Raw genomic sequence first — 140436 nt, forward strand, 5'->3', positions numbered from 1 at the left:
AAAGAAATGACAGGAAATCCTGTGCGGGGCCGTGCTGGCTGCAGGCTCCCTCAGCAGCGCCTGGGGACTGCTCAGCCGCGCGCTGCACCTCCAGCTGCACCTGCAGCACGGTCTGAGCTCGGGCACTGCAGGGCCCGGCTCCGGAGAGGCCGCTCTGCTGCTGGCACGGGGGCTGTGGGTACGAGCCCCCTGCTCCGGCTGCGGGGCACAGCTGGCACAGCCGAGCCGCACGGCCCTTCCCCTGCAGCACTGCCGCACACCCCTTGTCCTGGGCCATGCCCACCGTGGACATGCCGGGCGGGAGCCGCTGCACGGTGTACCAGAGCTGGCATGGCCAGTGAACGTGGGGCACCATGGTGTTTCCCCCTGGTATTAGCGAGGGACATTTCCAGCTGGCCCTGAGCGCAGCAGAGCTTTGGGTGGAAGGGCGGCTGCCCTTGGAAGCCTGGAGCTGGTGGTAACCCCAGCAGAAAGAGCAAAAATGGGCCCGACAGCCCCTGGCTGCGAGGCCAGGCAGCCGTTATCTGCGGCTTGCAGCAGGAAGGAGTCCCGGGCACGCCCCAGCCATTGCCCCATTTCCAGGGAGCGCGGCCCATGGCCCGTGTCAGCTGCCAGCGGGCAGATTAACGGGGCACAGCGAGGCTGCAAGCGTGCGTCCGTGTCCCCGGTGCGAGTGAGCTCCGTCAGCGAGCGGGGCTGCAGCGCCATGCAAAGCACTTCCTCTGCCGTGGCCTTCTCTACCAGCAGAAAGGAACTTTTGCTTCCTTAAGAAAATACATGTGCAAAGCCCAGCCCGTGGCCAGCGCTGCAGGAAGGGCTCACTTCACTCCTTGGCTCCCCAGGTTTGGTAAGTGTCATTCTCCGGCCTGTCACCGCTTCCCCAGGCCAGGCCACCACTGCAGAGAGCTGCTGGCTGTCATTGGCCCCGGGGGCGGTGGCTGTGCCAGCCGCGCTGCTGTGCCCCAGCAGCACCAAGCAGCACCAGCCCAGGTGGCACCGAGCTGCTGCCCCGGGGGCGGTGGCTGTGCCAGCCACTCTGCTGAGCTTCAGCACCAAGCAGCACCAGCCCAGGTGGCACCGAGCTGCTGCCCCGGGGGCAGTGGTCGTGCCAGCCGCGCTGCTGTGCCCCAGCAGCACCGAGCGCCAGCCCAGGTGGCACCGAGCCGCTGCCCTGGAGCGGGGCTCACCAGCGCGCCCAGAGCAGCAGGACACTGCGGCCGCCGGGACGGACGGACGGTGAGTTGATTGCAAAGCTGGACGGTTTCGTTGTAGTCTTTCATTGTGCTGCTTTTGCATGTGCGCCCCGCTATCTTGAGTTAGTGAAGACTTGAATAATTTATTAGAGAAATGAACAGTAAATGCTTTTATGCAAGGCATGAGTAAAAAAACTCTGTGGTTCTGAAGAGCATTAAAAGTTGCAGTCAGACCCACCATAGACCCTCTGTGGTGTGTGCTGGGGGTCCACTGGGACCCCTGTGGTGTGGAGGAGCTGCACCCTGAGTGAGCAGCAGCCTGCTCCCAGGGACACGTGGAACAAGCACTGCCATGGCGCCGGCATGCGCATCTTCTCTGTCTTCTGCTTTTGCTACGGTTTTATCCATTCATCATCTGTGGTGCTTACTGCGCTGGAAAAGTTGAGAGAGGTTCTCACATGCTTACAGGAGCCCTGTGAGCTGGTCTAACATCTGTTGAGTTCTGGCAGTAGAGGGGACACAGGGCTGGTGAGGCACCCCGCCATGGCTGTGCTCCGCTTTGGGTGCATTTCCCAGCGGGGTGAGTGCTGGCCCTCCGCATGGGTGTGGGTGTCCATCCCCGGAGCTCCTCAGCCCCGCTCTGGCACTCTGGAGGGCTGTTGGTTAAGCACATGGGAGGCTGAAATGACATTAATCCTCTGAGAGCGACCCTCAGCTTCCTACCGTGAAATCCACTGCTGCTGGTGAACGTCCTGCCAGTTTTCTGTGACTAAACACCACGTTGGATCACACGCAGCAGCCATGGGGCTGAGCACCCACACTGCTCCCATGGGGCTGGGGGGTGAACGGGTGCTGCTGGAGGGGCTCCAGCATGAGCTGCTGCAGAGAAGGAAAGACATTGCCTTTGTACAAAGTGCAAAGCCTATAATGGGTATCACAATTATTTGCTAGGAATTGCACTGTGGATTTTTCTCATTTGTGCGCTTGTAGACTAGGAGAGATTATAAGTATCTTATTGCTTTCAACAAAAATAATATCACACGGTAGTTGTGGGAGGCTTTGAAACAAAAGGACAAAAGAGTGTAAGGGCCAAGTCGTAACTGTGTGTGCTATATTTACAGAAATGCAGATGCAGATGAGCTCATTAAAAGAAACCAGTGTGCGGTGGCCTGGCGGGAAGCGTGTGCCGTGCAGAGCGGCGGGAGCGGCTCCGGAAGAGCAGGGAGGCTGCAGGGCCTTCTGCGGCAGCAGCACTGCAGCTCGTGTCAGACCTTTTTGGGGAACTTGAGCTTCGCCCGTGTTGCACAAATAAGGGCATCAGGAAGCAAACGGCTTCTGCAGGGCTGCAGTCGTGTTCAGTCCGGGTTTGAATCAACTCGTGTGGCTGCCTTTAATAAAGGCTCAAGGAGGGAAGGAAGATCAGAGTGTAGGTTGACTTAGTGACTGCTGTGTTGCAGCTATTTGGTGAGATAAAATGATGACACAGGACATGCTTGGAGCTCAGGTGGTTTCTGTCAGTGTGTAAGGCCAGGTACAGAGCCCCTGTGCTCCCGACGGGTGGGAGCCCTGCAGTGAGGAGGTGTGTTTGTTCTGCTCGAGGTGCAGCTGTGACGAGGATGCCCACAGGCACCCTGGTGTCAGGCTCTGGGACACACTGGTCCTGTGCCACGTCCGGGTGACCACTGGCCCTGCTGCCTGCCAGGCTCAGAGGGAAGGGCAGGCACCAATTTCAAAGGTCAGCTTCTCACCTCAACAGCACCAGGGCTGCACGACTCAGCCGGGGGAGCTCCTCTTTCTTGCTCCACTTGAGTTAGCAAAAAGGGACTCTAGAACACAAAGTAGCCCTCAAAAAACTTCCTTAGCACACAGTGTTTCTCTTTGTCCTCTGGGCTGAGCAGCACACAATGCTGAGTGTGCAATGACATATTTCTTTATCTTTGCTGTAAGACAATTAGTCTGTTGGAATCGCAGGTGGTGATTGTTGTGGGAGACCCCTGGATCTGAAATTTCCTCTCAGTTTTCTCTTGACCCTGCCCTGCCTGGACATTGTGTTATGAGAGAGCTTGTGCCTGACATCCATGCCCTAGGGTTTGATCCCCTGTGACCTGCATAAACCGACGTGAATGGAATGCATTCACTTTTCAGGATACAGTGAGAAATGCCCCCACTGTGCCCAGGATACAGCTCCAGTCTCCCAGCACCAAGACACTGTCTCATGCCATTATTTAGAAAGAATTTGGGCAAGGAGGAGTTTGTACAAAAACTTTGTGAGCAGAACAAGTGCTTTGAAAACGCCCAGAGCGGTGATGTCGGTTCTCAGGGAGGAAATGGCCCAGGGAGCTCTTTGTGCTTGAACGGGAACAGGAAGAGCACAAATGGCCCAGTACAATGTTCACTCCCAGGGCCCATCGGGGCCGTGCAGCCAGGGACACCTGCACTGCCCCACAGTGAGGCAGGTAAATATTAAATACCATGGCATATCAGTTGTCATGGATTTTGTTCTGATCTGGATTAAACTTCATTGAAATGCAAGTGTAAGAACACAACATTTTTCTGAGAGAAAATTGAATGCTTTGTCCTTTCAGTCTCCCGTTTCTAGCACAAAGCCACCAGAGCCAGCCAGCAGGTATCAGAAAGCTCTCCCAGCCAGTGAGGTGCCGGCACTCCCTCGGGCATGTGGCACACCTGGATGCTCCCCAGGCTGGGCGGCTCTGAGGAGGGATGCTCACTAAACCCATCCTGTTTCCAAAGTGCTGCCTGCTCCGTTGCAGGGGTGATTAGAGCACAAGAAAAGCAAAGTTAATTGTATCCCCTCCAGGCTGCCAAATAGAACAAAAAGCCTGATGAAGGAAGCAGCTGGAGTTAGATCTTGAGACCAGGTAACAAAATCTGTCTCCCAAAGTAAAGTAAGGAATTATTTGTCATTACTTCATCTCACAAAACATAACCCTCTGCTCATGTGTCTGTGTTAAAAGATTTTTAACATATGTGACACTGGAGAGAAACTCTTTGTCACTTTCCTTGTCTCTTTCCTCGTCTCTTTCCTTGTCTCTTTTCAGTTTGTTTGTCTTTCCTAAAGTGTGGTTAGCACCACGGGGGTTCGACGAGCCCTTTGCACATGGCCCTGTGTGCGTGTCCTGGCAGGGGACACACGGATACCCCTCTGGCTCATCCAGACTACTGGGTGTCCTTTTCTGCACCCTGCGGCCGGTGTCACCCGCACGGCAGCACCGACACGTGCCCGGTGCCGGGGCACAGCGGACCTGTTGGCCGGGCGGTGGGCTGTGCTGCCGCTGCTGCTGCTGCTGCGGAGGGCCGGGAGCGGGGAGCTGCTATGGTGGGTGCCGGGCGAGCCCCGCCAGCCCCCGCAGCAGCCGGCACAACGCCGCTCTGCATCGGCTGCTCCCGCTGAGATGAAGGAGGAGCGGGAGCCGGGAGGAAAGCAGGGTCCCTCTGCCTGCCTTGGGAAGCAATTCCTTAGAGGATCGCGTCCTCAGGAACGGCGTTGGGGGGGTCCGGAGCCATCGCGCTGGGCGCTCTGCGGACACGGCCGGGCCCGGGCAGCGCCGCCCGCCCCCAGGCCGCCCCTGCCGTGCCTCCCCCGGCCGGAGGCGGCGGGGCCGGGCACGTGTGCGGGCCCGGGCTCGGTGACTCATGAGGCGCCGGCCGCTCCGCCGCGGGGAGGATGAGGGAGGGCGGCCCCGGGGGAGGGCAGCCCGCCGCGCCGCCGCCCCGCTCCGCGCCTTCCCCTCGCTCCCGCGGCGCCCGGAGCGCGGAGGCCGCACCGGGATTAGGTGAGCGCGGCCGGGCCGGGGCCGGGCCGGGCGCCCCGCGGGCCCGGGGCTGCCGGCGGGCCCGGGGCCGGGCGGCGCTTCCGGGCGGGGCGGGGGCGGCGGCGGAAGCGGGCCCGGGGCTGGCGCGGGGAGCCCGGGCCGCCGCTGCCTCCGCCCGCCGCGCCGGCGGCACCGTCAGCATGAGCCGCTGAGCCGAGCGGGCCGCGCCGGCAGGGCCCCGCCGGCAGGCCCGGGTGAGTGCGGCGGCGAGGCCGGGCCCGCGGCGGGGGGAGGCGGGCGGCGGCCCTGCGGGGCGGCTCCGCGGCAACGGGGGCTCCGCGGGGAGCGGGGGAGCGTCGCTGCGCTCGGCGGGCCGGGGACAGCGACCGGCCTCCGCCAGGGGCCGGAGCGCGGCCGGGGCGCGGCCCCGCTGCCCGCGCGTCCCTGCGGCAGCGCCCGCTGCGGGGCTCCCCACGCGGGTCCCCGCCCGGAGCTCGGAGCCCGACCCGCCCGGCCGCGGGGCGAACAGCGGTTCCGCAGCGCCGGGCCGGGGCTCGGCCGTGGGTCGGGGCTGCCCGGCGGGCGGTGGGTGCCGCGGGGCCGGTGCCGCGGTGCGGTGTCTGAGGCCGGCGGGAGCTCGGCGGGGCAGGAGGCGCACACGGCGGTGCGGGAGCAGCACACGGCGGGGCGGGATCAGCACACGGCGGGGCGGGAGCAGCACACGGAGGTGCGGGAGCAGCACACGGCGGTGCGGGAGCAGCACACGGCGGTGCGGGAGCAGCACACGGCGGGGCAGGAGGCGCACACGGCGGGGCGGGAGCAGCACACGGCGGGGCGGGAGCAGCACACGGAGGTGCGGGAGCAGCACACGGCGGAGAGGGAGCAGCACACGGCGGTGCGGGAGCAGCACACGGCGGTGCGGGAGCAGCACACGGCGGGGCAGGAGGCGCACACGGCGGTGCGGGAGCAGCACACGGGCGGGGCGGTGTCTGAGGCCGGCGGGAGCTCGGCGGTGCGGGATCAGCACACGGCGGTGCGGGATCAGCACACGGCGGTGCGGGATCAGCACACGGCGGTGCGGGAGCAGCACACGGCGGGGCGGGCGGCAGCGCCCCGTGCGCACTCACCGCACGGCCTGGCCCCGGCGGCTGCCGCGGTAGCGTGACGGAAAGAGAGCTTTTTGTTTCATTTTTGGAGAAAGTTCTTGAATTCCGAACTTTGGTTTGCAGGTGCAAACAAGTCAGTTTGTTAAGACGTTGGTATAGCGGAAGAGGAAAATGCAGGGATGTTTGTGTAAAATGGTTGTCTTGGAAAAATATGTGATTGTCTGGCTTAGAAAGAAATAATTTCTTTTGGTGATTTTTTTGAGGTGAGGAGTTTATGCCCCAGGGAAAGGGAGAGGCAGGACACGGGTGACAGAGGTAATGAAGTGCAGGAGAGCAGGTTCACGGAGGAGATGTTATGGGAAAGAGGGATGGAAGTAATGAATAGTGATGGTGAATAACTTAACTGGGTTGTATTTTTTTTTGGCACTACGGAGAAGGGGTTCTAATGAAACGACAACATATTCCAAAGTGACAAGAAAATTATTTGCATAATGAATAATTAAGCGATGGCACTTGTTGCTGCAGGGGAGGTTTGGGGTGAGCGCTGAGGAGAGGTTGCAGGCTTCCCTCGGGCTGGCTGCATGTGACGCTGACCCTGGGCAGGCCCACTGGCACAGAGCAGTATTATGATAATTTAAAGTAGATAAAAGAGGAAATGAAAGGCTTGGTAACCCCGTGCTCACTGCAATGGTGACAGGACTGCTGCAAGTGGAAGGTTGGGCTGCGCCACTGCAGGAACCAGAGGTGTTGGGCGTCTCTCTGCTCTGGGCTGAAAGCAGGCATGGGCAATAGCCAGTTGGGGTGTATCCCACAGCTGCCTCCAGCCTGGTTCCCCCTGGGTAGGAGGATCTGTAATGCACTCCTGCAGCCTGTCCTCTGAGGGGTCTCTGGAGGGCAGGTGAATGCCCCATTCCGTGGCCTTGGTGTGATGTCCCAGCCATGTGCGGCTCCATCCCTGCATCGGGTGCTGCTCTGACTGTCCTCGAGCCGCCTGTGCTGGAAGCCTGCAGCACAAGGGTGATGCCCAGGAGATGGACACGGTGCCAGCAAACACTGGAGCCCGCCCTGGCCGTGGGAGGCTGCTGCCCTGCAGGGCCAGGGTTTGGCTGCCCGGAGCAGACAGGCGGTCAAAGCCGCATGGCTTCACCTCGCTGTCCAGGGGGGTTTCTGTGGCCACAGGATGGTTCTTACACGTGTGGTGTAGATGAAGATCTGATGGTCAGCTCAGATTAAATCATAGGCTTCCCTCTCTATTTTCATTTCCTTCAAGTACTTGTTTTATTCTGCTGCTTCAGCGTCAATGGGGAGGTGGTTTTGACACAGAGATGCCTGTAATTAGGGGGATGAGCCTCAGCACCTCTTGATTCCTAAATAGTGGCTGATTCCTGCTCAGGAGCTGGTGGATAATAATCTGCAGACATCATTTTCTGACACTGAGGAAGTCATGCGTGTTGGGTTGTAAAAGGCCTTGTGGTAACTCCGTTACTTTCAAAGGCTTAATGGGTGTTTTCCTTAGGCATATTTTCGATGGGAATGCTGTAAACAGCATGTTAGCTAAGGCCAGCTGCTTAAGGTAAAACTGCAGGAAAAATTCTGTTCCTATTCCTTGTGATTTATGTTCATGCCAAGAATGATTTTTGCAACTATGAGTTTATCAGCAAATTCCTGCTACTACTCCTGTCCGGAGGGAAGGGAGAGGGAGGATCTGGCAGAGTTCAATTGCTTCCCTGGGAATTCCTACACTTCAGTGTGTCCTGCTGTGCTCAGCCCTACACACGGACTCTCCTTTCCCTTGCATGACTTGTGGTCTCCACTGTTTGTGTGCCTTAGGGATTAGAGCAGTTGCCTATGCTTATTATTTTTAAATTTAATTTTATTAACAATTATATACTGTAAACTTAGTTTCCCAAGTTATGCAGCAAAGTAAACAACGTTTCTTTCCTCCTACCCCATAGTTATTTACCAAAAGAATAAACATGTAAATATGTTTGAGTGCTGTCCTCAGTGACATTTGGACATATCTGCTCTGCTGTGAATATTTGCAATTGCAATTCCATTAGTGTCAAAGAGAGTTCCCAGCAATTAACAAGGAAAGAGAAGGGACTGTTAAAACCATGTTGTGGTTGTGGTGAAGCTTCAGTACATCCTGAGCTGAGCAAATACAGGTAATGTACCGAGTGGTGGGGTGGAGGCTTGCTGTGGTTCCTGTGAGGATGCTGGAGCCCACTCTCCCTTCAGCAGTCTGTGCAGGGGCAATGGCCTGGTCAGTACCTTGCTCAGAGTAAAGAGCCAGAGACAAATGTTGCTCGCCCTGATCTGTGCATTCAAGACCAGCAGTAAGCTCTGCTGTTCTGAGGATGCTCTGAAGTCTGTTCAGCAGTTTCAGAGGCAGCAGCAGGAGAGCGACAGCAGCACCCTGAGCTGGGGCAGGCTGACAGATATGAGGTTTCCTATGCCCATTGGGCGGTTTGGGCGCTGGGTTTGATGTGTGCTGACCTCAGGGTGAAGTCCCACTATCTATCAGAAGAATTGCTTTTCCTAAGGGATCAATTAAATTTTTAAATGTCCACTTTGTGTCAACTTCTACCCTGTCAAACAGTCCACGTTTCAGATTATGTGCATGTAATTGTTATAGAAGAATATTTTAATCCAAAATATCTTTATTCAAAGTAGCTGGGAATAAAAAAAAGTTTGCAGTAGGTATAATCTATCCTCAGTAAAATCTGACTTGAGTTCTTACAGTTCAACTTGATTAAGTTTGAAATTTTGAAGGTAAAATTGCTGTTGGTACAAATTAGTAAGAGCAGCAGTGGTGTGTAAGGTGACAGCACTTCTGTCAAAAGGGGGCAAAATCCTGCAGTTTGAGTTCATTTTGGTTTGAATATACAGGTTATACAGGGAAACTGAGGCAGCCAGGCCTGAGGAAAATGCAACTGGGCCTGAGTTTTGTGTATCCATATTATAATTCCCATAAGGCAAGTGCACGACCAGCATTAGTCCAGCCTGGGGAATGGGCCAGCTCAGCTTGGGTCTGTCTGTCCTTCCAAACCCCCTCCTGGAGCTGCCCTGATCTGAGCGCTGTGATAAAATGTGTGACTCCTGTGTGCTCTCTTTGCTTTCGGCAAACAGGCCAAATACTTGTTTTCTCAGAAAAATATTTTGGTACATAAATACGCAAGGTGTATATGAATAGCTGAAAGGAGTGGATTTCCACAGAATAAAAAGCAGTAAGCACTAGATAGGTTGCTCTAGACACCAAAGGGCTGGGCGTGTTTCAGAGCTCCTGCACAGCCTGCCGCGGTTGGCCTGGCTGGGCTGGGCTCCTTTTATCAGCCCCTCTGGAGAATGTGCAGGTGGCAGCTCCAGCGCCTGCTGAGTGCCCAGGTTTTCCTGTGGGAAGTGTACCTCGCTGTCCGCCCTGGGGCACGCTGCTCTCGTAAAAGGAATTTCTTTTCCCTTATGTAACTTGTTGGTGTTACATCCAGAGTCGGCTCTTGCAAAAGTGCGTCAGTCTTGCTTGCTGTGGCGCTGAAAAAACTTAACAGAGCGTGCACTGAATTCCCCCTTATCTCTCTATAGCACATTTTATGTATCTTGTAGTGAGATGTTTTGTTTCTGCAGTTTCAGACTTCGTGTTTCAGAAGATTAATAGACTTAGCAGCCCTGTTTGCTCAGCTTAGCAGCGATAACAATGTAATAAGTCATGAGACGGTCGCAGATCATCTGGCAAGGCAAAATAAGCCTTGGACTTGAACTTGGAGCAGGTATTATTTGCAGAGAAAAGTGAAATGTTGAAAGCATTATAAATAGCGTGTCGTGCCGGGGTGGCCGTGGGCTCAGGTCTGCCTGCAGAGCCGGCACGAGAGGCGGCTGCTGGCATCTGCGTTCCCGCTCCGGATGGCCCGGCCGGCCGAGGGCAGCGTTTGTACCGTACATGGCTGCTATTTACTGCAGCACGTACAGCCCTGCCGGGCTGGGCCCGGGCTGCCGACCGTCCCGCAGCACCCCGCGCGTTCCTGCTGCCCGGCTGTGTCCCGGCCAGCGAGTCCAACTGCGGGCGGTGAGTAAGGACTGGGGAACCCAGAGCATGTTTGGGCTCCCGGCCCAATCCTGCTTCCCGAGAAGTTAATTGGAATTTTTGCCTTCTAAAAAAGGGAGAGCAGTCAGAGGTGCCCGCTCAGCCCCGCAGGGCCCTGGGCGCTGCCGTGAGCGGGCAGTGCGGGCCGGTCTGTCCCGGGCTGCCCCGGGCTGTCCCGGGCTGTGCGGGCCGGGCTGTCCCGGTCTGTCCCGGGCTGTCCCGGGCTGTGCGGGCCGGTCTGCCCCGGGCTGTCCCGGGCTGTGCGGGCCGGGCTGTCCCGGGCTGTCCCGGGCTGTGCGGGCCGGGCTGTCCCGGGCTGTGCGGGCCGGGCTGCCCCGGGCTGTCCCGGGCTGTCCCGGCCGGTCTGTCCCGGTCTGCCCCGGTTTGTCCCGGTCTGCCCCGGGCTGTGCGGGCCGGGCTGCCCCGGGCCCGGCGGGGACGGGCTGCGGGCGCTGCCGTGAGCGCGCAGTGCCGGCCGGAGCCCCGGCTGTGCTCCGAGGCTGCTGGGGCCGTGGCGCTGCAGTGGCGCTATCTGCACTGCAGTGACGCTACCGGCGCTCAGGAGATAAGCGTTGCCTTGAGATGTGAGTGCCCTGCTGTGGGAGCGCGCCGAGCTTGCCGTGTCGCACGCACCCGAGGCGGGGAGCCTTTGCTCCCCGGGCAGCGCGCAGGAGCGGCCGGGCTGGCTCAGCCTTTCCGAGCAGCATGCCGAGCTGCAGGCACAGCAGCGGGCCTGGACTGGCCCTATAAAGGAGGTGTCGGGTGCTACCAGGCCACCCGCCCTTCCTCTTCCTCACCGCTCCCCGGGGCCGCGCTCGCCGGCGTGTCGGTGTGCCTCTGGCTCCCGTGGAAGGAAGCTCCTGATAAACACGGCAGCGCTTTCTGGGCAGAAATAAACTCTGCCTTTTTCTTCTGTGGCTCTTCCAATCTTGGAATAAAATCCGAACAAAAATGTTGATTCTAGTGTCTGGAAGAGTTTATTAGTGCCTGGGCAGCATTCCTGACTTCATGTGCCCGCCTCTGGTTTTCAGGGAAGTCTGGTACTCTTTACCTGGGTCATGAATCCTTCCATGCTCCAAACGTAGGCACAACTCCTGTGGACTTTGAGCCTTCTTTCAAGCAGTGAAAAATCAAAGGTAGTGAGTATGTGATCCTCATAATGTCATTATGTATTTTTCAGCTTTTTGATGTGTAGCAGTTTAAAATGTTGTTTTGGGAGTGTGGGTGCTTGCTGTGGTGCTGGAGCTCTGCAGGCTGCTGGGAAGGAAGTCCCTGGGCAGATATCTTGTTTGCTGCTTATCAACGTTTTATTGAGCTCCTGTATTTATGTGCAAATATATTCAATAAATAAATCTTTAATGATGGGATTTTTGTTGTGAAAAGTAGACACAACTCTGTTCAATTCTTATAATTAAATACAGCTAATGGTGGAACAGAAATATAAGCACTTGAACTTCTTTCACTAATTTTTCTGCATGACTGACAAAATTGCTTTGGATTTGGTTTGTTTTCTACAACTTCTGAGCATTCTACAACTTCTGCCTTTAATCACCATTTTTATAAAAGCTAGGTTTTCTTAAGTTATTTCAGAAGCCGTTTTCCAAATATCCCTATTTCTGTTTTCCAATATCCCCATTTTTGTTTTTTGTGTAAGAGTAGAAATTTAAACTTTCATTCTTGGTGTTTTAAAATGGCTTTTAGAGGTAGGAAGGAAAATACAAGGAAAGCAGTGATCTTTTGAGGTTTTTCCAAAATGCCTTCATTGGGTTTAACTCGGGTAGCTTGCTGTGTTAATGGAAAAGGGACACGTTGAGGAGAAGCCGAGCAGAGGAGAGAGTGTTCCGTGTGAGGAGTCCCAAGGGGCAGTGGCAGTGGCAGGGACCAGCCCAGCTCAGGAGCCCCTTTGTGGTGGAAGCTCTGCAGGCTGGGCTTGTGTGCAGAGAGGCTGTTCTGAACAGGGGCTCTTAGAGCCTTGTTTCTCATGGTTATTGTTAGCTGTGTGCATGCCATAATTCAAAATGAACAAGCGTAACAATACACTGAAGCAAATACTGATTAAAAACGTGTCTCAAAGATATTTTCCACTTATTTCCTAAAATAAAAGTCATGCAGTTTTTATTACTTCTTTTTAATACCAGTGACTAATTTGGAGCTTTTGCTTGATATCCGAAGACGTGTGTATTTGTTTAGTTTGCGTGAGATTGGTCACGATCCAAAACTGATCACATCAGTAAGTGTGTCTGTGCTGCTGAGCATTGTATATGTAAGGATCTCTATTAAGTCAAGGAAAGCGTCTCCTAAACAGGTTTAGTTTTGCTGTGTATGGAAAAAACATTTTATATTTAGTGTGTAACAGTCATCTCTGATACCTCAGATGGTGACAGGGCAGAGAGAATTAAAAATCCCATTCTCTGTGGTTTAGATTCTCATGTAACTAATTAAATAAATTACATAGATTCATTGTATTTTCTGAGAAGTCGTACACGTTTGTCTCATCCTGGAAGGATGTGATGATAAACATAAATTAAACGTAAGGCCAGAATGAATCAAAGCGCAGAAAGTGCTCTGTTTTGGATCTGAGATTCCCTGAGAAGCAGGCAGCTGTGAATGCAAATGCGGTCGGCTGTGTCTCGTGTCTCACAGCAGACGCCGGAGTGTTTTCAGGACTGTCCTTGCCGCGATTCATGTTGGTGACCGAGTCGGGCAGTGTCGTCATCGCACTGAGCTGGCAGTGCCTCCCTGCTCCAGGTGTCCCCAGCGTGGCGGTGCTGCCTCTCCGTGATGCTGCCGTGGTTTCAGGGTGTGGGACTCTGGTCCTTCCTCGGGGGTGCTGTGCCTGGCACTGCCTGGCCATGCTGCAGAGCCAGGGCGCTGGTTTGCCACTTGGGCAGCAGTCCTTCAGTCCAAGCTGGAGTGCTCTGCTGTCCCTCATTCCCAGGTAATTTTAATTGGTGGCTGTCCCTGCATTGCCATAGCTCGCCGTGGCTGAGCTGAAGTGACCAGGTCTAAGGGCTGCTGCAAGCAGAGCTCGGTGTAACGAGTTCCTCATGAGCTGGACTCGCGTCCCTTTTCGGTTGCCCTCAAGGCAGATGCAAGATGAAGCAATCCATGGTGGGCCTGCCTGGGAGCGTGCCTGATAGGCAGAGAGCAGAGAGCAGCAAGGCGTCCCCCATGGAATCGTGCCCCACTGTGCTCCTGAGGTGTCCTCAGGGTCAAGAGAGCTGCTGGCATTGTCACCAGGAGCAGGACCACACACCAGCGTGGGGCACGTGACATGAATGGCTGTTCTATTCCTGGTAATTAGGTTCAGATTTAATCTTGCTAGTTAATTTGATGTGTGCAGGGATGTGGTAGCCGCATCCAGACACCTGACTCGAAATTATTGTCCTAACAAAGTGGTTGTCATGTGAACGGGCAAGAGCTTTGAAATCTGGAGTTTTTGATGTGGGCAAAGGTAGGAGGAGTGGCCCAGCCGTGAGTTAGTGAGGCCAAGGGGAGGAGCTTATTGTCCAGAGGAAGTGGTACTATTAATTAATTAATAGTGTTAGTAGTGACCATGTGTATGTCCTGATCCATCAGGTGCTGTCTGCAGTGCTCCCTCGGGACTCCTTTTGCCCACTGCTTTGTCCAGCTGTCTCTGGGGAAGGAAAAGCCACCCTTTGCACCAGGGCCATGTGGCAGCTGCAGGAGGAAGGGAAGTGGGACCTGAGCAGCACTGAGGTGCTGGTCTGTTTTCCCTTGCAGTGCTGGAGATGTTCAGGCATCAGACCCGTGGGAAGCCGGGGTTGGTGAATGCTGCACCTGTCACCAGTGAGAGCTCCTCCGGGTCACTTCTGCTGAAACCATCAGCATCAGCTGAATTTGGTGTCAGGGGGAAGTGATTCCTTCCCTTGCTGAGTCATGGATGTGGTTTTGTTTTTTCTGTAGAGAGTCTTCTTATGGATGAAGCTAATCATTGTGTTTTATATAAATTCATACACGCACGTGCAGCTGGAAATCGCCTGTCCCTATGGGACAGTTTCTGCCTCTTTGCTGCTGCTGCAAGTGCCTCCTGGCTCTGAGCCTGGGCTGTGGGACTCATCCTGGGGTTTGCCATGTGGCTGTTCTTGAGGACAGCATCCCGCAGCCAAGACAGGCGAGAGCAAAATTGCAGTAAAACTGCAGTCAGCAATGCTGTGTTCCTAGTGAGCCTGAGTCACAGCTGCAGCGTGTGTTTCACAGGTGCAGTGCTCTGTTCATGCACCCTGTGCTGCCCGGGGAGGCCCCAGGGCTGGGGGCTGCTCCTGGGCTGACCCCGCTGCCGTGGTCATCCTGCTGCTCTCCTGCCTTGCTGGGCTTGTGTACATTTGCAGTTAATCAAACAAAATGTGCAAGAGTCGGATTAATAAATAGCTTGTAGTTTTTGGAAGGGTGCGTACTTGATTTATTATGGCCTCTCAAAAGCCTTTGTATAGAAACATGTTTAAAATTAGTATTAGAGCAAGAAAATTAAAACTACTTTAATAAAGCAGGTTTTGTTTTTTCAATTCAGTTTGTTACTTCTTGGAATTTTAACTTAAATCACTAGATTACTGTTATTTTTAAAGATAAACAACTTCTTTTTAGACTTGCTTGGGCAATGTCACTTCTTTTACGGTAGGAATTCCCCTGTGCCAGGATAATACAGAACTTCCCATTTCTAAAATGCACTATGTGAATGTTATGGCAAGGGAATTACAGTGCAAATATGTTTTTATTACCAGAAGCAGTATTTGTGACTTCAGTGGTGGGTGGGGATGGATATGTAAATGCTTTGTAATACATAAATTGATGAAAAGTGGATTAAAGGCAGAGTAGTCCTTGCCCATTTTGTGTCCCTGACTTAAAGCTGCAAGAACAGAATAACATCTTGTGTGCCACGTCCTCGTTGAGAGACAGGGCCTGGCCCGTGCCTGTTCTTGCTCATGAATACACATCCAGCTAATGCTGTCAAACTGTGAATCCCGTGTGTCCCTGAAGTCTCAAATTTTGTAACAGGGATTAATATATACTCCAGGTTATTTAAAAAAATCAGCAGGCATGTTTCTTGACTTTAATAATTTTAAAATTACAGCAAGAGCAGTTAATCCGTAACTGTCTGCTCCTTAAAGGTAAGAGGGTTTATGGAATTTGCAATGTAGCTTTCTGACTTGAAAATAGCATTACTGTAATCTAAAGTAAGAGAGGATTGGGCTGTGGGATTTGTATGTCAGTGCCCGTGCGCTGCTGGTGGGAATTGGCTCACAGTTTGATTAGGGATGGAAATCTTGGGGCAATACCTGATTTCTGCGCATGGCCGGGGCATGTAGTGTACAACATGGTGCCTCTTTGTTCATTATTTATCAAGTTTTCATGAACCGAGTACTCTTGCGTGTGTTAAATTCAGATGGAATGTCACAGTTAGGTGGTTCTGCTAAAACAGTTTCAGAAACTGTGAAATAGACTCAAGATAAAACCATGTCTGATTGGGATGTGCTGGAGGAGCCACTGAAGTCAGTGGGAGGTTGCACCAGGAAAGTCTGTCAGAGCTAAAACAGTACAGAAAAAACCTTTAAAACACTACTACTAGCAGTAGTAGTAGTACTAAAACTATGTATGTCATGCAAAATATCTGCGTCACAGAAGCAGTGTTGGCAGTTTTTTTACTAATCTGGTGTGGCACTTGGTAGCTCAAAGCCAACATGTGCTTGCAGTTTTACCAGCTCCCAGTCCCAGGCTGCTGTGAAACCCAGCCCAGGCTACAGAACCCTGGCAGCCCTGCTCTGCGGCTGGCTGCTCTCTGCTCCTGCCTCTGCCCTCCCATTCTGGCCTGAAACACACAAAAGTACAAAATTGTAAAAGGAATCGGCTTCCATTTCCCTGCTGTGCTATGGGAGCAGCGGGCGCAGCCCGGAGTGTGAGACAATCTTCAGCTGCAGTTTACTGAAGAATATTTTCCTTTATCCAGTCCTATACTGTTATGTGACAAGACGTTAATTAGCTCATTGTTTCAGCTTAATTTTGTGACAGTGCTATAATTATATCCCTCAATTGTGCCATGGAGTAATTGCTGTATCTCTTCCAAATTTTATATTGAGATATGTTATTGGTAAACTTTGAGTTTGGCAGAGGTGTTTTGAAAATACTGTAAGGAATCAGTAATTTTGTGTTCCTTGATTTAAAAGACAGCCATTTGGCAATTTCAAGCTTTGAGACTGCCCTGTCAGTGTAAATAGAATATTGATTTTATTCCATTTCCTATCTCATTAGAGTCATTGTCATGAGGATGAATTCACGTTGTGTAATTATCTGTTCTTGCTGACAGTTCTCATGTCATTGAGACTGGTGTTTTCAGCTTCCACTTTCTCTAAGCATAAAAATAGCATTCTTCCCTGCCATCTTCTTCTTCAGAGCTGGGCTTCCTGCCTGCCCAGCTTTCCACATCTTTCTTTGAGAGATGTGTGTGAATTGAGATAACCAGGGATGTCCAGCAACCCCAGTTACAGGAACAGTGAAAACAGTGCCTCTTTGGGAGCGATTCTCAGTGCAGGGAGTTACCTAATTTTTGTGTCAAAGACTGTAATGAGAGGGGAAAATGCATTGCTAATCTGTCTGCACATGTCTTAATAGCAATAAGGGGAAGTAACAGGAGTCTCTTCTGTGTCAGATTCACTTTCTTGGACATTTCCAGGTAACCTTTCCATTGATTTGTGAGGCTGTTTCTTAATCATTTTCATTGACCCAGCTCAGGAGACAACTAAGTCATCTCTGTTACCCTCCTAAGGAATGACTCCTCGGTGTTATTCTCTCTTTTGTCTCTTCTGAGAATTACTTTTTAATTTGCTTTCAATCCTTGTAGCTCAATATTCAGTCAAGGCAAGGTTCTGCCTTGGCCAAACCACTGCTGCAGTATTCCCAAGACAAGTGGCAAACACTTCCAGATTTCAAAAGGTGAAATTTAAAACCCACCTGTGGATCACAAGAATCTTTAGTACTGACTGCTCTGCTAGGTGGGGTCTAGAAACTGTCAGCCCCTAAATCAGTTTTAATTGAATGAAAAATAAGAAGTTCAATCCCTTTCCTGTCCTGTTCCTATGGTTCTCCCTCTGGATTTGTTACAGTCGTTCCCACCTTATCAGGGACAGCCCCAAGGAGACATCACATGTATCAGCTGGGTTTTGCAGACAGTGTATCTTCTAGCATGTGAAGCTTGCTGGGGACTCCTTAGTGACTGAGCTAGTATCACAAGAGAATTTTCAAGTGATGGGAAAACATTTATGCAGATAAAAAAGGATAATTCTATGCTAACATCTTCCTTTATTTAGTGGATATTGAAGATGAGCTTCTGCTCTGACGTCAGGCTTTATTTCTGCTCAAAGGCTATTTTTAAAGCTGACATTTCTGGCTGTTTTCAGGTAGACAACAAACTATGACAAAACACTTTTTCTTCAAGCAACTGTTCGTACAATATATACATCTAGTATTTTTTTGTGTTCTGAAGATTTACCTTCGAGGCATCAGCTCCTTGGAGTAATGCTTTTCTTTTTGTGGGTGGCAGCCTGAAGAAGGAAGGGTGGAATTAGTTAGTGCAGTCACAAGTGTGTCACTGACCTCAGCAGGAGCAGGATTTCTCTCTGAGTGGGTGATTGTCCAAACCCTAACAGAAAACTTCTTACAAACCTGGGAGTAGAACACGGTTCGGGGAGCCTTCCCAGGGATATTTCTCCTGTCAGTATATGAGAGCACAAAAGCCAGTTTCATCTGTTTTTATTTTGGGCACTGCCTTCGTGCTCTCTTTCCTTTCTTGTTAGGGGTGACTGCTTCTGTAATGAGAGTGAAATGTCTTGTTTGGGAACTGTGGCCTTTAACTTGCATTGGCTTTGGCATATAAAATGCATCAATTTGCTGCTCTAACTCTTCTTAGTGTTTGGAAAAATCAATGCTTGGTATGGATTGGTTACCAAGCTGATGAGCAGGAGAAAACCCTGCTTAGAGCTGTTCCACAGCTTTGTGGTAGAGCCCTTCTTGCTGGCAGTGGCAGCGCCCTGTCCTGAGGGTCTAACAGGGAACAGATGTTCCTAGCAAAATAACACAAGTCATTTTGTGCAGTGCAGGAGTGATGGTGGGAAGCTCTTGGCTGTGGAGGATGAGTTGCAGTGCACCTTGGCTCCGGGCTGGGGGATGTGTTTAGGCTTCCAGGAGTGCTCTGATGTGCTGGTATTCCTGCACGAGGCTGCAGGGAGGCCTGGTGGATCTGGTGGACCTGCTGGCACACGGCCCCAGCAGCACATCCTCTGCTTTCAGATCTCTTGGTGCTAATCTGTCACGGCTGGGAAGTGCAAGAACCAAACTGGTTTGCCTGGACATTTGTTACAGAACAAGTTTTCGAGACCTAAGAATTCAGTATACGGAGCACCGAGGAGTAGTGACTGGTGGTGCAGGATGACCCCGAACTTCAGACTTTTAGGCAGTTGAAGCAAATGAGTATCTGTGTTTACCACAAAGACACTTAGCTGTTAACCTGTGCTTGCAAGTAATTAGGTCGTTGTTTGTCTCTTGCTAGCAGGGATTAAAAACGTGGCATGATTTCAAGTGTCCTGGCAAAGAACACACGGTGCCTGTTGTAATCTCATTAGCTCTGTTAGGTGTGTTTTCCTTCCCCTGGAGTTGGTTGTTCTGATCACTGTGTCCCTAGAAAAAGACTGTAGCTTTTTCTCATCTGTTGGTTTGCATGCACGCTGACAGCATTGCTTCCCAGGGTGTGATTCTGGGGTCTGTGTCAGTGACCTGCATTGGAGGGCGGTGGGAAATGGGAAGATGATGAAGCAGCATCTTTAGAAAGACGGGGATGGGGCTAGTGCTCCCCTCAGCAGAGGCAGAGGATGCTGCTGGGGCTGCAGTGCTGGCAGAATCCCCGTGGCTGGTGCTGCCAGTGTGTCCCCGCAGTGCCACCAGGGTCCCGCTCTGCTCCGTCCTCTGGGCACTGCGATCCTCAGGTGGGACAGGAGCTGTAGTTCATTATAGTGGATTTGCATTTGCAGGTGGCACCAGCTTCTGTGGCAGAGCTGGGCATGTGAGCGGCGGGTGCAGGGAAACCCCTGCAGCCCCCCGGGCATCCTCGGCGGCGTTTGCCCCGCTGCCGGGCGGTGTCTGCAGTGTTAGCCCCGGTGCCGGGCGGCGTTTGCAGTGTTAGCCCCGGTGCCGGGCGGTGTTTGCAGTGTTTGCCCCGCTGCCGGGCGGCGTTTGCAGTGTTTGCCCCGCTGCCGGGCGGTGTTTGTAGTATTTGCCCCGCTGCCGGGCGGTGTTTGCAGTGTTTGCCCCGGTGCCGGGCGGTGTTTGCCCCGCTGCCGGGCGGTGTTTGCAGAGTTTGCCCCGCTGCCGGGCGGTGTCTGCAGTGTTAGCCCCGCTGCCGGGCGGTGTTTGCAGTGTTTGCCCCGCTGCCGGGCGGTGTCTGCAGTGTTTGCCCCGCTGCCGGGCGGTGTTTGCAGTGTTTGCCCCGCTGCCGGGCGGTGTTTGTAGTATTTGCCCCGCTGCCGGGCGGTGTTTGCAGAGTTTGCCCCGCTGCCGGGCGGTGTTTGCAGTGTTTGCCCCGCTGCCGGGCGGTGTTTGTAGTATTTGCCCCGCTGCCGGGCGGCTTTGCGGCGGCCGGCGGCGCTCCCGCGGCTCGCCGCGGTTCACAGCGCTGCTCCCGGCGGCTGGGCCGCTGTCCCCGGGGCCGCGGCCGTGTCCGAGCGGGCGGGCGGGCGCCGCCGGGGCCGAGCCGCTCCGGGGTCAGCGTGTCTCGGTGTGTGCTCACGCCGGGCGGCCCGACGGGGCGGTGCCGGTGCCGTTCGGCCGCCGCGTTCCGCGCGCCGCGGGGGGAGCCGCGGCGGGCGGTCAGGCTGCGCCGGGCCCGAGCCGCTCGGAGGGCCGGCGGGCGCTGCCGGTGCCGTTCCCGGCGCCGTTCCCGGCCGCCTCCGCTCGCCGGTACCGCCGGGCCGCACGCGCGGCCCCCGGCGGGCGCGCTCGGGGCAGCGCGGCGCGGCCGGCGTCTGACAGGCGCGACCTTTCATAAGACGGCCCCCGCCATTGGCTCCCTGCCCGGAGTGTCGCTGCAACGCTCGCCGCGATTGGCCCGCGGCGGTGCTGCCGCCCGGCCCCGCGCGGGGACGCGGCCCCGCCGCCCGCAGCCGTGAGTGCCCTGCGCGGGGCGGCGGCTCGCGGGGCGCCCGCGCCGCCCGCTCGTAACGTGTCTCTTCTCTCCACAGGTTGGTACTAAGAAGTGCCTTTCCTGACGTCGCTGCTGCTTGGGACCGCTTCTAGAGCAGCCGCTGCTTTTGCCTTGCTTGCTGCCAGCTAGACTGCGACGACAGCGCTCCGCCGCTGCCAGCCCCGCGCCGCCGGGAGGAGGGTCCGGCGCCGCTCCCCCGCCGCCGCTGCACTGTGCACTAAAGTGTGCCGCGAAGGTCAGAGCTCTGCTGCCCGAAAGCCGAGGAGAGGAGGAGAAAAAGCCCAGCCTAAAGCCGGTGTCGGTCGTTGCTCTAAACTGCTGCATCTGTCTATGCCAAACTAATCGATCCCGGTTGCACCGCAGAGCCCGCTGCGAGCCCGCTGCCCGGAGGCACCTGCCCGCCGCCGTCCCCGGGAGCAGCTCGGGAGCCGCTGCCGGAGCCGCCACGTGCCCATGCTTGCGGCGGCCGCCCTCAGGACGGGATGCTGAGCGCTGCGCGGGGCTAGTCCGGCCACGCTCCCTCCCGCTGCCCGCCCGGCCTCCCCAGCCCCGCTAACGGTGCCACGCTCCCAACTCTGTGACACAGCTCTTCTCGGGATCGCAGCCACCCGGTTTTACACGCACTTGTTTTAAAATAGGGAGCGGGGGAAAAAAGTGTTCTAGAGGTGGCACTTTTGTAATTTTCAGTTTATCAGTTCAGCTACCCGTTTGCCCGTTTTTATTGGAAATTTTAACTACCTGTAAAATCTAAAGATGGCTGTTAGCGTCACACCGATCCGGGACACAAAATGGCTAACGCTGGAAGTGTGTAGGGAGTTCCAAAGGGGGACTTGCTCACGACCAGACACGGAATGTAAATTTGCACACCCATCGAAAAGCTGCCAAGTTGAAAACGGACGCGTAATCGCCTGCTTTGACTCATTGAAAGTGAGTAAATATTACATTATTTTCAAGGATAAATGGTTAATGAAAGAAGCAGTTGTAGCCAGAGAAATCCTGCAGCCGAGCAGGAGCAAGTGCTGGCTGCCAGCAGTGGGGTATTTTGCTGCTTTTATTTTATTGATGCTTGTCGATTTGTGTTGCTGCTTTCCTCAGGGGAAAGGGAAAGATATAGGGAACGAGGTGAAAATACGTCTGGCGGGGCTCAAATCCTCAGTATGGCTACAGGGGCTCATTCTTCGCCTCCAAATTATTCCCTGCCTGTAGCTGGAATAAAGGGCACTTCACGTAGAAACAGCAAAGTCACTGTGAGGATTCTTTGTTTTTAATAGCACAAACCACGTAAGCAATATGAGGATTTGTTTCCATCTCGTAACTACCAGCGGGTTGTTGGTGTCCCTGGACAGCTGATGGTGAACCTTAGAAGAGTGTTTTCCTCCCTGGGTTATTCGGGTGCCTGTGAGCACCATGCTTGCCTTTCTGTGTTGGCACTGGTGCGGTTATCCCATCTTTCTCCCAAGTGCACTCGCTTAAGGGAATGACAGCACTTAGCAGAAGCAAGGTGCCTCTGGATGTTCAAGCGTGGCAGGAGCAGAGAGGGTTTTCAGGAGGTACATCCCATCTAGGCACCATAAATACAGGCCTGTTGTTTCACTGTAGCTGCGGTGCCAGCAGTAGGTGTTAAATGTGCAGGTCCCAGCTCCTTCCCTTGGGTTTTCATGATTTGAGTAACTTCACATGTAAAATACTCGTACCACAAACAGTACAGAATTAATCCAGCGGAGTCATGAAAGAATCAAAACTTGGGGAGCAAACATTTGTCTGTCAGTTTTTTCTGCAGTGTGATTTTCTCCCCAAGAAGGGGAGCTGGCTGCTGGCAGGGCCGTGCTGGGAGGGAGCTGGGGCTGGGGCTGGGGCTGGGGCTGGGGCAGCTCGTGGCTCAGCCGGGCCCAGCGCAGCGTGAGCGGGGCAGGAAGTGGCTGACAGCAGGTCTCTGTAGATCCTCAGCATCCCGAGCTTCACTGTGTGTCCTGTCTCTGGTCAGGGGATGGGGTAAAGCTCTACAGTGCTCTCAGGCCTGAAATGCTCCACCACCCCCAGCCATGGCTTAACTTGCAGATACTGAAAGGGTTGGTTTCTCTGTCGTTCAATGTATTTTTGAATACAGCAATTACAATGAGTGCAGGATATCAATTTTAAAATGTGGAAATAAGATGTTTTTGTGCATTAAGCAGGTGCTGGAGGTAGGAGCAGAGCCAGGGCTGCCCGTGGTGCCAGTGGGGAGTGCCAGCCCCGTGTGCCAGCGCGTGTCGGCGTGGCCGTCGGTGGCTGCGCGGTGTCACCGTGGGGATGTTGGTGCTGCCGGAGCACGGGCCTGGCCCCGGAGCCTCTCAGCCGTTGCTGTGACTGCCACCGTGGGTTTGCTGGTGCAGCAGCACCCGCAGTGTCCCCGGCTTGGTTTCCCAGCAACGTGTGTCTGGCCACCGCGGCCTGACCCCGCTGGCCTTGCTGCTCATGGCGAGGATCTGCCGAAAGGCTGGAAAGCAGCCGCTAGAGTGACCCGGACATGATGTCAGTGCTCGCTGGAAGTGCCTTAAAATCTCAGTGCAGGACGGGGGTGCTGCTGGTGCTGGAGCCGGGCGGCGGCGTGAGCTGGTGTCTGTGTGAGAGGGGATGGAGCAGGGCCTGGCCTGCTTTCCCCAGCCCCGGCAGCGTGACTGGCCCTTCTGCTGCCGTCAGCAGGGCTCTTCGCTTCCCTTTTTAATGCAGGAGCCGAGGCTGACCTTTGCCAAGCCCGGCAAGGTCCGTGGGTGATAACCGTGGGTAACGTTACAGCGCTGCTGCGGACCCTCGGAAAGGAGTGTGCTGCTTGCCCTGTGGAGTCAGCGCAGGGGCCGAGCTGGGAGCTGGGAAAGAATCTGCTGTTTAAAAATACACTGCTGACCAGAGCTGTTTACTCGTGCTCATGCTGAAAGGTTTGCCAGTGGCTGAGCTCTGTGTGCTGGAGAGGCTCCCGGGGATGCGGGGCAGGATCCCGCGGTGTCCCGGCGCTGCGGCTCCAGCGGCTCCCAGCCCCTGGGCAGGGCCCTTAGTTAAGGAGCTGTGCCATGCACGGGAATACCCTGGGGAAACAGCACATGGAATATCCCCCTCTGGGGAATTCCCAGTCCAATTCCCCTTGTTGAAACTATTGCTCAGTTTTGGTTTTGTTTCAGCTCTGTGTCAGTTTTGGTGTGCGCCAATTTCAACCAGCTCTAGTCATTGAGTTACCTTGTCTGCAATATCCCAAACTTTAGATGTTCTGCAAAAGCAATTTAGGGAGATGCTGCACCAGCTCTGTCTGGACCTTATAAGGTCAGTCAATACTTTAGTGCAGATTAAAAAAGATTTTTGGTTAGGACATTCAGAAGTAATTTTTAATTTTTCAGTAATTCAATATGGATGTAATGTCTTGTTCTTTACTAAAATAGCAGCACGCTGAAAAATTGACCTTAATGTTAAAATATTTGATTTCTTATTAATGTATATAGTATTAGTATTAATTATACTGCTATTCTTGCATTATCTCTTGAACATGAGACAGATACTTAGTCAGTGAATTTTTCTCTGCAAACTCCTGCATGTTGGCAGAGTTGAAATGAGGCGACCTTTAAGGCCCCTTGCAGCCCGGCTGTGCGATGCTGTGATGTGTCGCTGCAAGGCTCGGTGTGCCTTAGGAGTGACTGCTGTGCGAGCTGACGTCAGGCAGGTGTGAGTGCTGCAGAGCTGCAGCCCTGGGCAGGCCTCCTCGGGGCTTGAGCTGGCCCGTGTGCTGGGCTATTCCTGGAGCGGATCTCGGAGGGACCCTGTGCGTGCAGTGCCCTTCGGCTCTGGCCCCGGCCCAGGTGTCCTCTGCGGGCGCAGGGACAGCGCAGCCGCCGCAGCCAGGCTCCACTGCCCTGCCCTGCCGGGAGGAGGCAAAAATAGATGCCAGAAGTGAAACTTGCAGCTTGGCTAAAGCGCGTTTTTTTTAAATTACTATTTCCCCCTCCTGTGAAATGAAGGCACAAGCTCTGTGCAGGGCTAGAGCAAGGAGAGCAGTGTTGCCTCCCGAGGTGCCCAGCTGTGCTGTGTGGGAGCAGTGGCACTGGGCTCTGGGCACCGTCTCTGGTTGCAAACACGTCCCGTGGGTGCACCTGGCAGCTCGTCCTTACCTGAGCAGAATGAGCTGGCCGGTGGTAATTGGGAGCGTGGGGAGCAAGAGGCAGCCAGGCCGGTGGCTGTGACCTCTGAGGTGCTGCAGGAGGTCAGGGCTGGGACAGCCCCAGCGAGATGTTACCGTCCTGCTGCCTAATGAGCCTAATGGAACCTGCGGGGCTGGCCTAGGGGAGCGCGTGAATCAAGATGAACGTGTGTGGGATAATCTGGCCCTCAGATATTAGCAGGATAATTTTAAACCAAGAATGATTATGTAGTGTATTCAAATTATGCACTGGAGCGGCTGACTCAGCTCCAGCTCTGGCTCTGCCTTGTTTAAATGCCGTAGGATTTTTTTCCTAAATTTGGATGCCTAAAAGCCTGTTAGACTGTCTACAGCAAAAATAAGCTCGAGTTCCTAAATCAGGAAGCTGGTTTGCAACAGAAATTTGATTTTTACCATAATTTTGAAACATTTTTTCTTCTTTCTTTTTCTTGGAAAAATAAGCCGAAGTAGAACTTGTTTTTGAAATTACGTTAGCTTCATCAGATGTTCCGATAGATGAGTCATCCGTGTTTCCTGAAAGCTGAGATAAAGATGTCTGAACAATGGGGAGATGGATGTCAAATGCAAATTCTGGGGGAGCTGCAGATGCGCCGAGGCCACCGTGGCCAGGCTGCCACGCGGCCACTGCCAGCCCTGTGCTGGGCAAAGTGTCACACAGCAGGAGGGGCAGGGGGCTCGGGTGTCCCCGTGCTGCCTGTGGTGCTGTCCCAGTGCTGTCCCAGTGCTGTCCCAGTGCTACCTTTGATGCTGCCCTGGTGCTGTCCCAGTCCTGTCCCAGTCCTATCCTGGTGCTGCCCCCGTGCTATCCCAGTGCTGTCCCAGCAATGTCCTCGTGCTGTCCCAGTGCTGTCCCCAGTGCGGACCTGGCGCTGTCCCAGTGCTGCCCCCGGCACTGTCCCAGTGCTGCCCCAGCGCTGCCCCGCTGTGCTTGGCCCGGCCCCACACCAGCTCTCTGCAGGGTGGGGGCTGTTGTGTTCCCAAACCTGCTGCTTCAGAGTGATCTGAACCTCACGTGCCTTCGGTGGCCGCGGTGAGCACAGGTCCCAGCCCATGGCTTTGGAGATAACGTGCACCACGCGTGCTGTGCTTCCAAGTTGGCTTTTGGTCTCCTAAGCTATGCTCCCACTGAGGCGGCTCCTTCATGTTCAAGCTGGGTGTCCCAATGAAGTGTAAAACCTTTTTCTGCTCTCTCTTCAACAGCTGGAAAGTCTTAAACTTCCACATTTCTCTGCTTTTTTTTTTAATTCTAAGAAAAAGCTGGAAACCAGAAGTGTAAGTGACTTAGTGACAATGTCTGAGATTGAAACTCTGGTGCCTTGTGTCTGAGACCCATCAGCACTTGGTATGATAGTATTTTATCTTCTGATGTAGAAGTGTTTATTTTTTTTAAATAGAACACCTGAAACATCTGTAAAAGTGACTGCCACTTTTTCCAAGAAGGCTTAAAAATACATAAACTTATTCTTATTGCTGAAATTCACGAGCATCTTATTTCTTCTACTTCAGAGATGTAATTGTTAGTTGTTCAAGTCTCTCTACTAAAGTCCCTCTACTTTGTCACTGCTTTAAAAAATACTGATTTTTTTGGCTTGTTGTTCTCCCTTGTGTGACGCTTTCCTAAGGGTGTAGAGTAAGAACTCTTTCATTTATTACAAAGAGAAGAAAATCCCGTAAGCTTATTGCACTAATCTTGTTGAGAGTGGCAGATCATGGGTCTGATTCCTCTTCAGTGAAGGCAGAATAAGAAACCCAGAGCACCTGAGCAGGTGATTCCTGGGTAGTTTTACCTGTGTGGTGTCTGGCATCCCTGGGGCACGGGGCGGTGGCAGGGCTGGGGGTGCAGGGAGGAGGTGAGGCTCAGGGCTGGGAGGCAGAAGGACACATGGCTGATTTCAAGGAAGCTCGTAAAGCAGTAACCCTTGGCAAAAAATGAAAACATAAACAATGTTCAAATTCCTAAGGTCTGATTTGCCATTTTTCTCCTCTCCAGCCTGTGTGTCTGCCAGCAGGCTGAGCTCCAGAAGAGGAAGCAAAGGGAAAAGTGGCAAACACATGGAGAAAATGGGGCAATTGTTAGGTGGAGTGGCAAATAGTCCATTAGCAAACCAAACAATTGAAAGCACGTGTGTTCCTCTGTGGGAAGATAGATGGTGTTTTGAAATCTTATCAGGCCTTTGGACAGAGGAGTCACAACTAACTCCAGCCTTTGCAGCTCATTTTACAGTTTCAACTCTGCCTCGGCAGAAAGGAATTAAGTAGAAATTAAAGCATTGCACTGCAGCATTTGCACTGTCATTTCTTAAAGGCTGTGCATAATAGAAACCAGCGTGGGCTCCTGTTACAGTCAGGAACTCTGCTGGGCATAGTCAAAATCAGTACAATTCTCAACTGGTTTGTAGAGAAGATGTAATGAGGCAAAAAATAAGAAAACGCATGTCAAGAACATTCAGACATTTGTCCCAAGTCCTAACTGAGTGATCAGGAGCAGCCTGTGAGGCCTGTCTCCTTCCCAGGATGACCCCAAGTGTCTGTTTTTCCAAATACAGATGCCTTGTTGCCAAGGCTCACTGAAATTTGTTGGAAGCAACAAATTACATTCAATAGCGAACGATCACATCTGTTTTTTGACTTTGGAGAAATGCTGGTGTTTCTTTGCTGGGACTGCAGAGCGTGGTCAGCCCAGCTGGATGTTGTTTAGGAGCTACTGCCCCGGGTGCTGCTCGGGAGCGTGCGCTGCGTGCCAGGAGCTGCTCCCGTGTCCGTGCCCGGGAAGGAGCCTCTCCTGCAGGTGAGCCGCCAAAGCCAGGGCGAGAGCACAGCCCCACAGCCCCACAGCCCTCCCTGCAGTGCTCAGCCCCGCATCCCGCAGAGACAGAGCAGCAGGGTTTGGGCCGTCCCTGCTGCCCTGTGCTGGGCTGTGCTCCCTGCGGTGCCTCACACTGCTCCTGCCCCAGGGCTGCTCAGCAGCGCTCCAAACACCCCCAGGAAACCACGAGAGCTGCTTTCATCCTGATCCAGGGCGCTGCCTTGTCCCCCGATTCACAGTGCCGCTAGGAGGATTACTGCTGTTGAAATAAGATTTAAGTCAACGCTGAATTGTCAGGTCCTGAAACACAGGATTATGCTAGTAAGAAAACCTTTGGGTTCATGGTTGAATTTATTGAAATACTTGTGACTTATCCTCTTCATTAGGAAACATCTCAGGATTTAACTGATGCAGAACACACATTGAGGTAGTTGAAAGCAACTGCAATATTTGATCAAATAAAGAAAAATAGGTCTGATGAAGTGGATTTTTAAAGAAAAAGAAGAAATCCAGTGTAGTGCTTCTGGAGGGCTTCACCCTGGCACTAGCAGGCTGCTTCCTCAGATTGCCTTTTTGTTATACTCCACTCCCTGGACAGGCTTCTCAGCTCTCAGCCCTGGAGATCCCAAGAAGCTCTGTGTTTTCAGAAGGGGCTGGTGGGCTCTGATGGGAGAATGCTGATGATGCCTCCCAAGTTTGCTGACAGGAGCGGGAGGAGGAAGGGGCTGGCTGGGGAGCAGGTCTGGATCCAGCTTCATCTCAGAGCACTTCAAGTCCCGTCAAGTTCCTGGAAAGACTCTCTTCAGCTCCAGATTTCTCTGGACCATTCCTAACTTGGCAAAATAGTACCAGAGTTAGCAAAAAGAGAGAGAGTGCTGCTTGAAAAGAGGAGCAGTTCTGGGAGGGAAAAAAGCTGGTTACTTTTTGTTGGTGCCATTTCACTGAATTTGCATGGGTTAATTCCAGGCTTACATCAAGACATAAATGGTTGTGAGATTGAGATTTAAATTTGAAAGAGAGGAATTGCAAAGTATGGAAATTGTCCCACATGTGCCCACTGGAGCAGGCGCCAGCTGTCATAGACAGGGAGCTGTGAGGATGTGGAGGGTGGCTGGCTGCAGGGCCACCTCTGTTGGGGGGACATACCTGTGGGACCAGGAGGAGCAAACATTCCATTGAATCTGGGATGGAACAGGGCAGTTTGTGGTTGGGGCAGGTCATGGGCAGGAGTTGGCTCAGCCCTGGGGGACAGGGTCATTTGTGTGTGGACATGCTTGAAAACCCCAAAGCCAGGGCAGCTGCAGGTGTAGTAGGTAACTAGCACTTTGCAGGAGTAAAACTCGTTGTTTTCTGCTCGCTCTTTATCTTTAGGCTGGGATTCAGTCTAAAATCCTGTAAGGTTCATTGCTGGTATTCGATACTGGGTGAGGAAGAGGTTGTGTTTTGTTAATTTGAGAGCATCTTTCCAGCTCTGTCTGTCTCAGGGAGAGGTTCTCACGTCCCCCAGGAGCCCAGCAGGTTTTTAGGTGTGCAGTAGGCACCACAGCAATGTCAAACAGCACAATTTTTCTTACTTGGTTCTGTTATATAGGAACAAGAGTGTGCACATTTAACTGAAGTCTTTTGAAAAGAATAGGCAGAATGAAATTTTTTCTGGGTCTTTGGGGCTCGCTGTAAAGTGACATTGGTGAAGCAAATACTGAGTGCAGAGGAAGAGCACCCTTGGCAGTGTGTTTGTGCAGAATCCAGCAGGCAGCAGCTCGGAGCACATTGTGCCATCAGAGACAGGCTGGGCTGCAGCTGCACAGGCTGCTGGGGCTGCTGTCCCTGCCCCTTTCTCACAGTGCAGTCACGGTTTACAGCCTGCTGTAGGTGGGAAACTGTGCCTGCAATTCTGGTTGCTTTCTGCTTGTAGGGTGGATGATTTTTTCAGAAAATCATCTGCATTGACATACCATTGCTTGTCTGGTGCCCTGGTAAAATTTTCCCTGCAGTGAGCTGAGTCAGGAGACAGCCCAGATGTCTGCAGTGGCTGTAACCAAATAAAAATGCAGCTGAGCTGGGAAAGCCCCTGCCTGGGCAAACTGAAGGGTTAAAGAGTTCCCTTAGAGGAAACAGAAGAGTCAGTACTTTGTGTCTACTAGCTGTTATTTACTCCTGTTGTTGGCTGATTGCTGGCTGCACCTCCTGTCTGTGGAGCAGAGTGAGGTGCTTCCCTTGGGCTAGGCATGCAAGGGATGGATGGATGGATGGATGGATGGATTGGATGGATGGATGGATGGATTGGATGGATGGATGGATGGATGGATTGGATGGATGGATGGATGGATGGATGGATGGATGGATGGATGGATGGATGGATGGATGGATGGATGGATGGATGGATGGATATGGCAGCTTTAATTCCCAGTAAAGTACCTTAAAATGCAAAGCTCTGTTGACAATGGAACACAAGGAATTGTTTCATAGTAAAATAATTAATTTCTGATTTAAATTTCCAGGTGATAGTGGAGGGCTGTGGTGGGGTTGGTGAGTCCAGGGAGCACCTCACCAGGCTGGGCATTTGCTGCAGAAGTGATGGTGTGTGGAGCTGCAGCTGGCAAAGCAGACATGCAGCACAGAGTGAGCTCACTGCAGCCAGGACAGGGCTTGGGATTTTCTCCAGGGCTGCACTGGGCAGGAGGAAATGGGATTTTTTATGAGAGTGGTAAAGGTGATTAAGTCTCTAAGTAGAAGAGAAGACAAGGCAGAAGAGAGAAAGAAATTAAAGGGAGGGACGGAAGAGAGACAAAAGGCTGAAGAGGTCAGATGCTGTTATAGCACCTGGCAATAACACAGGAGAGAGGGCTCTATGTGAGCAGATGGGAGGGGAAGGGGAAGCCAGAGCAAAGCACAAGCCCGGGAGATCGGGAGATATCAGAGGCTGTAGTGTGCAGGCAGGCTCCAAGATTCCTTGACACAATGTGTTTGTTCCCCACTTCTGCCAGCTTTTTGCAGCAGGTCTTTTGCACCTAGTTCCAAACATGGTTACTGGCGGGGTTAAATATATCTGAAGAGAAAAATAACACTTGGTGATGGATTTTTTTTTGTTCTTGTGGAGGAAAGCACACCTCTGTTTTACCTTGTTGGAATCCTTTAGCATTTGGCTTCATTAAGTCCAGCACTGAAAATCAGAAGGGAAGTGAGGTCTCCTGTCCCTGTTTAGTCCATTGGCTGAAGACACTGCTAATGTTTGTAACAATGTAAAATATTTCTACACAGCATTTGTCACATATTTATGGTTTAGATGTTTCCGGTAAATTTAGATACCTAAGGAATTAGACACTGACAAAGTAGCAACACTGGAAGGTTGAAGTTATTTGTTATACTTGTCAGCTGTTCTGCTCTGGGCTACACACGCACTGTAGACTGTTTGTGTATGTGTTTGTGCTCATTGTATTTTATATATAATGTATGCCTGTGTGTATATGACTCCTCCAGGTTTTTTTCAGGCCGTGTGTTTTGTGTGTTGACTTTACCCAAAAAGGAGCATTCAGAAACTGCAAAGACCTTTTGTGAATTAAGAAGCTACTTTTTTAAGAAGCTTAAAAATACTTAAAATCGTAGTTGCTAAAAATACACTCGTATTTAATATTTAAAATTTGGAAGGCATTGCTGGATTTTATCGTTGTCTGGAGTGCAGCCATGGGTCAGTTGTCCAGCACCATCTGTAGTTGTTCCATTCTTTCTTCTCTGTTCTGTTTAAATCACAAATAATTAAGTGTTTCTGAGTGACCGCTCAAGTTCTGTTTTGATCACCTGACAGATTACTTGGTTCAGCTTCTGCTCCTCAGTGTTGTGTAAAAGCTGTCTGAGCCCTGGCAGCTGCAGAGGCAGGGATTCCCAGAGGCTGTGGGGCCAGGGAAGAGCAGGATCAGCTGTTGGGAGCAGCACATCTCCATGTCCCTGGAATGCTGGCGTTCTGAGCTCTTGGGCATAATGGTGGCCAAGGCTGTCACTGTCAGCTTGTGTCTTTGTAGGGAGGTTGTGGGGTACAAAGTTCTCATTTTCTATTTCACTACTTTGCTGTTTTACTACTTTTAGAGCGAGTCAGGTCTCAGATAAAAAAAGGTCATGAAAAAGAGAGGAGTTCAATATTTATTTCCTTTTAATACTCACAAACAAGTTGTTTCCTCTCATAGATCTAAGTGAAATATATTAAAAGAGAATTGAGGTTTTTGAAGAGCAAGCACCTGTAAGGCAGCCCTGCAACCCAGCCCCGAGGCTGATGCTCTCATCTCTGGAGCTTTGATTGTGCCTCACACATGCTGAACTTGGGGAAAAAGTGCTGCAGTGAGATCATGATACGCCAGTCCTCCCTCTGAATGTTCCTGTTTGTTTCATCAGCTCAGTTGGCTCCCACACATGGAAAGTTTTTCATTTCCCACCAGCTATGTGGCTGAACACTTGAAGTGAGAGTGTTTGAGTCTGCAGGTCACACACACACACAGAGGATCTGCAGAGGTGGCATTTCCTGCAGCTCAGCGTGTGCACCAAGGCGGTGACACTGCTGAAATGTCCTACAACGATATCGGACTGCCAGGAGCAGAAACCACAGGGTCATTTAGGGTGGAAAACACCTCCAGGATCATCGAGTCCCAGATGTACCCAATCCCCACCTTGTCCCCCAGCCCAAAGCACTGAGTGCCACCTGCAGTCATTCCTTGGGCACCTCCAGGGCTGGGGGCTCCATTGCCTCCTGGGCAGCCCCTGCCAAGGCCTGACCACCCTTTCTGTAAAGAAATTCTTCCTGACAATGCTGCTTCCCACAGAAGGTCTGCATCTGTAAAACAATGCTGCTCCTCTTTCCTTTTTGCCACTGGGCTGGGGTTTTGTGTGTTCCTCCTGCTGGGATGGGCCGGGAGCCGAGCTGCCCTCGGGAGGAGCAGAGCCCTGCACAGCTCTGCTTTGGGACAGGACATGGCAGGGGAAAATAAACTATCAAAGGGAATTCTGACCGCAGAGCAGTGCTCGGCATGTTTTGTGGCTATTTAACTTTAGAAAAATAAATCCTGCCACCTGTGTTTGTCACGAGTCCACGTGCACTGACCTGCTCTGCTCACAGCGTGGCAGGGGCAGGTGGGTCTGCACCTCTGTTTCTGCATGCCCACGAGCTCTGCAAGGCCTTACAGACGCTGAAAACACCTTTCTGCTCCTCTGGTGTCATTGTCACCTCTTTCATAAGCCTTTCTGAGCGTTTTTCTCCTCAGTGTGTGCCTGACAGAGTTGAGCTTTTCAAGACTTTTGCATCAAATATTCACCCTGCATTTCTGAGCGCACAGAGAATCTCACCTGGTCCTGCTCCGTGTGAGTGTTTGTTCTAGCAAGGAGCTGCATTTTTAGAAGGAAAGCCTATGCAGAGGCTTTAACAGAGAGAGGCTGGAGAGCTCCTGAGAGCAAGCAGTGTTTCCTGGTAGCTGTAATTGTATTTGCACTGCACTGGTGCGGACAGAGCAGATAGATACTGTCTTTATTTGCACACTGCCTTACAGTAGGTCTTTGTTCTGTCATTTTGCTGTCATTTTGCTTCATGTGGAAAGTGAGCAAGGCCAAACCTCTGGGGTAGAGGGTAGCAGGGGTGCAGAGTGTGTAGTTACAGCAGCACTGCCTGTTAAGAGATGCTTAAATGAGTGCACACATCCATCAGACAGCTTTGTCTTTGTGAAATATTGATCTGCAATATCAATGTTAAGAGGCCTGGAAAGCACTTAGTGCAGGAAATTATTCCTGAGCTGCATGAGAAAAAAACCTGTGACTGATACAGGGCCTGTTGAGCTCTGTGTCCTGCCTTCCCCTCCTGAGCAGTGCAGCGCAGAGCTGAGCAAGGGATTCAGCATTGATGTGGGCTGAAACTTCCAGTGTTGGTTGGTGCTTCCATGTGCAGTGTTAATGATTCCATGTGCAGTGTTAATGATTATTGGATCGTGTCGTGGGCATGTCAGGGGTGGGGCTGGACACTGCCCCGAGGGCAGGGAGGCTGGACCCTGCCCTGCCTGGTTATCCTGGGGATGGCTGAGCCCCCAGGTGAGAAATTCAGCACCCGCTGCTCGTGCCCTGCGTGCCCCTCTGTGCCCTGCCCTGCTGGCTGCCGCAGGACACGGAGCTTCCTGCCCCTGCTGGGGTGTCCTCTGCTCCTGCTTGGTTTCCAGGGAGCTGCTGAGTGCCTCAGGGCCGGGCTCGGTTTGTTTTGGTGACGGAAATGTGACAGGTGTGTCCCAGAGGCGCAGTGGAAGCGGTGCTGCATGTGAGCTCCCAGTGCTGCTGCAGCGGGGCCTCCAGCCCTGCCCTGGCTCCGCTGGTTCCCGCAGGGACTGCGGGGTGTTTATTTGGTTAGGAAGCTTTTACTGGGCCTCATGCACGCTTGCAAGGTAAAACAAACCTGATGTGTCACCCTTTGTTTACCCACGACACTTTCCCTTTCCTACTCTTGCTTGCTTCAATTTGTTCTTTGTTAAAGACTTCTAACTCTCTGTTTGCCTTCTAATGTTGAATGCATCAACATTTTTTGGTATCATTTTTTTTTGTCCCTGAAGTCTGAATTACTTAGATTGAGTCTCCCTGTATGAATTTTTGAACTATAAACAAAGTTTTTTTTATTTCTCTTCTGCTGTACCCTTTGTTATTTATATCTTTTTCTTTCCTCATTTGCCTGAGCAGTAAAAAACTGTTACTCAAGCTTGTCATCAGTTGGCCATGGTTTGGTGGCTTTCTTTATCTGGCTTCTGATTACTTCAAATTTGTCTTTTCTCTTGCCTCTGTGGATGATGTAGTAAAGTCTTGGGTTCGTGTTTTTCTAGTCCCTTTACCCAGTGCTGTTATCCCCTCATCAGTTACGGGCAGACCATATTTCAACAGTAATGGGTACTTTCCTTGCCATCAGGGAAATCTGATCTTCCTTTCAGCTTTCCTCCCCACTCCTGAGGCTTCTGCAAAGTGCCTCTGTGATTGAGTACCAGCTGGCCTGAGAGCCGCCAGACCCACGGTAATTCCATCACCAGCACAGCGTTCTCTGGGGGCTGTTGCTGGTGCTTTCTTGTCCCCAGACCAGTGTTCTCCATGCTGATTTGGGGTGCTCTCCGTGCTGGGGAGGAGCTGGGTATGTGGGTTAAGGGGTCACAGTTCCCCTGGGGGAGCCTGTGCAGGACCCTGCTGTGTGTGTGCAGGGTTGGTGCAGCGGGGCACCCCGGACAGGGCAGTGCCCATGGCAGTGTGTCTGTGTGTCTGTGCCTGCCCTGCCCTGCAGGACCCTGCTGTGTGTGTGCAGGGTTGGTGCAGCGGGGCACCCAGGACAGGGCAGTGCCCATGGCAGTGTGTCTGTGCAGGACCCTGCTGTGTGTGTGCAGGGTTGGTGCAGCAGGGCACCCAGGACAGGGCAGTGCCCATGGCAGTGTGTCTGCCCTGCCCTGCCCTGCAGGACCCTGCTGTGTGTGTGTGCAGGGTTGGTGCAGCGGGGCACCCAGGACAGGGCAGTGCCCAGGGCAGTGTGTCTGTGTGTCTGCCCTGCCCTGCCCTGCAGGACCCTGCTGTGTGTGTGCAGGGTTGGTGCAGCGGGGCACCCAGGACAGCCTCCCCTGCCCAGGGCAGTGTGTCCATGCCGCTCCTCTCCCAGCCCTCCCATCCATCCCGGTGTTCCGCTCCCCTCCGCCCCGCTCACATGCTCGCTTTTTTTGTCCAGAAGTGACTAAGCTTCCTGTTATTCCACTCTGTCAGTTTTTCCCCAATCCTGCTGTCGCGTTGGGCAATATTTACTTGCCAGCAGCTTCCTCTGCCGCTGTCCCACTCTGCTCCGTCCTGCTCCCACTTGCCTCTTAATTTGTTATTTGTGGCCGTCAGGGATGTTCACTTTCACTCTGTTGGGCTTATTTCCACTAAAGCCAGGATTTATAGAGAGCTGTGAACCCCAGGAGAACGTTACCTGGATGCTGCAGGAATGCACTTGGACTGTTTGGTCTGTGGAGGGAGAGCTGCACTTTGGTTCACAATGTGAGCACACCTGGCACAGGTGCAGCCAGGGTGGCATTGCAGCGCTGTCCTGAGCTATCCCTGCCTGATGGGTGTGCACAGAGGAGTTGTTCCTGCCTCGTTGGAAGCCACAGGCACACTTTGATTTAGCAGGGCTTTCCTTTGGATGATGGGAGATGGAAGGAGCAGCTCAGGAGAGGTTTTCCCTCTGGAGCTCCGGGGCAGCCTGGAGGCATTGGCGATGCCGTGGGGAGGTGGAGGGTGACTCTCCTGTGTGCTGGGCACGGCTGGCAGGGTGGCAGCGGCTAAAGGCATCCCTCACGGACCTGTCCCAGCCCCTGTGCCCCAGGCAGGGTGGGGATGTCCCCACTCCAGCACCATGCCAGGCTGGCGCACCTGGCCCCACCACGTGCCTCCGCTGGGACCCGCAGCAGCAAACAGCCATGGCCACCCAGTACTCCTGGTGTAAAAATAACACCTCAGGAGGAATAAACAAGCTATTTTTGTGCGTTAGGGCTGGCCATGCAGAGCTGACTCGGGGCCTTGCCCTGCGCTGCCACCGAGGGCTCATTCAGACTCTCAGAGCAGCCTGAGGCGCTTCCCTTGGTGCTGGGAGGGTGGGATGGTGCCACTGGAGGTGTCCCTGTCCCCAGAGGGGCTGCTGGCTGCAGGCGCTGCCGCTGTGTCACAGGGCAGGGCGCAGCCCAGTGCCAGCTCCTCAGGGCCCCAGCAGCACGGCCGGGTCCTGCTGGAGCTGCTGCTGGCTCGGGTGGTGCTTGTGCCCAGGTACAATTAATTACATGGGATTGCAGCAGGTGGGGAGGGAAACTTTATCTGGAAGCGAATAGGGACGGGGCTGGTAGGAAATGAATAGTGCCTGGCACAGATTGGGTGTGAAAACTGACACATAAATGTCACAGCATGTAAAATAGTTTCTGATATGTAGAATTAAACTGCTCATGACCCCAAGGCTACAGCAGGGCTGGGTACGCCAGGGAAAGAGCATCTCTCTTTTGTTTTACTCTTTTATGGCACTTTAGCGCTACAACAAGTAGTAATTTTGATTGTTTTACTTTGCACGTGCTGAGTTCTGTCAGTTGCCAAATTCCAGGGTGACGTACCCATCAGGCTCCATGGGTTTTATGGTGGCGACACGTGCAGAAACAAAGGCCAAGGCTAACAATTTCTACTTATGTGATAATTGTGATATGGTGGAGAGTAAAGGGAGAAGAGCTGTGTTCAGTCTGTCTTGCACATTTAAGGAAAGATGCAAGGCTAGTTTTCTGTCAGCCCAATATTTATCTTTTAATGATTGTTCTTTGATTTTCACTTCAAACCAGACAGTATGAGCTATTAAAAAAAAGTAAAATTCAAAGTGACCAGGGGTACTTGATTACTAGGCAACCGAAGGGAATAGGAAAGGTGTGGGACGGGAGGGTGCTTTGGGGTGGGAGGTGGTGGTCCCTGGCAGGGGGATGTGGCAGTGCCCTGGGGTGGGCACCACGGTGCTGGAGGCTGCTGCTGATCTGGGGCTGCCTTTGGGCACGAGGCTCGTGTGTTGCCCTCGTAGGTGAATGTGGCTGGGTTCATTAATTCCTCCTGATTTGCTGATTAAGGGTCTCCTTTCTGCTGCTGGTCCTGGCAAGCTGCGCTGACTGATTTTAAAGGGTGTTTTGTAGGAAATCAATATCTTGTCAAAAGTTCCCTCTTGTGGAAAACAGGTGGAATTTTTTCTTAGAAGTTGTTAAAGATTCCCTGATTTTGTTTTGGTTGTTTTTTTTTTTTTTTTCCCAAAAGATAAATTTTTCTACTTTGTTTAGTTCCTAAAATTCTTGTTGGACGGTGGCAGTGCTTTCCGCCTTACTGAAGTGCATTTGTGGGCTTGTCCTTTCAGTCACAGTGGGATTCTGGCTGGAAGAGGCATCCACTGGCCTGATGTGTCCTGTTACTGGAAGCTCTGGCTGGTTTTCCTTCCATTCCTGTGTGAACTTCTCGCATTCTTTGGGTTTGCAAGGCAGGGCAGCACTGGCCATTCCCCACATGGCTCCAGTCAGTGGCACTGTGGTGGTGACAGCCGTGAACCTTCACTGTCACACCTGTGGGTCACCCCATGCTGCTCCAAGGGGTTCAGTGTCCACCTTTCACCTGCTCTGATGGACTTCAGTGCTCCCTCAGCCCCCTGTGGAAGGTTAGTGTTCAGTGGTGCAGTGACATCAGACTACACTGCTTGGAGCTCCAGAGCCGTGAGGGTGATGTGCACCCTGCCTCCCCCAGCAGCCTGTCCTGGGTGCCAGGTGTGCTATATTGGCCTCTCTTTGCTTTTATTACTGTCTAGACTGAATGGCCTTCATTTGTTTATCATGTAAGCCAACCGTACAGAAAAGCCAGAAGTGTGAAATTTTTGGTGGCCAGAGGCAGAACTTGGTGTCAGCTGCCAAAGGCAGCCTGTCAGTGGGCATGGCACCCACACAGGGGTCCCTGCTGCTCTGACAGGCTGAGGGCTCTGTAGTGCCCAAAAAGCTCTGTCCCAGCCCTGACAGCTCTCCCTGCTGCCTCCATGCCACTCTGGGTTATTTTGGCAGTACTGGAGGTGTGTGGTAATTAAGTAGAAAGGTTTGGATGTCATCAAGCAGTATGATTCCCTCTGAGGCGGTTTATTGTGTTGTAAAATGTCTCTTGCATGTGTCAGTCAGGGACCTGGAGCTGTTTGCATTCCTGAAAATCAGGGCACCTCTCCATGGTGCTTTCAGGGGTTTCAGGGGATGCCCTGCAGCCCCTGGGTTTGTTTTGTCAGGTGCCAGCAGCCCGCACAGAGCCAGCAGAGCGCGCGGCTCCGCGGAGGTTTGGGTTTGGCATTGCTGAAGGGAGTCAAGATCATTTCTCATGTTGCTCATTCAAACTTGGGTCCTTTGTACACTCTGGGGGAAAGCTCCTCACGCTGAGACAGCAGCTGTTGGCTTTTCCAGGTGCCAGCAGCCCCTGCTCCCCCTGTGCCATGAACCCGCTCTGTACCTGTGCACAGGTACCTGTGCCCCTGCCGTGCACCTGGGCAGGGCTCACTGTCTGCCTTCCACATTCTGAGAAAAGTGGCATCTCGGAGCAGGACTCAGGGGATTCATTTGAAATCTTACCTGCAAGCTTTGGCATTGATCCCCAGAACAGTTCCCATTTGAGGCTGACCTTGGTTTCAGAAAAAATGTTTTATTTATCTAAAAGGATAGGTGCAGGCAAATTTGTTCTTTGAGCAGAAATTCTTCTCTGTGAGGGTGGTGAGTCTGGCGTGACCCTGGCACAGGTGCCCAGAGCAGCTGGGGCTGCCCCTGGATCCCTGGCAGTGCCCAAGGCCAGGCTGGACATTGGGAGCAGCCTGGGACAGTGGGAGGTGTCCCTGCCATGGCAGGGGGATTGGAACTGGGTGATCTTTAGGGTCACTTTCAACCCTAACAAGTCTGTGACTCTGTGGTGCTATGAAATTTCACGTTTAGAGCTTTTCCTCTCAGAGTGCTTCATTTCACCTGTGCTTAGTTGTATACTCAAATCCTGGTTTGAAATGAAGTTTAATAAACTTCCCAAATTTCAGTCAGAATTTATCGTTCAACTTCACTTGAATAAAATAATATTTTAATAATTACTTTCCCCAGTAGTGTTGGGGAATTAATTATTTTTCAGTCAATAATATATTTGCCTGACAAATGTATTCTAATAATGTTTAAATTGTATTGAAAACAGCATGTCAAGGTACTGTACTTGCTAAAAATAAGGGAAAAATACAACTAAAATTATAACAAGAAAATCAGGAAAGGTATAATTCTTATATAAACTCTTGTAAATAAAAACCCCAAAGATGTGGGTGTGCTGGCATTTCAGGATTCATTTCCAGTGTCTGAAAATCCAGCAGTGAATGCAGCAGTGATTTCCAGCTGTCAGGGTGCCCGGCTGGGGTCCCTGTGCAGCGGGTGCCCGTGATGGGCTCAGTCCTGAGCTCTGTGCAGAGGGACTGGCACAGTGGTGGGGCCTCACCCCTCTGCTGCTGCTCGTTTGCTCTGCCTGCTCAGGGCACATTTCTGGTGAAGGCTCTGAGTAGCGCTCTGTGCCTGTCGAGTGCCTGTCAGGGGTTACAGCTGTGAGCAGGATTTGGGTGACAGCAATCCCAGAACCTGCTCAGCGTGCCGCTGCTGTGCCCCCTTGCAGCTGGGCACCACGGGAACCTGCGCTGGCACACAGATTAAACCTGCCCTGTGTTGTACTGATCCAGACACAAAGTCGTGTTCGTTCTCCTCTGAAACCGTGGCTCCCTGCACGCCTGGGTGAGCACGGCATGGATTAGCAGAGATTGCTCTGCAAGGATCTGGCAGCACTGGCACTTCAAGGAGCAGCTGGGGCTCTCCTGGGAAGGGCTCTGGTTCCCAATGGTTCCCAATGGTTCCCAATGGTTCCCGGTGGTGCTGGGAGCCCCGGGCTGCCCCTCAGGCTGGGGGAGGCTGCTCCTTCTGCACCTCTGGAAAAACCCAATTCCCTCATGTCCTGGAGTACAGCACTGGCTGGGGACACGTGGAGGGCTGCTTGGAGGAAATGGAGTGTTGCTCCATCCCAGGCTGCAGAGTTTGTGTGTCCTGGGAGTGTCAGTATAAATACTGGTGGATTGATATATACGTGGTGTCCGTGCAGACATGGGGATATACAAACATTTGTAGTAATACCGAGATCAACCACACATTGCATTGAATATTTATATAAATGTAAAAAACACATAAAATTTTAAATAGATAAATATAAAAAAAATTTTAAAAGTTAAAGAATTTATGTAAGTACTTGTATGTCCATATGTGGTTGATGCATTTGCTGATGCTGTTATGAAATGAGAACTGGGCTCACTTGGGGGTATCCCAGCAGCCACCTTACCCCGGCTCGGGGTGGCTGGGCTGGACAGGTGCTCAGTTGATATCACTGTGGGTGCAAACTAAAGTGGCACAGGTGTGAATGTCCCCTTATCCCCATCCTCATGGCACTGTTGTGGCACTGGGGATCGTTCTGTGCTCCCTCGGGGCTGAGGAGGAGGAGGAGGGACCCACAGACAGCAGGAGCACAGGGAGGGTTTTGCTGCTGAGCTGGTGTCTTTCCTTCTGTTTGGTGTGCTGGCAGTCTGCTTGCTCTGTTTGCTTTTTTCTTTCTTTTTTTAAATCCTGTTGTATTTCATGGCAGTAGGACAGCTCCCGTAGGAGTGCTATTAGCTGTGCAAGCCAAATGATCCATTAGAGGGGTTGAGGCTTTTATGTGCAGGAATCACACACAAAGACGTCATGAAGTGGTCACTTTGGTGTGTTTTCACATGAAAGCATTCACTTTAAAAAGTGTCTGCAGAGCGCTGCCATCAGTATCGTGTGCCCAGCAGCCCTGGGGGAGCTGAGGGGGCTTCACAGGGGCGATGCCCTCACTTCTGTGCCCCGAGGTGTGTGTTTGCCCCCAGCTGGCATTCTGCTTGCTCCGAGAGTTGTCTGGGGGTGTCCAGACCCACAGCCCCCCACGGCAGGCTGCTGGGCTGCGGGCTGGGGGAGCTGCAGGGTCTGGGGGCGAGCACTGCCCCCGCTGCCTGAACCAAGGTCTGGCTACGGCGTGGGACCAGCTCTGGGCAGAGGGGCCCGTGGTCCCGCTGCGAGCAGTGACCCCTGCAGCGGGTGTCGGGCTGGTCTGCAGGCAGGCTGTGCATCAGCCCGGTGCGTCAGCTCGGAGATGGCAGCCCTGCCCCTGGCTGGCCTCGCAGGTGTCAGTCACTGACTCTCGGCTGCTCCGAGGCAGCCCTGCCGCCCTGTGAGATATTGAAAAGGTTTCTCTGAATGTGGCAGGCAGCCTCAACACAAAGCTCCTGCAAGCAGTTTATTTTTAAAAAGGAAACCATAGCTTACGTGGAGTTAAATGCTTTCCTGTAAAACCCCTGGGCGTCAGGATAAATAGTTTTCCCATTTTCAGGCAATAGTTGCTGGTACGTAGCAGCAGAATCCTCCTTGTCGGGTTCAAACGCGCCGGGCCACAGGGATTTGTGCTCCCTGACAGGGGGAGGTGTTTGTGTGTTTGCTTTGGACCAGAAGCGTTCCCTGAGCTCCAGCTGCACTGCTGAGCTGTGGCTGCTGCTTCTGCAGCTCTGGCATCCCCAGCGGGGGCAGGCAGCCCCAGGCAGAGCCCCTGGCTGAGGGGACGCGCAGCTCCAGCAGCGGCAGTGGGTGCCACAGCACCCCCAGAGCACCCACACGTGTTTCAGTACTGAAATTTCTGTCAGTCATTAAGAATTGTACAGTAGTGATGGGCTGGTGTGTGTTCATGCAGGGCAGGTGGGATGTGCAGCGCTCACTGGAGTCTCTGTTGGCCACAAGGAGATTTTTCTTTTGTCTTTAGGAGGTGGCCTGTTAAATGTTAGAGGGTTGTAGGTCTGACCATGAATGGCCACTTCAAATTACACAATCACAGACTCAGCCAGTAAAGGAGCTTGCAGTGTCAGAAGGGAATCCCAAGAAAGCTTTTCCATTATTAAATATGCAATTGGCGTGTTTTCTGGAAGGAGATTATTATCATAGAAGTTGCACTTATATTCCTAACATATAGTGTGGGATGTTACAAGCAGGGTGTGCTGTGCTGCCCAGAAAGCTGGTGGTGTGTGGAAGAGTCTGGTGGTGACAACACAGAAATGGGCACACTCCTGTTCACCTGTGTGCAGGTCTGAAAAACCCAGGTGTACTGTCATGATCCAACACACCTGTCAGAGGATCTAAGTCTTCTAGGAATACCCTGGATTTTCTGATTGTAGAATTTGGGAGTGATTTTTCCAAGGCAAGATTGGTCATTTTCTTTAGTCTGAGTTTGCCACGTTTTCCACAATTCTGTAAGTGTTCACCCAAAGTGCCTTGTGCTTTGTGGGGAGTGAAACCATGGTGAGTAGCTGGGGATGCTTGTGCCCTGTGGGAAGGTGCCTGGGGACAGGTACCAGTTCCTGCTGCCCTGAGGGCAAGGTGAAGAGTCCTCCCAATGCAAGGCCTGATCACCAGACCATGCTGAGCCCTGTGCTGCACCTGATGAGGTGTCACAGGAGGCTGAGCACAGCAAGGTCAGGCACATCCTGCTCCCATCCGGAGCGGATGGCATTTCTTCATTTCTTACTGTGAAAGTGAACTATACAGAGTAGGAAATAAATCTGTGCATTAAACACCAAAAAAAGAAATGGAGGGGCAGCATGCGATTAAAAGACTTACTGCTGCAAGGAGAGCAAAGCAAACGTGTGCTTGCAGCCACACTTGCAGTAAGAGTGAGGAGTTAGTGTGGCACTGCAGCATCCCCTGCCACCTCTGAATTTACTCACTTACAGTATTCCCTTTGTAATGGTTGGAAGAGTTCAGAGCAGGTTCAGAGGGATGAAAATCTGCCTTGCCCTCTGCTGATGCCGTCAGCAGGATCCAGTGGTGGGGTAACTGGGAGCTGCTCGCTGCAGGGGCAGGGGGTGAATGCTGCCCGTGTTCTGGGCAGATCTGTGCCACTGGTTTCCAGCCTGCAGCTTCCAGCTCCTGGGCACTCTGTGGGTAAAGGTCCGTGGAATAAAAGTGAGACAAGAAACCCTGCTCCCAAACAGACGAGTCTGCACTTCTTCTGGGAAATTGGCTAAGATCTGTAAATTAAAAGAGATTGAAGGTTAAAGGTGTCCTGAGCTCCAGAGCTACATGCAAACAAGGAGGATGTAAGTGTTTGGATGGTAGCTGGTGATAGCAAAGCATAAGCACAATTTACCTGGGGCTGTGGTGTATTCTGGTAGTCTTTGAGTAGACAGCTTTCCTTAAAGACCATCTCCTAGGTGGATAGAGATGCTGGTGTCAGTGGGGAAGCAGTGAGGCTCCTTGTTTCCTGGGAGCCAGAGGACATTGCATTAGATCACAGGAATTATTTTTTATGGCTGTAAAGCATTTGAGTGTATGAAGTACATTAAGTGGTTGGGATGTACAACACGTACTGCCGGGCTCTGGATCTCATCCAGAGAGTTGTGGAACAGCCTAAACCCCAGCACTGAAGTGAGGACATTGAGTTTAGTCTGGATTTCAGAATCAGCTTGGTTAACTGCTCCTCTGATTCCAGCCACACATGTTGTAGTTCCATGTTACCATTTTAGCAGTAATTGGCTCTGACTTTTACATTGTGCTCATGTAAGGTCTCATTTTCCAGATATCTGGTAAGTGTGTCTGCTTGTGTTTGCTTTAGCCCATGGCATAAGGAACAAAGATGCAGCTTCTAATCCTACTGTGTCCTTTCTCTCCTTCAGGGTCGATGTTCAAGGGAAAACTGCAAATATCTTCACCCACCACCACACTTAAAAACGCAGCTGGAGATCAATGGGCGCAATAACCTGATCCAGCAGAAGAACATGGCCATGCTGGCCCAGCAGATGCAGCTGGCCAATGCCATGATGCCCGGAGCCCCGCTGCAGCCCGTGGTAGGTGCACCCCAGGGTCGCCAGGAGCTGGGCTGGGTGTGGCAGCACAGGCTGGCACGCCAGGGAAACCCCACAGAGCTCGGGAATGGGAGAGGAGCCCACTGAAATGCCCTCTGAAATCACTGAAATGCCCTCTGAAATCACTGAAACTCCCCTCTGAAATCACTGAAACGCCCCTCTAAAATCACTGAAACGCCCCTCTAAAATCACTGAAATGCCCCTGTGAAATCACTGAAATGCCCTCTGAAATCACTGAAACTCCCCTCTGAAATCACTGAAATGCCCCTGTGAAATCACTGAAATGCCCTCTGAAATCACTGAAATGCCCCTGTGAAATCACTGAAATGCCCTCTGAAATCACTGAAATGCCCTCTGAAATCACTGAAACTCCCCTCTGAAATCACTGAAACTCCCCTCTGAAATCACTGAAATGCCCCTCTGTATGTCTTGGTGTTGCTTAATTCTGCCTTGCCTGAAGTGATATTTTTAATTATTTCAGTAATCTTGGGTTCATTTATCTTTCGCAGCTTTATTCTCAGAGTTTGGTAAGGGAGTGATCTGCATGAGATTTTCGTTTCCTTTGCAATATTACGTGCTCTAGGAAACTCCTGGCTCTGAGAGGATGCCCACTGGGTGTTTTCCCTTCACTCAAGGGAGCTGTTGCAGAGAATTGCTTGCTAGAATTGAGCTTTAGTTTAGGGGCAGCTAGGCTCAGCTTGGCCATGGCTGGTGCATCAGTAGTGTGAGCCCATGCAGCAGCAGAGAGCTGGGGTGGCCGTGTGCTGATGGGGCTGTAGGACAGGGGGTGTCCCCACTTAGACTGTGCAGCACATCCCCGTGTCCCTGTGAGCTTCAGAGCAATGCCAGCTGGCTCTGATAACATGCTGTTATTCTGCAGTGCTCAAAAGGCTGCAGGATATTTATATTGCTAGAAAATAAGCTCAGTAGAAAGTAAATGGGGTACTCTTATTTGCTGTACAGCAGGCACACAGGTGTCTGTTTGAGTGTATTGGGCTGAAATCAAACACCAGCATCTCTTAAGTTACACACTAACAGACTGGTTCTATTTTGAAGTTCATTATTACATAGCTGATAACCCAGTAATGAAAAGTGCAGTTAATTAATAGTGTATTTAAGGGTAATATTTAATTTCCTGTAATATTTACCTGGTTGTTTTTCATTCACATGGATGAAGAATCATAAGCATTACAGAAATTATAACCATTTACACAACTGTCATTCTGTTTTCTCCAGTAATCCCTGCATGGTTTTGTTCATTATTTCCAATGTCTCTTGCTTCCAAACAATTCAGTCATTTCCTCAGAAATACAGAAACATGTGCTGTTCTCTGCTGTCTGCCTTAAATTGATATGAAACAGAGAAAGAGTTGTGTTAACTCTGTAGTTGTTTTTCACTCTAAAAATTAGTTGGGGAAAAGAACCTAAATGCCTTGAGTAACTGCCTTATTTAGATAGTGAAAGACAAACACTCCTGGCTGAATTTTATTTGGCAGTTACACTGCATTTGGGGGCAGGAGAGTTATTTAATCCTTGCCGCAGTGTTGGGTTTTCACAGCATTATTTGGGCTCTACACCCAATTATCTTCTCACCCACAAGGGTGCTTGACTCTCTTTTGAAAACTTGCAAACAAAATAAAATCATGTTTGCATGTGCTCTTTCTTCCACTGGTTTAAAGTTTTGGCCTAGCTAAAGCATCTCCCTGATGCAGTGAGTGTCGGATTATCTGCAAGGCCAGCCTATTTGTAAAATGGCAGGATTGTGGCTGTGAAACCTCAGGAGTTCTGGGCCAGCTCTAGCTGCACCAGGGTCAGAAGAGCTTTGCCTGTGCCTGAAGTGGAGTGTGGTTGGTGCTTTGTCAGGGCTCTCAGGTGCCTTTCCCCAAGAGCCAGCATTGTGCTGGTGTGCCCATGTTCCCCCGGTAGCCCCAGGCTCTGTGTGACCCCACAGAGCGTCTGTCCTTCGTTATGGCATTGCAGGAGTGTGGATCCCCCGTGAGTTTGCTGCAGGAGCTGCCACGTGCTGTGAGTGTGCAGGGAGCAGGAGCAGGAGCAGGAGAGCCAGCAGAGGCTGGTGGGGATCCCTGTCCCGTGCTCCTGCTCATTGCAACACCTGCACGGGTGTTCCCCACGAGCCACAAACACAGCGAATGCTCCTTTCCAGTTAGCAGCAGAAGCTCACCTCATTCAGTTCCAGAGCATGCTGAGCAGTTGTTTTGGTGACAGCATGGCATGCTGCTGCACAACAAATGTTAAATGTCTGTTTCCCTGTCTCCACTTGCAGCCAATGTTTTCTGTTGCGCCCAGCTTAGCCACCAACGCGTCAGCCGCCTTCAACCCCTACCTGGGGCCCGTGTCCCCAGGCCTGGTCCCTGCTGAGATCCTGCCCACGGCCCCGATGCTGGTGACAGGGAACCCCGGCGTGCCAGTCCCTGCCGCCGCCGCCGCCGCCGCCCAGAAGCTGATGAGGACAGACCGGCTGGAGGTAGGAGCTGCCTGCTGGAACTTACCTCACAAGTGCTATCATTTATTATGTCTTCTAGGTGGGAAATACTTTCCTTGTGCAAGCAAATAATGCAGGTTTCACTTGGGCTGGTTATGTGGTATCTGTGTGACGGTAAGAACGAGGAGTGGTTGAGTGGTTGTACAGTAACTTCAGGCTGCCACTCTGCCTCTGACCCTCACTTGAAGAGGGAAATGGGAATATTCAGGAATGATCATGGCAGCAGCAAGGGTGCCCCGGAGCCGTTAGTGTGTGCCCTGGAGGCGTTGGCATGGTGGGGGCACAGCCCCTGGGCACTAGGGAGAGGTGCAGAGCTGCAGCTGCTGGGTGCAGATGACTCGGCCTCTCTGCTCGGGCAGACGGTGCCCACGCTCCGTGCTGGCCTCCCCACCTGCCTTATCACCCCCGCGACAGCCCTGACAAGTGTCGGTGCTCTCGAGCTGCTGCTCTCCCTCGCTCTGAATCTCACTTATCTGAAAGGCCTGACAGTGTTTTTAGCACCTTATCGGTGCTGCGGCAGCGTGGGCGGGGAGCCAGGGAGCCAGGGAGCCAGGGACGGGCTGCAGGCTGCCGTGAGCTTGGGGCACAGCCCGTGGGCACAGCCCGGGAGCACAGCCTGAGAGCACAGCCCGAGAGAGTGGAGCACAGCCTGGAGCACAGCCTGGGAGTGTGGAGCACAGCCCATGGGCACAGCCTGAGAGCACAGCCCGAGAGAGTGGAGCACAGCCTGGGAGCACAGCCTGGGAGTGTGGAGCACAACCCATGGGCACAGCCTGACAGCACAGCCTGAGAGAGTGGAGCACAGCCTGAGAGCACAGCCTGAGAGCACAGCCTGAGAGCACAGCCTGAGAGCATGGAGCACAGCCCATGGGCACAGCCTGGGAGTGTGGAGCACAGCCTGAGAGCACAGCCTGAGAGCACAGCCTGAGAGCATGGAGCACAGCCCATGGGCACAGCCTGAGAGCACAGCCTGAGAGAGTGGAGCACAGCCTGACAGCACAGCCTGAGAGCACAGCCTGGAGCACAGCGTGAGAATGTGGAGCACAGCCTGGGAGCGCAGCCTGGGAGCACAGCCTGAGAGCATGGAGCACAGCCCATGGGCACAGCCTGGAGCACAGCCTCAGAGTGTGGAGCACAGCCTGACAGCATGGAGCACAGCCTGGGAGCACAGCCTGAGAGCACAGAGCTCAGCCCATGGGCACAGCCTGAGAGCAGGTGCTTGGCAGCTCTGGCTGGGTTAAAAGGCAGCGAGGAGGGAGGCTGAGCAGCCAGGGTGCCCTGCTGTCACCCTGGCGTGTGCTGGACACAGCAGGGTGAGGGCTCAAGGCTGCTGTCTCCTGCACGGCTGCTGCTGTCTCCCTGCTGGCAGTGGGTCTGCTCACTGAGCTCAGGGGCACACTGGGAGGAGCAAGAAGGATCTCTGTTTTATGCAGCCTGCTGTATGTGTAACTCTGTTCTTCTGCCTGTGCACTACCAGGGTTTAACTCTCCTTCCAAGGGAAATGAATTCCTTTTCCTTAGCTGCATCCCAGACTGACGGGCTGCTGCCCAGAAGGGGCGAGCTGGGAGCAGTGTGCAGGGTCATCTGGCAGCCAGCATTTCCCGCTGCTGCTGTCACTATTCTCAGAGCTCACATCACCGCAGGTCACCCTCCTGTGGGATCACATCGCTTCCCTTTTTAGAGATGTTTTCCCCGAGGGAAGCGTTCCCCAAAGCACGCTCAGGTTGCAGGGAGGCAGCCGTGCCGACTCCGAGCTGGCACATGGGGGGCTGCTTGGAATCACCCAGGGAGGATTTTCCCTTGAGGACTCTGTTTAAAGATGGACACCTGCCAGGGGTGGATTAAAACCAAAATGCAATTAGGTAAATTCATAAATAAATCATAATGGATTTGGAAATGAGTTGGAGAGGAGGATGCCTATGGTGGGAACCCTTTGGGGTGTGCTGCCAAGATCAGCTGCTGTGTTTATTGTGCTTCCAGCCCTGCAGTGCCCATGGATGGTCACGGTGGGACATGAGGGCTCAAAAGCATCCTGGTCATAAGCAGGATGTACCATTGTCCCCAGGCAGCCAGGGAAGCAGCAGCACCCCTTTGTGTGCCCCTCCAGGCAGCCCTGGTGCTGGCCACAGGCTGTGACTGCTGTGCACAGGGAGCTGATGTCGTCTGTGACCTCGGTGGGCAGGATTTGTCCCTCTGGATGCTGCATTCTCTTGATACTGCTGTTCAGAGAAGTGCTGCACTGCTGAGCCAAACTCCTCTGCATGAGAGTGAGATGATAGAGTAGCACTTTCAGGGTCACAATACTGTTTTTCCCTTCTGCAAATTCAGTTTAAACAGTGAAACATGTAGGTGAGAACATAATTTGCAAATGCTTTCCAGTACAGTGGTCATCTGATCTGGAGTATCCAAATTTAGTATCCAAACACTAAACGAGCATGTAGTTTTTATGAACAGCAAAATATTTGAATGTACTTTATAGGCTACAGAAATGCGGAATGGATTTTGGGGATTCTGCATGACCTGGCTATTGCCTCCCAGAGGAGCCAGCAGTGTCTACCTGCCCTTCCAGGGAGCTGCAGCTGTGGCATTGCCATTTGTTATGGCATGGTCAGAGCTTTATAAGGCTCCACTCACTCTCCCTTGGAATGAACTGTCCTGGAGAAAAATAACCACAATGATGTTAGCATCTAATCTTGGAGTATGATTGGTTCTGCTTAGAATTTTAAATATTTATTTTCAAGAGTGATATACTCTGGCAGGAATTAAGTCAGCACACGTTCTGGCATACAGAGCCAGGCTGTTCCCAGGCTGAAAGCTCTCAGCAGGCACACCTGGGGTTTTCAGGGATGCAGGCAGACACCACAGCTCTGTCGGGCAGCACTGTGTCTCCTGAATTAATGTGAGTCTTGGTGAAGTGAGGTCAGGGACTGACACTAGCAGTGGGATTGCTTTCATCTGGATTTCACGCTGACAGCGTGCAGGTGTTGGGTGTCCAGTGCTTTCAGCCACTCCTGTAAGGAATCTGCATCTCAGGATGGAAATGTCATGGCTTCAGGCTTTTCCACAGCTTTCCTCACACTCCTCCCCTGCAGGAAATAGCTCGAACAAAGTGTGGTTCTTCAGTGAACTAGAAAAGAAGCAAGAAGGACAGGAAAGTGAGAGAAAAATGAATTGCCTAACACTTTATCAAAAACAGCTGTTTCTGTTGGAATGCCATCATTTTCTATTAGAAGTGTTCCCAAGTCAGGAATGACCACAGCCAAGCTGCTGTTTCTTGCTTGGTTCTTACAGGCCATGCTTTGCCAGAAAGAAGCAGCTTAGAAGTTCTTGGAGCTGGTCATCTTGGGGCAATCAGGACTGTTGTGCTGGCTGGCATTTGTCACTGCAGGGGACTGGACCAGGGAAGGGATCTGGCTGCAGGATTACCTGGCAGGCCAGTGGATCTTTTCCAGCCCAGGAGTTTGCCTGAGCTGTTTCTGGCATGCTGCAGAATCTGTTCTGTGAGCCCTGAGCAAGAGGGCACGGGATGAGCAGGGGCTGGGCCTGGCTCAGTGTCAATACACACCTGGAGCCTGTCACCATGTGGAAAAAGCCCATGAGCAGGGTCCTGCAGGAGTGGCCCTGCACAAATGTTTTCACAGCTGACCTGGTCCTGGTCCTGCAGGGGGTCACTTCATACCCATGGAGGCTTTGCAGGTGGCACTGGCACGAGGGTTAAACAGCAGCCACAGGACTGGTGTGAAGGGAAACCAAACCACCACCAAATCTGGGTTGTTGCAGGGATCAGAGCAAGGTCCTTGAGGAAATACTTATGATCCAAGCTCACAGGCACCCACCTTGAACAGGAAATTCCATCTACTAAAGGGTTTTATTTTTATGCAGAACCGGTTGCTTTTGTCCCCTTGTTTCCGATGGCCTTTGGAAATCTGGAATGCAAAGTGTGTTTTGTTGCAGTTTGGGGAGAACTGACCATGACAGGAGCCTGTGTCAGTGTGTCAGTCAATCTGTCAGACACAGGGCTGGATGTGTGCAGAGGGGCTGGTGTTTGTCCCGCTGGTGGCGCAGTCTGTGTCTGTGGTGCTGGAGTGGCTGGGGGTCTGTGTGGGCTCAGGGCTGGCTGGAGCCCACGGGGACACTGCAGGGGCTGTCACCCACGCAGCTGCAGTGTGTGAGCCCTCAGCTCCATCTGGCTGCTGGCGTGTGACAGCGAGAGCAGTGGCTGCTCCAGCTGTGGCCGCTCCAGCTGTTCCCCACCTCCCCAGGGTGGCTGTGCCACCACCGTGGGCTCGGCTTGCTGTCTCCTGCAGGTGCCTGGATTGTGGGGGCACATGGACACAGAGTGCCCACCTGGTTGGGCTCCCTGGGGGTGGCCACACACCAGCCACTCACCCTAATGAGCACATGGAGCATATCCAGGTCACAGGAGGGCATGGCTGAGCACCTTGGGGTGCTTGGGTGGTGACCAAGAGCAGCCACGGCACATTTCAGGAGACAGAAACAGCCCCCTGGGCTGCTCAGTGGGAGCCAGAGTGACACCTGCTGTGTGCTTGGCTCTGGTCACGGTGGGGTTTCATGCTCCTTCACATCAGAAGTGGCTCTGGAGAAGCCAGACCTGGCTGCCAGGTCCCTGAGCCCTCCATCCCCCTGCAGTGCACCACCTGGGCCAGGCCCCTTCCTCGTGGTGCTCTGGCAGATTTTCAAAAAGCTTTCTCTGCTCCAAGCCGTGCCTGCAGCACCCATCACCCAAAGTGAGTGTCTTTCTTTTCCTGGTGTCACAGGTGTGTCGAGAGTACCAGCGTGGGAACTGCAACCGGGGAGAGAACGACTGCCGGTTCGCTCACCCCGCCGACAGCGCCATGATCGACACCAACGACAACACCGTCACCGTCTGCATGGATTACATCAAAGGGAGGTGCTCCCGGGAAAAGTGCAAATATTTTCACCCTCCCGCACACCTGCAAGCCAAGATCAAGGCTGCCCAGTACCAGGTTAACCAAGCTGCAGCTGCCCAAGCAGCAGCGACTGCAGCTGCCATGGTGAGTGTGGGAGCCCTTGTGGACGTAGCCGTACATTGAGGAGAGGCAATGGTGGATGCGTGTTTGTCCTTGCTGAGGAGGGTGCGTGTGCCTGGGGACCCGGTCGCTACCCGGTGCAATGAGCTTTCTCAGCGTGCGGTGCCAGATGTGCTGTGAAGTGGTTCCAGACCATTGAGGTGTTTGACTAATTTTGCCTGCTGATGTCCGGAGTTCCTGTGTGTACCTCTGTGCGTGCATACGTGTGTGCGTGTCTGTACGTGTGGGCTCCTTGTGTCTCTGGTTGGCTGTACATCTGTGTGTGTGGGCAGATGTGTATCTGGCCAGCTGCACAGCCAGATAAACCCGTGTTTAGTTCCTGTAAGTCCGTGTTTGTAGAGGTGTGGTTCGGAGCGGATTACCGTGTTGCTGCTGTCCCCGTCCCGTATCCCCGAGGGCTGGCGGTGGCTGTCCCGGGCGCGGTGCAGGCCCGTAGCCGTAGCAGGCAGGCCTGGCCCCGTGAGGAGCTGGCGTGCTGGCGAGGCGAGGCAGCGCGGGGGGCTGTGGTGGCAGGGGTCCCGCCTGTGCTGAGCCCGTGGGTGTGGGAAGCGGAGCACCGAGGGGGCGGCAGGGCCGGCGGGGCGAGGCGGTGGCCGCGCGTGAGCCCGGCCGTGCGGGCACCCCCTGCCGCCCCGCTGCCCTGCCCGCCGGCCCGTGCATGCCTAGTCTTGTTACCGTTGTACACGGCATCCGGTGATTTGTTTTTATTTGTTTTTTCTCACCTCCCCAAATGCACTGCTGCCCCCATGACGCACCTCTGCTTGCTGTTTATGTTAATGCGCTTGACCCCACTGGCCATTGCCATCATGTGCTCGCTGCCTGCTAATTAAGACTCAGTCGGCTGTCAAATCACTGAAGCGACCCCTCGAGGCAACCTTTGACCTGGTACTATGACCTTTCACCTTTTAGCTTGGCATGTAGCTGTATCGTAGAGTCGAGTTTGGGGTTAATGTGTAGCAATGGAACATCCCGGTTTCCCTGCCCGCGTCCCCGGCACAGGGCGTGCGGGCGGCCGGGCCAGGCTGGGTGCCCTCCCCGCCGCCCCCGCGCCCCGCCGGGCCCTTCCCGTCCCCTCCCCTGTCCCTGTCCCCTGTCCCCTGTCCCCTCTCCCCTGTCCCTGTCCCTGTCCCTCCCGGGTGCCGGCGCAGGGGCGTTGGCGTGGCTTGGTGGCGCGGAGGCGGCCGGGGCCGGCATGCGGCGCGCTCTGCATGCCCGGGCAGCGCTGGGGCCCGGGGACTGGGGTGTCACCGCGGCCCTGCCATCCACTCCGGACGGTGACTATTAACATGGCTTCTACGTGTGATCCTCATGGAGCTAGCAGTGCTGCTTCCCCAGAGCCTCGCTCCTGGCCCACCCGAAGCTTTCCCTGGCGTGGCACTGATGCCGGTGCCCGCAGCGGCCGTCCCGCCGCTCCCTGTGCCGCTGTAGCGGTAGGCAAACAGTGCTCCCTGGAAAGCTGTTCCCTCGCCTTTTATTTGGTAGTTCAGTCTGCTATGCCGCTTGCTTGCTCATGGAGAAACATGGTGCTGCCTGGTTATTTTGCCTTCTACTGATTTTTCTTTTTTCCTTTTTCTCTCTCCTTTTCTCCTCCCTCCCCCCTTCCCTCCCATCCTCCTCCACACCCCACCCACTCCCTCCCTTTTTTTTTTTCTTTTTGTTACTGGACTTTATTTTTATACCCATCCACCATTCAGGGAATTCCTCAAGCTGTACTTCCCCCCTTACCAAAGAGGCCTGCGCTTGAAAAAACCAATGGTGCCACCGCAGTCTTTAACACTGGTATCTTCCAATACCAGCAAGCTCTTGCCAACATGCAGTTACAGCAGCATACAGCCTTTCTCCCACCAGGTAAGTGCATCACTGGCCTTTTCAGGGGCGGGAGCGGGGCGTTTCTGGAGCAGCACACCACGAGGCAGCTGTAGGTCCCTGGTGGTGGGTGCTGAGGCCGCTGTGCCAGGCACAGGCAGCCCCTCCAGGCAGGGCACAGCAGTGCCCCTGGGCACAGGAGGGGCTGCCTGTGGGCACGCTGCCTTCTCTCTGCTCCTCGCAGAAGCTGGGTGGGACTTTTCCAGTCTAACACAAAATCAGCATCATGCTCTCTCACCCCAATCAGAATTTGAAATCTCCTCTCTCCTTCCTCTTTCCCTGGATTAACTGCTCTTCCTTCCACATTCCTCATGTGCTTGTTTCCCTGTAAGACCCCTTGGCCTTGGCAGTGGTGGCTCTGAGTCACGCACACGAAGGGGTTTTTTAATGAGGTTTTAATGGGGTGCAGTGATCCCAGGCAGCACAGGCAGTCTCAGGTGGAGAAACACAAACCTACACAAGCAGTCACAGTTTGGGCATCCACCACTGATGTCTCAGGGCTGGTCTTAGACTGAGTAAAGCCAAGTGCTTTGTTCTCAGCCAAGAGTCCTCGTGTAATTGGTGAGGAGTTGATGTCTGTACTATGGACCAAGCAGAAATCCTTTTGGAGGATTAGTGATGGGACATAAAGCTGGAATATGTGCTTTGGTTCTGCTGATGGCACTGCATGAGAAATGATCTCCGCTATGTCCTGGGAGCTTCTGCCCTTGGTTACACAGCTGAAGTAGTTTGTTCCACTTGAACCCACACTAAAGCAGCACCATCATTCCAGGAGTGTGCAGAGCTGATAGATCTGTACTCAAAAATGGGATAGAGTCTGTGAGGACAGCCCTTCATAATGCAGACTGGGAAGGGGAAGAAATACAGCTAATCAGTCTCTACCCAAAAATTTAAAGGATTTTATCCAGAGCATCTTTGGCAAGTATGTTCCCAGGAGATCAGTACAGTGCCCTTTACTATTATGTCTTGATCTGGCATGCAACCAACTTGTGTACTTTAAATGGCACAAAATCAGTTTCTTGATCTAGTGCATTTTAATAATGCAAAAATGCATTGCAGCCACTGAAATGTATTGGTAAATGTTGCAAGGCTTTCTGGAGTCAATAGCAAGATGGGCTGGGCAAGCTGCAGGTCAGATCCCTAGCCCTCATATTAAAATCCATATAAAAATGCATAGGCAGTCACGGACTCATGGAACCACTGGATGGTTGGGGTTGGGAAGGGCCTTAAAGCCCACCTCATTGCAGATCCCCTGCCCACCTTAAAGCCCACCTCATTGCAGATCCCCTGCCATGGGGAGACACCTTCCAATGGACCAGGCTGCTCAGAGCCCCGTCCAGATAGACTCAGAATCCTTCCTATGAATGTTAAACTATTCACAGATCTCTTTTGGCACAGCATGACCAGTGGAGTCTGTAACCTGCAATTTTCTGGCTTCCATGAAAGCAGCAAGGGGCTGGATGGTTTCTGGAAGTGCTGGAGCTACAATTATACTTCCCCCTGGAACTCAGGAGCTGGGGTTGTGGTTTGTGTGTGCCAGACCCCATTTGCACCTCATCATAGACTGGGGTCTTTCCCACTGGCTCTTGACACACCTTACCTCAGCTCTTCCTCCAGCAGATCCACACTGGAGCCTCCAGGAGCTTGGCAGTGGTTCTTGAGCTTCATTAGACCTTTCCTGACCACTGGAGTTTAGTGTATGTTACACAATAAAAGTAAGGGAGTTTTTAGCCTGAACTATTATGAATTCTCTCTTTATATTTTTCAGATAGCTGCAATTTGAGCTTTCCAGTAGTCCAGTACTTTCCCAAAAGTTTGAAAAATGTCTTTGGCTTCTTGCCGTTTTTAGTTTATCCCGCTTCAAATGAGCTGGGATCAGTTCCTGTTTGGGCACAGTCTCGTGGACACGGAGTTTCTCCATCTGTCCCTGCGAAGCCACGGAGGGCACGGAGCGTGGGTGCCCCCAGCTCCACGGCCACGGAGCAGGGCCAGGGCAGCTCAGTGGCATCTCAATTAAAGTGACGTTTTTCAGGTTCACACACCCAAGGTGTGAGTGCTCATTTGTGTTCCTAGTTGCTGCAGGCAGAGTGTGCAGGAGGGCTGGAGGGCAGGACACCTGCAGAAAACCCACACAGGCTGGGTGTGCCCTGGGCAGGACCCTCCCCTCTGCAGGGCACCTCGCTGCTCATGTTCTCCCTCTGATACTGCAGGAAACCTCAGATACCTCTTGTGAGCTGTAAGGCATTGTTCTGGCTGCCTGTGTGCCAGGGATGTGATCACATCCAGGGAGCATCCATGCCTGGGAGTGGGCACTGCATCCAGTACGCCTCAAGTGATGAAATGTTCCTCAGACATTCACATCACCTCTCTCAGCTAAAGCTCCCTCTGTGCACAGCTCCCCTCTTGAGGTGTCCCCAAAACCATGGCTGCTGGAAGCTGCCCCCAGGCTGAGAGGGGGTTCAGGGCAAGAAAGAACCAGGAGCATTTGTGCTGTTGAGATAAGGGCAGTTAGTGTGCCGAGTCAGGAGGCTCTGCATGCCTGGCTTTGGTCCCTGGGTCCTGGCTGCCAGCTGGGGACACCTTGGCAGATTGAGTGACCCTCTGTGAACGTGCAGAGCTCCAGGTCCTCAGACCTTCAGCTGCTCCTTGTCCTGCAGTGCTCCTGGGGCTGCTGTGACATCCTGCCCCGTGCCTGGGGCCATGCTGTGCCTCAGCTCCCTTCTCCTCAGGGGAGTGAGTGCAGCTGCTCTGCCCCAGGTGTGTCCCCAGGTGACCAGGCTGGCCTTGAGAAGCGAGAGCCTCCAGAGCATGGGGTCAGGTTGGCAGGATGCTCCCAGGAGTGGGGTGGTGCAGCTGCAAGGGGCAGGATTGCACTGGCAGCTGAACCCCAGAGCCAGTGAGGAAAGGCTGCAGCTGCCTCTGTGTCGTGTTAACTCGTTGTGTATTTGTTCAATTACTGCAGCTTTAGCACCAGAGACTCCCTTGCTCCTGCCTGGGACAGTGCCCAGAGGCTTTCCTAAAGGGGCTTTCCTCCCTGGGGCCGCTGGGCCTGTGCAAAACCACTGCTGTTCCCCAAAACATTGGGGAGGGAAAGGCCGCACACCACTGCTCACCTCCACAGGAGTGCGTGTGCTGTCTGGAGTGTTGTTTTTAATTAGGCGTTAGATTGGGCAGAAAAAATAGACTGAGGGGGATAATACAAGGGAGAAAAGAGAAAAAATCATTAAAACAACAGTAAACCTAGAATATTTATAGAAATTGCTTTATTGTGTTGCAGAAATAATCTGGTTATGAAGTTGTGGTCATTTAAGTCGGAACATCCTCAAATTAAAAATCTGCCTTGTGCCGAACAGCCAGGGAACATTGAAAGTGAACATTCATTATTCATGTGTTCTCATTAGTAAGTCAAAGCGTCTGAAGTCAAGCTGAATATTAGGATCATAGCAAAAATTATTTTTATTACTGGTAAGAGGGTCATAAAGCATAATATCTGTTTTTGGGAATTATGCCACCCCAGCAAGCATTCCACTTTCTGCCTCATGTTCATTTGCTTTAATTCCCTTTCAAAACTGTGGGCACTGGTCATAATGTTAATGATGATCATTCAGACTGGAATTTGGAGCTTTTCACTGAAGAGTGTTACAGGGATGTTTCAGAGTGGTTGTAACACCCAGCCCATGTGTAGCAGGTGTAACATACACTTGTGCATGGGGTGATGGACCATTGCAGGGTGCACAGCCGTGTGCATGGGGCACCTCTGCAGAGCCACAGCTCAGAGCTTCTGCTCTGAAACCCCATTAATGCCACGGAGAGCCCACAAGAGGGACCAAGAAAGCAGTTCTGCTTACTGTTTGTACTTTTTAGCCAAATTCTGCTCCATTTTTTAAGCTTGTGGGTGATTCCCTTGGCTTCAGCCGTGATTTGTGCCAGGGGAGGTCAGGAGAGACGCCCTTCCTTTACCCTTTCTTTGCCAGTGTGCTCAGTCTCTTCCACGACACAGAGGAGTAATTAGGGAACAGGATGATGCCCTTGCCTTACAGATACAGCAGTGACGGAGGATAACCTTGGCCCCAGCAGTAATTAGAGTGGCCTGACTTCTCCCCTGCATAGTGAAATGCTCCTGAGGCTGTGCATCACGGCTGGGGCCATTTCCCGTCCCTAGTACAGCCTGGGATGTCACAGGGGCAGCCTTGCCTGGCTGCCTCTGCCAGCATGCTAGGATGTGTTTCCATTCCCACTGCAACCTCATTCCCAGAGTTCAGGGGTTATTTCTGTTTCTGCTGTGTCACTCATCATTAACAGTGTTAATAAATGTTATTAGTTAAATTAAAAAGTAAATAATTTATTAAAATGAATATTCTGGAAGATCAGTAAATGTTTATCATCTTGGAAGCAGAAATAGAAGATTGTGAGATCAGTCTGGTGGAAGGCGTTTTGCTGTGTAACTTAAAGAGAATTGCCAGCTTGGTGATACTTTAAAATGATGCCAGAATGATCCTAAAAACACCTTCCTGCTGTGGCTCTGGTTGCAGGGCAGAACTCTGCAGGTGTGGGGCCTGAAGGGAGCTGGGGCTGTGAGCCCAGGCACCAGCAGCTTAAAATACATCCTACAGTGTAGAACAGAAGGCTGAGCAGGGCTTGTGGGGTGTCACTGGGAGCTGCTCAGGGCACAGGGACCATGAGGAGAGGAGAGGAGAGGAGAGGAGAGGAGAGGAGAGGAGAGGAGAGGAGAGGAGAGGAGAGGAGAGGAGAGGAGAGGAGAGGAGAGGAGAGGAGAGGAGAGGAGAGGAGAGGAGAGGAGAGGAGAGGAGAGGAGAGGAGAGGAGAGGAGAGGAGAGGAGAGGAGAGGAGAGGAGAGGAGAGGAGAGGAGAGGAGAGGAGAGGAGAGGAGAGGAGAGGAGAGGAGAGGCTCTCTCTGTCCCACTGTCCATCTGCCTGGATGGCTCCAGCAAGGGCAGCAGGGCCTGGTCCCAGGTCCCTGCACTGGGGACCGCAGGCACCAGGCAGGGTGAGTTGGAAGCATCTCTTTTGATCTGAGAAGACAAGCTTGTGTCCCAAGGCAGGAAGGTTCCAGGAGCTGCGAGTTGGAGCTGAGGAAGGCTTTCCTGGCCATGCAGGGCCCAGCAGGGTCCCAGCACAGCTCCACCTGTCCCCGAGGCCTCGTTCTAACGGATCACTGTGCTATTGTGTGGTTTGATTGTGCTGACAGTTACATGCCGCTGTGCCCGTAATAACAATTTTTCTTCTTTGTTCAATGAAATTTCTAATTACACGTGTGATGGGTTGTTTTAATTCTTTTCCCTTTCCAAATCCACCTTCCTGTTGCAATGCATGATGAGCAGGCTCAATATTGTGCATGACACCCGCTACAAGTGTTGGTAGGTGCCAGCTTTGTTTCTTGATTATCTTAAACCTGTGGTGCAGCTCACAGACCCTCAAAATCCACTGCTAGATTTAACGTACAGCGCTCGTGCCAGTCCATCTCCCCGAGCCTCCTGCACTAACACCTGTCAATTAAATGCGATTGTTTTATTTAATTGACACGGACACGTAGATGTTAATTTTGTACAGCAGTTTTTTATTGCACATTGTTCCTTGGTGGATTTTGACTGGCCTATGAGTTCCAGTGTTTAGAACCTATCTTCTGTTAACTAAAGACTGTATCTTACCATAACCACGTAGCTGCATTCTGTCCTTCTACGAGATTAATTTCTGTTAGCAGTTAATATTTGGGTTGAATTTCTAAAGGACAAAAATTTGTAAATGTAAGGGCATTGAAAAAACTCTCCTGTTGTTTTTCATATTGAAATGGTTAAGCTTGTTTGTGTCGATTTTCTTGATTTGATGGTAACAAGCATTTTCCCCTTTTTTTTTCTCTTCCGTCTCCCTCCCCTCCCTCCTGGAATGCTGTCCTGCTTTGCACTGTGGTTGCATGTCACGCGCTGGCAATGGTGTCTCGGGCTTTCTGCTGTGGTGAACCATGCTCAATGACCCTCCCACGTGTCGCTCTGGTCCCATACTGCTACACTCTTCTGTACGTTTGCTTATTTGATTTTCCTTCCGAAAGTTCCCATGGTGCACGGTGCTACGCCAGCCACTGTGTCTGCAGCAACAACATCTGCCACAAGTGTTCCCTTCGCTGCAACAGCCACAGCCAACCAGGTTTGCTAATTTACAGCTTTGTTCCTTACAGACAACTCGAAATCGGTGCTTTAATGAGCATGGGGGTTTGGATCTGACCTCTTGTTGGCCTACACATTCTCTCAGAGAGCTGCAGCACAGCCTAATCAGCCCTTAGCTGTGCTCCAAAGGTGCTGCAGTTCCATTTCTGATGCTAAAAATAATTGACAATAGAGTTTCTGACTCAGTCTTGACATTTATAGGCCACGCTGCTTATTTCTGTTCTCAGGGATGCAAAGAGCAAGGGATAATACACAAACCCATGATTTATTTCCATTTCTGTGGAGCCAACAGCTCCTTTCAGTGCAGAACTCAGGGAAAGCCAGGGGAGTCATTGTGCAGAGGGGTTGCAGGTTCTTACAGTGTGAGTTTAGCAGTCCAAACATGTTCTGACTCTCCTCTTCCAAGCGTAAAACAAAACCCTGTGAGCATGGGCCACACACAAAAAGGCTTCCTTGAAGCCTTCATTGCAACCTTGTGATTCTCCTTGGAATGGCCCGTTGCTCTGAACAGAGCTCAGATAAGAAAATGCCCATTAGAGTCTGGGTTTGTTTCTCAGTAGGCACCCCAGTCATTGCCGTGTTTGGATGTATTTCAGGAACATGAGAGTAAAGCTTTACCACGTAAGTGATTAGAAGTCCTGCCAGGAAAGCCAGAACCAGTGCTCTAAAGATGAGTCCCTGGGCCAGAGGAGCGGCTGGAGATTTCTGCACAACACCTGGCTGAAACAATAAAAACGTTTTAAAGAGCCTCCTGTTCCTCTTCTAAAAGCTAATTGTTCTTTGAGATTTGCTGGGCAGTTAGTTGTCCATGCCAGGAAGTTGTCAGTCCTGGTCTGATGTACAGTTCTTGCCTCCAGCTCTGTGGGATCACATGTGTGCCCTTTAGAAAAGGGAGCTCCAGGTTCTCCTCAGCGTTGTGCAGGTGTGCTCCTGTGCAGGTAAATGTCAATGTTAAGGCAGGCTTACCTGATGCACTCTGCTCCTGGCTCAGGACAGCCAGAGCTGCAGAGTGAGCCCCAGGGCCTTTGGCTTCGAGCCTTTGCACCTTTACCTGTTGAGCACTACCATTTTGTGCTGCCCCAGCTGTACATCCCTCATTAACCTGTCTGCTTCCTCATCTCTCAAAAATACAATTCCAAATGGCATCATTGCAGTGACACCTAGGCATGCACATCCCAAGCCTCCAAAGGGACCTGGATATTGTAGAATGCCAAAACCAGCCCAGATTAGTCTGCTCAGCAGCTAGCTCGTTCTTCTCTTGAGAAATGTTTGCTGAATGAACAGGGCTTTAAACTTGGCCTAAGAATTTGTGTTGTGAAAAGCTAGTTCATAGGTGGGGCTACCTCTGCATATGTGCCACCTCAGCAAGCAACCTCCTGTATGCCCAAAGTCTCTTAATATTGTAGTTATTGCACCAGACAATTACTTTCAGTGTGTCTCTGTATACTGTGCATGTCCTGAGGGTTGTTAGAACAAGACAAACCACAGAAAAAAAAATTATTTTTAAATCCTCTCTCTGTTAGTAACCATGCACTTCCCAGGGAGACCACAGGGAAAGCCTTCTGCTGTAGAATCTGGTCATTTCATGCCTTTCCTCCCCAGAGCCTCATAACACCCTTAGTGCAGTTCTGCAGCCAAACCTCCATATATACATATATGCCCATATATGTATATACCCTGTGAGCAATGCTGAAGGTATTTAATGCCACCCAATGCCGTGTGCCTGCATGCCAAAGGCTTATAAAGGTGTGGCCCTTCATCTGCCCGGGCTGGTGTGGAAGGTCCTTGGTCTGTTCGACAGCACTGCCCCTGATGCTGCTCCTGTCGGGTGCCGCAGCCTGTCCTGCAGCAGCAGGAAAACATGGTATGAGAAGCTTCATTCTGCTCCGAGCCCCTTTCTGTGGAGTTGGCAATGCTGTGATGTGTGCGCTGCCAGGGGAGGAGAGGGCACGCAGGTGGAAAACAGCAGCAGGACCTGCAGTGAGTTAGCTGAGAAGAAACCCCTGTTCTCTTTACTGGGCAGATTCGAGGCCAGCCGTGGTGCCCGTCAGCAAAAAGGGTCTTTCCAAGTGCCACAGCCATTTGGGATGGTGCAAATCCACGCTGTGTCCTAGGCCCCAGCCCAGTTCCCTGTGCCCGGGCACGTCTGCTCCCCTGGGCGCTGCAGTGTCACCGTGCCCCGCGGCCAGGGCGCGCTGTCACCTGTCAGTGGCACTGCTGGCACTCTGTGTGATCCTGGATTGTTAAACGGCACACTGGGCACATGGGCCCGTGAGGGGAGCCCCGTGCTCAGCCCTGTGTGTGCAGCCGAGCCCTTTGGGGTTGTTCCCTGCTGGGAGGCTTTGCCTGCCGGCCGCTCCGCGCGCTGCCGCGGGAAGGGCAGAGCCCTTCTCTGCCAGCCATCTTCACCAGCTCAGGGCATCGGAGGCTTGGCATTCAAACCCCAGGACACCAACGGCAGTGAACACTTCACAAAATCACACTGAACCGAGGCCACTGTACAGTTCATCATCTGAGACACTGAAAGCACAGAATTTTGTGTAGGCCAACAAAAAGGGCTATTTTCAATTACTGCACTGCATGACTTGTAGATGTTAACTTCTCCTATTTCCTGAACAACCAGTATTAATTATTTCTATTTGTCCAGTAGTACTTAACCCAGTTTTCCAATTATAAGTTGCTATTGTAGTACTTCAGTTGACTTTAACTCATAGTTACAATATAAAATCCACCGACTCACAGCTGATCCTCCCTTTCCCAAACTATGTTCTGTAGCAAATGCTGTGCCTCTGGGTGGGCTCATTGCACCTGTCACTCACTGTTTACATTTCTTATCTGTAGATACCCATAATATCTGCCGAACATCTGACTAGCCACAAGTATGTTACACAGATGTAGACATTTGGTCATCAAACAGTAAGTTCCCAATGAGTTGTTGCTGTATTTTTTCTTACTCTTATGTGTGCAATTTGTTGCTGTAAGGGACAGAATGTTTTTAACTTCTTTCTAATAAAACCAGTAAGCTCTGGGGGTGGAGGCTCTGACCCCTGAGGGGCCATTCCTCTCTGGGGGAGATCCCACGGGTACCAGTGGCCACATCATGTGTTAGTTTGCACATGCCCGCCCAGCAGAATCAGGGTTCACAGAGGTTTATGCTCTGTCTGTGGTGACCTCAGCACTGAGCTGAGAGCATACTTGGGGGGAAGACAATTCCATCAGGTTCTCTTCTGAGAAGAAGAGAAAGAATGGCTTTTAAATCTCAAAATTTGGAACTCCAGCATTTCCTGGGTTTGGAAACACTTAATTCTCCTGTTGTTGTGAGATTCCCACCCGTGCAGCCATCCCATCCCAGGATGGTTCCTCTTTTGTGTTACCTTCCTTTCTCCTGTGCTCCATTCCTGCCGTGTTTTTATTGAATTCCTTGGCCATAATGGAATTATTTCTGAGGGTGAGGAATGACCCTTTGGCCACAGTGGGTTTGTAACCACAGCTGCTCCTTTCAGCTGAGCATAGACATTGTTAAAGCGCTGGAGTGATGCAGGGAGGGTGGATGGCACAGGCTGGGGTGGGTGGGATGCCTCGAGTGGGATGGGACGGTTCTGCTGCCCTGCAGGGACACAGCCCCTGTGCGGAGCTGGGGCTGGTGTGAGTGACCCGAGTCCTGGCTGTGCCCAGAACGCTTTGTGCTCTTCCCTTCCCAGATGGTATCGGCGGCGAAGAGGCCGGATTGGGGTGGGAAGAGGCCGAGCTCATTAGCCATAGTGTATGTAAATACTGTCCAGCAGCACTGGGAACCCCTCAGCAGTGACATCACACATTGCATGTTAACGAGACGAAGCGAGACCGTGGGACTCCACTGCACACTGTTGCCTATCTACTTTGTACATTGAATTGGTATTTGTGCTGAGGTGATTCTTGTCCGGGCCCGCAGCATCGTCCGCCTTTCCCGGCGCCGCCGGCGCCGCCGGGCTCTCCCCACGCCGCCCGAAAGACCGACGATGCTGTAACCAGACATCTGTTATGTATTGGTACGTCTGTAGACCAAGATATAATTTTTTAAAGTAAGTTTATTTCTTTCAAGGTTTACAAATAACGAAGGTGCACCTTGTATTTAAAATTGCCATTATAGACGAGAGCGTGCATGCACAGTAATTTTTTGTTTAAGAGTAATATTTTTAATGTAATAGATTGTAAGAAATGAGAAGAGAGGAATCTGACAGAGATGAATGTGCCAAGCAAAACCACAACTGTGTATATTTTAAAGCACATCAATGGCTTTAAGTACCACGTTGTTAAGGATTCTCATGAAGTGCCATAGACTGTACATCCATCAGAGTATTATTTCCGCAGTGTTATTTTCAGAACCACGTTTTCACTGACTTGATGAGTACTGATCAGTCAAAGGGCACCATTCTGTTTCAAACCAAAGCTGTCTCAGAAATGGCCAATTGCTCCTCACAGCCAGTGGGCAGCAGCAGAGAGATGCTCCAGCTGTGCATAACCCTTACGGACAATATTACCTATAAACTCTCCCAAGGCGTTGTATGTCGTATTTATGCATAGTTACTGTATAAGGTGATCTGCAAAGGGAAAAGCCATTTCTGAGACACAGTAACAAATGTTTGAGGAACTTCTTTTGCTCTATTTATAGCCTCTGTCTCGAGTCACAAGGACTATAAATGTTTTGCAGAGATGGGTTTCACTTTAATTCATCAAGTCCCGCGTCCGCGGCGACTCTAAACAAAGACGCAGAAGCACTGACAGCAGATGCATGACAAACCAAAATAGGACAAATGAGACGTTAATTAGTGTAGAAATTGGGTGGGTTAATACTCGGGTGAGTTTTATATGTGATTTTTTTTTTTGTTCAGATTAACTGCTTATAGCCTTAGAAAGCCTTTACAAAATAAAAACAAACAAATAGATGTGCATTCAAGTTCTAAGAATGGATTCATCCAAAGGAATTCCTTTTTGTGGTTTGGATGTTGCAGCCAGTAAAGGATATTTTTGCTCTGTTCAGCCAGGGGCTGCCTGGGGCCAGGCCCCGGGCGGGCAGGGAGGGAGAGGCGCGGGTTCGGTTCTAGAACTCGCCATACTCCGAGTTTACCGCGAGTTTTTATGCTTGAGAGAGATGCTTTATAGATAAGAATGATGTATTGATTTTCCTGATTGTACTGTACATCTATTAAAGCCTTAGATTATTACATTACGGGTTAAAACCCATACCAATGTAATTTCAATCGTGTTAAGAAAGTATAGGTGACTTCACATGTTATTGTAGTGACTTACCATAGAGAATTTACTTATTTTTTTCTTGTTAAAAGTGTAGTTTTTATTTCTTACATTTATTAGCTCGTTTTCATTTTCTATTACCAGTTGATAACCATTTCAGTTCATAGAATTTTGTTTTATTAGAGTTTACTGATGACTTTTTCAAAATACAAAAAAAAAAAGTAGTTTTCTTCATAACATACTCAGTTTGGAATCTATATGTAGTGTCTTATGAGTATTCGTATTATTGTTAACTAAATGATTTCTATTTTACTGATCTAATACGACAATGTAAGAATGTCAGTCATTGTTAGTTCTTGTCTAGTTTTCATTCAAAGAACAAAGATCTTTTATATGGATATCTTATAATTATATAATCATTGCTAAGTAAGAAGTTAAGTTGTTGCTATGGCAACAATCCTGGCAGACAATTGAGTAATATTTTGATGATTTATTTTGTTTGTAATTAGTTATTATGAGAAAAAAAAAATCTAGTTCCTAGATATTAGAATAAAATTTATTTTCTACTGTATCCATTTCAAATGTTAAAATATTGTTTAAATATTTTTTGAAATCCCTGAATATCAGGCCTTGTTATAAATAAGCTGCATAATCAATAGATCAAGGGACTTTTTGTTGATAATCCAAATACTCAAAGTTTACGTAACAAGAATTCTAGTGTGTGTGTGCAAACTCTTGAGGGTTGATTATGCTGCAGTTGGGACGTCGAGAGCGAAGGTTGACTTTTTGCACTTCTGTATATAGTCAAAAAAGAGAGAAACCTGTATAATAGTAAGATCTTATTTTGAATAAAAATGTCTATAATTACAAGGAGTTTTGTTAAGGCTAAATAAAATGACAGGCTGAACAAAATTGCTTGCAAAAGTGGCACAGAGTTAGCACTCCATCCCCCTTCCAAAAAGTTGCTTTGCTTTATGTGGACAGCTTGTAGTTTGCCAGGATTTTTTCAGCTGGAAAGATCTGCCATCCTTCCGAGATCTCATGACTGACAGAAGCTCCACTGGGTCAAATCTGCCTGAAAATCATTAAGAAACAAAAAAAAGGAAAAAAAAAAAAAGGAAAAAAAGAAAAAAAAAAACGCAGGTACTTCAGCCCATCCAGGGAATCATGGCTCAGATATTCCGTACATTATTCAAAATCTACTGCATGTTTAAAGTATCAAAATATATTAAAGATATATGCTATTCAAACCAGTTTCTGACAATTTCAGTGGTTTCTTGTTCACAAAAAAAGATTCTTCAAAACAAGTACTGACATTCACAGAGTTCAACCATGGACAGGCAAACGGATCAGCACCCGTAGCTGCAGGGTAGGGGATCGTGTTCTCTCGCAGCGGTCCTGTTCTTTCAGCAGGTGAGCAGCAGCCTGGGAGATGTTCCCTTGTCATGGAAGCCGTGCAGGAGCCCGCTCGTGCTGTGGTGCCAGGGCTGCGAGCTGCCACAATCAGTGATTAATGAATTAATGAATTAACGAGCTGCAGCCCCCGGGCCATCTGCTGGAAGGACGGGCGCGCTTGGGTTTGCTCTTACGTAACCACAGACTTACTTTGCTTGTAGTTGCTCCAGTTACGTACTCTGTCCTGGGCTGCAATTTGGGTTTATGCTTATTTTATTATTACTGCTATAGTTGACCTTGCTGTATGGAAAAAATAAAGTGAAATTGCCCTAATAAAAGTTCTCTTTCTTAATTATCTTTTCCTCTACCAGGTTAAAAGCGGCTCCACTGCGTTACGTAGGCTCAAACGTGTCTGTGCGCTTGTGGGACTGCCCACAATTTATTTTATTTGGTACCGGGGCTTCTCTGCACCAGCACGTTCCACCCACAGATGTGTATTAAAATGCCACCTGTTGAGGATATTCCTGTTAGATCCTGGGGGTAAATGCAAAGCACCAGGATCTCAGAATCGGCCCCCGCTGTTGTTACCCTCCTGTGACAACACCTTTGAGGTTCAGGGACACACTGGGACCCCAGGCCCTCCCTGCAGGGAATGGGGCACAGGGAATGAGGGGCTCGGGGAGCTGGATCCTCAGGGAACTGCAGAACAGGGGGCTGGGCGTGCAGGGAATTGAGGGTGAAGGGAGTGAGGGGAGCTGGGGTTAGGGTTTGGGTTAGGGGTGGGGAGCAGAAACCTGGGGGTGCAGGGAAAGGGGGAGCAGGGAACGAAGGGAACTGGGAAGGGAGGTGAGGGAATGGGGCTGCAGTTGAGCGCAGCCAGGCAGCAGCTGACATTAGAGGGAGCTCTGTTGCCACGTGTTGCAGTTCCTCCAGTTTCCCACAAATCACTGATTATCAAAATTTTTGATCACAACGTCACAACTTTAATTGATTGAAGGAAACACCTCGGGGCAGTTTTTTTCCAGGGGGATTGCGGGTGTCTCCTGTGACCCCCAGCACGAACCGGCCTTTCCCAGACAGGTCTATTGGCCCCGTTCCCCAGCTCAGCACACCTGGACACTCCGTTCCTCCTGGCCGAGCACCCCGGCCCCTGCACTCCCTTTGTGCCATGCTCAGGATGGCACCGGCATCTCATTTATCCCCACATTTGGCTGCCAAGGGCAAACAGCGTGTCGAGCAGTGCCGGTGTTCAGAACTGGCAAAAAGAGCCCAGCTCGATTTTCCTCTGTAGCTGAGGCTGCGGTGGCGCCCGGGTCTGTCCCGGGTCTGTCCCGGGTCCGTCCCGGGGCTCTGCGGGACCCTGGGCCGGGTCTGTCGCGGGGCTCTGCGGGCGCAGGGCAGCAGCTCTGCCCGGGGCTGTCGCTGCCGGAGGATTCAGGATCCAGAGCTGGGGTGCCGAGCAGAGCCACGAGAAGGAGCTGCTGCCAAGGCGGCTCGGGAAGTGCGGCTGCGGCACCTCGGATCCCCGCCACCTCTCTGAGATGTGGCGCCTCAGTGTCCCTGCCATCCTTCGGGCATGTGGCACCTCGCTGGCCAGTGCCAGCACAATGACAACCACGGGAGCAGCACTGACAACTGTATCAGTGGTGAAAAGCAAAATAAACGGATTTTGTTCCAAGGATCACCTGTGTTTGCAGCTGGGATGCGTTTCTGAGCTGGGGGAAGGTTCTGGGCCTTCAGGGAGGGAGGAACAGGAACCTGGGGAGAGTTCAAATCACCTCTGCTCCCTGGGCAGGAAATGGTTGCAGGAAGAAGGAAGCAGAATAATTCTGAGGGTGGTTTTGCTCCAGGTATTGGGTGCACCGGGCATTTTGGGTGCTGGCTCTGCCCTGAGGGGTGGCAGCGCTGCCACGGCCAGGGCTGCTGCCGGGGAGACCCCGACTCGCGGTGGCCAAGGGCTCTGGCTGTGGCCACCGTGCCCGTGGTATCGGCAGCCGTTAGCAAAGGGGGGAAATGTGCCCAGAGTGCCTCTTACCAGCTCTGCCAGCTGCTGCTGGCTCCAGCTCCTCAGCTCGTGGTTTCTGGTGCAAAAAGGAAAATGATGTGAACATATCGTTACTGCACAAAACCCTGTTCTGAACATCTGTGCTGAAGTGAAAACTTCATCCTAAAATAGATGCACAGATAGAGAGGAGCAGCTCATAGGAGAGAGCTGGAGGGAATTCACAAAATCCAACTTGGCCTATAAAACTTTTTGGGGGTCCCTGAGCCTGTACCAACATTCCCTTTTAAGGGTCTCCCTGCCTGCCTGTGTCCACCTCTCCCCACACCTGGTATCAGTCACTTTGTGCCTGTTCTCCAAAACGCCTCCACGCTGTTTGGAGGATGTGTCTCTGCTGTGAGACGCACACCCTGGGTCTGGGCTGCCCTTTTGTGGGGTTATCCACCAGTCATTTCCTTTGGAAGGGCCTGCCGTGGCCTGGCAGTGCCGGACGCCTTCCCCAGTGAGCCTGTTGAGCCCATTGCTGTGAGCCCCCGGCACAGCCATCAGTGCCAGCCCCTTCCTGGCCATGCCCGTGTCACCAGGGCAGGCTGGGCTGGAGGTGCTGCTGCCCGGGGCAGCTCTGGCTGCAGTACCTGGCCAGGACTCGGTGCCCAGCCCAGTGCCCTGGGCAGTGGTTCAGAGCCTGGAGTGCCAATTCCCTGCAGAGTGAGGGGCTGGTCCCCCCAGGGTCCTTCCCTGCTGCCTCTGTGCCTTCTGACTCACCAGCAGGTGCATTGAGCAATCCTCTCTTTCCCAATCTGTTTTCGTGCTCAGGAATCCAGCCACCAGGTTGCTTCGAGGGCAGCAGGAACCCAATCCAGCTGCGAGTTCCCACACGCAGCTCGCAGGTGCCGGCACAACCCCGCGTTTTCCAGGGAAGGGAGGCAGGGCTGTGCCCAGTGCCCACTGCTGAGCCCCAGGGGCTGCCACCGGCTCCCCTGGGCGCCATCCTGGTGCCATCTTATTGCAGGGGTTCCACACTGTTGTCTGCTTATCACAAAAGTTTCACACCTTCTTGATATTGTTTTGTGGGCAGCTCTTCAGAACGCTGATTGCTTCTTCTTCACAAAGCACCCAACTGACTCCAGTTGCCCCCTCACCCAGCCACCCCACTCTTTTGTAGCACTCTTCTTCTCATTGGGTACAGTTGTGACCTGTTAGAGTCAGGCCTGTTCCTAATCTTTGATAATTGGCCCAGCTGCAACCCTTCAGGGATGAGATTACTTTCTACACGATCTTTATTTTCTAATATTCTATCCCCCTACCCCATCCTGCAGCCTGAGCCAGCCCTGGGTGGCTCTCAGGGCGGGCAGGGCAGCTGGGGCTGCCCAGGGCCAGCTCTGTCCCCTCCTGTGGGGCTGGCACAGGGATCTGACAGGAGGGGACAGGATGGGGCCAGCCCCATGCCCTGAGGTGCCCGAACATGGCAATGACCCACGGGCAGCCCCCAGTGTTAGAAACGGCCAGAGCCCCGCTCTGTGTTTGACGTGCCTCTGCCGTGTCATTCCACATTCACTGCCGGAACGTGGCCCTTTCCTATTCCTGGACATCTCCAGGCATTTTCCTTCTCCCTGCTGCAGCTCCTGGCCCCTGCCAGCCCCAGCCCCTGGCAGTGCCCACCCCCGCTCTGCCCAGCAGGTCAGTGTCCCTCCATCCTGCAGCCAGCCACACACACAGCAGGAAGGGACATGCTTCCAACCCTTTTTCTTTCCTTCCCTCCTTTTTCTCTCCCCACAGTCCTGGGCGAGAGTTTGTGATGCTGCACTTTGAAGGTTCCCACTCAGAACAGATGGGCAGCATTTTCTTGTACTTGGTTTGCACATCCTTTCCACATGCGGTGAATAATGATCACACAAACCAAGCTGCTGCTCCCAAGGGGCACCAGCTCAGACTCCTGCAGGCCAGGAGGGTCGGTGAGGGGCCTGGCAGCCTGTCTGAGTGTGCTGCGGCAGTACTCCTGGGCAAACACAATTCTGTATTATTTTTGTAAACCCTCCCATCCTCCTCCTGAGCCGAAGCCTCATTCTGGGGAGAAATCTGTTAAGCCCAGCACATGATATCTGTCGGCCTTGCTCCGACGCAGTTTTCAAAGGGAACGGGAAGAAACGTGTCAGCGGCTTCGTGTCTCCTCTTGCCTTGGAGCAGGTCCCGTGCCAAGCCGGGGATGCCTTTGGCAGAGCTGCTGCCTGCCGAGCATCCCGGTGCATCCCGGCGCTGCTCCGGGGCCGCGCACCTGGGCCGGGCTGCGGGGTCCCGGGCTGCGGGGCACCGGGCTGCGGGGGCACGGGGCTGCGGGGGCACGGGAACCACAGGCTGCGGGGGCACGGGAACCACAGGCTGCGGGGGCACGGATCCCCGGGCTGCGGGGGCACGGGAGGCCCGGGCTGCGGGGGCACCGGGCGGCGGGAGCCCCGGGCTGCGGGGGCACGGATCCCCGGGCTGCGGGGGCACCGGCACCGGGCTGCGGGGGCACGGAGCCCCGGGCGCGCTCGGCAGCGCCGGCAGCCGGGGCTGAGTCAGCCCGGCCCTGCCGCTCCGGGGGAGGCCCAGCTGTCTCCTCGGCAGCTCGGAGCGGCTCCAGCCCCCGTGCGCGGTGCCTGCCCACCGCCCGCCGCCGCCACCGGGAACAGCGAGTGCCGCCGCCCGCTGCCCGGGGACGCTGCGCGAGTCTCGGTGGGGCTGACGCGGGCCGGGCTCCGCCCTCTCCCCGAAAGGAAGGGGACAGGAGCGTCGAACCCGCAGTTTTGGAGCTGCTGCCGCGTCCCGCGGCTTTGCCAGTGGGGTCTCTCGCGCCCCTTCTCCTCTCGGGTTCTCTCCCGGGTCGGACCGGGTGGTTCCGGGACAGAGGGCGCGGCAGGGACGGGCTCGGCTCGGAGCTGCGCCCCGGAGCTCGGCGCTGGGAGAGCCGCGGGGTCACTGCGGTCCCGCCCCCGGCCCAGACCCCAGCGATGCTCTGGGAGCAGCCCCGGCGCGCACGGAGCCAGCGGGCGCTCCCGCACGGATTCCCCGCACAGAGCCGGCCCCGTGCCAGCGGTGCTGATCCCGCACGGATTCCCCGCACAGAGCCGGCCCCGTGCCAGCGGTGCTGATCCCGCAATGCCCCAGCCCCTCTGTGGGCACCACCCCGGCCGGGGGCTGTCTCTGCAGGCAGGTTGTTGTCTGTTTGCGCAGGGTAAAGAACTAACGGAGGTCTGAAATTGTGCTCTTGAGCTTTGGAAGTGGGTGGGGATCATCACAGCATCGCGCAATCCATTAAAAATATAATTCTGCTGCGCTGTAATTAAAATAAAAATTGTTTGCAAATCACGCGGGGATTTGCTGTAATTAAATGTTCATTGTCAGGCTCCCGCTGGGTTGCAGAGGCCTGAGAGCGAGTGGATCTGTCCGTGGAGCTCAGCAGCTCCATTTGCTGCGGGAAGCCACCATCTGAGAAACGCCAGAGCAGCCAAAGCAGCGCAGGGAGAGCCCGGCCCGGGCTGGCGGAGGGTGGCGGGGCAGGGCCGGTCCCGTGCCCGGCCCGGGAGGAGCAGCGAGCGGGGCCGGGCCCGGGTGGTGCTCACCGGGCACCCAGCGCTCCCCGCCGCGCGTTCCTGCGTCGCACTGGGGCAGGAACTGCGCGATAACGCAGAAATGTGCCGTGCTTTATCGGGGAGCACCCAGAGCCACTCACCGGGGTGCTCCGGGGGGCTCGGGCAGCTCTTGGGACGCGCTCTGAGCCCAGGACGGGGACGGTGCCGCTGGGGGACGGCCCAGGGACAGCCCCAGGTACCAGCGGCTCCGACTGCCCCACTGCTATTTCCCCACCCAGGCTGAATCCCATGTTTGCCTTTATTTCTCGCTGGCAAGGGAATAAATGCAATGAGAGAGGAAAAATTCTGTCACTCACTCTGCAAAACTGCAAGGGACTGGAACTATTTTAAGAAAGAGGGGAAAAAAGGGTAAAGTTTCACCAAAGGTCTTTTAAAATCAAGGTTAAACAAGGAAAGACTTGGAGATGAGAATTAAGGGACTCGGATAAGCTTTGCTGAGGAGAGGTTTTCTTCCCTGTTAGTTTTGCTTATGGGTTTATGTCAGTTTTATGGAGCCGTACAGTATAATTTATCCAGTCTCTCCTATTTATGGGTACATTTCAGAGTAGAATGCTGTTAGCAGCTTGAAGCACTGCCATGCTCCAGCACTTTGGGTTTAACACTACTCAATGTGAAAAAAAAAATTAATATTTCGACTCAAAATAGTGAATAGCAGCTATGAACGTAAAAGCTTCGCAGCTCCCTTCAAAGCTGTCAGAGCTGCCCAAGAGGAGCAATGCTGATGGGCAGCAGCTCTGACGGGGCCGGGCGGGCTCTGGGTGAGCGGGCACGGCCCCGAGTCTGTCCCGGGACACCCCGAGCCCTTGTGGGGACAGAGAATCGCCCTCGGGGTCTCTGGAGGGGGCAGCGCCTCCAGGTGAGGCTGTCCCGGTGCTCTTCGTTCCCGACAGGCACAGACAGACAGGAGCTGTGGGAAAGCCCAGCGCCCGTGACTCTGAGCTCGGGGTCTCTGTCAAACACCCGCGGGTTTTCCATGGCTGAGCGCTGCTCCCCAGAGCTGCAGTCTTTAACGAAACGAGTGAATTCCAGCAGGAATGAACTTCCTGGGAGCTGGCTCTGCCCCACGCCCACGCGGGACAGAGCGCTCATCCCCAGCTCCCCTCCAGGGCTGGGTTCCTTCAGTGCACCTCAGGAATCCATGCCGGATTCCAGCAAATGCAAAAAGTCGTTAATTATTAAGCAGGGCTGTATCTGGGGGAAGTCTGATAACACAGCACGGGAGATAGAAGTGTTTGTGTGGAACAGCTGCTTGTGCAGAGCAGCCCGCGGTGGAGGGAAGGGAATTTATAAATAAAGAGTTACAAATTGTCAACAAAGGCCTTGGCACGAACGGCCAAGAGTTCAGATAAAAGGGGAGCTATTGAGGATCATTTTCCTCAGGCCTTGAGGAGCATTTGGGAACTTGCAGGAATGAAGATTGTTTGGCCAGGCCCTGAACCCCAGAGAGCTCCTGGAGCCGTGCCAGGGCTGGGGATGCTCCGGGCTCTCCTGTCCTGAGGCACAGCACCCACGGCAACCCCACTGAGGGGCAGGGAGGAGCAGAGCCCTCACCTTGTCCAGGTGCCAGGTGTCCTGGCTGAGGGCAGTGCCCCTGAGCTCCTGTGGCACCGAGCAGGGGTGCCGGGCAGGGGCCGTGCCCAGCTCGGAGCCCCAGGGCAGCAATCGGGCTCCCCTTTAGCCAGGAAAGGCACGGGACGGTGCTGTGGGATCCGGGCTGCAGGCAGGAGGAGGAGAAGCTGCATTTCAGTGCCTGGGGAGGGGGAAAGCCCCAGAGCCCCAGCCCAGTCCCCCTCCCCATTCCCCACTCCCCGCTCTGCTCAGCACGGGCCCCTCTCAGGCCCCCGCAGCCCGGGCTCAGGGGCCTGGCCCAGGGCACAGCAGCAGCTCCCAGAGGAAACGGGAAGGGACACGGAGGAGTCACCCAGCAGCATCTCCGGGTGTGGGAGCGCAGCGCTGCGCAGCCCAGGGCGCATTTCTGCCCTCTCTGAGGGCATGGGCTCCTGCAGGCCGGGTGCCAGCTCTGTGAGGAGTGCAATCTCCTCTTTATTGTTGAAGTAATAAACACGATGTGCTTACACCCCAAACCAAACAAAGCACCACCCCAAACGGTTGAGCTCCTTCACCTGGGATGGCAGGGGAAGAGCAGAGAGCACAGAGGCTCCGGTTCTGCTGCACCAGCTTGGCTCAAGCCCCAGCTTCACCCAGGCTGTGAGGGGGAAGGAAGGTGGCTCCTGGGCAGCGAGAGCTGGCTGCGAATGCACGGCACATCCAGCTGGTGTGCAGAATGAGGAGCAGCTCCCAGCATCAGCCCTGTGCTGGCAGCACTGGCACACCCAGGGAGAGGAGATTGGGATCCTGGAGGTGCTGAGGGGACAGAGATGGGCTGCGAATGCACGGCACATCCAGCTCGTGTGCACAACGAGGAGCAGCTCCCAGAGTCGGGGCTGTGCTGGCAGCGCTGGCACATCCAGCTCATGTGCACAACAAGAAGCATCTCCCGGCGCTGGCACATCCAGGGAGAGAGGGTTGGGATCCTGGAGGCGCTGAGGGGACAGAGACGGGCTGAGCAGCGAGTTCAGCCCCCTGGCTCCTGCGTGCCTGCTGTGTTTGTGCCCGGGTTCGGCTCATTGACAGGGGTCCTGTCCTGAGCGAGCGGCTGGTGCTGCTCACCGGGCAGTGCCTGCCGGGAATTGCTTCTGACCCCCGCTGAATTTTCAGGGGGCTGCGGGGCCCCAAGGGGTTTTTGGTGCAGCTGGCACAGGAAACAGATGCTGCAGCAGATGCTCCCCCCGTCCCCGTGCCCCCAGCTCCGCTCGGCGATTGCGGCCGGGCTGCGGCGGGGCCGGAGGCACCGAGCCCGATCCGCTTCCTGCCCCTGCCCCTGCCCCTGCCCCTGCCGGCCGCGGCCTCTCCGGACGCTCCTGCGGGCACCCAGATCAGCGGAGGGACGCTCTGTCCCAGAACATTTCAGCGGAGCTGGGTCCCGTCATCTCCTCCCGCCGCTCGTCCCCGCCCGCAGCAGCAGCAGCAGCAGCGGCGAGGCGCCGGCACCCGGCACAAACCCAGAGGATTCGGCTGCTCACACCCCGAGGCAGCCAAGGAGGGTTTGAACGAGCTGGCAATGCCGTTTCCTTGTTTTCAAAGCGCACTTGCGAGGATTTTTGCTGCTCTGCTCCTTTGTGGCCCCTCGTGCTGCTCCTGTCCGAGCGCTGCCCGAGGCACCCACCGCGACCCCAGACCCTGTGTGCAGCCCTGAGCCTTGGGACCATTAACAATCACAAGGGAATCTCGCAGTTCAACACTCCTGCAGCGATAATTCAGGTCTCTGACAGCCCTTCCCAGTTCTGCATTCCCGAGCGTTTTACCGGGGTGTAAATTTGGATCATCCCGTTTGCTCACCAGTTAACTGCAGCAGGGGCCGGGGTTTGCTCCCTGCCGTGGCCAGGCTCCCTCTGGAAGCTCCTGCCCTCCCACCAGCGCTGCCGCCCCCACTTCTCGATTGCAACAGCCTTCGTGGCCAGCCCCACTGGAATTAATTCTGCTTTCCAATGAATCATGCTGAGAAATGTACGGTGTGGGAGCAGCAGGATTATTTTTGCTTCTGTCACGGACGCTGGCAGAGTGACCCCCGCTCCTCCCACTCGGCTGCAGCTCAGCCCGAGGCAGCGAAACCCGAGCTGCCCCAGGGAGCCCCAGCCGTGTCCTGTGGGGCTGTGGGGCTGTGTGCCATGGGGCTGTGTGCCATGGGGCTGTGTCCTGTGGGGCCATGGCTCTGTGAGGACCCCAGCCCAAGGGGAGGCTCTCAGACCCTGGTTTCAGGTACAGCTCAGCCTTTGCTCTGACCCCGCTCTCTCTGCCCCGGGGGCACCGCGCTGCAGCCTCAGGGGCAGCAGGGAATCCCAACAGGCAGCAGGATTCCAGCAGCAGCCCCTTCCTGACCCTGCTGCTTCAGTTCTGCAGAAATCTGGGCAGGGAAGAGGCAGAGCTGCCGAGAGCTGGCAGGAGTCCTGTGCTGTGCCCTTCCACAGCACATTGCCAGGGCAAAATGTGAATGGTTTGGGTTAAAATCCAGCTTTTTCTTAATCTGCCCTGGCAAAGAGAACCGGCTCCAAATAGATCTTTGTTTTGATTCAAGAGTAAAATGGTTTCTCCAAGGAAAAAAGCAAACCAACCAACAAACAAACAAACAAACAAACACAGCCACCTCCACAGCTCCTCCTGCCCAGGGGTGGAGGAGCATGTTGTGGTTTGTTTTCATAGGAAAATCAGCCTTTGTTGGGAGCGTGATTCAAACGTGTAGGGACTGGGACTTGGATCAGTTTCCAGGGTTTAGCAATAGTTTGCAACACGTGTGTGATTTCTGGTGAGCTGTGTGATGAGGAGTGGCCAGGCTGCAGCAGTGGGGGAAAAGGGCTGCGCAGGGTTTGCCACGGTCCTGCCCCAGGCAGAGCTCCTCGGTGTCAGAGCTGCCTGTGACCTGGAATTCACATTGCAGGGAACAGCGTCATTGCCTGGGGAGAAAGGCCTGCGTGTACCTGGGGAAATATTCCACCAGCATTTAAGGGGAAATGTTTGTGTGGATGGTGTGAGTGGGGTCCCAGGGGAGCTGCCCTGGGGTCTGTGTGCAGCCTGTTCTGTTTGTGGGTCTGTGGGATCTGTGTGCAGCCTGTTCTGTTTGTGGGTCTGTGGGATCTGTGTGCAGCCTGTTCTGTTTGTGGGTCCCTGGCTGTCCCTGGGGTCTGTGTGCAGCCTGTTCTGTTTGTGGGTCTCTGGGGTCTGTGTGCAGCCTGTTCTGTTTGTGGGTCCCTGGCTGTCCCAGTCACTGCAGCAGGGTCCCCTGGGGCCAGGCTGGGCCCGTGCCCACCCCAAACCATGCCAGGGGTCCCGGGGTCCCTCGGGGCAGGCTCTGGGGGTGCTGCTCATGCCCCTGGCTCTGTCCCTCCCGTTTCAATGTGGTTTGAAGAGGATCCTGCCCCCGGCTCCTGCTGTTCCCCATCCCAGCCCTGCTCCCCAGCCCTGGGTCTGCCCATTCCCAGCCCCTCCAGGGGATGCTGCTCCTGCTCCTCCTGCCCCCCTGCTCTGCGCAGAGCCCAGGTGCCACCCTGCAGCTGCTGCCTCAGAAAAAGCCAATTTCCAGCCTTTCCTGACAGCAGCACTGAAGGAAGGAAGGGAGTGGATGAGTGAGTGGCCTCCCACCTGGAAAATACCTTTTCTGCCTCCTGCATTGAAACCATCCCGCTGTGAGCATTAATACTTCTTCTGCAGCTCTAGGAAATACAATAATAGGTTGCGCATTCAAACCAGCTGCTCGCTTATTTTTTCAACTGCCTCTGAAAAATGCCTGTAATTAGGAAAAATCTATAACAAGAAGTACAAACAAATCAATGTCTTTCATTAGCCATAAAGAGTCGGCACTCTGCCTTCACTGCGGCTTTATTAAATTAGAATAATGAAGCAGAAGCCATAGAAAGCAAAACAAGAGCTTTGGAAAGGGCTGAAAATACACAGATGTCAGGTTAGAAACACGTTTCAAATTTAAGCGTGAAGCTGTAAACACATTTGCTTGTGCTGTTCTGATGCCTCCTCTGCAAGGCTGTGGGAACCTAAAAGAGTATATATATATAGGAAATACATATATATATATATGAATATATGAAATATATATTTATATATTCATATATATTGATATATAATTTTATATATTTATACATATTTACTTATTTATATATTTAAATATTTAAATATTTACATTTGTATTTACGTTTGCCCTCCTACTTCTCTGTAAAGGGTATTTAATCTCCTCTGCCAGGATGCTTTGCTGGTGCAGGAGGGTGTCAGGATGGGCACCCAGGAGCCTCCCCCAGGTGTGATCCCTGCCCACATCCTCCCCTCCTGGCCTGGCTCTGTTCTGTTCTGGGCACACACAGGGCACTGAGGATCAGCAGTCCCAGGACAAAACACGGACAGGCTGCTCAAGGACCTTGCAAGCACCTGAATAAACCAATTTTGATGCATTTTACTGCTTCAAAGATCATTGCCTCCCATTTGTTTCTGCCATGTGGTAGTTAGCTACTTTGAAAAGCAAACCAAAACCAACCTTTTCATTATCAGCAGAAAATACTTTCAAAAATCTTCACCTGTGTCTTTTCTAATGCCGAGCTGTGAGCTGGAAAAAGAAGTCTTGCCCTTAATTTCCCTGAAATGGAAGAGCCGTGGGGCTGGGGCAGGGTGGGCACGGCAGGTCAGCCTGGCAGGGCTGGCTGGAGAGCGGCTGTAAATTGCTTATTGCTGGCTGATTTAAGGCTGTAAATTGCTTATTGCTGGCTTGTTTGAGGCAGGATTTCTGCAGCCCGGGTGCGTGGAGCTGCGTTTGTGCCCTGCAGTGCCCTCAGCACCTGGGCCGTGTGGCTGAGTCCTGTGGGGCACCTTGGGGCTGTGGGGAGGGGCAGGACCTGACCTGGCCTTGGAGCCCGCGCCGAGCAGGGGAATCTGAAATCCTCCACCTGAATTTGTCCTTGCAGAGCGTCCCTGGGGCTGGGAAAGTGCCCAGCCTGGCCTGAGGCGCTGCAGGGACGGAGCCCTGGCCAGCCTGGCCCCGAGCAGCCACGCCAGGACTCAGCTCTCCCAAGGAATGTTTGTTTTACTGCTGTGGCACGGGCTGACAGCGCCACAAACCCCCCCAGCCCAGGATAATTGAATATTCATCTCCTGCAAATTCTATTAATTCCGCGTCTCTTGTTCGCAGGAGCAAAATAATTGCTGTAATTTCATTTCAAAACCCAAAGTCAATAACCACGAGCCTGTCATTTCTCTGTGCTTTCACTGAGGATTCGCTGCCTGCTCCGTGATCCCTGCTAGAACAGCACGTTTATTTGTGCATTTCTCTCCTAAAGCCCATTTGCTCTAAGTGGCCCAGTTAACACCACCAGAGAATTCTTTGCCCTGGTTTTAAAAAGCCTTTTAAAACTCTGCCTTAATTTAAACGGGAAAATATAAATTAAATTATGTGGTTTGGTGCCCGTTAGTGTTTCCCCACCCCCCTCACCAAAGGTTCTGCATTTTTTTCAACAGCCCCAAAGGAGATGTACTTTAATATTAATCAGCGCTAAAAAATAATTTTTTAAAAATCAGGTTTTACCCACTAGAGAGAAGCACAGAGAAGGGATGAGGTTTAAACACGCGGCATTGGGACCTGGCATGCAGGGCAGGCACGGGGAAGCTGCTAGTCACGGAGCTGTAAAAAGCAGGTTTGATGTTTTCGGCACAACCTCCACCGCGACAGAAGGCTCTGGACCTGACCTTCCTCCTTGCCCCCTTATCTCCCATCAGTGTTTACAGATATGCTGATTTCTCATGAAAGAGCAGCTGCTGCTCCAGAAAGCAGGGTCACTGGGCCACGGGGTACCCCTGCCACAGAGGAATTCCTTTGGCCAGGGGCTGCTGCTGGGGCTTGTGCACCGGGGAGAGGGTGAGGGAGCAGGGACAGGGCAGGGACACAGCAGGGACAGGGCAGGGACACCACAGGGACACCACAGGGACATGGCAGGGATGCGGGCTGGTCTCTCTGCTCTGCTGCCCAGACCAACGGGAGCAGCCTGGAGGGCTGCAACCTCAGAACCACTGCCCTGCCCTGGAGGGGACTCGGGAAAGGCTGAATCGAGCAACCCTGTGGGGTGGCTGGGTCCAGGCTGACGTGCCAGGCAGGGGAGGTGCTGCCATCCATCCATCCATCCATCCAGCCATCCATCCATCATCCATCCATCCATCATCCATCCATCCATCCATCCATCATCCAGCCATCCGTCCATCCATCCATCCATCCATCCATCCATCCATCCATCCCCATCCATCCATCCATCCATCCATCCATCCATCCATCCATCATCCATCATCCATCCATCCATCATCCATCCATCCATCCATCCGTCCATCCATCCATCCATCCATCCATCGATCATCCATCCATCCATCCATCCATCATCCATCCATCCATCTATCCATCCATCTATCCATCCATCATCCATCCATCTATCTATCCATCCATCATCCATCCATCCTCCATCATCCATCCATCCATCATCCATCCATCCATCTATCCATCCCTCCATCCATCCATCCATCCATCCATCATCCATCATCCATCCATCCACCATCCATCCATCCATCCATCCATCCATCCATCCACCATCCATCCATCCATCCATCCATCCATCCATCATCCATCCATCCCTCCATCCCCATCCCCATCCATCCATCCATCCATCCATCCATCCATCATCCATCCATCCATCCATCCATCCATCCATCCATCCATCCATCCCCATCCATCCATCCATCCATCCATCCATCCATCCATCCATCCATCCATCCATCCATCCATCCCTCCATCCCTCCATCCCCATCCATCCATCCATCCATCCATCCATCATCCATCCCTCCATCCCTCCATCCCCATCCATCCCAATCCCCAGTTCACCAAACCCCCAGATTTGCCCTCAGAGCTGTGATGCCATTACTTGTCCCGTGGGCTGGGCAGGTTGATCCCACTCCTCATTACTTTCCAGCAGTGCTAATCTGTGGCTGCTCCTTCCTGGGCTGCAGGCAGGCCGAGGGGTTTGCCAGGGCTCCTGAGGCAGCTCCCTGAGCCAAACAGATGCAGCCTCATTAGCACCTGTGGCAGGGAGGTGTTTATTTCCATTAAGACAGCGTGGAGTGTGCCTTCCTGCCAGGCACAGCACAAACACAGCGGGAGACAGAGCCCTGCTCCCCTCTGTCAGCGCTCCCTCATCTCTCACACGCTGTTAGACCAGCTGAGCAAACCAGGCTGGGCTGCAAACAAGCAGCTTGGCTGTTTTCAGAGACCTCCAGAGAGTGGATATGAGGTTTCATATCAACAAGAGATCAATTCCCAAATCATCCATTTCACTCTACCTTATAAATCATGTGCTTTGTTGCATATTTTATCAAATATACTTTCAAGCCACATGGAGAAATGAGAATGCGGAGAATCCCTCCAATGTCTTGCAAATTATTATGCAAACAGATTTTCAAGAAAATCATAATTTCTCTTTTAAATACATCTGGGACAGGCATGCTGCTGCAGAGGTGCCACTTCCTGCTCCTCCTGCCCGTGCCCAGTTTTGGGCTAAACCTGAACTTAGTTCCTGTGCAGCCTGCTCCTGTCCATTGGGCTCCTCACCGGAACAGGACAAAACACCTCAATCTGTGGTTTGCAGTGGGAGTGTCAGGCATGAATCAGTGTGCCAAGGGAAACGCAGAGCTCTGTGCCAGGGTGCTGCTCCTGGGTGTGAAGCATGAGCTGTTTTTAGGAAACCCCCGAGACCCAGAATGGTTTGGGGTTGTTCCTTATCAGATCCATCCTCGCAGACCTGGGAGAGCAGTTCTTTTACCTGCCCCATTTATAATTGATTTCACCTCATTTAGGAATCAGAGCAGCAAAAAGGAACTCGCAGAGGAGGTTCTGCCTTCCCACCCCCAGGTTGCTGTGGTTCCAAGTCAGTGGTGATCTCGCCCCCCCACTAAATATGAGACTTTAAAATCAATCATTAATAGCTTTAAAAGGTTTGTACAGCAACAACCAGGCTCACTCATGTTTGAACATTAACAGATGTATTTTTCCTTAACAGTGGGTTCTTTTAGTCAAATTCTAGAGGTTATAAAAAGGATTATCTATGCCAGTGATTTTTTTTCCGGTACATTTTTAGACTGGGCTCATGGAATAAGCTCCTGAAGCTCCAAATTGAAAAGACAAAGGTTAATCCCTTAAGAGCTGGATAAACAATCAGTCATTAAGGGATGGAAAGCACTAGCACAGGGCGAGCAGAGGCTCAAGGGCAGCAGGGGAAGATGCACTGGCCTCACCTGGGTGCGGGTGCCAGGTCCTGCTGCCAGGGGTGTGGGGTCCCAGTGCCACAGCAGGGACAGAGGGCCGTGGCTCGGAGCGCAAACCAGATGGGTTTATTCGTGTTTGGTATTTCAGTAGGGAGGAGGGAACGTGGGGACAGAGGGTGCCTGCAGCAGGGCAGCCCCCAGCACTGCAGAGCTGTGCATCTCCAGCTAAAGCTGTGCATCTCCAGCTAAAGCTGTGCTTCAGGGGCTGCCCTGTGCTGGAAACGGCCTTGGGAGGAGTGCCAGGGGTCTGCTGCACTGAGGGCTCAGCTGGCATGTCTGTCCTGCAGGGTTAGCTTTGGGGGTTTATTTCAGGTACTGATGTGCCTCAGCGCTTGCTCCTTGGCATCACCTCCCTCCTCACCATCCCTGGGAGCTGCTGAGCTCCACCTTCGGCTGTCGTGTGCAGACAGAGGAGTGCCGAGGTCAGCGTGGAGGGGCACAGGGGCTCTGAGACAGGAATGCATTCATCTGATGGGCTTTAGGCCAGGGGCAGCACTGAAACCAGCCGGGAGCGCCAGGTCATGAGAGACAGGACAGGGAGCAGCCAGGAGCACCTGGTGATGAGGGATGACTGTGCCCCACAGCTCCAGTAATGAGGGATGACTGTGCCCACACTGTGCCCCACACAAGGGTGACTGTGCCCCACGCTGTGCCCCAGTAATGAGGGGTCACCGTGCCCCACACAGGGGTGATTGTGCCCCACACAGGGGTCACTGTGCCCCACACAGGGGTCACCGTGCCCCACACAGCCCCCGGAGGAAGGAGGCCAGAGCAGCCAGGGACAGAGAGCTGCAGCGTAATGAGGGAGGGAACAATAGCTGGGAAGGGATGAAAGGATCTGGCTGGGGAGACAGCAGTGCAGAGGTGTTGCTCAAGGTGCTCCTACCCCCATCTGTTTCAAACCTGTTGGAAGAGAGCTCAGAAAAAGGGGGCTTTTAATGCTCAGTTTAAACTCCTGACACTTCTTTGTCATTACTGCAGGTTCAGATTTTCCTGAAATAAAGTGAGAATTGGCATCAGGCTAAAAATCGGGATTCATTATGTGGCAGCACTAAACTGAACGATTTGATTCCCATTTCCACGACTGGTATTTTCCAGGCCATTCCTTCCCGTAATTAACCCTCGGGCAGGAGCGGGAGGCAGCGAGGGAGGGCAGTTTGCAGAAGGACAGGCGGCTGTGAGGGACGGACAGGGGGAGCTGGGGCTGTGGGCAGGAGGGGCTCCGGCTCCAGGACCACTTGGGTTTCACCCTGGCAGCAGGGGTGAAAGGTGGGTGGGAATTGCGCCTTGCTGCTCCTTGTTTGCCCGCTTTGCACCAGCGGGGCCAGAGCAGCTCTTTGGACCCATTAGGCAGAGCCGTGGGGATCATTGCCGGGAGCTGTGGGTGCTCCAGGCCGGGTACAAGGGGAGCAGAGAGCTGTCGGAGCTCAGTGCATCCCTCTGGGTGCCCAGAGTTACCAGGGACCCCACCGGGGGCTCAGAGACCCTGGCCCGCAGCCCAGAGCACCTGGGGATTTGATTGTGACCCCTGGAGCGAGTTACCAGCTTTGTATGAGGACATGAAAGTCACAGAAGTTTAAATAGTATAATAATAAAATTATCACAGGGTGAAAATGTAGATTTTAGGATTTTTGATATGGGGGCTATGGAGACAAGATGGAGGAACTTGGGTGTGTCCAGCCTTTCTTCCTCTTCTTCTTGTTCTCCATTTTCCGCTGTGATGCTGGCATTTAGGGATTGGTTTAGAATAGAAGTGCACTGTCTAACATAGGTGATAGGTATTGGGAATTAAGTGTAAATGTGTTATAGGTAGTTTGTAGTATAAAAGGACAACACACAGAGTGCCTGTGGCTGCCCTGCTGAGCAGATCTTGGCTGGGCAGAAAGAAAATTTTATAGATAAGAATTAATAAACAACCTCAAGACTGAAAAGTGAAGAGCTCTGACTTGTTCTTCAGTTGCATGGGCTGAAACAGAGACACCCTGCGCATCCTGGGGCAGCAATTAACAACCAAACTCCCAGAGGGTGGGTGTCCCTAACTTTATTAATTCCAACAGCTTTGAGGGTTGAGATGACTTATTTTACCAAATAGAGCACCTGATCAAATCTACACTAAAACATCAAGAAACGATTTTGCCAACATTTAAACAAATATATAAAGAAATATCAAAAGGGAACTTAAATGGAAAATCCAGTATGAACATATTGCTAACACTTGCTAAACATCAGCAGATGACGCTGGCTATGATGTGGTGCTGATGCAATGACAGCAACGACAGGTGTTTTCTGAGCTCTGTTTGACCTCTTCTGTCCCAGGCTTGGCTGCTGCCCCCACATGAGGAGCTCCCAGGGCTGGAAGGAGGCACCTGCAGGGTCCCACTGATCCTCAGTAGTGCCCAACCAGCAGCTGGGTCATAGCTTTGGTCACAGCACCTCAGAGGCAGACCCACATTCATCCCTCATATGCATTAGCTAGCAAATTCTTAATTGAAATGTTTAATTTTGTCTCCCCAGCTATGTGATCTGTTTGTCTTCTTGGCCATTTGAGGAAATTGTATAATGTGAGTATTAATGTGCTATCAAACTGCCTCAGCAGAATTGTCTGTCTTGGCCAGGAACTGAACAAAAGAGCTTTTCTACAGAGGATAGTAATTTCAGTTTAAATGGCCATATAGGAAGAAGGCAAGATTGCTCCCTGCTGTAATTAGAACAAGTTTTCCAGGATCCTGTGTTATCTTTAGGCTCTGGAAGTGTAGTTGCTCCACTAGGATTAATAACTCACCTCCATTAACTCCAATTATTGCTGCGTGCATTGCTATCACAAACCATCTGCATATTCTGGAATACAGAAGGGATTCCAGAACAGCTTCATTATCCTCGTTGGTTTACAATATTAAAAAGGCCAAAAGGGAGAAGCAAAGCCCCCTGGGGGAGCACTCTGTGGGGCTCCCATGGGACCCCAGCCCGGGCTGTTGGACACTCCCTGCTCATGCTGAGCACTCTCAGTGTTGGGCACTGCCCGGTGCTGGGCACTGCCCAGCCTCCCCTGCTGATGCAGAGGCGCCACCTTGTCCCCATGGCACTGCCACTGTGCCCCGGAGCTCACCCCCTGCGGGACTCTGCCTCCTGGGGCGCACACCGTGCTGTGTGACATCCACTTAACGAGCCCAGGAACAGCTTTTGTGTTCCAGGCAGCCAAATGCCAGCTCAGACATGAAAAGCAGAGAGGAGCCGGCTGCTCCTGCGCGGGAGGGGAGGGAGCTGCTCCCGGGCTGCAGCGGCGCTGGGGAGACCCTGCAGGGCTGAGCACAGCGTGGTTCACCCCTGGTCACCCCTGAGCTGGGCGTGAGTCCCCAGGGACAGCGGCTGCTGCTCTGCCAGGGCAGCGAGGACAGGACGGGAGCCCCACCAGAGCTCAGAGCACAGAGCCGCAGAGTGACAGGTGGCTCCGGGACCATCGAGTCCCCACCCTGCCGGTGCCACCGCTTACTCAGGCTCTCCAGTGCCACATCCACGGGGATTTTAAATCCCTCCAGCACGGGGACTCCACCCTTGCCCTGGCAGCTGTGCCAGGCTGCACAGCCCTTTGGGTGAAGACATTTCCCCCCGCTCAGCCTCAGGCTCCCCTGGCAGAACCGGGCTTTGTTATCCCCTGGTTCTGAGGGAGCAGAGCCCATCTCCACCTGCACCCTCCTGTGGGGAATGGGGCAGGGCGAGCTCCTTTCTGCACATCCCCTGGCAGCCCTGCGTGCCCTATCTGCCACCGACACGTCCAATTACCCTTATCAGCTCTTGAGCTGCCGCTTCCCCGGTGCGCTTGCCGAGGAAAGGCAAACAGCGGGCTGATGGTGAGGGAGAATGCACGGCACGGCTGCGCCCCTGCCCTCACCTGGGCACAGCCACTCCCTGCCCTCACCTGGGCATGAGCTCCTCCCTGCCCCACAGCAGCTCCTGGGCTGCCCTGGGCCACAGGGTCCCCAGGGCTGGTGCAGAGCTGCCCACAGAAACCTGCCCTTCACAAGGGGAAAAGGGAATATTGTGCGGCAAAGGGAGTATTGTAAAGTATTTTGTACACTGCAGGCAGAGGTATTTTAAAATGAAATAAATTGTATTTTGGGCTCCCCGTGGAAAGCCTGCAGGGTCTATAAACGAGTGCTGGGAAGAGATGCTGTCTTCTGTGGCACATGAAAAAGGAATAAAGGAAGCTTCAGGAACAGAAAGAAGAAGAAAGAAAGAAAGAAAACAGTGTGGTAAGTTGTTATTTGACCTAAAGAGTTTCCTAAGGTGAAGGTGAATTAAGCTCTCCAGAAGCCAATAGGTAGGTCACAAGCCAATTGAGGTAAAGTGTGAAATTGTCATTTTTGCAGCAGGTAAGGTGTCCTGTGGTGGGGAGTTGAGAGCAGCTCAGTCTCCAAGCTCTGTGCTCACCCCACAATCTCTGTGCTCACCTGTCCTTTCCAGCAGCTCTCCTGAGTGAGATGCAGCGTGCTTTAAGCACTCTCTGTGTGTATATGTGTATATATTTTCCCTCTCTCCGGGCAGGTGTTGTGGTGACCACTCACAGGGCCCTTTCCAGCATTTCTCAGCCTGCTCCTGGCCTGGGCCCCTTGCTGGTGCCAGCACACCCTGAGGTGGTGACATCTGAGCCTCCTGATAACCAGCACCAACAGGTAGGAGCAGCTGGATGCAGGAGCAGCCTGTTCCCTTCCCACTCCCCCACGCCACAACAGCTCAGCACTAATTGGACTGGCTGGGAATTTCCATTTGTGCTCCTGCACACTTTGGTTCCTCGTTAGGGATATATCATCCGTTTGGGTTAAATCAGCTGTTAGCGGAACAAAACATTCAGTTTAATGGAAATCAGTGGTATAAAATCCCAGATTTTGCAGAAAATGCATTAAGAGGCAGAGCTGGAAGGAATTCAGCTCCAGCTCTACCAGACAGCAACCAAGTCAGCTCCAGGCATATGCTGGAGCGATGGAGGAGAAGGTGCTAATGCAACATGCTTCGTGTTGTGCTCCAAAATAAGAACAGCTCGGCATGGCAAGCAGGAAGGCACTCGTTTGCTGGCTGTGGGAGAAGGCATGGAACAGCGGGGCTGAGAAAAAATCTGCCTCGTTCTTTACTCAAGCGTTTGGACCTTTTGCAGCTGAAGCACTGCAGCCAGAATGTGCAAACTGCTGCAGCCAGGATGTGAGATCTCCATTCCCAGCGGGCTCAGAGGGCCATGCTGAGGGCAGGGATGAGCTGCCTGGACAGCACAGGCTGCCTGGTGCAGGGATCTGCCATCAAGCCTGCCGGGGCAGGGAGGCAGCTTGTGCCTGTAATCCATGTCAGCTACTGTCACAACCAGAGTCTGCTCAGCGGCCCACCCTTCCCAAGAGCCATTGAAAAATGAGATGACACTCAGAACAAGGTAACAGGGATGAGTCAGGTGTCTGGGAAAATCCTGCCCTGGCAGGGAAGACTGAATAAATTGTAGTCTCAGACCAGATTATAAATCTGAGCTTGGAGTGTGTAGTAACAGATCAAGAGTACTGCAGGTGAAGAATGGGAAGGATGGATTCAGTACAGAGCACTTCTGCCTTCAGGTGTTTGCACCTTTGTGTTCATCCTTCAGCACGCACACTGGCACCTCAGGAATGTCCTGCCAGTCCAGGTGTCACCCCTCCATGCAGCCACAGATTCCCCAGGGGTGTCTCTCTGTCATGTCAGAATTCTCCCTGAGGTCAGTGTGACCTGGGCAAGCGCAGCACATGTGGAACATCCTCTGGGCATGGCAGCATCCTCCAGGCAGATCATCATCCCCTGGGCAGAGCACCATCCTCTGGGCAGAGCACCATCCTCTGGGCAGAGCATCATCCTCTGGGCAGAGCACCATCCTCTGGGCAGAGCATCATCCTCTGGGCAGAGCATCATTCTCTGGGCAGAGCATCATCCTCTGGGCAGAGCACCATCCTCTGGGCAGATCAGCCTTCTCTGGGCATGGCACCATCCTCCAGGCAGATCATCATCCCCTGGACAGAGCACCATCCCCTGGGCAGAGCATCATCCTCTGGGCAATCACCCTCCCTGTAGCTCAGCCTCCTGCTGCTCCCACTGCTCTGGCCACGCTGCCAGCACAGCAGCTCCCCAGGGCCCGCTCCCCTGCCCCTCAGCCTGGCTCCAGCAGCAGCACACAGCCCAGGAATCCTCCTTCCTCGGCAGCTGTGCGCTCCCAGAATGCCTGCTTCAACCTTTTGCCTTTGCAGCCTGGGTTTGCAGCGCCGCTCAGGTAACCAGGGAGCAGGCTGCAGCTCGGAGTGTGTTTGCTGATGCTATCGGCACGGCTTCGGCGTGGCTCAAACTTTGCTCAAGGCAGGAAACTCCAGCAAGCTGCCACGAGAAGCTGCAGCAAGCCGTGGCACTGAGAAGTCACTAGTGAAGCTGCTCTGACAAAGGAGTAGAGAAACTAAAAGGTTTCTCCTCTACTAATAGCATCGGTTTGCGTATTTTAGTACTTTTTTTACACAGTAATCCAAGTCTTTCATTAAAATAAATTCTGCTTTGGGTCATACAGCTGACTCTCAGAGGAGCAAGATGGCTTTTCCCTATACTGGCGTGGTAGGCTTGATATCATTGCACTGCATTTGCCATGTGTCTGGCTCGTGGGTTGGGTGTTTGCTTTCCTGGGAATATGAAGAGTCAGGATTTGTTTTTCCAGTGCTCTCAAATCCTAGAGGGCACCACAGAACAGCTCTGCAAACCAGGCTCGCTGTACAACATGGATTTCATAGGTGTTACACTTCTTGTCTCCTTTTTTGCTTTCCTTTCACTTCACATCCATTTTGTGTTAAAATTTAAAATAATCTTAAAATACTGAATAAGCAGTTGTTACTGGATAAAAACAGAAGGGGAAAAAAACTAACATAAAAGAAGGAAAGGTATTGTATTTACAAAACTGAGGCTGTTGCTTTGACATGGTAGCTTAAGTTGCCCCAAAAGTGAAGCCAGGCCAGCGACTCCATCTGCAGCCACTTGCATATTCCCACAGGGGTACAATATGCAGCTGATTTCTCAATTAAGCTTTCCCAGCAAAGAAGTTTTATAATTTAAACAGACTGAAAAGTTTGAGGAATGAATACATATTCATGAAGGACTAATAACACTCTGTCTAGAACACAGCTTTGAGCTGAGAGCAGCTCTGACTGGCTCATGTCTCACCCACCATACTTAGCGAAAATGGGAACGAGGAAGAAATGGCTGAAACCAGCAGATTGTGTTTTGCCAAGACAATAAATAATAACCATATTCTGACTCAAGTGCCAAATGTATAGCGCTTAATTAGAGGTCAGTAGAGCATATTTCTGCTCAGCTGTTCCATTTACAGCAATTAACATGTTCGTGTCACTTAAACTGGGTTGCAGAGCACATTTCAAAGGGTTGAGTGAAAGCAGAACGAGGGAAGGGCTGTTCCACCTCCGGCAGCAGCTCGGGAGCAGCGCCCTCGGCACCCACCCGCCGGCAAGGAGAGGTCTCAGCCCCGGGGCAGCACCGCCCTGCCGCACGCTCTGGGGGCTGCGGGACCCCGTCCCGTGGCTGCGGGAGCTGAGGGGACCCTGCCCATGCCCGGGAGGGCTGAAGGGACCCCGCCACGGCCCGCGTTCCTGTCCCGCCCGCCCGGGCCGTGCGGTGACACCGTCAGACACCGGCGGCCGCGCGGGGCTCCACGCCCGCCGCCCCGCGTGCGCTCCGCCGGCGCTGCGGGAGCGCTCCGAGCGCGGCGCGGCGGGCGCCCCGGGGCAGAGCAGGGCAGCGCCGGCCCCGGCCCCGCGCCCGTCCCCGTGCCCGCGGCGCGGCCCCGGTGCGGCGGGCGCGGCAGCACCGCCCGTGCGGGGGCGGCGCGGGGGGCGGGCGCGCCGGGGCCGAGCCGCGCCTCGTCCCGCCCGGCTCAGTCCGGCGGGGCCGCGCCGTGCCCGCCGAGGGGCCGCGCTCCGCGGCGCTGCCGCCGTCCGGGCCCGTCCCGCGGCCCCGGCCCTGCCCGGCCATGGGCGCCGGGGCAGCCGCGGCCGGGACGCCGCCCCCCGCGGGCGGGCGCTGCCGGCGGCGCGGAGCGGCGAGCGCGGGCTGAGACGACGACGACGACGACGACGAGGAGGAGGCAGGTGGGGCGGCCCCGGCGCTCCTGCAGCCGGGCTGGGGTGCGGCGGGGCCGGGCGGGCACAGGGAGCCGGACGGGGCGGCGGCGATCGCGGGGGGCGCGGGTGGATCGGCCGCTCCCTGCCCCCGTTCGGCCCCGTTGCCGCCGCCCCGCCCCTGTCGCTGTCCCCGGCCCCGCTCCGGCCGGGCCGGCACGCGGTGGCGGCGGCGTGCGCGGCTCCTCGGAGCGGGGCGGGGAGCGCAGCGGGGCCCGGTGCCGCCGCTCGCAAACCTCCGAGGGAAAGCAGGGCAGGGCTCGCCTTCCAGCTAGGTTTCCTTTGCTCTCCTCTTTTTTTAGATGCGTTTCTGTGCCTGTAGAGACTTCGTTGCTTCGCCTCAGCCCTATGTGACTCTGGGGGAAGGATCATGACCGAAGTCCTTCTCTCTGCTGCTCTGAACGGAACTGAGCCCAACCTGCTATCCAGCAGCGGCTGGTCTGCGGGAAACGTCACCACCAAGTGCTCCCTGACCAAAACCGGCTTCCAGTTCTATTACCTGCCCACCGTCTACATTCTGGTCTTCATCACGGGGTTTTTGGGCAACAGCGTGGCTATCTGGATGTTTGTCTTCCACATGAGGCCTTGGAGCGGCATCTCGGTTTACATGTTCAACTTGGCACTGGCCGATTTCTTGTATGTCTTGACTCTGCCCGCCCTCATCTTTTACTACTTCAACAAAACAGACTGGATCTTCGGAGATATCATGTGCAAGCTGCAGAGGTTCATCTTCCACGTGAACCTGTACGGCAGCATCCTGTTTCTGACCTGCATCAGCGTGCACAGGTACACGGGGGTGGTGCACCCCCTCAAGTCGCTGGGCAGGCTGAAGAAGAAGAACGCCGTGTATATCAGCAGCCTGGTCTGGGTCCTCGTGGTGGCCGCCATTTCTCCAATACTCTTCTACTCAGGAACAGGGATAAGGAAAAATAAAACCATAACGTGCTACGACACGACGGCTGACGATTACCTGAGAAGTTACTTCATTTATAGCATGTGCACCACCGTGCTGATGTTCTGCATCCCCTTCATAGTGATTCTTGGTTGCTATGGGCTCATTGTGAAAGCTTTGATTTACAAGGATTTGGATAATTCTCCTCTCAGGAGAAAATCCATTTACCTGGTCATCATTGTGTTGACGGTCTTTGCAGTGTCTTACCTTCCCTTCCACGTGATGAAGACCTTGAATCTAAGGGCCAGGGTGGATTTTCAAACCCCAGATATGTGTGCCTTCAACGATAAGGTTTATGCCACTTACCAAGTGACGAGGGGCCTGGCCAGCCTCAACAGCTGCGTTGACCCCATCCTTTACTTCCTGGCAGGCGACACCTTCCGAAGGAAGCTGTCCAGGGCCACCAGGAAATCATCCAGAAGGAGCGAGCACAACGTGCAGTCCAAAAGCGAGGAAATGACTCTCAATATTTTAACAGAGTATAAACAGAACGGAGATACCAGTTTGTGAACGAATGCAGATTTGGGAATGGTTCGAAAAAATCCTCCGCTTTGAGGCAGTAGGAGACTGTAGGGCTTACGAGTGTGTGAGAAGAAGCTACCAGTCTCAAATTCTTTTTTAGATAAAGCCTCATTTTCTGGTCATAGGAAAAGCTTAACAAAGTCAGTGGAAGAATTTTAATGGAAAATAACGTGTTAAAATTCAGCTTTCCTTCAGTAGTTTCATTTATTTCTGACTTCTGTCAGATAAAGTAAAATGAAATAAATCCCCTAAAGGAGGAGAGCAATCCAAGTGCATCTGGTTTAATGACTTAGTCTCCCACGTTTGAAAATGTTCTCAGTCAGCCTGTCTTTAAAAATAGGAAATAAAAGTAAGAGCAGTATCTTGTCTTCTGAGGCTCAGTCACAGACCAGGCTCTGTGCTCACTCGCTGTTGTACGCAAGGATTTAAATCAAAGTCATGATGCAGTTGCCATTTTCAGTTTTAGTATCTTTTTTCATCTACTTCTAGTGCTGATAATTACTTGATAGTTTGGTGGCATTTATGGTTCAGTCCTCTTTCAGTGCCGGTGTTTTACTCCAGGTAGGCTTTGCTGGTGTGTGCATGGTTGTGCTTTGGGATCGCGGTGGTTGTTCGTGGCAGAGCTGCCCCCAGGGCTCCCCGGTGCCCCCCGGATGGGCACGGGAGCGTCCCCGGGCGCTGCCGGGCGCGCGGGCGCTGCCGGGCACGGGGAGCGGGGCTGGGCACGGCTCCGGGCTCCGCTGGGTGCCCGGTGCCAGCCGCGGGGACGGGCACGGCACGGCCCGGCTGGCCAGGGAGCGCTGGCACCGCGCCGGCACCGCGGCCGTGCCAAGCCCAGGTGGGCACGCTGGCAGCAGCCAGGCCTCGAGGCCAGCAGGAACACGTGCTCCTGCCGTGGCCAACACAAAGGTTCTGCCCCTGCAGCATTTACACGTACAGGTGGTGTGCCAAGAACAGTGGATATTAAAGTGGATAGTATAAATGGATTATATATATATAATATATATATAACAATATTGGGGGGAATTAATTTTTTTTTGTACTTTGACAAATAAATTACTGTATTAACAAGATGTTGCAATATACTACAGGCTAAATCCGGCCCTTTACTATAGATCTTCTCCAAATGTGGGATAGTTCATCCAAAATTAGCCAAACTGCAACATTGTGTAACACAAGAGCTAGTGATCAGGCACGGATGAAATTCTACATGGGCAGTGTCACTCGTTTCTCATATTTTTAATATATGTATTTGAAAATATTTTGTGCTAAAAGCGGTATCAAAGCATGCTCTGAATAACGAATTTAGTGTACAAAATTAAGTTTGATGTAATCCTAAGGGTGATTTTTAACAGATCTTTGTTCCTCTGGTCTGCATCATAAGAGTAAAATATTTATATTTTACTTACCAATTCCAGCGATTGGTTACAAATGAGAGCAGCTCTAGTTATTTTTTGACAACATTGTTAAGCAGCTTCTGTTCATATGTACGGCTTCCTCTGCAGAGTCCCTATTTATTGAACTTATTTATTAGAATGCTAAATGTAAAGTTTGTAAAGTGTGGTTCTCTGTGGTCATATTCAGAATTGGGCATTAATGGAAAATTGAAGAGCATGTTTCAATCACTGTAATACTGTGTCTTCTAACAGAACACCTTTATAATAAACTCAATTCCACCCTGACTATTCACTGCTGATATGTAACCTAGTGATAAATTAAACTACTGATTTATAGCCTAGAGGTAAATGAAACTCCAGCTTAGGAAACCTCTTAAAGCAATGTGGAGAGCTCATTTAGCCCCACGAAAAATGTAGAGGTAGCGAAGAAATCTCAAGCAAGGGTCAATTGCTAATTAATCCTGACTGACAAAGCCTGTGGAACAGCACAGACTATTTATATACCACAGAAAGAGCCTGATTCACAATAAATGACTTCTCCTATTATGTGATTATTTGAGGCTTCATTCAGCTGAGGCACGTCTTGTTTGGAACGGCAGATGAATTACACGGAGAGGGAGCATAAAAATAGGATATTCTTTGAATCTGCTGCTCTGTGCTGAAAACCCCGTTCTTTTCTGAACATTGTGCGGTCAGTTCCTCGCGTTCATTGGGAAATTCAGCGTTCTGGTAATTCCGGTTTGGGCAGAGGTCGCGGCAGCCCCCGCAGAGCGCGGCCGCACGGTCTGCCCGGGCTGTGGCTGCGTGTGCCCTTGCTGCGGGCACGGAGGGCACGCGGGGACAGCGCCGTGTCCAGCCGGGCCCGGAGAGCCGCGGGACCTGCGGGCGGCCCCGAGCCCCGCACGGTGCGGGCCGGCCGGGGCGAGCGGGGCGGGTGCCCGCAGTGCTGGCCCGGACACTGCATGGCACCAAGGTGCCTGGCACCAGCCGTGCCACCAGCCACCCGGCGACAGGGCCAGTAACCGCGTCTTCCACGGTGACACCTCACTGCGTGCCCTGTGACACTCTGTGCCGGCCGAGGTGACACCGAGGGGACACCTCACTGCGTGCCCTGTGACACTCCGTGCTGGCCGAGGTGACACCGAGGTGACACCTCACTGCGTGCCCTGTGACACTCCGTGCCGGCCGAGGTGACACCTCACTGCGTGCCCTGTGACACTCCGTGCCGGCCAAGGTGACACCGAGGTGACACCTCACTGTGTGCCCTGTGACACTCCGTGCTGGCCGAGGTGACACCAAGGGGACACCTCACTGCGTGCCCTGTGACACTCCGTGCTGGCCGAGGTGACACCAAGGGGACACCTCACTGCGTGCCCTGTGACACTCCGTGCTGGCCGAGGTGACACCGAGGTGACACCTCACTGCGTGCCCTGTGACACTCCGTGCTGCCCGGGGCTGCAGCTGAGCCTCAGAGCCTCCCGCAGGGCTCCCGCTCCGTTTGCCAGCCGCGCTGTGTTTGGCACGGGGCACTCGGAGCCACTGCTAAATCCCACCAGGTTCCTGCCTGCTCCCACAGCTCCTCCTCACCTGGAGCACAGCAGAACCATACATTGGGTGTCCCACCCGAGAGAGCGCTGCTCAGCCAGGAGCTGGGCACCTGGGGAGCTGCCGGTCTGTCCCTGAGCTGGCCCTTCCTGGGGTGTATTTATGGAAGGCAATCAGCCCTCCAGCTCCAGGGGCCAGGCGGTCCCTGTGATTATCCATCACCCTCAGGGCTGGGTGTGGTTGAAGAGGCCTTTCCCTGAGCCACTCACCCGGAGTTTCTAATCCATCCAACATGTGAGGTGAACCCAACTGCAGCTCCGGCCTTTGGGCTGGTAATTAATAATCAGTGACAACAACGGGTTGTAATTACTAGGGACAAGATCCAGCTCATTATCTCTCTACTTTGACCACCTAGAAGTTCCACCTTCCCTCATGCTGTGCAATCTTTCACTAGCAAATGAGATTAAACCTGTTCTCATTTTGTGGTCATGCTTGTAACCTGTTTTCCCCCTGGGTATGTTTGGGAATCTTCTAACTACAAATCATTCTCTTGAGACACCACAAAGTTTGAAGTAAACAGTTATTTAGAGCTTAACATTTGGCAGACCCACGCCACCACCAATTCTCGTTCACGAGCTGTACTTGCTTCCTGCAGCTCATGGGTCAATGTTTTTTCCTATTTATGCCCAGTAACTCTTTCATGTCTTGAACACAACTTGAGGTCAGCATGAGACCCACAGTGAAGTGCTGTCGGTTTGTACATTTGCATGCATGGGTTTTTGTTTCAGTCCAGTTCATATAACACAGAATCAATGAGCTCCTGGGCAGGGTACAGCAGCACCTGGCCCTGCTCTGGGCACAGGGTGCCCTGGGTGTGCCCTCCTCCTCCTCCTCCTCCTCTGGGTGAGGAAGGACTTGGGGCACTCCTGGGGGTGTCTGAGCCCGACTGCACGGCCACAGCAATTTCAAATACTCTGGAGGCACAGAACTCATTACTTGGCATGTGGCTGTGAATTACTGTGTGTTCCAAGGGCGGATGTGAAAATGTCTATTTTTCTGGTGTGCTGTGATTTTAATAGTGTTAAATTCAATTTTTTTGTGAACACAACTGAAACCTGACTGCAACATCTGCGGGGACAGTGCTACCTTTTATTTACACTCAGGTTATGCAGCTGCTTTAATTAAAGAGTAAAAAAATCCTCTTATTTGTCCATAATTTTAATGAGCGAAAATATATTTGGGTTTGAAGTTGCCACTATTTTTAGTGGCAGCAGAAGTGTGGCCCCAGCGTTGCTGGCTGCACCGAGCAGCTCGTGTTGGAGCCGCCCCAGTAGCATTATGAAACACTCCTCCTGCCTTTTGTGTTGGTAATTCATGCTTCCAGGAGATTCTTCCGGCAGTGCTATGTCTTTAAAAATAGGTAATAAAAGGCTTGCAAAATATATGCAATTTAAAACCTTGAGAGGAAGCAGGCAGACCAAATGAGAATCAAAATAAGTGAATAAAGTGAATAAATGAGTGATGCTTAGCCTTCAAAGACAAAGGAGGCATGTGAAGATGTGGTGGCAGAACAAGGGGGAATGGCTTTATACTGAGGGAAGGTAGATAGAGATCAGATATTGGAAGAAAGCTGTTCCCTGGAGGGTGGGCAGGCCCTGGCACAGCTGTGGCTGCCCCTGGATCCCTGGCAGTGCCCAAGGCCAGGCTGGACACTGGGGCTGGAGCCCCTGGGACAGTGGGAGGTGTCCCTGCCGTGGCAGGGGTGCCCTGGATGGGATTTAGGGTCTGTTCCAGCCCAAACCATTCCATGGTTCTGTGGTGTTTGGGGTCATCAGGTGGCACAAGCAAGGCTCAGCCCTGCGCAGTTCCAGAGGCAGCAGGCTCACTTGCTGCCCCGTCCCCACCCACTCCAAGCCCTCTCCCATTCCCAGAATTCAGCCAGAGGGGAACGTGCTGCCAGCCCCTCTCCCTGTACAGATCACGGCTCAATCTGTCCTGCAGGAACTGCCTTCTCCCCTCTGGCAGTGGCTGTGCCTCAGTTTCCTTGCAGGATGTCGAGGCACTGTCCTTCCCAAAGAGTTAACAGCTCAGACCCCAATGAAACGTGGAACCCCTCTGTTAGCTGTGCCTCCCCTGCCATGTGGGTGTTTCAGGTTTTATGCTGGGCTGCATTTCCATGCCATTGTCTCGTCTGGCTGCCTGCAGCTGCCCCAGCCTCACACCATGAGCAGTTTCCCTCTGTTCCCTCCTCATCCTGTGGGAGGCTGTGGGTATGTATTGGTACTTCACTGATTTCACCTGATATATCTTTAGATTTATTTACCTTTCTCCTAATTTTCTTCCTCTTCATTTATCTTTGCCCTTCATGCAAATGGTTCAGCTACCCATTAAAATTATTCCATTAAAATTATATTTTCTTACCAGTAAATGAATTCCATCTATCAACAAATCATGCTGTTCCATGCCTTTCCAAAATTCCCTTTCCATTCCCAAACCTGCTGAGAAGGCCTCGTTTTCCCCCAGCACATAAACCTTTAAATGCTCCAGGGCAGGCAGTCCAGGGCCCTGGTTGTGTTTGACACAGCAGACTCAAGGCAGTGTGTGAACACCAGATTCAGTATCTCAGCTAACTGAATTTATCCCCAGTTCCACAAAATCACGGAATCACTTATGTAGGAAAAGGCCTCCCAGACCATCAATTCCAAAGGTTTCCCTACCCCTGGCCCAAGCGGGCAAAGGCAGGTTGTGCCCTGGCAGAGGCGAGGCAGCGCACAGACCCGGGGGATATTTGTTTGTAAACTTTCATTTACAGCGTTGGGAAAGCAAAGACCATCCCGTGGCAAGAGGCAGAGGGTGGAAGAGGTAAATAATTAAATAAATGGGGTTTTCAGACCGCGCAGCTCGGGTTTCTGCTGGCAGCGCTGCCCCGGCTCCAACGGGAGCTGCCGGGAACGAGCTGGGACAGAGCCGAGCTGGGGCAGGGCTGGAGGGGCAGAGCCCACACGCCGCTGGGGACGCGTCCTGAGGGGGCACCCAGAGCATCACAGGCTGAGGGGTTGCCCTGACCTGCGGCTTTACCCAAACCTAGGGGGTTACCCAAAACCTGAGGGGTTTACCCAAACCTGAGGGGTTTACCCAAACCTGAGGGGTTTACCCAAAACCTGAGGGGTTTACCCAAACCTGAGGGGTTTACCCAGACCTGAGGGGTTTACCCAAACCTGAGGGGTTACCCTAACCATCACAGGCTGAGGGGTTACCCAAAACCTGAGGGCTTTACCCAAACCTGAGGGTTTACCCAAACCTGAGGGGTTACCCAAACCTGAGGGGTTACCCAAACCTGAGGGGTTTACCCAAACCTGAGGGGTTACCCAAAACCTGAAGGCTTTACCCAAACCTGAGGGGTTTACCCAAACCATCACAGGCAGCGAGGTGGGAGCGCTGCCCAGCCCGTTCTGGCATCCCCCTGGATGGGGCTGGAGATGCTCAGGGCGAGGCAGGAGAGCCCTGGCATGGCTCAGAGGGGCTGGGCTGTGTCCGTGGCATCCACAGGAACACCCAGGGCTGCTGGGCTCTGTGGCATCTTTCTGTGGATGTCACCAGCAGGATGCCGCACTGTCCTCACCGAGAGGAGAGTGAGTGCTGGCTGTGTTTGTGTCCCCGGGGGCACACAGCCCACACAGGGCTCCCTGGGGAATGGGGGTACCCACGGCCCGCCGCAGCCACCAGCACCGTGTCCTGCAGCCCCGGGGCAAGCTGGCTATCCCGAAGGAGAACCAGGCAGAGGCTCCCACCAGCAAACCCATCCCCAGGGTCTGCTGCCTGCCCGTGGGAGCATCCTTGCATCCCTGAGTGATCATCAGGAAATCTGCTCATTTAAAGTGCTGGAAACACCACTCACCCTTCCTGGCATTCCCCTACAGCCAGGGAACAGCAGAGCTGTTTGTGTTAATAATTCATAGGAGACTTCTCCCTTTGGTTTATGGCTCTTCCACGCAGCAGCACCAGGATCTGCCCCACACCCGCCTCCTGAGCTGGGGCCATGGCCTGGGTCACACTGAGACCTTCAACCCCTGCTGCTCCAGGGACCTTCCCCTGCAGCTGAGAGCCCCGCTTGGCTCCATTCCTAACCAAAATCAGGCCTAACTCTAATGCAGAGGGTGGTATAACCTGGCACAGGTTCCTCAGGGGCTGTGGCTGCCCCTGCCCTGGCGGTGCCCAGGGCCAGGCTGGCTCCTGGTGGGTGGCAGGCTGTGCCCTGAGCTGTGCTGGCATTCAGGCACGGACCGACAGAGATTTCCCTGGGGGAGCCAGGCTGCTGGGTCACAAATGCACTTCCTTCCACTGAGAATAATGGCCTTTTGTGGGAGCTGATTTTTGTCCAAGACAGCGACTGAGAAGCGACCCAGCCGTGGAGCTGGGGCTGGCTCGGCGCTGGGACAGGGTCAGGGGCTGGGCCAGGCAGAGCTGTGCAGGGGCACCAGCCTTGGTACCACCCAAACAGACCCCAGGGACTGGCAGGGGAGGGCAAGGGATGCCCTGCATGCAGCCAAGCATCCCAAATGCACGTGCCAGAGGCTCGGGGCACAGCCCTGGGACCAATGAATGAGGATTTGCTCACTCGGCCTCTCTGGGACCCAGCTGGGAGGAGCTCTTGGGGATTATAACACAGTTTTAATACCAAATATTATGTTATTGCTAATTTCAGACTTAAAGGGTACTTTTAAGACTCCACAGAAGTTAAATTCTTAGCAGACTATTGGGTTTTAATATCCTCAGTAACAGCACCAGAGTAGTTCAGTCTTGCATTGAAGATAATAAAGCTTTGCATTGTAGAGGGCAATTTATTTGTTTGGTATTACTGGCCCATCACTGTCCCCATCCCTCCTGCGGGCTCAGCACAGGGCCCCAGGACCCAGATGGGTGCAGCAGGGTGGGTTTCCCCTCTCCTGCTCCCCCTGGCTGCAATTGGGCCAATGCAGGAGGACAAATAGCCCTGCAGGGCTTTGTGGCAGCTTCCAGCACAGGGACAGCAGCCAGGAGAGGGAAGCAGGTCCCGGGTGCTGCCCTGGCACTGCAGCTCTCCTCCTCCTCCTCAGCAATGTGTCAGGACACGTTTGGCACCAATAAAAAGTTGTTGTTTAACATTCTTGTGTATTTGTGAGCGGTGGCAGTGATGCTTCCTGTAAAACAGAGCTGCGAGCGTGGCAAAGCTGTTTGATGTTACAGCCTTATTTAAACAGCATTTAGATAGTAAAAGCAGTCATTCCCCTCATCCCCACATACCAACTACCCATTAAAATTCCTTCTCATGCTCCTGCACAAAGACTAATTTTGGCAGAAGGCTGACTTGCCCTAGATTTTTAAAAGACTACTTGTTTTAAAACAAAGTCCTTTGGGGAAGGGAGGGAGCCAGGAGATTCGCTTCCTCCCCCTGCCCTCCCAGCCTCATCACCTTGGCCAATCCCCATCCCATCACCCCCTCCTCGGTCACCTCCTGCCCTGGAAGGTGCAGCACCCTCCTCCTCCTCTTTCTCCTCCTCTTCCTCCTCCTCCTGTCCCACGGAGGGGCTCCTGGACTCTCAAAGGGTGATGGAGGGGAGCTTTGAGCTTTGAGCACGGAGCAGGAGGAGCCAAGGGAAGACTGAAAATCTGTCATTCACCTTGACATTGACACACTAAAAATAAAGTTAAACACTTTTAAAAACAAATTATGCCAATATTCAGGTATTACTTGAGGGACTCGGTTCAGAATAAAACTCTGGTTTTTCAAGCCATCTCTCGCTACCATCAGAATAGATTTTCACCAAGATATTCCTTTGTTCCTGGGTTGTTTCGTCTCCTTCAGGCTCTGGGCAAAGTGTCACTCAATTGGGACAAGTGAGAACAGCCAAAATTCAGAAGAACCCTGCCCACAGGTGTCCTGTAGAACGCAGAGAGAGCAGGTCCAGAGAGACCCATAGAGGCAAACCCACAGCCAGAGCCTGGCGGGGAGCAGATGGAGGAGCTGACTTGTCTCTTTGGCTGTGATTCAAGGAAAATGTTTTCTCCCCTTCCCTTGCTGCATGGGGATAAATCTGCAAAGGAAAACACTTCTCGGTGCAGCGTGCTGGCAGGGCTGGTGCCACACCAGCGGCTCCAGCACTGCCACAGCCCTGGGGCACGTTCCTCACTGGGTGCTGTGGCAGCTGCTCTGGCTGCGGGGCCACCAGCAGGCTGCTCAGGCTGAGAGGTTAAACACCAGTGAGTCCAGCGAGTCCCAGCGAGCCCCATTCCCCAGGAAATGCGGCATAAGCAGCTGCCCCTGGTGCGTGCACAGAAGGAAGCAGAGCTGAATTTTTGGCTGGTTTTAGCAGCTCTCTGTAGCGTGCCAGGCCATGGTGCCATCAAGGAATGGCTGCACAGGGGGATGCTGCCCCTAGAACCCCGTGGGGCTCCTGGGTGACCTGCCCGCAGCAGGGATGGAGCTGGGCACCGACAGCACCTCCTGCTCAGCTGCCAGCTGCAGTTCAGCCCCTGTCCCACAGCTGGGAGCAGCCAGGGACAAGGGACAGGGCTGGGCTGGGGCTGTGCCCTCACCACCGCGGCTGCTGCCACCCCCACAGAGGCTCCAGCACAGCCCCCAGCCCTCGCCACCAGCACTGGCCACTGGCTCGGCTCATTAAATCTCTCCTGTAAGTGATACTGGGAGGGATGAGTCAGCCCTAAGTATAGCCACCTGCACCCAGAATAGAGCCAGGCCCTGCAGCGCTCAGCGCTCGGTGCAGGTCAGCAGGAGTCTCCCAAGCCGCTGAGAGCTGGGGCTGTGACACTGCTGGCACCCCGGGTGGCCCTGCCTTTTCACCTGCTTTACCCTCAGCCCAGGGTGGGATTCCTTAGAAAACCCTCTGTCGCAAATCCCCTCCATAGAATGTACAGAAACACAAATTTCGGTCGTTCCTTTTCTTGATCAATTCACGCTGACCAGAGCTCATGAGCAGGATCAACTTACACCACATCTAAAAATACACCATCAGCCACACACAGATGGATCTAAGGGACGTGTGTGTGTGTGACTATGTGCACATGTCCCTAAAGCTCTAAGATACACAGATTCCTGATACTTTCCTGTAACACATGGCAGACAGAAAGCACCATGCCCTGGCCGAGCACAAATGGGGCCTTTGTCCCTTGCCATGGAGACTCTGTACCCACAGGGCTCAGGAGCAGATCCAGAAGCATCAGAGAGCTCACACAGGAGGGAAACCTCCAGAAGGAAGAGGAGCCAGAGGCACTCTGCCCCCTTGCCCTCATCAACATCCGACACCAAGAGTTGAGGGGTTGCATCCTGGGCTCTGCGCTGCCTCTTGGGCAGAATTGTTTAAAATAGCAAACAGAAGAATTTGCCTCTCAGATAAGATGAACTGCAGCTAAGTCATGACATGACGTGCACAGCAAAGCTCAGGAGCAATCTGCACGCTGTGAAATGCAGCCCCAGCACCGGCCCTGCCTGCTGCAGCACCCAACCAGACTGCACACCGTGCTGAGGCCGAGCCCAGCACCACCCCTGAGCACAGACCGGGCATCTGCAGCTGCACAGGGTGCAGGGCACGAGCAGAGCTGCCCAGAGGAGCCTTGCTGGCCATGGAGGTGCCCAGGGGGATTTTGGAGCAGGGTGCTTCCAGCAGCAGCCCCAGGTGAGAGTCTGGCTGCAGCCCCGGCTCTGCGTTCCCCAGGGCTGGGCAGGTGTGTCCCAGAGCCACCATGGGAACAGGGACACCCAGCCTGGGGCTCCTCCAGAGGCTCCCGCTCCCCTTTCCCAGTACCATTGGCAGGGTAGAAACATCCACACGGAGTCACTGCAAATGAGTCATATTTCTGTGCCATCTAATTGTAAGATAGTGTACATGATATTTGCCAGCTCGTGCTGTGAGCAGTTCCTTTACATAACCCTGAGAGCTGTGTCAGGCTCAGTGGTTTACGAGGTCTCTGCTCTGAATGGATTAAAGTGTGGTGCTCATTTTCATCATCCCCAAACCTGTAGAGCTGCTCACCTGCTGTATCCAGTTGAATGAGGTGCCTTTTGGGGCAGGTGGCAGTGACACCTCTGAGAGGGCACGAGGCTCTGGCACTGCCATTTCCCTCTGCAGACGCCCTGAGCCTGGCTGGGCGCTCCCTGCCTCCCCAAGGGTCACCAAAGCCACCACAGGTGTTTCAATCCCTCTGCTCATTGTTGGATCTGAGCCTCGGTGCCTTCAGGGTCTGCTTCTCCCCAGCTGCCCCGGGGCTCAGGGGATGGTGCCATAGGACAGAAGAGTGGCAAGGGGTGCTGGGGTACCCCAAACCGTGTGGGAAGTGTGGAGCACAAAGCACTGAGTCAGAAGCACTAACTCCATCAGCTCTCTGTGAAAGCCACTGAACTGGGATATAAACTTTCCTTGACAAGTATAATACACATCTCCTGGTGCCAAGTGGCCATTACAGGAACACGATCCAAACCCCACATTAGCCCATCCTGCCGTGGGGGTGCCAGGCATGCCAGCCCAGCCTGTGTGAGCAGCAGCTGCTCCAGATCAGCTGCAGGAGCTCCTGGTGGGCACAGCAGTTCCGTCGTGTGGGAGCAGGGAGTCTCCTCATGACCAGCAGCCCTGGGATGATGCCACAGGCTAGATGTGGGCAGGCAGACATGCTGTGGTTCAAAACCCCGGGCACCAGCACAGCTCCTGGCTCTCCTGTGCCCGCAGCATGAGCAGCGATGCTCGGGATGGCTCCTGCCACTGCGTGAGGTGACAGAAGCTGTGACAAAGCCCTGCACAGCCTCTGGAACAGGAGCAGAGGGAGCCCAGGAGAGGAGGGGAGCCGAGGGGCGAGGGGTGCCCAGGTGTAGAGGGGAGCCCAGGGGTGCCCAGGAGCCGTGGGGAGCTGCCGGCTCGCCCCGGGGCGCTGGCAGAGCGCGCTCCGTGCCCGCTCCCAGCGCCGGGCACTGCCTGCCGTGCCCTCACGGCTGCCGCTCCCGGGAGCCCGCAGCGATCCCAGCCGGGGCCAGGAGCGTTCCCAGGCGGCGGCCAAGGAGGGGCAGCGCTGCCCTCCCTGGATGCGCTCCCAGCCCCGGCAGCGCAGCGGGAACCCGCGGCCGCCCCCTCTGCAGCTCCCGGTTCGCAGCTCCACCCAAAGCCCTTCCCAAGCCCTGCTGGGGTCACTGCTCCAGGGCTGTGTTTACCCGCTGCTCCCTCTCCGAACCGCCTGGCTTAAGGGATGTCAGGCTTCGCGGGTCGTTCACAGGGCTGGCTGAACCCCTCTGGCATGGTCACTCAGAAGGCCCAGCAGCGGTGGCAGGAGCTGGCACACACCTGTGCCACACTCGGGACGGGCAGGGCTCCCTGTGGGACAGGCAGGGCTCCCTGTGGGACACTGGGGACAGGCAGGGCTCCCTGTGGGACACCCGTTCAGAAGGCCCAGCAGCGGTGGCAGGAGCTGGCACACACCTGTGCCACACTCGGGACGGGCAGGGCTCCCTGTGGGACACTGGGGACAGGCAGGGCTCCCTGTGGGACACCCGTTCAGAAGGCCCAGCAGCGGTGGCAGGAGCTGGCACACACCTGTGCCACACTCGGGACGGGCAGGGCTCCCTGTGCCGCTCCCGGTGCTCCCCCTGCAGCCCCGGGCACGCCGCTCCTCCCGCGCCTCCCGGCACCCGCGTTGCTCGCAGAGCAGCCAGAAACACAGCGGGCACTGCCCGGGCAAACACAAAACACTGCCGTCCTGTGGTCCCGGCCACTGGCTCTGAGGCTCGTGTTGGAAAGGATGTAAATACTGATAGAAGTGTGAACCTCCTTTTCAAAGCCACTTAAAAGACTTTTAAAAAAATTAACAGCCCGAACACCAAACAAGCCCTAAAGGTGTTTCTTTAGCGGGAACTTGACAGAAGCAGAGCTGATGAAGTGCAGTCCACTGTCTTTCCACCTACTTAATCAGAAACAGGACACCGCAGGAAATTATCATACTACTTCAGTTCAGTAAAAAGCTTTTCAATAAAAAGATTAAACATGTCTCTAATGTGTGAAGATATGAGCAGGTTATAATTACTATTGACCTCACCTCATCAGCAGTGTTTAATTGATGTCAAGGTCTTTATCTGCCTGTGCAAGTTAATCAGCATCCCTGGGCCTCCAAAGGCTGCATTTATAACCTCCTAAGGAAGCAGGAACCTTGCTGGGTTTACTTCTCTCCTGATTTCTCTCCCTTCCACATGTCTCTGAGCTGCTGGACCTCAGCTCTGCTGGGGCACTCACTGCCTGTGGCTGAAATCCATCTCTGAAATTGCTGCTCCTGCACCTCACCCTTCCCAGACACCTGCAGCGGGATCCCTTTCCTGGAAATGTGATTTCACCCTTTGGGAGAGGGCTGGGGGGTCTCGCCTGAGCCCTGCTGCCCCAGCCCTGCACAGCAGCCAGGGCTGGCAGCACCTCGTGCTTTCCTGGAGATGCACATTTCCACACATTTCCAGGGTTATAAATGGACATTTCCAGGGTTATAAACACCCCAGGAGCCAGGAATGCACATGGAAGGGCTGCAGCAGCACGGCGGGGAGGGGGTGGGTGTGCTCCATTGCAATACCCATATTTATCTGCAGCTTTATTTGAGTAGCAGGCAGGTTCTTCCCCTGCTGGCCACCAAGGAGCTGCTGCAGTGCCCAGGCTGCAGCTGAAGGACAGGATCCATGCTGTGATCCCACAGGGAGCTGGGAGCACACAGAGGCTCCTGTCCAGACTTTGGGGACAAATAATTGTGGGCAAGCTTTCCTTAAATGAAACAGATTAATTGTTTATACCAGAATCAAACAGCGCAGGGCCAGGACACATCCCCTCTTGCACTGATGTGCCTTTGCCACAAAAGCTGTTCTGGAGAAGTCCCAGAGGCAGCAGTGAAACATTTTCCCTGGCTGAGAGCAGGGAGCTCAGCTCTGATGGGCCCCCCAGCACTGGGGGGACACCCCAGGACCTTGGATGCTACCTTGGGGTCCCCATGTCCGTCCCAGGTGCACTGAGCCCCACCCAGGGGCTGTCCCTCCCTCCCCTCCCAGTGCCGACACACAGCTTTGGAGACAGCACCCTGCGGTAATTCCACAGTGAGGTCAGCATTCCGAGGTTTCCTGAAATTACAAAGCAACTTCTCCATGGTGTCTTTCACCGTGTTAAGCTGATTAGTACCATTTATAAAGGAAAAAAAGTAGCTTAATTTTATATCTCAGCAAAGCTTCTTTGACAAATGCACTGAGGATAAGAATCCCTCTTCCCACGGGAGCTGAAACCATTAGGGGAGATTTGCTGCTAGAGCCAGTTCTCTACAACCACTGTGTGTTCTGCACTTGTTATTTATAAAAACTCAGGAAAATATGTCAGAGCTGGAAGGAGCTGAAGCAAGGAGACGTCAAGGTAGCTCTGTGTCACCTTCATGGACACAAACCCCCTGCTGGCTTAGGCAAGTGCCGCTAGCACAGCTGAAGGGTTTGTGTCTCCTGCTTAGAAACCTCCTGGGTTTTGCTGGGCTCCAGCTGGACTCCATGAGAAGCAGCAGCTCTGCCAGGAAAACTCGTGGGCTGGAATCAAACCTGGGTGCTGGATTTCATGTGCCACGAGCAGCCCCTGCACTGCCCGGGATGGGATGGGGTGGGGATGGGGATGGGATGGGGATGGGGATGGGAAGGGATGGGTGGGATGGGATGGGATGGGGTGGGATGGGATGGGATGGGATGGATGGGATGGATGGGGTGGGATGGGATGGGATGGGATGGGATGGGATGGGATGGGATGGGATGGGATGGGATGGGATGGGATGGATGGGATGGGATGGGATGGGATGGGATGGGATGGATGGGATGGGATGGGATGGGATGGGATGGGATGGGATGGGATGGGGTGGGATGGGATGGGATGGGATGGATGGGATGGGATGGGATGGGATGGGTGGGATGGGATGGGGTGGGATGGGATGGGGTGGGATGGGATGGGATGGGATGGGATGGGATGGGATGGGATGGGGTGGGATGGGATGGGATGGGATGGGATGGGATGGGATGGGATGGGATGGGATGGGATGGGATGGGATGGGATGGGATGGGGTGGGATGGGATGGGGTGGGATGGGATGGGATGGGATGGGATGGGATGGGATGGGTGGGATGGGATGGGGTGGGATGGGTGGGATGGGATGGGATAGGATGGGATGGGGTGGGATGGGATGGGATGGGGTGGGATGGGGTGGGATGGGGTGGGATGGGATGGGCACGGCGCTGGCAGCTCCCAGCCCTTGGCACCCTGACCTCTGCTCTCTGGGCACTCAGGCTGGCAGAGCCAGCACACAAGGGCTGCCAGCTGGGGGCTGGCAGGGGCTGTGGGTGCCAGGTCCTGTGGCAGCAGGGAGAAGGAGCCCTGGGGAGTGGGGGGCACACGAGGCAGGGGAAGGGGCTCAGGGAACAGCGCCTGTGTGCAGGCACAGACCCTGCACAGCAGCATGAGCACCCCCAAAGCAGGTGGGTGGAACCCTGAGGAAGGAGTCGTGATGTTTGGGAAGTGCAGATTAGAGCTGCAGCAGCACACTCAGCAAACAGGCATCCCATGGGAAAGGAAAGGCACTGGGATGGAGCAGGGCAAATGTCACATTCCCCAAGAAGCCACAGGGTGAGGGACAGGCCCTGGTACCATGGGCTGCTCACGTGTGGCAGTAACAAGGAGTCACACTAAAATCATGAGGTGTTCTATTTTTGGAAAGATGATGTATTGCTCCTCCTGATCTCAACAATTTCCTAATCCCACTGAAAGAACGATGGTCTCATGATGTGAGCTCCTAAACAACGTCTCACAAATCAATTTACAAACACACGACGAGGCATGGTTTTGTGTGGAGGGTTTTACTCCTGTGGGAATGGTGATGCATCCCTCGGCTTCCAGGGCCTCAGGTACTGCGAGTGCCTCAGTGCTGCCTCTGCCCACCACTCACAGATGCTTGGCAACAGCTGGGCTTGCTGTTTCTGATGGGCCCGTGCCTCCAAAGCCGCTCTGTCTTGTGCAGGAGGGAGCTGTGGGAACCATGGGTTATTTTGCAAGTGCCACTTGCACTCATTCCCCTCAGAATCTCAGGAGCAGCCCAGGAGCTGTTGGGCAGTTCAAGGCAGCATCATCTCCTTCAAAGTGTGGGCAGAGAATGACATCTGTCACTGTTCCATGGAGCTGGTCTCATCCTGACTCGGATTTTCACTGCACAGAGTGGGGTGTTCCCTTCCTCTGGCCTCTGCAGCCAAATGTCCCATGGGTATGATGGCACTGGGGGCCTGGGTGAATCTCCTCAGCCAAACACCCGGGAATGGGGTGGCTCAGGGAGGAGTGTGAAAGCCCCTGTTAAACATTCCAAACAGAGGTAATTGCTGTGAAACCTGCTTTGGAGATTCAGCTCCTTTATGGGAAGCACAACCACGCGCAAAGCCTGTGAAGGAGCTCTGGCTGCCTCCCCTCCTGAGCAGCCCTCGCGGAGCCTGCCAGGGTGGCACTGCAGGGCTGCCCCAGGGCTCTGAGGGACGGGGGCACTGCAGAGCTGCCCCAGGAACAGGGGCTGTGAGGGACGGGCACAGCTGAGGCGAGTTTGTCCCTGGCACAGGCTGCCCATGTGCCACGCTGCTGCAGGGGAGCCAGGCCTGGCTCCGTGGGTGGCACCCGGTCTGTGTGAGGCAGAGCAGGGCTCCAGCAGAGCCCGGTCAGAGCAGCACTGGGATGGGTATCCAGTACCTACAAGGAACCAGAAGGGGATGAATGAAAATCATAATTTACACAGAAATAAAGATTGCTGCTGATAATTTCCTGCAAAGCAGCCTTTCTGTTCCCTGCATCCCCCCGAAGGAGGGCCCGGAGCCGCCGCCATCTCCATGGCGACAGCGCGGCGCAGCTCCGGGGGCTCGGGGGCACCGGGAGCCGGCCGGAGCCGAGAGGGGCCGGGGCAGGATGGGGCTCCCTTGCCGAGGCTGCCGTGCCCATCCCAGCCCCAGCGCCCGGCCAGCCCCAGCGCCACCAGATGTGCCAGGGCAGAGGTGGCTCTGCCCCGGTGGCGGCACCGGGCCGTGGTGGTGGGCACCACACCGACCCTGCCCTGCCCACGGGCGCTGAGCACGGCCAGGCCCCTCCTGGGCACCCAGAGCCGTTCGTGAGCTGCAGCCTCATCTCTACCTATTTTTAAGTCGGTGATATTGTCTCTGCACCGGCTAAATATAATAGTCTTGTACCGTGTGGTGAGTAACGTTTGGCGAGGAGCCACGGCGAGGCAGCAGCGGCCGGCTCCGAGGGCTGCACACTGGGGTGGGGGGAGAAAAACCACCCGGCACCCAAAGGGCTGCTGGTCACAGCCTGCACAGGCAGGAGAGAGCGAGGGCTGTGCCCGGGGCAGCGGGGATGGGACAGCTCCCGGTGGATCCCTGTGGGGATGGGGCAGGACGGCTCCGGAGGGATCCATGCGGGGATGGGGCAGGACAGCTCCCGATGGATCCATGCGGGGATGGGGCAGGACGGCTCCGGAGGGATCCATGCGGGGATGGGGCAGGACAGCTCCCGATGGATCCATGCGGGGATGGGGCAGGACAGCTCCCGATGGATCCATGCGGGGATGGGGCAGGACGGCTCCGGAGGGATCCATGCGGGGATCGGGCAGGACAGCTCCCGATGGATCGTCCCTGTGGGGATGGGGCAGGACAGCTCCCGATGGATCGTCCCTGCGGGGATGGGGCAGGACGGCTCCGGCAGGATCCCCGGGAGCTGCGGGATCCCGGTGGCTCTGTGGGACCCAATGGCTCTGCGGGACCCCAGGGGCTCTGCGGGACCCCGGGCACTGCTGCCCCTCACCGGCCCCGCTCCCAGTCCTTCCCAGTATCCCACCAAACGCCTGCCTTCCCATCCGCCCTCCGTGCAGCCAGGACAGCCCGGGGGGCTGGACCCCGTGGGGGTCTCTCCGGGCCAGGACAGCGGGCACGGTGCCCACGGCTGTGGATCCACAGCGGAGCGGGGTCCCCGGTGTCACCCCAGCCCAGCGGGGTCAGTGACTGCTGCCGGCATTCTGCCCACGGCAGCCTCCCAGGGCGGTAAAACACGCAGAGAACGCTCTGCCCGGGCCGGCGCCCTGCCATTCACCGTGAAATCCTCAGCGGGAAGGGATTAAATGCTATCGGCTTGTGGGACTGGGAAAGAATCCCCAGTTTTTGGAGTTCCTGGTTTCGTTTTTAGGGACCCGGCTCCCCCTGTCCCGCATCCCCGGTCCCGCGTCCCGGGCCCTTCCCCGCTCCCCGGCCCCGGCAGCGCCAGGTGGCGCCCGCGGCGTCCGCAGCTCCTTCCCGGCCGGGAGGAACGGGAACGGGAGGAACGGGAGGGATGGGAACGGGATGGGAGCCGGATTGGAACGGGACGGAGCACGGGGGATGCTCGGGGTGGGGAGGGGGGGATGCTCCTGGGGGCCCACGCACGGCGGGGCTGGGGCAGTGCAGCGGGTCCGGTCAGAGCCATCTGTCCCTGCCATCCCCCCTGTGCTGCCTGAGCCCCCACCGCGAGGTATCAGAGAAAAGAAGGTTCCAGAGAGACCTCTGAGCCCGTTCCAGTGCCTTTAGAGCCCCCTCCAGGAGAGCTGCAGAGGGACTGGGGACAAGGGATGGAGGGACAGGACCCAGGGAATGGCCCCACTGCCAGAGGGCAGGGATGGATGGGATATTGGGAATTGGGAATTGTTCCCTGGCAGGGCGGGAAGGCACAGGGTGTCCAGAGCAGCCGTGGCTGCCCCTGGATCCCAGGCAGTGCCCAAGGCCAGGCCGGACAGGGCTGGGAGAACCTGGGACAGTGGGAGGTGTCCCTGCCGTGGCAGGAGCTGGGACTGGGTGAGCTTTAAGGCCCCTTGCAACACAAGCCAGTCTGGCATTCAGATATTCCTTGGATTTCAGCGTCTCGTCTGCCTCAGTACCTCGAGGATTTGTGGCTGGCTCAATGGTGCTGTCTCCCCTCCTTGCCCAGGATGTGATTCATCACATCTTGCACAAGATGGAGCGAGGCTGACAGCCCTGCCCGCCAGGATGGGGCTGTTCAGGGTTATCTGTTATCTCTGCAATGAGGAGCACGAGGCACTGAGCTCCGCACCTTCCATCGGGGGCTGGGTTTGTCACTCCTGCTGGGCTGGCCCAGCTGGGCTGCACTTCTGCTTGCTGTAGACTCTGAGGTTACACCCAAGGAATCCAAACCCAAAGAAATCACTGAAGGTTTCCAGTCCGACCTTCCCCACACCATGAACTGCAGCACTTCTCCAGTGCATCCCTGCCCTCCTGCAGCAGCTCCTGCAGGGAAAACCCTCTGTGTCACAAACCCAGGAGGGGCAGGAGGCTCCTCCCAGCGCTCAGGAAACTGTTCAGTGCTGGGTTATCCTGGCTGGTCAAATCTGTCCCACTCTGGAGCTCCAGGCTGCTGTCACTGTGTTAACTCACACCTGTCTGCCAGCTCAGGCAGACCTGGAGGCTCTCATGTTCTCCTTGCAGGTGTAAGCTGTAATCCAATTACTGTAATGATCTTTCTGTTAAACTCAGCAGGTTAAGCTCCTTAGTGCAGGGTGTTGGATGTTGTTTAAAACCGGACCCTCATTTTTGATTCCCTGACTACCAGTTCTGAGTGAGGAGCAGCAGCTTGTTTGTGGGGTCTTATTCTTTTCATTTTTAAATAGAACTGAATCTAAACCCCATTCCAGACTCAAATCAAAGGCAGAGATTTTATAACACAAACAAAAATACACTCACGGCATTGCTGTGCTAAAAATGCTGAGAGGCTGCACGTAGGCTGTTAGTGCTGCCCTGCCAGGGAGCAGCCACCCTCACACTGAGGGTCCACCCACAGGAGGCAGGAGCTGGACCTGCTGGTCCTCTGGGTCCCTTCCAGCCCAGGATGCTCCACAATTCCCTGGATCTAACACAGCTCTTTGTGCTCAGCTGCAGCACAGGGCAATGGAATCAATTAGTGCCACCATAGGTGGCTCTGGAACCTTTCTGCGTTTGGAGGGAATAATCTGCATTTATTCCTTGCTTAAGACAGTAATGCTGCCTCTGGCTGGCTTTCCAGTGATTATTTTTCCGCTTGGTTCTGTGCTAATGCACAAAGCTCTGGCTCCTCGGAGCAGGCAGAACCCAGCCCACCCATTTATCTCTCCTGCAGCAGCCAAATGGCATTTGCTGTCTCGAGCAGGAAATGAGCAATTAAAAGGCAACAGGAGGTTATTTTTTTATTTCCCTCTCTCCCCTCCAGAATAATAAACATCTCCAAGTGAATGTGCTGTGTGCACGGATTACTTGGACAATTTGATGTGAGGGAAATTGTTCTTAAATAGGATGGCAATAAATGTGTCTGTTACAATTTGGAAAATCCCATTAGTTTTTCAAAATAATTGGCTTTATATCTCTTACAGAGTACAGGGTAAGCAAAAACCTTTCAAACTAATCAATAAGAAGCAAAATAAATTAATTTTCCCAGACTGCCTCAACACGAAGGGACGCAGCAGTGCAAATGCTTGCAGTGTGTGGCTCCGGCTGAAGCTAACACTGTTCCTGCAGTGCTCCCCACATTCACTCCAGCTGTTCAAGCTTCTGTCAAAAGCTTAGCTGAAAAGACTGAGCTTCTCTGGCTTGCAAAGGGCAGTGGCACAATGGTGGCCAGTGCAATAAAATGTCACGGTCTTGGCAGCAGCTCTGCAGGGCAGGGGCTGGATCTGGGAAGCAGACTCCAAGAGGAAAGGCAGAGCCCGAGTCACAGCTCTGTGCAGGGTGTTATCTCCTGGCACACGCCTTGGGCTGCTGGGATCCTGCTCCAGGGGCTGCTGCTGGGATCCTGCTTCTTCTGCTGCTGCTGGGATCCTGCTCCAGGGGCTGCTGCTGGGATCCCTGCTTCTTCTGCTGCTGCTGGGATCCTGCTCCAGGGGCTGCTCCTGCTGCCGCTGCTGCCAGCAGTGGAGTCTCTGTGCCCAGGGAGGGCCCTGGCCCTGCTGCCACAGGGCAACCTGGGCAGGGACATCCAGGGCAGGGACATCCCATAGGGCATCCAGAGCAGGGCTGTCCCCAGGGGCATCCAGGGCAGTGACATCCCACAGAGCATCCAGGGCAGGGACATCCCATAGGGCATCCAGGGCAGGGCTGTCCCCAGGGGCATCCAGGGCAGGACCCCGTGAGCCCAGCACTCCCTGGGCAGGCACTGAGGGACCCTGTGAGCTCAGATCCCCCCTGGGTGGGCACTAAGGGACCCTGTGAGCTCAGATCCCCCCTGGGTGGGCACTAAGGGACCCTGTGAGCTCAGATCCCCCCTGGGTGGGCACTGAGGGACCCTGTGAGCTCAGATCCCCCCTGGGTGGGCACTGAGGGACCCTGGCAGCCCAGCACTCCCTGGGCAGGCACAGGGCTGGCTGCAGGAGAGAGCCCCACTCTGCAGAGTTGTGCATGGACTCTGGGGTCTGGCACGGCTGCAGGGCAGGAGGGCAGCGGCCACAGGCCATGCCAGGCTGTGCTGTGCCAGGCTGTGCCGTGCCATGCCGTGCCATGCCGTGCCTTGGGCTGTCCTCCCCAGGTTCCCAAAGATGGGCAGGGGAGCAGCCCTTCCCTGGCAGGGGCTGGGGCCCTGGCACAGGCTGCCCAGGGAAGCTGTGGCTGCCCCATCCCTGCCCCTGGAATGCATTAACATAAGCATTAACAAAAAGGAGATTCATCATATCTAATAGATCATTGTTAAAAACTATATGAATAAAATTACAACTTTTCACAGAGCAAGTTACTCTGGCACAATACTGAAATGTCAGCTCAAGCATTAATTAATAGATACTCATGGTATCTAACCCATCAAGCTGCTTTTCAGCTGGGTTCCAGACAGCAGCTCTGTTGTTTCTGTTTCGGCTGCAGCACTGAAAATCCCCCTCTGTCCCCAACCAAAGCATTCCCTGCTCCTGGCACAGCCCGAGCTGCAGCCCTGCCTAATGACAGGGAGGGAGGGCAGGAAAGCCTGTCAAACAGGATTATTCACAGAAAAACCCAGCTAAGTGGATTTCAAATTGCAACCTGTCACTGCCTTCTGCAAGTCATTTAGGAAGAGCTGGAAACTGGAATAACGATTTTAGCAGGAACAGAAAACCTAAGAAAGAAAGAAAAAGAGGATTTGTGGGAGGAGGCAGCCAGCCTGGCTGTGGGCTGAACTGTGGGTGGTGGGCTCAGGCCACAGAATCCCTGGGAAGCAAGGTGGGGGGGAGTGATGCCTGTAATTCCCAGGGCAGAATAGCAAAAGCTGCAGAGAATGCAGGACTTTAGATCTGTTTTTAATTATTCCATTAAAGACAAATGTATGTATAGCATGTATTACATATAAAACCACATGTATTTAAACATAGACTCTTTAGATCTATATTTATATATTTAAATATATACTCAAAATTTGTGTATATAAATATACAATACCATGATTTATATGGCCAGGATCAGCCCCCAGGCCAGGATCAGCTCTAGGCCAGGATCAGCTCTAGGCCAGGATCAGGTCTCGGTTTTACTGCTCAGCTCCCAGTGGTCACTTCACTCCCTGGCCGTGCTGTGGGCACAGTGGACAGTGTCCCCTCTGTCCTCTGAAAGGTTCCTTTGTCATTAATCCAATTCAGCTGGATGCCTCAGCTGCTCCCTCACATTCTCATCCGTGAACTATGGAGCAGCAGTGGTTATCTGCTGAATTAAGTAGTTCAACTAAAAGAATCCCATATATTGTTTCCAGTCAATGGGCACTATGAATAGATTTTATGTAAAATTACTGGGAATGCATAAGCCATTTTGCCTAATGTTATGCAATTTCTTCTCCCAAGCCCTGTGTGAAATGTAATTCATGTTCAGATACTGACAACTGAATCATACTCAGCATTCATATATAGTGCTTTATATATGCAAACTGCCATAAAACATTAATTAAGCAATAGATTTCCTAATGCTGAGGAAGTGTACTCACACCAGGCTCGGTGAGTTAAATGTTTAAATACTGTCAAGGCTTAACCACTATTTACAGTTTCATTGTGCCGTGAGCTCAGTCATTGGCAGAGCTGTAACAGTCACTGGCTTCTCCATACGGTAAGTAGGAGTGGGAACGGTGGCTGGGTCCTTATCTACACCAAACTTTACTTTGAAATGGTACTTTTGCTACCAGCATGCTATTTTAGAAGTGAAGTAACTGTAGTAAGAACACAGGCTGTCTGTTTGCAGACTGCTGGTACAGCAGTCTGAAGGTTTTAATGTTCCGGGTGACTTGGGCTCCTTTTTCCCAATCAGGGCTGCCCAAAGCCACAGGGCAGTGTGATTTAAGGTGTTCTCCTGGCACGGCAGAAGGACACCCAGTGTGATGTAAGGCATTCTCAGGCATGGCAGAAGGACAGCCAGTGTATTTTGAGTCCTGGGGTTTGTTGGGTTGCTACTGATTCATTCTGCTCACGGGTCAGGAAATGGTGAGATTTGGCTGCAGCTGCCAAGGCTGAGTCAGCACCACACCTCGTCAAACGTCCCAGCTCTGCCTGCAGTGCCTGGAGAGGCAGGAAAGGCTCTGGGTGCCACTGGAGGTGACTCAGGCTCAGGGGTATTTGTAGCTGCCAGGTGCTGCCGCAGGTGTGGCCCAGCAGACAGCACAGCCCCCACGCTGCCCGTGTCTGTGTGTGCCCGTGTCCCCATGCCAAGCCTTGCCAGCCCGCTGGAAGCCTGGCAGGAGCAGGCAGCCCCCTCCCCAAAGGACAGGGACCCTCCCTGCTCAGCCTGAGCCTTTTCACAGGAGTCTGTCATCAGGAAGTCTAACAGGAGCTTTGAAATCATGATTTAAGCAATGACAGTGCAGGCTGAGCTCATGACACAGAGAACTGACACATTCCTTCCAGATGCCAGGAATCACGGGGTCCCAAACCCCTTCCAAACACTTGTCCAGGCTGTGCAGACCCCAAACTCTTCTTGCTTTAGGTGCCCTGCACTACAGGGTTGGGTGCTTTGATTTAAACAGTCAACAATAAAAAGACTTTTTAATTGATTAGTCACTGCAGCCACGAGTGCCACAGAGTTTACTTTCTTGTTCCATGAATGTATTTGTTTATATTTGCAGGAGCATCCAATCTGATGTAAACTATGAAATATGTTGTTTACTGAACAAAGACAGGTTCCAAGGCACTTGTTAACACTGAGATCCAACCCGACTCTTGGATATCTATTTGCATTAGTCAGTCACCTCAGAGCCCACAGCCCTGGCTGAACACTACAGCACTCCATCAAACAGCCTGGGAAAACACCCAGAAGATAAATAACCTGTTTAAAAACTTCTGATGTGTCACTAGTTTGCCATACTGGAAAGACATACCAGGGCTTTGTCTACAGTTTGTATTTGTATTAGTGCCTTGAAAACCAGAGTGTAAACCCAAAATTTGCTGATGCTATCGAGTTTGCTGTCAGCACTCTGGAGAGCAGAATTAGAATTGTCAGTGATTTTGATAAACTGGTTTTTGACAGCCATTTGTGCCTGGATGCCATCTGTGAGGGTGCAAGGCGTTTTAACTCTAGTTCACATTACCCAGAGAGGATCTGCTGGCAGGGGAAGCAGCTCCAGGCTCTGCTGCTGGGGGAAACCCTGGCAAAAATCCTTCAAGGAGGAAAACTGAAACTCTGACCATCCTGATATTTTGTCTTGCTGACAGTGTTGAAATGCCACATCTGTCCCAGTGATACTGAGAGCCTCAAAGTTCATCTGTGCTTGAGCAGCCAAGAATGAAGTGAAGGGCAGAGTTAGCAGGATTTACTGGAACAGCTCCTAGGATCAGGGGTCTCATTGCTGTTTGCAAGTGGGACAAACAAGCTGAATTCAACTCTGTCCTGGGAAATATGCTTATTGCCAATAAAGTACCTTGTGTTTGCTCCCCCCTTACAGTGACCAGCTCCTGATTCCACACTGCTGTGCTTCCATTCAGGCAGGATGCCAGGTCAGGGTCCATCCTCCTGACCTGCAGGACCTGTCTCTGGGAGCTGCTGCAGGTCCCTCAGCCTTGTGAAGTGATGGAGCACAGAAACAATTTGTGTTTAAAGCCGGTTTTACCCTGTTTTTTCTGGTACATGACAATGCTTCTCCCAGGACAGGATAGGTCTGGGTGTGTTTTGCTGCGAGCAGTTTGGTGCCACCAGGGGAGGTCACTACACTGGTGGGCAGTGTCCTCTTCATGGAGCTGTTAATGCCAAAATGCAGCAGACAGGAATGGAAATGCACCTCCCTCCAGGATGGTTAACATTTCACATTCACAGCTGTGGGCTGTGGGCTGCAGAAGGGCCCCAGGAACCCGAGCAGCGGGTTCATTGCACAGGGTGAGCAGCCCCCAGGGACACAGCCCTGGCTCCTGACAGCCTGTGACAACAAGCAGCCCTCACCAAACCCTCCGGCTCACCTCAGCATTCCTGACTGCCCTGCCTGACAATGGCTCACAGACCTGGTGCTATCAGCAGCACTGGGTTATCTGCTCATTGTCAGAGCCCATCAGTGCTGTTTGCTGGCTGGGTTATCTGCAGGGCCCCGTGTTGCAAGATTTGCTTTGCTCCCACACTCACCTTGATCCCGCCCAAGAGCTGCAGGCCAGGAGACGAAACAGTGCTTAGGCTGGTGACACAATCAGTGCCCAGTCACAATGATCCCTGCAGCCTTGAGCAGCCAGAAACAGCAGCAGCCCTTGTAAAACAATCAGAAAACATGGCTTTGTGTTTAAGGATTGCATGAGAATTGGAGGCTGTTGAGGCTGCAAACTACTGACATCAGACTGAGCCTAACACGGGTCTCAAAAACTCCTTATCTCCTTCGTTGATATGTTTAGCCCCAAATCAGTTTAAAATGCTGAAATGCAATCAATATTTACACCTGAATGCTTTCCAGGACTCGAGGCAGCAGAACTCTGCTGGGTACTGCAGGAGCTATTCTGTGCACTATGCACAGCACAGCCCTCAGCTCAGAGCTGAGCGATGCCATCCTTGCCCAAATCTGCCCTTGGGTGTCCCTCTCAGCTGGCTGAGGAGCGGGGCATTCCCCAGAGCTCGGTGCCCACGCAGAGCCCCAGCAGAGCTGTACACCCCAGCCCCGGGCAAAGGCAGAGCGCTGCAGGGACTCCTCACACAGGGGGAGTCACGGCCGGGCACCCCCGTGCTGGTTCTGTGGCACCCCTGAACTCTCCCAGCTCATCCCCAGAGCCCAGCCGGAGGCACTCCCGCACTCCTTCCCGTGCCCCGACACACCACTGCCAGTGGGACTGCTCCTGGTCAGGAGATGAGGAATGAAACAAACCCAGGAGCGCAAAGCCCAAATGATAATTACCTCCGTGTTTGAGCACTCCCAGCAGCAGAGGCAAGGCTGCAGTGTCACACAGTGCCACGGGGCACTGAAGAAAAGGCATTTTCTCCAGAAGGGCTTTTGCTGCAGACAGGAAGTTTGCTTTTTGAATTAGTCACCAGTTTCACTCCAGGCTGATTACACCGGTTTCATTACCATACAATAGCACTGTTTCCATGCAAGTGCTATCAAGATTACATTTATGGTTCCAAAAGTTGTTTCACCACACCTACACAGAACCCAGTGCTGCACACAGGAACAGAGAACTGCTCTCCCTGTGCTGTGTGCTTACCCACACCCCATAAGCTTTCAGGTAAACTGCTCCTGGGGTAAACAGGGAGAGCTGACAACAAATAATGAACACAGAAAGAGCCCTGAACTTTGGCCATTATGCTTATTTTGAATATAAATATCACGTCTAGGAGTGGGATACAAGCATGCCATGGAACATGTTCTTTATAAAGAACCAGAAAGTGGCATTATGACACCAATTCAAGGGAAACATCTGATGAGTTCTGGCAGCACAGGCTACTTCAGCAATAGTGATAAGATCTCTGGCAGGACTTTTGATGGAAATAATGAACGCTTTTTTCTGTGTATGTGTGTCACTTCTTTCTTTCTTTTTTATTTTATAATGCTTTATTTACACCCACCAGCAGCTGTGATTATTTCTTGAACGAGCGCGGGTTTGGTATTTAGCATTTGAGGATCTTGTGGCAGCGGAAAGTCCCCGAGGGGCTCTCCTGCCCCAGCCAGGCAGCATGGGCGACTCTGCACAGCTCCTGCTCCTCGGGAGGGAGATGCTGCAGGGGCTGGGCACGGGCAGAGCCAGGGCAGGAGCCAGCTCAGCCCACACAGCCCTGCCTGAGTCACCTGCAGCCACCAGGGCTCTCTGCCTGCCCGGGGCTGCCACGAACAGCTCCACTCCCGGGGAAAGCTGCCCCTGGAATTACCCTGGCTGCTGCTCCTCTGCCTGCCTGCGGGCACACCCTGCTCCTGGAACGGGAACTGGCAATGCCACTGCATTAAGAGAGACACACATTAGGCAGGCTTGCTGCAGATATGGATTCACATATGGAATCAAGGTGCAGATAAGCAAAATATTTGATTTAAATGCTGTTGGATGCCAGGTTATTTTTATATTTATATCCTTCCTCAACCCCTCCAAAGCAACCTAGATCATCCTGTGGCCAAATCTAAATAAAGACTGCTCTGTAACACCATTGTGCTAAAAACTAATTCAGGCCCCAAAATCTTGCTCAATTTCATACATTCAAAATGAGTAAACATTGATAAATCTCTCCAGATTTGTTCAATGCCAGAAAACATTTGGTGCAATTCTGTTCTTTGAACTCTGAGATTATTTCATCTTCGTAATTTCCCTTGGTAATTATTCTCCCTTTACCTTTAGGTTTACTATTAATATTAATGTCACATACTGGCAGCATGGGAGTGACAGAACAGCAACTCTTCCCCAAATGATTGAATCTTCTCAGTTTAACTGTTTTATATTGGGTTGTGAGCCAGCTAAGTCACTTAATCTTAAGTGAGTGGTAAGGTATGTCTGTTATATCCAGGAACATTGCCATCTTAGGAATGAAATGATGTGCAGTATCCTCAGCCCGTCACTTCCCTTGGGATTTTCTCAGCAGCAGTGCTGAGAAATTAAAATACAACATTTAGTATGATTTGTAGCTTTAAAATTCAATTATCACCCTGCCTAGCTGGTACCTGGCAGAGCACTGCGATCTCAGAAGTCTCTTTCACAAGAATTTCCCATGTATTAATTACCTTATTTCAATGTGTAGCCACTAACAGGGGCAGGGAACTCTGAGTGAAGGCAAGCAGCTCTTTCTGCCTTCAGAGAGCTGCAGGTTTCAGACAGGCTGTCCCACCGGGCTCTGCATGTTCTGTGTGTTTCACAAACTTTCAGGGTACTCAAACTTTGGATATTGCACCTGCTACTGACCTAAACCAGCCCTGTTTAATCTTTGCCTACCAAGTACAATAGATTAAAAACCCACGAAAGCCACTGCTTCACTTGCACAAAGGATCTCCAACAGCAGCAGCAGCTCACGACTCACTCTCTGTGCACAGAAATAACCTCGGCCTGTACGAGCAGTTTTACTGAACAGGCAGGGTTACTCAGCACAGTAAAAACTGGTTATACATGTAAATATTGCATGGTGAACTGCTTAGTAACCAAATTTATGCTTTTCAGCTGATTTTTATTTTGGCATTTTTAAGACAGCACCAAATCATCCTGAAATTGTTTTTAAAATATGCTTGATCACTTTGAAAATCAAATTAATCAGCCAACTCTCGTGATTATATTTTGCCTAGACTCTGTGCATTGCCATGCCTTCATGTTGCCCAATTGGAGCTTCTTTCAGGAAAACATTAATTTTTTTCCTGAAAATCTAAACCAGTACCATTCATGAGGCACAACCACCCAATGCAATGGGTGCTTCATAATTCAAATATTATGTGCTGCATCCTCCCATAATTTATTTAATTTCTGTGTCTAAACCCTGAGCCAGGGATTTTCAGACTTTCCAGCCCACAGATCCCCCAGTGGTCTGCAGCCATGCACCAGAATTCACTTCTGAGAAAGCCAGACCTGATTCTTTCAGTTACTTCCCACAGACTCCTTGCACTAACTAATTACCTAGAGCTGGCTGGTAATATGAGAGATTAAATTAATACATGTAGCAGGGCACTGGCACTTGAGAAATCATATTCCATATTTAAACTCAACAGCACAAAGATCGTTCATTACTTTGAACGTGATACATTTCCTTCTTCAGAACAGCAACAATTAATAGCAGAGTGCAGAATTCAAAAACGGAGAGCAATTTTATTCTGTCACTGAAAAAAACAACACACACCACGATCTAGCAGTGAGCTGGGATTAAATAGATAGGATTAAAACCAACATTACAGCCTGGTCTTTGTAAACCTGGCTACTGGCATGTTGAGAGTAAGTGCAATGTGAATAATTCAGATGTGGGTTTGCTACAGAAGTGATTGAGGTGGGCAAGCCCACATCACACCCAAAACCTGAGCACAGATGAAGAAAATAAAATATTTCTGCAGTGACACTGGGGCCTTTCAGCAATTCTTACAGCTGGTTTTGAAGAGAACTTTGCCAGCCCATGACTGATTTTGGCTGGCTCACACCGAGCTGGGGGATGTGGTAGCTCTGCTCCCAGAGTACTTCTGGGAGGGGGAATCGGATGGACACTGAAAGGCACCGCAAGAACAAGTGGAGAAATGGCTTGAAAGCTTCCAAGGGAGCTCAGCTGTTCAGTTTCCAAAGGATGGGCTAAGCAGCCATGGAGACAACTCCCAGAACAAGAGGCTGGAAGCACCCAGAGCTCTTCCTGAGCCTTTCCAGGAGCTGCAGTGCTGCTCTGGGGAACCAGGGCCCAGAGCCTGTCACAAGGCAAGGCACACCTGGGCAGAGTCTGCAACAGAGAGGGGCCCAAAGCACAGCGCGGGGCTGTGATGGCAGATAAAACACCTGCTGCAGCCCCAGGCTGACCCGCACCCAGCCTCGGGAGCAGCCTGCAGCCCACAGGCTCTGCAGGTTCATGAGAAGAATGTGCCCCTGGCAGGAATCAGGTGGGGCCTGCAGGGCAGCTCCCCTCCCGGGGACACCCAGCTGCCGTGGCTGCACCCACAAACCACACACCGGGCTTCACACACGCTCATATTTAACAAAGCTGCTCCTGCCCCCGTCCTTTCCACCGCAGGGCAGCTGGAACGCAGCGGTTCTGCTCCTCAGGAGAGGTTTATTTGCAAAGACTTACACACCAGCAGCAGAGGGGTTCCCTTGGAGCTCCAGGGGATCACCAGGGGTGCAGGACTCACCAGGGGATCGGTGATCACAGGGTGAACCCCCACAGCACCCGAATGCTGCTAAAGTAATTTCAGTAGAATTTAGCCTCTGTGAAAATTGTTCAGGAAGAAGACAACATTATTTACAAAACTTATGTCAAATCCTTTAGACTTTGCTTACCCAAGAGCTGTGTTTAGATTAGGCTTGGAAACAAGGTGTCGTAGCAGGGATCTAAATGTCACCATTATGTGAATAAATACCGAGAATTGTGAAGAACTGAGTAAGATGCAACAGAGAGGACCGGAGGGTGCCAAAACAACTAACGACACTTTCCTGAAAGGAATGTCTAACAGAAAGTGCAGGGAACGACTTCTACAGAGAGCGGCAGCAGCCAGCGCTGTGACTCAGCCCTGCGGGGCATGCCGCTCACGGGGCACCGGGGGCAGCGGCACCGACACGGCCACGGCCACGGCCACATCTCCCGACCCGCCGCGCGGGGATAGCCGGGCACGGGGCACGGCAAGGCTCCGGGCCCAGCGGGGCGGACACGGGGCACGGCAAGGCTCCGGAGCCAGCGGGACACCGCGACCCGGCACGGCCCGGCCTGGCACCGGCTGCACGCGGCGATAGGGCGGGAGGCGCGGGACAGCGGCCCGGGCGGCGCCGATAGCGGGCGGGGACACCGGGGCGGGGCACCCGGGCTGCCGGCCCCACCTCCCGGCCCCGTTCCCGCGCCGCGTGCGGGACCCCCCCGGGCGGGAGGGGACGCGCGCGATCCCGGTCCCGATCCCGTTTCCGATGCCGATCCCGTTCCCGATCCCGATCCCGATCCCGATCCCGGTCCCGATCCCGATCCCGATCCCGATCCCGTTCCCGATGCCGATCCCGTTCCCGATCCCGATCCCGGTCCCGGTCCCGGTCCCGGTCCCGATTCCGTTCCTGATCCCGATCCCGTTCCTGTTCCCGTTTCCGATGCCGATCCCGGTCCCGATCCCGATCCCGTTCCTGTTCCCGGTCCCGATCCCGATCCCGTTCCTGTTCCTGTTCCCGGTCCCGGTCCCGATCCCGATCCCGATCCAGATCCCGGGCGCGGCGCGGCCCGGCGCAGGGCGGGGGTCACACGCGCGGGGCGGGGCGCGGGCCGCCGCTCTCCGCCGGCAGCCAATGGGGGCGGGCGGCGCCGCGCCGCAGCCAATGGGCGGGGGCGGCCCAAGCGCCGCAGCCAATGGGCGGGGGCGGCCGCCATGGGCCGCGGTAGCGCTGTCCCGCCCCGCCGCGCCGGGAGCGGGGCCGGTACCGGCGGCGCTGCCGCCCGCTCTCCCTCCCTCCCTCCTTCCTTCCTTCTCCTCTTCAGCCTCTTCCTCTTCCTTCTCCTCGGCGCTGCCCAGCGCCGGGGCTCTCCCGGCGCCGCTCCGCGAGGCGCGGCCGCCGCTTCCCCGCCCCGGCGCGGGGCCGTCCCTCGTCCCCTCCCTCCCTCCGCCCCGTCCCCGCCCGCCGCGGCAGCCCCGAGCGGGAGGCGGCGGAGGGAGGCGGGAGCCATGCGGGAGTACAAGGTGGTGGTGCTGGGCTCGGGCGGCGTGGGCAAGTCCGCCCTCACCGTGCAGTTCGTGACCGGCTCCTTCATCGAGAAGTATGACCCCACCATCGAGGACTTCTACCGCAAGGAGATCGAGGTGGACTCGTCGCCGTCCGTGCTGGAGATCCTGGACACGGCGGGCACCGAGCAGTTCGCCTCCATGCGGGACCTCTACATCAAGAACGGGCAGGGCTTCATCCTGGTGTACAGCTTGGTGAACCAGCAGAGCTTCCAGGACATCAAGCCCATGCGGGACCAGATCATCCGCGTCAAGAGGTACGAGCGGGTGCCCATGATCCTGGTGGGCAACAAGGTGGACCTGGAGGGCGAGCGCGAGGTCTCCTTCGGGGAGGGCAAGGCGCTGGCCGAGGAGTGGAGCTGCCCCTTCATGGAGACCTCGGCCAAAAACAAAGCGTCCGTGGACGAGCTGTTCGCCGAGATCGTCAGGCAGATGAACTACGCGGCGCAGCCCAACGGGGACGAGCCGTGCTGCGCCTCCTGCGCCATCCTCTGAGGGCGGCGGCGGCCCCGCGCCCCGGCGGGCACGCTCGGGGAGAGAAAACATCGGCAGCAAAACTCATCGTGGTGGAAATGTGGCTTTTCTCGGCATGTACGTTTCGTCCAGTCTCGGTCATGGCATATTTCCTGTCAGTGTCGGCGGCGGGCGCGGGAGCGGCCGGTCCCGCCGCCCGGGGAGCGGAGCCGCGCGGGGAGCCCGCCCCGGGACGGCGGCGGGGAGCGGGGCCCGGCCAGCCCCGGGATAGCGGGGCCGCACCCTGGGACAGCCCCGGGATAGCGGGGCCCGCAGCCCGGCCGGTCCCGGGACAGCCCCTGCACAGCGGGCCCGCACCCCCGGGACACCCCGGGACACCCCGGGACACCCCCGGAGCAGCGGGGCCCGTCCCGGCGCTGCCCGCCGTCTCTATGCAAGCGGGAGCGGTGCGGGGCCGTCCCGCCCGGAGAGTTGCACATGGAACTGGGACTGCGACCCGGTCGGTGCTGCCAGGCACGGCGCGCCGGGCAGCGCCGCCGATATCCCTGGAATAACGCTCTATTTTGTTTACCTGCTGTATGGGATGGGAGTTTGCAGGAGAGTGGTAGCGTGGTGGTTTTTCTCCTGGTTTTGTTTGGGTTTTTTGTTTGTTTTTTTTTTTTTTTAATCAGCTGTGAAAATGTTACAAATCTGCACAATTGTTTAGGTGTGCGTGTGTGTGTGATTTCGTTGTGGTTTTGGTTTTTCCTTTGGCGGGGGGTGGGAGGGCGGTGGTGCTTTTTTTGCCGAGGGGTTTTGGATTTGGGTTGGCAATACCTGATTTTGATGATTAGCTCTCTCAAGTGCAAAGACTTCCCATGAGTGATGCAGGGCCAACAGCAGCCCTGTGTCTGTAGAGTGCCTTCAAAACTCAGCTGTTCCAGCCGGTGCCAACCTGTGAAAGCTCCACAGAATCCCATTATCTACTACTCCAAAAACTACTTAACAGTTTCCTTGCAGTAATCACACCGAGCAAGCCAGGACAAAAGGGCCTATTGTTAGTGGAATTTGTTTCTTATTTCCATCTGAGCCTTTTAACTGTTATTTCCATGTCTTGCAAGTTTGGCCTTCATTTACTTCAAATTTACAAGAATTGAGCTTTTTGGGATTTTTGGGTGGGGGGGCTTTTAAAAATTTTTTTGGTTCTATTTGCCTTTGATTTTAGTCGTGGGATGTGCCTCCAGCCAGCAAAGAAGGAAATCTTATCGTTGTGATGTACCAAGAAAATTCTAACAACTGTCATTTTAATTGCAGACATGCATTGAAGAGATGTCTATCCATTTGAAGAATTTTAATACAAATGCTGTTTTTTAGAAAACAACTTTGTGCATTGTTATGTATCACATGAAACACTGACTTTCACACAGACTCTTAATCCAGATTTGTATGTCAGTAGCAGTGAAAGGTGGAGGGGTCGATTTAGCTGAGAACAGTGGTGGAAAAAAGGCAAACCACAAGATTGCTGTTTTACCTGGTATTTAGTCATTTCTGATGCAGGTTTTTGCTTGTGTGCTGCCAAGCTGTGGGGAGCAGGCTGTGCTCAGAGGCAGCTTTAGGAAGGTAGTGGGGGCTTACTGCATCAGGCCCTGTAACATTTGGCCCTTTTTCCCTCCTGGGAGCAGCGTGCTTTATTGGGGTGAAGTTCTAAAGGTCAATTATTTATGAAATTCAAACTTTTGGTCTCACTGCATTATCACTTTAAAGTTCTAAACCAGCCCTTTTTGTTCTCTGGTGTGCAGAGGGGCTGGGCTGGGAGGAGACCTGTGCCTCCCACAGCTGGAAGGGCCAAGGGGCTCCTTTACCTGTCCTGTCCCTCTCTGTGCCCTTCTTTAAAGGTCTGCACACAAAACCTGCAGCAGCTCCCTTTTCCCTTCCCCCCTGTCCCAAGAAGTGTTGAATTTATCTTACATCTCACAAACAAAGGTTGAACAGGGGTTTTTAGTCAGGCCAGCTGAAAGTGGCTGCCATGATTCCTCTGTGATTCTGGTAATTTCTCCTGTTTCAGGCAGGAAAACTTCGTGCCCCAGCCCTGGCAGAGCAGTGTGCAGTGTCAGTTTGCTGCCTGGGCTCTCCCTCTGATCAACACATCAATTTACCCCTGTTTTAAGTGAAATTTCAAAACCTCATTGCAGCTCATCTTCCAGGAATTCCTGAAAGTTCCTTAGAAGCCAGAGGACTCCCATGCTGGGGAGGCAGGGGAATAACACTGACAGAAAGGGTTTCTTTTAAAACTGCATTGAAAGCTGAGGGAGCTTGGCTGCTGCCACATCTGCAGCTTACAAACTGCATGTCTGATGTTAAAAAAATAAATTTACATCTCAGTTACCGCCATGGTTCAATTTTGCCTTAAATTCAATGGGAATGTAGAGTTTTCAGCACCCACGAGGCCTCGATCAGTGCGTTGACAGCAGCTTGGTGTGGTTGATAAGAGCAGTATTTATTGTGCCCTGCCAGGAGCCAGCAGAGCCCTCACCTGCCCCAGTGCCTGGCTTGAGGAATAAAGCAAAACCACAAAGTGCAGCTGTGCTGAGCCTGGCAGAGCAGCTGGGGCAGCCAGCTCAGCTCTGTGTTGTGCTGGCCCCTCTGTGGTACATTCTGGGTTTGGCCAAAAAGGTGCATTTGTTAGAGAGTGAAGCGTTTGAGCAGCCGTGGCCCTGTCTGAGCAGGGTTTTGAATGTATTTGGGCATTCCATGTTCTCTGTGACTGCTGAGGGCAGTACAAAGCATAGAGCTCAGCAGTCTGATCTTCCAAATACTCTGAAGTGTTTTGGTGCTTGTTGTTGGCCTTGTCTATAAAAAGTCTGATACAAATCATCCTGCTTTAACTTGACTGAGTGATGAAAGCTATATTAGCTTCGGCACTTGAAGGAAATGTTGTATCAATATAAAGGTACTCTCTATTCCTTTTCCCTGTGGGAATATGTCACACCCGTGTCAATACAGAGGTGGTATATCGCTCTTTTCACAGTGAGAATTGCAAATATTTACTTGTTTTGGAAGAAAAATTACATTCCCGGCCAAAATACTTCCTGACATTGCAGAAATTGTGTAAACAAGGCCTGGGTTTAAGGCTGGTCTTGTGACCACATATTTTGCTGTACATAATGATTGTATTTTTGAAAAGCCGAGTGTGTTGTGTGGCACGGGGTGTCTGTGCCTGCCCCGTGCCCCGTGCCCAGCCCCGGGCAGTGCTGCTGCTCAGCGTGGTGCTCAGGATGGACCCCGTGCTGCTCGTGCCTCTGGGCTCCGCTGGGGCTGCTCCTCTCGAGAGAATGTACGGCAAGATGTTTGCAAAGGGCATTTTCAATAAAGGGCAGTGGCTCTTTATGGCTTCCTCACTTGGGTTCTCATTGTGTGCAGGTGTTCTTCGGGCTCAGCTTTCCTCCAGGAGGGACAAAATGCAGAAACGTGCGTGTTCTTTGGGAATTTTGTGCTGAAGGAGCGGCACAGGCGCGTGGATGGGAACCAGCCCATCCAGGAGGGACAAAATGCAGAAACGTGCATGTTCTTTGGGAATTTTGTGCTGAAGGAGTGGCACAGGCGCGTGGAGGGCTCCCGGGAGGTGGATGGGAACCAGCTGGAGCCCTGCTGCCATCAGAGGCTCTGTCCTGGCCAGGTTTGTACCTGGTGTACAACCCAGGTGTTCCTCTGGGCCAGCCTCGCTGCACCCCTGGGCAGAGCTGGTCGTGTTCTGCTGAGAGCTGAGACCTGCTCCGCAGGCAAACGTGTGTGAGCTCAGTTCCAGGGGGAAATGGGTTTGCATATTGATATTCACAGCTTGCAGCCTGCTCCTACAGTGTTTACTGCAGCCTCGTGCAAAATGTGTGTGTCAAAGGCTCTCCTTGCTGTCACATTGCTGCAGCAGTGCTTGAGAACCTCCTTTTGCAGGAATCCAGCATCTGCCCAAACTGCAGAACTTTGTGTTACACTCTTTGGTAGCCATCTGTGCAGCAGATGAGAGGGGTTTGAGAGTGAACTTTCAGTGCAAAAAGCGAAAGATATTGCAGTGAGTTGTAGTGATGAGGAATGGAGTGCGAGTGTTGCTGGGGCTGCATGTGTTGGGGATTTGGGCTCTTTTGTTGATTTTGTGTTTTAATTTGTGTAGGGTTTGTTAGTCTGCCTTCAAAAGTCCTGCTGTGTTTCCCAAGGAAGAGTCAGTGTGTGTGTGTGATCTGACCTCACTGGGGCTGCAATCAGAATTCCTCCCTTTCCACAGATGATCTCACCTCAGTGACCTCAGCTCTGGAGCATTCCTGATGGGGCATTCCTTATGGGACAGTCCATGTGGTGCTGAAGGAGCCCCCACAGACCCTGGTCAATGGTGATGACGGGCAGAGATGTCCCTGCAGAAAGCTCCAGAACAGCCTTTGCCTTTTCTCTGTGGCTGTTTTCAATTTCTGAAGGGTATAACTGCTCCAGCCAGCACCAGGACTGCTTTGCTGCTGTCCATGCCAGAGGTGCATTTTTATTGTGCATGAAGCAAGAGCTCAAATCCTTAATCTGCACTATCCAGTGAGTCCCAGACCTTACCTAAACCACTGTAAAATTAGAAGTCAGTTAACCATTGCAAGTCATCCAAGTAAATCTTAAAATATTGAAAGCAGCTGTTCTGTATTGACTCTATTTTTCATTTTGGCAGTCTTGGGTCTTTTGGAGATTTGGGTGAAGAGCAGACTGATCAAGCAGCCATAGCTTTGTTTTGTAGTCCTTGACACAGAGAGATTTTTAGGAAAATGGTGCCTGACATGTAACTTCAGTTGCAAGGATTTAAACCCCATTTATTTCTGCAAAGTTCTCTAAGTGAACATTATAAAAAGTGCTTAGTTAAAAGATTTGATGTCCAGACAGATCCCAGATGTTTCTCCTCTGCTTGACAGACCAATAATGATTGTGCAAAAAATGCTGCAGCAATGAGACTGGACAGAATATCAATAAATTGCCACAATTTTTGCCTTTTGATACAATCATGTTAATTTGTTATGCTGGGGTGAAAGGGGATGTTACAGGTTGCTTTTGAGGGTGGTTGTAAATGGACCTCTGGGTGAAAATGAATCTGAAATCTCCGTTGGCTGTTCTTTCCTCTGAATCAGGGATTGCAAAAGGTACAGGTCAGTATTTATAGCAGATGTCCCTTCCCAGTTTCTCATTTATGGGTATGGTAATGTAATTCTTTGTTTCTATAGGGTTCCTACGGTTATCCCAATTTCAGCAATCCAGGGGCCATCTCTTGTATCCATTCTTGTCCAGAGAGAGAGCTTGAAAGAGAAATCTCTGCAGATGTTCCAAAACCACTTTCTGTAGAAGCGTAGAATAGGTACACTTTGGAGATCAAAACTGTGTGTTTCTGTGGTCCTGAAAAGCACAAAATGTGCCCTGAAAAGCACAAAATGTGCCCTGAAAAGCACGAAATGTGCCTTGCGTTTGACTGCCCCTGCTGGGTGGTGGTGCCTTGCCCAGCTGTGCTGCCCTGGGCTCCTGGGTGAGCTGGGGCAGGAGCAGCAGCTCAGGAATGGTGGGATCCGGGCTGGGCAGGCTGGGGATGTGCTGGGAGGGCTGTGGGGTGTGGGGTGGGCTGTGGGGCGGGCTATAGGGTGGGCTGTGGGCTGTGGGGTGGGCTGTGGGGCGGGCTATAGGGTGGGCTGTGGGGTGGGCTGTGGGGTGGGCTATAGGGTGGGCTCTGGGCTGTGGGGTGGGCTGTGGGCTGTGGGGCAGGCTGGAAGCAGGACAGGACCCACAGTGCCAGGTCCCCCGTGTGCTGGACATGGCTGTGTGGCAGGGCAGGGAGCAGGATATCTTGCTGGAAGATGGGTTCCATTCTTCTGTTTTGGGTATAAAACATCCTTTTGTGCGTGTCTTACGGATTTACTGGGGTTTTCCCCTCCTTACGTTGCTCATCAGATTCAAAAGTGCAAAAAGCATTTGTGCAGCGTGTGTTCTCCACCAGGGATGAGTTTGGTGTTTAGGCTGAGCTTCCCTACACCACTAATCACCAAAATCTCTTTTAAGCTGTGTGGAACTCTACGGTGATGATTGTTGCAATGTGACTCAGGGGACTTGGGAGCTGTGCGTGCTGAAAAATGAGATTAGTGTTAATTTTATCCCCTGTATGAACTGCAGCAGTATCACGTACCCCCATTTCAGATGGGGAGTTGGCTGCCAAGTTTACTGATGATTACCAAAGTTAAGATGAAAGCATGCTAACAAAGTGCTTGAGTAATTGAGTTTCTGTTTGCAATCTGATTTCCCTTCTTTTTGGGATACTCTGCTGCATCCCAGATTGGCTGGCTATTTTCTGCTGGGTGTCTTGTTTCAAATGTTATGTTTGTTTTAGTGTGGGTTTTGCTTTCCCTTTGATTGTTGCATCTTTTGGTTTCTCCTTTAATTAAAGGAAAAAATAGAGAGGAGATTCGCATCTGAGTTGCTGTGCAGCACAGGCTGCACAGATTCCAGAAATACATGCCATGTCTCCACAGATTTTTGCAATAAAGTTTAAGGAGAACACTGTATGTTGAAGGTGTTTCTAAGGCCTGGACTCTCAGCAGAGAAACCACTTGGAAAAGATTATTTCCAAAAGAACTGGGTCAGCCTGGATTGAATTAGAGTTCACAGATACTGAGGCATTTATTCCCTTACAATATTGCTGTACTTCAGCCTCTGCAGTGACAGTTACAGATTGCTGAGCATAAATATTTATGTATATGCACAAACTTGTATCTGGTATCCACAATTTGGGAAACATCCACATAGAAAATAAAGAACTGTGTGCCTGCACTTGCTGACTATCAGACCAGTAGCATAGAAACTGAGATGTGTGTTTATTTAGCCAATTATAAGCACCTAAAAAGAGTTTTCTGGATCCCGTTCAAGCACTTTTGGCCTGGCACAGATTAGTTCAGCATTGCTAAACCAGAAGGTCCCCATGGTGATTAAAGGTGAGGCCTTGGCCTGTCTGACCCGTCTGGGTTGTGGCAGCTCCGTCTGCGAGGGAATCCAGGCTTGTGTCACCCCTGAGCCTTGGGGACAGGGAGCCAAACCTGTCTGAGGAGCTGCTGAGGGCCCAGGGACAGATATTGCTGCACTACTCACAGCCTTGGGGAGGCTGCGGTGCTCCCTGTGCACCTGCAGCTGTTCCAGGTGTGGGGAGGCACCGAGTCAGCACTCAGTAGTTAACAGCAATTAACTGATGAGGAACTGGAGTTCATTGGAAAACATGTTTGTGCATACTCATGTGGAGGCGTAAACTGTGTGATTCCAGGACATAAACACACCTAAGCCAATGTGTTTGGTGTCCCTCCTGCCAACAATAGAGTTGTTAATATAAATTTGTGACTGAAGTTCTGTTTGTGCACTGACTTAACACTGTTTGAGTTTGAACTTGACATATTCTCTGATTCTGTGAATGTGTGTCCCTAATTCTCCATTCTTTTGTAACCCCACTGAAATCAGAGCCTTATTTAAGCAAATTTAACCACAGCCTGAAGTTAAATATTTCACATGCACCTAGTAGTGTGATTATTTTTTAAAAGTTGTAATTTCATTATAAAAGAAAGCCTTCCTTCCCCTGTGGCTTTAGCTGAATTCCCAGCTGTCTATAGTGTAAATTTTAATTTATTTTTCCCCTTTTCTATGGGTGATTTTACCCTGAGGTTACACCAGGCTTATGTAAATTGTGAATCAATCTTGAAATGCCAACAAGTGTAATATAATTTTTTAATATGGCTGTTTCAAAAGGCAGGGATGCTGTGGAGCAGCAGTAGTGGCCAGCCAGGAGGAGAAGGGTTTGGAGCTGTGTGCCCTGACAGGGCTGCATGGCAGAGCCCAGAGGGGCCTGGTGGGAAGAGCAGCCCCAGGAGCATCCCAGCAGGGAGCGGGGATGGAGGGTACAGCCCCAGCAGCATCCCAGCAGGGAGCGGGGATGGAGGGTACAGCCCCAGCAGCATCCCAGCTGCTCCGAGCAGGGATGGAGGGTACAGCCCCAGGAGCATCCCAGCTGCTCCGAGCAGGGATGGAGGGTACAGCCCCAGGAACATCCCAGCTGCTCCGAGCAGGGATGGAGAGTACAGCCCCAGGAACATCCCAGCAGGGAGCAGGGATGGAGGGTACAGCCCCAGGAGCATCCCAGCAGGGAGCAGGGATGGAGGGTACAGCCCCAGCAGCATCCCAGCTGCTCCGAGCAGGGATGGAGGGTACAGCCCCAGGAACATCCCAGCAGGGAGCAGGGATGGAGCCTGCATCCCCAGGAACATCCCAGCAGCTCAGAGCAGGGATGGAGGGTACAGCCCCAGGAACATCCCAGCAGCTCAGAGCAGGGATGGAGGCTGCATCCCAAACGCTCCCTCTGCAGCTGCTCGGGGCTGAACCAAAGAGCACAAGTTACACAGAGCAGTCACTTGATTTTTTTGATTTTCCGGTGGCTGCCAAGAGCTACATAAGCCCCTGAACTATGTCAGAACTGGAGGGAGAACAAAGGTGCCCTGAGTTTGCCTTTCCCTGCTGCCCTGCTGCCTCCTCTGCACTCTGGAGCTCTGTGAGCCTCGGAGCCTGGGGGTCGCTGCAGGGGTGTGTGCCCACATCGATGAAAACATGCATGTTCCAAAATCTAAAACCCCACCGTTCTCAGCTCCATACTTCAGGAAGCCAGCCTGCTGCACTGCCTTGGTGTGAGCACCAGACTGTAGAAACTCTGCAGGAGGAAGGACGAGTTCCTTTGTGTGGCCCCAGCCTCCCCTCTGAATAAAACTGGAGATACTCTCTGGGATCCAGAGGCGGGATGGAAAAAGCATGATGCGAGTAGGCTCAAAATTGAATTAATTAGAAACTCTTACAATTTTTAGTCACTTGAAACGGGGTCAATTTCAAATCAATCTCTTTGCAAGATGAAACACACTGACTTCAAAACGGGCTTTTGTGGTGATACATCACAGCACTTATCAAATTAACAAAGGGCTGAGCCAGCAGGTAACGAGGTACTCAGCTGGGGCTGAGCTTTCTTCCAAGGGCAGGTATTATTTTTAAGTCTAATAGCTACCCTTATGGAAAAAGCAAATTTTTTTTAAACCCTCAGGAAAGGTTCAATCTGAAAAACAGTGATTGCAGGACTCAGGGAGGATTATGGTAATTTATTTCAATTAATTCAATGCAAAACAGATGATAGATCACTGTGCTTCACCATCTTGTGAAAAATCTAGCATTCAAAATGTAGCATAATCAGATTTTGATTTATGCAAACTCTCTCTGGAAGACACTACACCAGTCTCCGGTTTTGCAGCAATGGGAAGTCAGTGTTTCCCTGAGGATGGGTTTCCAGCAAGGCCGGGTGGGCTCTGGGAGGGCAGAAGTGCACCCTACAGCACAGGCCGGCTCTGCCAGCCCACACAGGGCTGTGCCCTCTGCAGAGCCTGCAGCGGGGCCCCCAGCGCCAGCTGGGCATCCCCCGGGGCTCTGCTCTCAGCAGCCGCTCTTCTGCGCGAGAAATTCACGGAGCATCAGCTCGGCTGCTCCAGCAGGGGCTCGGGGGGGTGCGGGCACAGGGCAGCGCGGCCCCGGCTGCTCCCGTCCCTGCCGTGTGCGGGGCTCATCCGTGTGCGGGGCTCATCCGTGTGCGGGGCTCATCCATGTGCGGGGTTCATCCGTATGCGGGTCCCGCCGTGTGCGGGGTTCATCCGTGTGCGGATCCCGCCGTGTGCGGGGTTCATCCGTGTGCGGGGCTCATCCGTGTGCGGGTCCCGCCGTGTGCGGGTCCCGCCGTGTGCGAGTCCCGCCGTGTGCGGGTCCCGCCGTGTGCGGGGTTCATCCGTGTGCGGGTCCCGCCGTGTGCGGGGCTCATCCGTGTGCGGGGTTCATCCGTGTGCAGGTCCTGCCGTGTACGGGGTCCCTCCGTGTGCGGGTCCCGCCGTGTGCGGGTCCTGCCGTGTGCGGGGTTCATCCGTGTGTTGGGTCTCACTGTGCCCCTTCCTCTGCTCTCTGCTCAGCGCTTGTGCCCCGTCCCTGCAGCTGTCCAAGGGAAGCGGCTGGAGATCTCGGGACGCTTCTCCGTTCTCAGCTTCCTCAGCTCTGCCCCTTCATGCATGCACACACACAGACACGCACACACACAGACACGCACACACGCACACACACAGACACGCGCACACACACACACACACAGACACGCACACACGCACACACACAGACACGCACACACACAGACACGCACACACACAGACACGCACACACACAGACACGCGCACACACACACACGCACACACACAGACACGCACACACACGCACACGCACAGACACGCACACACACAGACACGCACACACACAGACACGCGCACACACACACTCACGCACACACACACGCACATTTCTGCTTCCCGCAGTCCTACCCCAGCAGAAACAAACGCGATGGTTGCGGTGCCACCCGGGGGTGCAGGGAAGGGAGCCCAGGGCCTGTCTCACTGCCCCTGGCGTGGGTAAATGCCCCGTTTGGCTGCAGCCCCGGCTCCCTGTGCCACAGCCCACGGTGGGGTGGGGGCTGCAGGAGTGCCCCCGGCGGGGCTCAGGGTGCGGGGCAGGGAGCCGGTGCTCAATGCCCGGCCCGAGCTTTACACCGGGTTATCAGCAGTGTTCATTTCCAATCACTGTCCTTCCAGTCCCTGCTCGTTTCGCGGGTGTGGAACAGGTGCTGAGAGACAGCAGCTCTGCCTGCTCGGAAACAAAACCCAGCGGATGAATCGCAATGCCCTCGCCTGGCTGGGACCGTGATCCTCAGGCTTTGCGGTACAGTGAGGGAACTTAAAACCGCTAATTTCAAGCAATAAATGCTGATTAATATTCAGGGTTTAAGCTATTAAAAGGGTTTGTTCTGATGAGAAACAGTCACCACGCTGCTGACTTCCCTTTGGCTGTTAAAAGGTTTATGGTTATTGAATTATTTGTAACATAATGATGATACTTTATATATTCATTGTTTATGGGCTACTCATTTCTACTCTCTGTTGATCATGTTGAATACACGCCTCTTCTGTGTGTTTTAGGCGTGTCTGAGGGAGCGGGGCTGCTGCTCGAGTTTCCCTGTGAGCCCGCAGGTTTTCCAGAGGCGATTTCCTGCGCTCGGTGCTCTCGGCACCTTCTGGTGCTGCAGCCGATAACGCCGGGCTGGCCGCAGAGCAGCTGCCGATGCCGTGTCACAGCTGCTGGCTCTTTGTGCGGGGCTGCGGGGCAGCAGCGCCCAGCGGCAGCGGCTGCGGGGTGCCCGGGGTGCCCGGGATGCGGTGCCAGCTCGGAGCTCCTGCCCGCGCTCCTGCCCGTGGGTGCGGTGCCAGCCCGGAGCTCTTGACCCTGTGTGCGGTGCCATTTGGAGCTCCCGGGGCTGCGGAGCCGTTCGGAGCTCCCGCCCGGGGTGCGGTGCCGTTCGGAGCTCCTGGGGCTGCGGTGCCGTTCGGAGCTCCTGGGGCTGCGGTGCCGTTCGGAGCTCCCGGGGCTGCCATCCGGAGCTCCTGCCGCGGGGACATCGCGGGCACCGGGGCACACGGGCGCTCGGGGCCAGCCGGGCCGGGCCAGCGCCTGCCCGGCAGAGCCTCGGCGGAGCAGCTGCTCTCCGGGGGTTTGCAGCTGCTGCATTCAGCCTGCGGAGCTGCAGTCATTGACTTGGGAAAAGGAAATCATTGTGTGTTTTCTGTCCTTCTTCCCAGCCACGCTAGCTCCCTAATGTGTTTAGAGTTGGCATTTATATTTCTCCATGTATGTTTCACCAAACTGGCTGGGTTTTCTGACACCTTTTGGGCAAAAAACTGAGTGTAAACATGTCTTTTAAATTTTTTTTTAACTTATATCAATTCTACTCCCAGTTGTAGTCGAATTGACAGGTCCCAGGTTTGATTCCGAAAGGGAGTGAGTGCATTAACTGGTGTCGTTAGCCCATCACCTTCCCCGGCAGCCGCAGGGGAAGGTTTTCAAGAGGAAGGCACTTGATGCTTCTCAGCTGGAAAGTACCAGCCAGTGGCTTAGTCTGGATCGATTAACGAGGTTTGTCCTGTTGCCAGGGCTCATTTTTATTATCCAGACTTCCCTTCTGGGAATAGCCTAAATAGATGGAATCAGTGCTTCTGCCTTAAGGGTGTGGCAGTTGGGATTCGAGGTTGTTTCTTCGCCAACCCTCCCTCCCTTTCTGATTCACAGGTTTGTAAGGAACTAACACTTTTTACAGAGACAAGGATTTGTGCTGTAGTTCATGGGGACAGTGAACATGAGCTCAGAACCTTCCACACCGGTTACACAATCAGCAGTTACCAAGTACAGGAACTGAATCCCTTTCTTCTCTTGGCAGATGTGCCTTTGGCAGGGGGCTCAGCCTGGAGAAAAGGAGACTTGAGGGGAACCTTCTCACTCTCCACAACTCCTTGAGAGGAGGGGGCAGCCAGGTGGGGGTCAGGCTCTGCCCCCAGGGAACAGGGACAGGACAAGAGGAAACTGGTATTTCAGATATTTGGAAATACTGTGTACTTCGTGTGTACCAGTATTTTTAAATGATGTTGTGTAATTACTCAGTGGTGATTGCTGTTATTTCTTATGAGCTGTCAGCTGCCCACAGTGCCCTGCACAGCCATCCCCAGGCTGGTGAGCGAGCTCTGGGCTCTGCAGCACAGCCCCGATAGCCCAGTCCAAGCAGGGCTTTCTCTCACCATGCAATCTGCCGTTTCTGACATGGATGCTTCCCTTCACACAAGGCTGGGCAGGCAGTTTCTGTGCTGATCACCATAGAAACCTGCAGATCCATCACTTGGTCCGACCGTTCCCATGCTCTAGCAGGGAGCTGGCATCAGAAAATGCAAATAAGGGGCGGGAGAGAAGCTTGGTGAAAGCGGCGCCTTTCTTCTTTATTTTAGCAAAGCTGATCTTTATTCTAGCTGCCTCTATTCCTGTTTAACCCAAACTCAGCCTTTCTCCTCAATAATATTTTTGCGGAACTCTCCTGAGCAGCTGTGCTGTCCTGCTGCCTGTCTGGGATGGGGCTTTTGTCAGCATGGGAGTGGTTTGGTCTTTCCTACATCTGGTCTGACCCCAGTGGGGTCTTTCTCAGTACCTTGAAGTATCCTGAGCCCACCAGCTCCTCTCCTGTGGAACGGGGGCTGGGGAACTTTTATAGCTTGTCTCAATTGGTTGTATAGGATCTCAGGTAATTCTATTACTGATCAGTAATTTTTTCAATGCCACACTATTGACAGGTAAAACATGAATGATTCCCAGGAATATTGGAAAAGGGGCTGATTTTCTTAAGGAATGAAAAGATGAGGAAAGGCTGATTTACACTTGCACAGACTGGATAAATAGTCAGAGCACTTGCCATTACAGCTGGCCTGCACATGAACACTGAGAGTGCTTTAATTGCAGCTGACCCTGGGTGCTCTGTGCTTTCCACAGCAGCTGGGGCTGTGCTCAGCCCGGGCTCGGAGCGTGGCTCTCGGAGACAGGAGGGGGCTGCCAGCAGGAACAGGCTGCTGCTGCTGCTGAGGAAAACAGCAGGGAGGTGCAGGAGGAGGAGAGGGAGGCTTGGCCTGGAGAACAGAAATGCAGCAGATGAGGCAGCCCCCATTAAGGATCCCTGGCAGTGTCCCAGGCCAGGCTGGACCGGGCTTGGAGCACCCTGGGATGGTGGGAGGTGTCCCTGCCCAAGGCAGGGGTGGGATGGGGTGGGCTCCAAGGTCCCTTCCAACCCCAGCCATCCTGAGATCCCGTGATTAAGAAGTTGCCAGCGGTTTTTAGTCCCTCACAAAACCAACAGCCAAGCATGAGCAGCGTGGCTGCTGCTCTGGCCGATGGTGCCTCTGTGTCTGCCAGGTGGTGGGAGCTCAGAGTACACCTAATCATGGTAACTCTGAGACTGCCTTCTTGGATTAGGTAGCAAATCAGCCTGGAAAAAACTGGAATAGGAAAAAGATGTGACTCTTCAGTCTGCCTCTAAGTCCTAACAGCAGCAGGGGAAATAGCCAAGAAAATACACCCTCATAGCTTGTTTACTTTTGCCTGCAATGCTGCTGGCTATGCTGAAGAGTTTCCAGTTGGGCTTTACAGACCTCAATCGCTCTCACTGGGGATCTGAATAAAAATAGATCCTAAATGGTAAAGCAAGAAGAAATCATGAAGAGGGGAATGAGAACCTAGCCAGTCTGCCATGCAAGCAGGACCTGGCGTTCCCTGTGCTGCCAACAGCCCCATGGACTGGATGGTTCTGTTCAGGCTCGTGCCTGGAGCCCCGTGTGAGGCCTGACAGCTCAGCCCGAGGGGTCTGCTCCAGGGGTTGGCTTAGCTGGGATTTTATTACTGGTGGGAAGAACAAACACTTTCCAGGCTCTCTGAGCAAGGCTGCTCTGCACAGAGGGTGTGGACGAAGGTGGCTGTGACCAAAGGCACCTGGCAGGTCAGTCCTGTTTGAGCTGGGTCTGGCCACAGGAAATTCCCAAACACGATCCCTCACCTGTCACACCAAGAAGAGGCTCCCAGGGATGGGTGGCTTTCTGTAGTTCCAAGAAATGCAACATTCATTATGAAGAAGAACTCTTGGTCACAGCTAAGTGTTGAAGTTTGCTTGCTAAAGGTGATGTGCAGGGGGTTGTGCTGCCTTTTTGTTTATCTTTGTAACAGAAAAAATAGCTGACAGAGTACAAATTAAATATGTAGATCTGGGCTCTCTTCAGGAAAGCTCCGCCTGTGTCAGGAGACCAGATGCTGTCCCAAGATCTCTCGTTTGCTGTGTCAGCTTCACTGTTTCATCCTTTCAGCATGTTGTAACACTGAGACACTGCTTTGTGGTTTCAGAGGCTGGTACTCCTTTGCACATGCTGCACTAAACTGTGGGTGTCAGGGGTCCAAACAGGCACTGTGCCAGCCTGGGCTTCACTCATTGACTTTGGGCCAAGGCAAAGTCCAGGATCACAGAATCATTATGGAAGAAGGAATCTGTGTGGTTTTCCTACCGTGCGTGCTCATGCTTTGCCTTACAACCGCGGCAGCTTTTCAGAGATTCTGCGAGGTGGTTGTGTGAGATGAGAGGCTCTAAATTTAGCGGCAGAGCGCTCGGTTCAGCGCTGGCGGTGCTGAGGAGCCGCCCCGGCCGGGGCTGCGGGACTTGGCCGGGCCGGGCAGGAAGGAAGGGCGGCTCCGGCGGAGCTTTCCTGTCCTGCCGTGGGGCTGCTGCTGCTGCTGGGGCTGCTGCTGCTGCTGCTGGTGGGGCTGCTGCTGCTGCTGCTGCTCCTGCTGCTGCTGGGGCTGCTGCTGCTGCTGCTGGGGCTGCTGCTGCTGCTGCTGCTGCTGGGGCTGCTGCTGCTGCTGCTGCTGCGGGGTCACCAACGGGCCCGCATCAGGGCAGGAACCATGGCTGCACGTCAGACTGAGCACGTTCTCCATCAGTTCAGAGGGATGCTTTCCTTTGCCAGGAGAGCTGCTTTCCCAGAGGAGCAGGGATGGAAATGTGGCCACTGGGAATTTGTTTTGGCTTCTCTTCTGATTTCTTGCAGAATGTACAAGGCATGAATAACCCGTCTCGCTGGACTCTCCCAGGTTTCCCTCTCCCCTTGTAGAATTGCCATGCCCTTTTGCTGTGCTGCTGCCTGCCTTTGTTGAGGCCAGGCCTCCCAGGTTCTTTTCAAATTACACATCTGTTGTGAGTGGCCGTGTGGGACAAAGCACAGAGGCTGGTGCAGAAGTACCAGCACAGCAGTGGTGATGTGGGATGTGGATCTGCTCCAGGGTTAGCTGCTCTGGTGAGCCTGGCACATCCTCTGCCCAAGTGCCATGCGGGTGAGCACCTCTGGTCCCTCCAGCTGAGCTGCTCTGTGACCACTCTGATCCTTCCCATCAAAGCAGAGCTCTGCAGGGGCCTGGGCTCAGCCCTGGGGCTGGCAGGGGCCAGGGGCAGAGAGTGACCCCTCTCTGGACAGCCCTGGGGCTGGCAGGGGCCAGGGGCAGAGAGTGACCCCTCTCTGCACAGCTGTGGGGCTGGCAGGGGCCAGGGGCAGAGAGTGACCCCTCTCTGCACAGCTGTGGGGCTGGCAGGGGCCAGGGGCAGAGAGTGACCCCTCTCTGCACAGCTGTGGGGCTGGCAGGGGCCAGGGGCAGAGAGTGACCCCTCTCTGCACAGCTGTGGGGCTGGCAGGGGCCAGGGGCAGTGAGTGACCCCTCTCTGCACAGCTGTGGGGCTGGCAGGGGCCAGGGGCAGTGAGTGACCCCTCTCTGCACAGCTGTTTGCACACTGCCCAAGCACAGGCTGTCCTGATGTGGAAAGCCAGCTGCAGAGCTTAGTGCTGAGGGGTTATTGCTACAGGAAATAAGAGCTACACCCTGTTGGTGTGCAGTACCTGTGCACCTCTGTGGCTGCAGCGGGTCAGAGCTGAGTGTGTGGAGCTGCTGGGCGATGCCACAGGAGGGCTGAGATGGTTGTTCTGCTGCACTTGCAGGAGGAGGCTCTGCCAGAGCAGCTGCACCAGGAGCAGTTCCCTCCGGCAGTCGGTGTTTGTGACACCTCTGCAATGAATGATTGTCATCTGGTGTCAATGCTGACTCGTGCTCGGTCCCCACACCAAATCGCTGAGCTCACATGAGGATCACATGCCAGAGCACGTCACTGGTGCTCTGTGTGACCTTTCCAGCTGCCCTGCCTGCAGACCCACAGCTGCCCCTGTGCCCATGGCACCCACACCGGCTGTGCCTCACCCCAGAACACGCCCTGCAGCCCTCCAAGGGCATCTCCTTAACTCAGCCGGGCTGAAACTGAAAAGAGCTACTGGCAGGGCAGTTCCACAGGGGAGCAGATTAGATCTGACAGCTGGGGCGGGCAGGGGAGCTGCTGGGTGGAAGTGATGGGAGAGGTGCGATGGCCAGGAATTCTCACCCGGTGAGCCCAGC

The 140436-nt window shown here is 53.4% G+C and overlaps 3 protein-coding genes across 19 annotated transcripts; all 3 read left to right on the forward strand.

The window, feature by feature from the left end:
• Positions 1 to 614: 614 nt before the first annotated feature.
• Positions 615 to 66419, forward strand: MBNL1 (muscleblind like splicing regulator 1). Of its 17 annotated transcripts, none has more exons than XM_059479047.1 (11): positions 631 to 847; positions 20395 to 21284; positions 43644 to 43814; positions 46116 to 46316; positions 51113 to 51370; positions 52238 to 52291; positions 53101 to 53254; positions 58615 to 58650; positions 59340 to 59434; positions 62296 to 62370; positions 63156 to 66419. In XM_059479047.1, exons 2-10 carry the CDS (start codon positions 21111 to 21113, stop codon positions 62350 to 62352), a joined length of 1200 nt encoding a protein of 399 aa, XP_059335030.1. In that variant the 5' UTR covers positions 631 to 847; positions 20395 to 21110; the 3' UTR covers positions 62353 to 62370; positions 63156 to 66419. The 17 variants fall into 17 exon arrangements, with proteins under 17 accessions (XP_059335039.1, XP_059335030.1, XP_059335045.1 ...); XM_059479045.1 differs by lacking the exon at positions 631 to 847 and adding an exon at positions 4816 to 4987; XM_059479046.1 differs by lacking the exon at positions 631 to 847 and adding an exon at positions 5090 to 5220.
• A 23215-nt stretch (positions 66420 to 89634) lies between these two features.
• P2RY1 (purinergic receptor P2Y1) lies at positions 89635 to 92957 on the forward strand. The gene is made up of 2 exons (XM_059479145.1): positions 89635 to 89771; positions 90104 to 92957. Exon 2 carries the CDS (start codon positions 90172 to 90174, stop codon positions 91261 to 91263), a length of 1092 nt encoding a protein of 363 aa, XP_059335128.1. The 5' UTR covers positions 89635 to 89771; positions 90104 to 90171; the 3' UTR covers positions 91264 to 92957.
• Positions 92958 to 122976: 30019 nt separating this feature from the next.
• On the forward strand, positions 122977 to 123534 carry RAP2B (RAP2B, member of RAS oncogene family). Its single transcript, XM_059479284.1, has one exon. The coding sequence runs from the start codon at positions 122980 to 122982 to the stop codon at positions 123529 to 123531; it is 552 nt and encodes a 183-aa protein (XP_059335267.1). The 5' UTR covers positions 122977 to 122979; the 3' UTR covers positions 123532 to 123534.
• Positions 123535 to 140436: the final 16902 nt, after the last annotated feature.

The sequence above is a fragment of the Ammospiza nelsoni genome, chromosome 10, assembly GCF_027579445.1.
Source record: "Ammospiza nelsoni isolate bAmmNel1 chromosome 10, bAmmNel1.pri, whole genome shotgun sequence".
NCBI lineage: Eukaryota > Metazoa > Chordata > Aves > Passeriformes > Passerellidae > Ammospiza > Ammospiza nelsoni.

Coding starts and splice junctions, on each gene's coding strand:
- MBNL1 (XM_059479047.1), top strand. CDS start 21,111: ATGGCTGTTAGCGTCACACCGATCCGGGACACAAAATGGCTAACGCTG. Junction 21,285..43,643: donor CCTGCTTTGACTCATTGAAA/GTGAGTAAATAT, acceptor TCTCTCCTTCAG/GGTCGATGTTCAAGGGAAAA. Junction 51,371..52,237: donor CAGCGACTGCAGCTGCCATG/GTGAGTGTGGGA, acceptor CTGCTAATTAAG/ACTCAGTCGGCTGTCAAATC.
- P2RY1 (XM_059479145.1), top strand. CDS start 90,172: ATGACCGAAGTCCTTCTCTCTGCTGCTCTGAACGGAACTGAGCCCAAC.
- RAP2B (XM_059479284.1), top strand. CDS start 122,980: ATGCGGGAGTACAAGGTGGTGGTGCTGGGCTCGGGCGGCGTGGGCAAG.